The following is a 144179-nucleotide window of genomic DNA, read 5'->3' as shown; positions in this document are numbered from 1 at the left end:
GCCACCCAGGATTGTAGTTGTTGGAAAATGGATTATTGAGTGGCCTTTGAAAGTTTCCCACCGCTTGAACTTGGGCATGATCCATTGAGGTGTTATTATTTATACAGATAGGGCACTGATCGACAAAATGAGCACCACCACACATTTCACACCTCACTGCCATCTGAACCGCATTAGCAGATACACTGCTCTGTTGTAACTGCTTTGTCAGAGAGGCTACTTGCGCTGTTAGAGCAGTGATTGCATCCAGCTCATGCACCCCAGCTACCTTTCTGACTCCAGATGATCTTTCCTCAGACCATTGATGGTTATTTGTAGCCATGTCCTCTAGCAGCTCATAAGCTCCAGTTGCGCTCTTGCTCATAAAAGTGCCACCTGCTGCAGCATCAATAATAGTTCTAGTTGTTGGACATAAACCATTGTAGAAATTCTGTACTAGCATCCACTGTTCAATGCCATGATGAGGACATCTTCTCAGGAGTTCCTTAAACCGTTCCCAAGCTTCATACAGTGACTCTCCGTCATTCTGGCAAAAGTTATTTATCTCTCCCCTCAATTTAGCAGCCTTTGATGGAGGGAAGAATTTGGATAAAAATTTCTGAGCTAGATCTTGCCAGGTGACAATGGAGTTTGGCTGCAGAGAGTTCAGCCAACTTTTAGCTCTGTCCCTTAGAGAAAATGGGAAGAGCCTAAGCTTGATTGCGTCATCACTCACCCCATTATATTTGAAGGTTCCACACAACTCCAGAAAGTTGGACAAATGGGTGTGAGGATCTTCATAGGGCAACCCATTGAATTGCACAGAGGACTGCACCATTTGTAAAATAGCAGGCTTGATTTCGAAGTTGTTGGCCTCTACAGCTGGTGGGCGTATACTATTTTGTACTCCCGTCAGAGTGGGTAGCACATAATCTCTCAGGCTCCTCTCAGCAATGGTCTGAGCCTGAATCCCTTGTACAACTCCTGGATTTAGAACATTCCTGCCATCCCCGTCATTCTGTGCCATCTTCACAGAATTCTGGGCCTCTCTCTTGTTCTTTCTGATTTGATTGCAAGACTTTTCAATCTCGGGATTCAGAGGAACAAGTGTGGCTTTTCCTTTTCTGCCACGCATATACCAAAATTCACCTGAGATAGAAAAATTAAGCAACTAAATAGATTAGAAACAAATAAATTAAAATCAAATTAGAATAAAAATTAATTAGACTGATATTGATAATTATTTTCAGTCCCTGGCAACGGTGCCAAAAACTTGTTGAGATATTTTATGCTGTGCAAGTGCACACAACAAAAACTTGTTGCGATATTTTATGCTGTGCAAGTGCACACAGTCGCAGTTCGTAATAAAAGGGTAAAAACCAAGTATCGTCCTCAAGGACTGATTTATCAATTACCAATCAATTAATCCTTTAATTCTATTTGATTAAACAATTATCAGAGATTTTAAACTAAGAAAAATACTAACGAAGCACAATGAAGAATTAAACAAATTAACAAAGAAAATACAATTAGGACAATTATGATCCTCTATTTTTCCACCCTATTATTTCCTAATGCAAGCATCTATATCCCCTTCTCCCTATTCAAGAATAAGTTGCAACAATAATTCATAATCTGGTCAAGACTTATGAAATTCAATCTAAATGACAACTTCCTATATTTCTATGGTAAGTTGAATCATGTAGAGGGCATTAGCCACGCAACTCAGAAAATAAACAAATAATCTAGATACTTTCGTTCTAAATTAAATTTGCATCCAAACAATCAAAGCATATCAAATTTCACTTTTCAGATTTCAATTTGATTCATAAAATAGCAATTAGAGGTGATCAATCAATAATCGCACAATTAACATAGATTGCAAGGAATTGAAAGAGATGAAGAAGAATATCAATTTTGCATTAAACCATAACAAGGGTTTCCAAAAGATTCACATAAAAGCCCTAAAAGAAAATTTAGCCTATGATATTCATTCTAGCCATATAATAGTTCAATTACAAACATGAAAATTAACAGAAAAAGATGAAAAACTCAGGGACGAATCCTCCAATATGGTGTTCTTACTCCAGCCGTCGTTGTCCTCTTTAGCCCTCTTTCAGTCACCTATATGATTCCAAAAAAAACCTACTAAAAGTTCCCTCTGGAAAAGACTGAATTGCCCATCAAAAATAGCCAGGTATATCAGAAATCGCGACCCCAGCGCTGTAGCGCTACCCTTGTAGCGCTGTAGCGCTAAACTCAGAGCCAAAATGGGGGAAAATCTGGGCACCAGCGCTGTAGCGCTAAAGTCAGTGCCGAGCCTCTTCAAGATTTCTTCCTAGCGCTACGGCGCTCCTAAGGTAGCGCTGTAGCGCTACTTACAGAACCAACAAAAGTCACAAATCCGTCTCAATTTCATTCCATTTTCGCTCCTTTCCAACGTTTGCATCACTTAACATTAATCACCCTGAAACAAGAACAAACGAGCATAATTCCGAACTAAAATAATCCTAACTAATGAAAAATAGCCGAAAAACTAGGACCATAAACGAGCCTAAAACTCGTTTATCACTGGGCATTAGGCTCATTCCTTTCTTTTTAGATGGTGCAGGAAAATGAGCATAGAAGCGGGAAGGATTCGTGGCAGCTTGGCATGTTTGTTGAGGATGAATGGATTGAATGGACTGCTGGAAGATCAAGGATGATGTTGTTTTCAAGTATTTTCATTTAGGTTTTATGTATTTCCGCACTTAGTATTTAAACAACTGATTAAAGTTATGTTATTATGTTTTATGTACTAAACAATGGGTACCCATACTTTACTTTGAATTTGGCACAATATTTTGGGTTTTCAATAAAGTTATGTTATTTCTTATATATGTATTCAAATTTGCAGTTCTGTTTAGTAGTTTTTAATGGTCCGAGGTCTAGAGTTAGTCGGGTCATTACACGTCCCTATACACCTAGAACAGAAATAGTATCGCAGAGTCTCAAATAGTTGTACAATAGGTTGTTCAGTTGATACAATAGAGACTTTAGAAGTGGATCTGGTCCTGAGCTAAGAATACTAGATAATATTTCACTAAGCATCCCTAATTATGAAATAATGAATCGTTCCAACGTACACTACTCAAACAATACTACCGTAACAGTCTTAGATGGTTTCCCTAAAGAGTAATGCATAGTAGTGAATTTAGAAAGGGATCTGATCCCGAAAAAATATTTCTAGATAACATTGCACTAAGCAGTCCTAATTATGAGCTAGAGAACCGTTCCAACCTACCTTAGTCACTATGATAACCAATACTAACGCTAGAGTCTCAAATAGTTATCCTATAGAGTAATACAGAGTTGTGACTTTAGAAGGTGAACCAATCTTGATCTCATAATACAAAAGATCTTAATTACTAATTAACATTGCACTAAGCATACCTAATCATGACATAAGGAATAGTTCTCACGTCCCTATTCACCTAGAAAACAAATAGTATCTCAGAGTCTGGAATAGTTGTACAATAGGTTTTTCAGTTGATACAATAGAGACTTTAGAAGGGGATCTTGTCCGAGCTAATATTACTAGAAAACATTGCACTAAGCATACCTAATTATGACATAATGAACCATTCCAACATACCCTAGTCAACAAATACTACCGCTAGAGTCTCAAATAGTTGTCCTAGAGAGTAAGCCATATTAGCGAATTTAGAAGGGGGTCAAATCCCGAAAAAATATTACTAGATAACATTTCACTAAGCAGACCTAATTATGACCTAGAAATCCATTTCAACCTACCCTAGTCACCATGATAACCAATACTACCGCTATAGTCTCAAATAGTTATTCTACACAGTAATACAGAGTTGTGACTTTTGAAGATGATCCAATCCCGATCATATATTACTAAAGATATGAATTATTAAATGACATTGCATCAAGTATAACTAATCATGACATAAGGAAAAGTTCTCACATCCCTATTCACCTAGAACCGAAATAGTATCGCAGAGTCTCAAATAGTTGTACAATAGGTTTTTCAGTTTATACAATAGAGACTTTAGAAGTGGATCCGGTCCCAAGCTAATTTTACTAGATAATATTGCACTAAGCATGCCTAATTATGACATAATGAATTGTTCCAACGTACACTAGTCAAACTATATTACAGTAACAGTCTCAGATGGTTTCCCTAGAGAGTAAGGCATAGTAGTGGATTTAGAAAGGGATCTGATCCCGAAAAAATATTTCTAAGTAACATTTCACTAAGCAGGCCTAATTATAACCTAGAGAATCGTTCCAACCTACCCTAGTCACTGTGATAACCAATATTACCACTAGAGTCTCTAATAGTTATCCTATAGAGTAATATAGAGTTGTGACTTTAGAACGTGAACAAATCTTGATCTCATAATAGATCTTAATTACTAAATAACATTGCACCAAGGATACCTAATCATGACATAAGGAAAAGTTCTCATGTCCCTATTTACCTAGAAAACAAATAGTATCACAGAGTCTCGAATAATTGTACAATAATTTTTTCAGTTGATACAATAGAGACTTTAGAAGGGGATCTGGTCTAAGCTAATATTACTTGATAACATTGCACTAAACATACCTAATTATGACATAATGAACTGTTCCAACATACCCTAGACAATAAATACTACCGCTAAATTCTCAAATGGTTGCCCTAGAGAATAAGACATATTAGTGAATTTAGAAGGGGGTTCGATACCAACAAAATATTACTAGATAACATTGCACTAAGCAGACCTAATTATGACCTAGAAATCTGTTTGCCCTAAAAACAGTTGTTGATGATGTGGCAGGGATTTCTGCCACGTGGCCGAAGTGCTGTTCGACTATCGACCAGATGCACATCACTTCATCAGGCTTAATTATAAGATACAACCAGTCTGGTCGTATAGTTTGTTTTATTTACTTCTAAAATTGTAATCTTATAATAATTACATTGACTTTTTCCTCATTATAACCTTGATACGCGGTTATTAAGGAAAGATATGGCCCGTTGACCCATGTAACCCTCCTTGAGCCTATAAATATACATGAAATAGCTCAAGGAAGGGACTTTTGATCCCTGAATTTCTTTGCTAAGATAGAGAGAGAAAGAGAGCTATAGTGCAACTATCCATCGTTTCATTGTATTTCTTCCAAGGTTGGTGAAACTCAAGAACCCTAGTTCTTTGATCACGACTTTGAGATTCAATATCAATAATAACACTAAGTGGACGTAGATCATTATCATTCTTTGGGACCGAACCACTATAAATCCTTGGTGTTTTCTTCTTTTCCATTGGATTATATTATTAATTGTCATTTTATCTTCTGTCGTACATTTAACTCCGTGTCATTGGCCAAATCAAGGGTCAACATTCTGGTGCTTTCATTGAGATTTGATGAAAAACTGTGAAAAAATCTAATGGCAAAAACATCTAAGAAGACTCGACAGGCTGCTGGCGCTGCACCATCCCAACCTCCTCCCCCAAATGTGGCTGAGAATGAACCACATTTGGAGTTCGATGAGGAGGAGTTAGATTCTGAAACACTGAGGGCAACGCTACGAGTGTTGCAAGATGAGTTGGCTAATCTGAGGGCCAATCGGGAGAATGATGCGGAGACAATGGCATTGCAGCAAAGAGAAATAGAACGCCAGCACCAGGAGTTGATTGAGCGGCAGGCAGAAATGGATCGTTGGTAGTGGGATGCCATGGCCACCCTTGAAGCAGCCATTCAACTAGTTAGGAGTTAGGCTATGCCAGCCTCCCAGCCAGATCAGCCACCGAATGCACCACCTCAAAGAGGTCCCAATCCAAGCCCTCCACTCCATCCAGCAAGCCCTCAAAGGTCAGAGCAGCCGTCTGTGGCTCAGGATGATGTCCCACCTAGAGATCCTGAGCAACAACATCCATCTCAGGCTGGTCGAGGCAATCCCCAACGTCCGAGGCAGAATAGGGCGGGGCAGCTGCCCCATAGCCCTAGACGCCTAGGAGATGAAGAGCTGAATCTACTGAGCAGGGGGCAGCGTCCTTCTGCCAACAAGAGGAACACCGAGTCAGGCTCTGCGGTCAGGGACCCCCCATGGCATAACAATGCACGGGGACCCAACGACCAGCGTAGGCCTCCCCCTGACGCTTGGGAAATGCCAGCCCGAGGAGGAAATAGCGTGAACAGCCGGTCACGCCATAGTCAGCCATAATAAAGAGATGGCCATGACTATAATGAAGCTAATTTCGGCAGAAGAAATGCTGGCCGGAGAAATGAGGAAAGAGGTGGAGGCAGAAGCCCCCCACCTAGAGAAAATAAGCCAGCTAGCCACAACGTTGGGGGGCAACCCAGGCAGTAGAACGTCTTTACTCGGCTCAGAGCTAGTGAGCAGAGACGTAGAGACGATGATCTAAGGGACGTACTTAATGATCGTCGTGAGAGGCACGACGAGTACGCTCCCCCAGCACTGGTGGCCCCAGCAGTCCCAGAAGCTGTTCAGGCTCAGATTAATGCCCTGAACCAGGCGGTACAACAACTGGTCGGGGGGCGAATGTCCCATATCGAGTGCGATAGGAGGAGGGGCACTTCCTTTGTACAAAAAATTGCTACGGTTGAAACCCCCAGTAAGTTCAAGATGCCAACTTTGCCAAACTTTGACGAGTACGGAGACCCAGTATCTCACGTTAATAAGTTTGAGATACAAATGGATATATAGAAAGTGTCGGAAGATGCCCGCTGCCGGATCTTCCCTGCGACACTGTTTGACAGCGCCCAAGAGTGGTTCTTCAAGTTCCCTCCTGCTAGTATAGTATCTTGGGAAATGTTCGTGAAGGAATTTTACGGACAGTTCTACGTGGGTTGCGTACACTCCACAGAGGCCAACCAACTGGTCGAGATACGCCAGAAAGAGGGAGAACCCTTGAAAGAATATGTCCAATGCTTCATGCGAGCAGCAGCTAGAGCCAAGACAGTGGGCGATGAAGGTAAGATGATGGCTCTAACTGTTGGGGTTAGGCCATTTGCCCCTCTGGAGTAGCCTTAGAAAGAATGGGGTAAGAAGTACCCAAGAGTTTTTGGATCGGGCTGATCGATATATCAAGCTCAAAGACGCGATTGCCAACGAAGGGAAATCGCCAAAAAAAGACAAGGGGCCCAAGAAAGAACCCGCCAAAGCTGCCAACGGGTCGAAAAAGCCCAATGGCAATGACAAAGGCAACTAGAATGGCAGTGGTAGGAACGGTGGAAAACAGGCGAACAATGAACCCTCAGCTTCTGAGAGTAAATGCCCCAAAGGTAATCGATACGAGCTGAGATTCACCAACTACACAGCCCTTGTCGAAAGATGAGCTGAAGTCTAGCAGGCGACCAGCTCAAGCGTGCCTTACAAACGACCCGCAGCTATAAAGAAAGATATCTCCAAGAGAGATACGACGAAGTTCTGTCGTTTTCATAACGACTACGGGCACGACACCAATGAATGTAACCAGTTGAAAGACGAGATTGAGTTCATGATAAGGCAGGGACATTTGAGAAGATATGTGCAAGCCACAGGAGGATCTCAGCGATAGGCTCAAGGTGGCAATGAGCAGGCGCCTGCACGCCAACGTTCGCCACCTCTACATCCAGCTCCTGTGGCAGGCACTTTACTCACCATCTGCGGAGGCCCACATCTTGTAGGAGACAGTGGGAAGGCAAGGGAACAATATGCTCAAACCCTACGCCATGACCAGGACATCGAGATGATGAGTGTGGAGGATCGAGCACCAAAAAAGGCTTGAATAGAGGAGGAATTGATAACCTTCTCTGAAGACGATGCCCAGCACCTGTGATTCCCATACTCCAATCCGCTTGTCATAGACGTACAAATTGCCAACATGATGGTGAAGAGAGTGTTGGTCGACACAGGAAGTTCAGTCAACATCCTGTACAAGTCTTCGCTGGAAAGAATGAAGCTGTCCGTCAAAGACCTGGAGCCATGCAACCAAACCATTTATGGTTTTTTTGGTGAAGGGTTCACTCCAACAGGGTCGATTAGGCTTCCAGTTACAGCAGGTACTGCACCTTCCAATAGGACATTACTCACTACTTTCATAGTAGTTGATTGTCCTTCAGCATACAATGCTGTAATTGGGAGGCCAATTTTGGTGGACTGACGGGCCATCACTTCAATATGGCACCTCTCCATGAAATTCCCGACAGAGTAGGATGCATATTGGGAAATCAACAGGAAGCGAGGGAGTGCTACAACGCCTCAATCACCAAGGCAAAGAAGGGTGTATCGAGAGATATTCCCAGAAAAGAGTTTCAAGTGGCAATTGATGCTTAAGCCCACTCAGGTGATAATGTCACCAAATAGGGCGTTGCCCAAAGTGAGGATAGAGATTTGGATCCTCGCTTTGGGGATTTTGAGGAAGAAATTGGAACCATCAAGGACCTTGAAGAAGTCCAACTTGATGAAGAAAATCCGACCAGGGTTGTGAAAGTCGGTAAAAACTTAGAGACAACAACAAAACAAGCACTGGTGGAGTTTCTAAGGAGGAACCAGGAAGTCTTTGCATGGTTGGACAAAGACATGGTCGGGATAGACCCTGCAGTCATCAGCCATGTCTTGAATATCGACAAGAGTTTTTCACCGGTGCAACAAAAAAGAAGGCTGCTCGACAAAGATAGATCAAAGGCCTTAAAAGAAGAAGTCAAAAAGCTGAAGGAGAATGGGTTCATCAGGGTGGCATTTTATCCATCGTGGGTCTCTAATCCCGTGCTAGTTCCCAAGCCGAATGGCAAGTGGCGTACGTGCGTAGATTTCATAGACCTTAATAAAGCCTGCCCCAAAGATTGTTTCCCACTCCCAATAATCGACCAGCTGGTCGATGCCACTGCAGGGCATGAGATTCTCTCATTCATGGATGCATACTCCGGGTATAATCAGATTAGTATGCATCCCCCTGATGAGTATCACACTAGCTTTTAGACTGATACAGGGCTTTACTATTACAAAGTAATGCCTTTCAGTTTGAAAAATGCTGGTGCGACTTACCAGTGATTAGTCAACCACATGTTTAAAGAATTTATCGGCACGAACATGGAGGTCTACGTCGACGACATGCTGGTCAAGTCGAAGAAGGCAGAAGGGCATATAAAGGATTTGCTGGAGTGCTTCAACATCTTGAACAAATATCAGATGAAGTTGAATCCCCTTAAATGCTCCTTCGGAGTAAGATCAGAGAAGTTCTTGGGATTTATTCTTAACTCGAGAGGAATTGAAGCCAATCTCGAGAAAATTAAAGCCCTGATCGATATGAAATCGCCAGCAAAGATTAAGAATGTTCAAAGTTTAACCGGAAGAATTGCCGCTCTCAGTAGATTCATTTCGAAGTCAACAGATAAGTGCATTCCATATTTTAATCTACTTAGAGGCAACAAAAAGTTTGAATGGACGGAGGAGTGCGAGCAGGCTTTTCAAGCATTAAAAACTCATATGGCGCAACCACCCATCCTTTCAAAGCCAGTCGATAAGGAAACTTTGTTCATCTACCTGGCGATCACGGAATATGTTGCAAGTGTCGTTTTAGTAAAGGAGGAAGAAGGCGTGCAGAAGGCTATATACTATGTGAGCAAAAGGATAATTGGAGCAGAACAGCGGTACCCGCCCATCGAGAAGCTAGCCTATTGCCTAATTTTGGCCTCCAGGAAGCTGTGGCCTTACTTTCAGGCTCACCCAATTGTGGTTTTGACCAACCAGCCTCTACGGCAAGTCCTGCAAAAACCAGAGGCTGCGGGTAGATTGTTAAAATGGGCAGTCAAACTTGGGCAGTTTGATATATCTTACTTATCGCGAGCAGCAATAAAAGGGCAAGCCCTGGCTAACTTTATTGCAGAATTCACTGAACTTACAGATAACGAGCAGACTGAAGAGCCTAATGAGTCTGAGTCTCAAAACCAAGCTCCCTCGTGGAAATTATTTACAGATGGTTCTTTTAACCAATGGCATGCCGGAGCAGGAGTGATATTAATAACGCCAGAAGATCATCAATTTCACTGCTCAATCAGGTTTGACTTCACTGCTTCTAACAACGAAGCCGAGTATGAAGCATTACTCGTTGGGTTGCGGTTAGCCAGGGACATGAATATAAAAGTGCTTGACATCTACAGTGATTCTCAGCTGGTGGTGAATGAAGTCATGGGAGAATATCAGGTGCGAGGTTTAAAGATGGTTGCCTATTTAAACAAAACAAAAGATCTATTGGCTCAGTTTGACAAATACACCCTCCAGCAAGTACCTCGCGACCAAAATTCCAATGCTGATGCTTTGGCCAAGTTAGCAAATGCAAAGGATGCTGATACTCTGAATATAGTACCAGTTGAGCAGCTGTCTATGCCAAGCATCCAAGCAGAGGAGACCACTATGGTGATCCAGATGGCAGATACATGGATGGCGCCATATATAGAGTATCTGACGCAAGGCGTCTTACCAACGAACAAAAACAAAGCTAGGACCCTTCAGCGGCAAGCTGCTAGGTATATCCTGGTTGATGGAATCTTGTACCGAAGGGGATACTCAATGCCACTCCTTAGATGTATTTTAAAAGAAAAGGCTAAAGAATTAATGAAAGAGGTACACAAAGGCTTTTGTGGAGATGACACTGGGGGGCAAAGCTTGTCAAAAAAGATCCTGAGGTAGGGATACTTCTGGCCCACGATGAATGAAGACTCGACGGAGTTTGTGCGGAGGTGCGACAAGTGCCAGAGGTTCTCCAAAATCCCACGAGCAGCCCCTAATGAGCTTAAACAGATGCAAAGTCTGTGGCCGTTTGCAATTTGGGGGATAGATCTAATCAGATCTTTGCCCACAGAAAGGGCGGCATCAAGTATGTTGTGGTTGCCGTCGACTACTTCACTAAATGGGTCGAAGCTGAGCCGCTCGCAACCATAACAACCAAGAAGGAGCTGGATTTCGTGATCAAAAACATCGTTTTTCGCTATGGACTGCCAAGGAAAATCGTCTTGGATACTGACACCCAGTTTGATGGTGATTTATTCACGGAGTTTTGCGAATGGCATGGAATTATTAAAATCTTTTCTTTATTCGCTCATCCCCAAGCAAATGGACAAGTCGAAGCAGTCAATAAAATGCTAAAGGATACTCTGAAGAAAAGATTGGAAGAAGCTAAGGGGCATGGCCAGAACAATTGCCTAAAGTCCTTTGGTCGTACAGAACTTCCCACCGAATAGCAACAGGTCATACCCCTTTTTCCCTGACTTATGGGTATGAAGCTATGTTGGTGGTTGAGTTAGATCAACCATCGCATCGCAGAATAACGTACGATCAAGGCTCAAACAGCCAACTACTGATGGAATCCCTAGACTTAGCCGATGAGAAGTGTAAGCAAGCCCAACTCTGAGTAGCTACGTACCAGAAAAAAGTCACCCGGTATTTTAATTCTAAAGTGCAAGAAAGGAAATTCAATGTCGGAGATCTAGTACTTCGAAGAGTTTTCCTAAGCACCCGTGACCAAGCTGCTGGAGTACTTGGACCTAATTGGGAAGGACCTTACCAGAGTGAAGAAGTCCTCCATCCAGGCACCGACAAACTTCCTCGCTTAAATGGAGATCGCATTCCTCGCTATTGGAATCGAGAACGCCTACGCAAGTACTATCAATGAACAATCCTTCTTAAAGGATTGGCTTGTATCAATTTTACTTTTTACAAGTTATGAAAAAGGGTTAGTCATTTTATGTGAATAATCGCTTATAAGTGTAAGATCTTTTTGATCACTCGTACAGACACATTTTGTCCATTTATTACGAGAAATATAAGGGACTATGCGCAGCCAATCATTCTTGCTAATTATTATATCTAATACAAGTATTTGCTCATTACGTGTGTTGTTTTGCTGTATTACAACTTTAATTATTTTGCTCCGAGCAGTATTGTTCGAACAGGTTTTGGTCAAGAGAAAAGTGACCAAGGACCTAAAGCTCCTCGATCACTTGGGGGGCACATAAGGCATCTAGTAAGCAAATCATATCAAAAGGTATGTAAACACATGAGCATAATAAGTGAAAGCATGCTAGGGTACTTAGAGTATTTTTCAAAATTTTGTATTTTGTTAAATCAAACCAAAGTACTATGCTAAGTTCAGTCATGTGAACAGATGTTATAATAAGATGCAAATATATTATAATATAAAATGTATCCTTTTACACCGCGAGCAGTCGCTGCTCAGATGTAATTGTTCAATTAAAAGTAAAAGCTGCCCGTGCATCAAAAAATATTCAACTGGAAAATAAGTGTCTTTACATCACGACCCGTAGGCCGTGTACTTAAAAGATTAGAGAAAGAAAAAAAAAGAAGCAGACTACGAGGTTGGAGGATCTTGAGGGGTGCCCTGGTCGACGACAGTTGTAGCTTCATTATCCGCCCCATCCACGCCAGTGGCCAAGGAGATTTCAGGCAAGGCAGGTACCCTTACCCTTTCTTCTTCAGTCAATCAAGCAGCACAACGAGCTATCTCAGAATGCCTTGCACGCTCCGGAAGGTAGTTGAAATCAGCCTCTTGGTTGTGTTTCCAGAAGTCATAGAAACACTTAACCGTGGCATTCTTGTACCTTTCCAAATTGCTGGCGTTGGCTTGTTCAAGCTTCTCAATGCGGCCCTCCAAGGTTTTAGTCTCTTGTCTGCTCGGAATCAAGTCCTGCTCGAGCTTTTTAGCCTCACGATAGTTGACACAGTTAGACACCTTAAAATTGTCTCTTTGCTCGACGGCCTTGTCTAGAGCAGTTTGCTTCTCCATTAACTCTTCAACCAGATTGTTCTTCTCCTTGAGCACTGCCTCAAGCTGTTCAGCATATTTCGCTTTGGCAGCTTTGAGTTCTTCAACGTGTTGTTGCTCTAAAGTCCTGGACTGCTCGGTGACAGCACCTGAGCGGAGCCGACCGACAGTAAGGGTCAGTATTGCCTGCGATTAAAGCCAAAGTTAGACTGACTATAAAATATAAAGGGCTTTCTCCACAAAAAATAATTGATAATAACTTACACTGGCGAACTCATTCAATGCGTGGGTTAATATCTTGTCGACGTCCATCGTCTCCGTCGAAGCCATCGCCTCTCGGCAACTTTCGTGCTTCAAAATTTTGGCCACCCTGTCTTTGACCGATCTTAAGGCGCGACTTGATATGTCGCCCCCTGTGGATGTAGGAGCAGCCTACTGAGTTTGGTCGGTTGGGGCTGGTGGAGAAGGTGTCGACCCGGCAAGAGTAGGGGGAGTTTGTTGCTCGAGAGGAGAAGGAGGTGGTGTTACATTTGTTGAAGGTCTGTTTTCCGGAGGGCCTACAGTACGGGTTTTCTTGGCCTGAGGTGCTTTACTGCTTTCCCCGAGATGCCTCTTGCTCATTTTCTTCTTGCTCAAGGGAGCTTCAAGAGCCTCAGGGACAGTGTATATGTCGAACACATTCTCGGAGTCCTTGTTTGTAAGAAAGCAGAAAAGCAAATACACGAATAGTGAGATAGTATAAACAATTGAGTATGTTATGTGAGGAAAAGAAACAAAGAAAATTGTAAGGGAAATACCGGAGCTATCATTACTCGTCCCTACATTATACACTCTACTAGTTTTACACTCACTCTCTGGCATGAAGAAGTCTGAATCTAAATTGGGCGCATACTTAAAATTGTCGTCCACGTCAAATAAGTGACAGGTAATTGGCAAACTATCTAAGACCGAGAGATCAGTACCGTTCTCATCTAAAGATTTGTCGAGGGGCTCGAGAGGTTCGGTGGCTTTCTTTTTTCCCTTTCCCATTGGGGCGAGGGGAGCAGCAGCCCGCGGGATGTTGGAAGGTTCCCTAATTGTCACTCTAGTTACCCTCCTCGGAGGGGGTTGTGACACGTCTGGGTGCGGCTAAGGAACCTCTCCACCAGTGGCACTCCCCGTTGTTGACTCCCTCACATCCTGATGAAGGGCCAAAAGGCCGACCAGTCTCAGATTGGCCTCTGTGACCAGCTATTTGACACTTCTCTATGTTGGTCATGCTGGCCAGAAGGGCTGATCGGATCTCCATGTCTGGAGTAGGGTCTGGTCGCAACCATGGGCCTGAAACGCACTAAATTTCTAAGGAAAATGTAGAAAAAATTGAAGAAAGATAAACGACCAGTGGTACAAAGACTTTACCTCCTTGTGTGAAGGCCAATTTGTTCACGACCATGTCAGTTCTCAAGAAATACTCCAGATGGTACTTCCCCACGTTCCAGATATAAGTGGTGTCAGTCAGGAAAGTGCAACCTCTTTCCTGGTGACAGAAGTGGAAAAACCCCGTGTTTTCTTGGTTGGGGTTAGATTTTAGGTCGAACAGATAGTTGACCTCATATGGTGTGGGGACGAGCCATTTCTTATGGCTATAAAGGATATAGAGTGCAGTAAGCATTCTATATCCATTGGGAGTTATTTGAAAAGGGGCGACCCTGAAGTAATTGGCCACCCCCTGGAAAAAAAGATGAAGAGGCAGGATCGCTCCTGCCTTGATGTGATACCTCGACTAGGCGCTGAAAGCGCCTCCAGGCAAGTTCGCCCGTTGGTCTTGAGTGGGTTGGACTAGTGTCACCCCAGGAGTCCATATTTTTTTAATATAATTAGCGATCATCCTGATCGTTACTCGACTGACAGGGGTGACGTACCATTCAACATCTGGTTGAACAACGTTTCGAGGCTGTGCGCGAGTTTGAATGTTAGGGTCAGGGATATTACTTTCCCAAACACTGGTCGAGGGAATTCTAGCCTGAGGAGCAGGCTGATTTGAAGGGTTGGAAGGTTTCTTTTTCTGGGCAGTGTATTTTACTCTACCCTTGGCTGGAAGGTTTGACTGAGGTCTATTGGGTGGGGTTCGAGAAAAAGGAATTTCTGGTATCAACAGTGATGGTTGCTCCTCGTCTTCAAGTAATTAGGCAAGTAAGTCATCATCGATAGGCCTTTCACCTCCCCACGGATCTTGCATGAAAAGCTGCGAACAGAGAAAGGGGGAGGTGAGAACGTAAAGCCTAAAAATCTGTGTTGAGAGTTAGAATAACGTTGCTCGCGTATAAAAGTTAAGCTTTTATACGGCCAGCAGCATTCTAGCAAAAACACTAAGTTTTATACGAGCAATTTGAAAACAGATTGAAAAGCGGAAGTAAAAAGTTTTTCGGGAAAAATTCTTTTTCGACTCTGAAGGGGCGGGAAAAACCCAGTTTTTCAACTAGCCTAAAAATCAAATTTTTACTTCGATTTTACGCCCTAAATCTACAATCTCGACTACCAAACTGGCTCCTAACTCCTACAAAACATTGCTTCACTACCCTATCAAACATCTATTGATATATACACTATCCCCATAACAGTTTCAGCCAAGAACATGAAAAGGTTTAGAGATAAAAATAACTATGGAGCAGTCTTGCATGGCAACTCAAATGTCTAAGAAGTTTGTGAAACTTACTTAGATGAAGAACACAGTCTGAACACAAGGTCTGAACACGAAAGCTTTCAAGCGTCCGGAGGTGAGTTCTTGGGAAATTTTAGGCTTTGAGGATGGAAGTTCTTCAAAAGGAGATGGCAAGTGAAAAGTAAAAAGTAAAAATGTGGATTTGGGGCATTACTTATAGCGGCTGGAACACGGTAGAAGAAGTAATCATAAATTACCTTTTTCAAAGCATGGGGAAGTGTAATGGCCATCAAACAAGTTATTGGGAAACTGCAATGACTTGATTGGACATGATTGATCACCTTTTTTCAAGAAAGCACGGGCAGTTCTGACAGATTTCGTGGGGTATTCGAAGGGTCAGTTTTCTAAGTTTACTTATTGCTGGTCGCAATAAATAAACTTGGGGGGGAAATGTTTAACCTAAAAATGGCTGCTGATAACATGGCAGGGATTTCTCCCACGTGGTTGACACGTGGCCGAAGTGTTGTTCGACTATCGACCAGAAGCACATCACTTCGTCAGGCTTAATTATAAGATACAACCAGTCTGGTCGTATAGTTTCTTTTATTTACTTCTAAAACTGTAATCTTATAATAATTACATTGAATATTTCCTCATTATGACCTTGATACGTGGTTATTAAGGAAAGATATGGCCCGTTGGCCCACGTAACCCTCCTTGAGCCTATAAATATACATGAAATAGCTCAAGGAAGGGGCTTTTGATCCCTGAATATCTTTGCTAAGATAGAGAGAGAAAGAGAGATATAGTGCAATTATCCATCATTTCATTGTATTTCTTCCATGGTTGGTGAAACTCAAGAACCCTAGTTCTTTGATCACGGCTTTGAGATTCAATATCAATAATAGCACTAAGTGGACGTAGGTCATTACCATTATTTGGGGCTGAACCACTATAAATCCTTGGTGTTTTCTTCTTTTCCATTGGATTATATTCTTAATTGTCGTTTTATCTTCTGTCGTACATTTGACTCCATGTCGTTGGCCAAATCAAGGGTCAACAAAATCCATTTCAACCTTCCCTAGTCACCATGATAACCAATACTACGGCTATAGTCTCAAATAGTTATCCTATAGAGTAATACAAAATTGTAACTTTAGAAGGTTATCCAATCCCGATCGTATATTACTAAAGATCTTAATTACTAAATAACTGTAACGCCCTGGTTACCCCGGAACAGTTACGGTGAACCAAAAATTTGACCCGCTACCCGAGTCCTTTCGTTAAAAACGTGTTCTAAGTGTCATTAACAGGTTAAGGTGGAAAATCAATAAAAGGAAAGGATATATTTTATTAAATACATAAAATTGTTCATGGGCCCACAAAATCCTTCACAAGTTATTTACAACTCAAAATGGTCATTACAGTTTCAAAATTACAAACCCGCCGACCTAAACGGCAAAAATAGGGTAAACCCCCTAGTTCCTTGGCCGTGGTGGTCAAGCAGCCGCATATGTACACATCACCACCTAAGCTCTCCACTCAAGGCTGGGTGAGCTTTTCTTTCCCTTTACTTGCACCACATAGCACCATGAGCCAAGGCCCATCAAGAAAACACAATAAAGCATGATATAATATCATAAATGATCATAATAATCATTCAGGACTATCAGTCCAAACAAATAGGTGACAGTCGCAAAAGTCACTAAGTTGGGTCCAACTCCCTTTGGCCTTGTGACGATAGGGTCACCGGGGCTTAATAGATAAGTGAACTTTTATTAGTTCGAACAGGATAGGTGCATGGTGACTAGTCACCAACATAACCTTCCTCATGACCTTAGAGTCATAACCCTGGAACATCGTTCCCTTGTAATGACCCAGATTTTCAAGACTCAATAATGCAGAAATATAAATGTTTTCATTTACCAAAATGTCTCAAAAACCCATAGAAAAAAAACTTTTTTTAAAAGTCGTATGGCCATACTTAACATTTAGTTACAAACATGTTTTATAAAGATTAGAGTGAGCCTAGTTTAGGAAAATTACACAACCTTTCCAAAAATAAAAAGGCTTCCCAAAAGGTCGGTCCACATGTACATTTGCAAGGAAGACTCCAGCGCTCACTGCTCTGTCCTGCCCTTGCCTTTACCTACAACATGAAACAACTAGGTAAGCAAAAACGCTTAGTAAGATCAACTTTCAAACAAAGCAGGTAGAGAAATAGGGATCCGGACCCTACACAATCAATTTCAAGAATGCTAAAGCGCCCTGGCAAACTTATGGTCATGCCTGATAACCAAGGATAAATTAATTCATATCTAGATAAAAATCCTGCACTCAGAAAATCCCAGAACAAGCAGATATATTATATCGCAACTAATTCTTATCAACAATTATATCCCTGCACTCAGAAAATCCCAGAGCAAGCAGATATATTATATCACAACTATATCTTACCAACAATTATATCCCTGCACTTAGAAAATCCCAGAGCAAGCAGATATATTATATCAGCATATAATTCGAGACCAACGCTCGACAATTTCCAACAATTCAGGCGTAACGCGCCCTCCAACATAATTGCTAATCTATAAAAGACAACCGAGTCTCCACACTAAGATCTAGCCAATAAATATTCTCATCAAGGGTAACTATCGTGTTACTTAGGGCATCGCTACATATTCAAGAGTGTAATCCAATTTACACGGTTTTACGGAGACTTCTATGTTAATCAGTGGTGCTGGTGAGCAGTTGCCCCTAGGGTGTTCAGCCTCACTCAATCTTGGCAACCCCTAGTATCTCTAGGCACTCTCACTGAATGGCCAATATTCACGGCTGCTATTCGGGAATAACTTATCAGAGCACTTGCTCGGATTCTAACCGTCCAATGATTTAGTAAGCATGAGGGCCCCTAGGTCCCATTTATCTTGGTGCCCCTAGGTTTAACCAGCTTATCCTCATCTCATGGCCACTCGTCGCGGTAATGAACCGGACATAAATAAAATCAAGCAGTGTGACGAGGATCAACCGTCTAGGATATGACAGACATCTACCGTTCATATTTTCTAAATCAGCACTCACTAGACTAACGTCTCTAAGCAACTTTCTATGACAGCCTATATATGTGCATGTATCCCTATACTAACATACAAGACAATAATCATTTCATGTTGCAGCCATACAATATAAGTTGACTTACTTGGAGTCCTTAGCGCTCAGCAGGTTTTCACCCTCCAACGTTCAGTCCAGTTACGCTTAGCCAATACTGTAGTTATCCATACAGTATACTCGGATTAATTATGACACTCATAATTCATTATTATTATTTTGGGCAGTTTGGTCATTTTAATAAAAGTCATTTGTAAGGATTTATAATCCTTATTTGGTTTTAAACCTATTAAGGAAAGTCATACAAAATATTCGAGACTAAACCCTAAGTCTCGGGGAGGCCTATCCTAAGGTCTCGATACCTAGGCTCGGGTATCACAATGGTATTTTCCCACAATCCGCTAAAAATCTTATTCTTTCAAGATATCGCTATTAACTCGCACTTTCAACTAGTCGGTTAAAATATGTAAGATTTTAGCCGGTATTATATCCAGAAAATACTAATAAATTCCTTAATTATTTTTAAAGAAAATAAACTCTTTAATTTTCCTTTTAGTTTTCTTAAGGTTTTAATATCTAAAAACCGATTTAAGAAAATTGCCTAATTTGTCTTAATTAGGAAAACCGTTATAAATTTCTCATCTTGACTAATTAAATTTCCAAAACCAATTAATCAATTTTTACTTACTAGAAAAATAATTCATTTAATTATTTTCTCAAAATAGAGGGTTTTAAACCCTATTTTAATTTATTAACTATTAATAAATTAAATCTCTTATTTTTAGAAAAAATAAAAACTCTTTAATAAAAATAATTCATTTAAACTCAAAGGGGTAATTTTAGTGAAAATATGATTTCAAGACTTACCAATTTATATATTGAAATAAGCAAAATTTTACTTTTTACCTTATGTTCCAAAATCTCATTTTTACACTAAGTGTGAAAAAGCCTATTTTTCACATTTTTAACTACATACTTCGTTAGTTCATAACTTGAAATTTACTTACCCAATTGTAACCAAAATTTCCCAATTCCATTGTTGTTATGCAATTTAGGTCTTTGTAAAATCTTAGGTCAAAATGAGCATTTTTTATTGGTGAAATCATTTTCCAACAATGAGGTAAAAATGACCTTATTTTCAAGTCCTTATTTTTTTCCAAACTTTGACAGTTAATAACTTTCAAAACGTTCAATATTTTCTTACCAAATTTTACAGTGGAATAATAGGTTATGCCAGCAATATGTCCACAAAATTTTAGAAGAAACTGGGTTCATTTTCCCTATACAATGGCTGTCCAAACTTGGTTCCGAAAATAAGAATACGAAAAAACAGTTTTTTACCTAAACTTTGAAATAGCATAACTTACTCATTTCTAAACATTTTTTAGTGTTTCAAAAGCTCAATTTTATGTACTCAATCTCAAAAACATCACAGTACAATTAAATTTTACAAAACCAATATACAGTGGCTGCTTGACCCCTTGGAAGTCACAGCTCAAAACATGTTTTGTTTTAGGGTATCCTACAAAACCCTTGGGAGTTTTGGTTCCCATTTTCAAAAATCAATACACATGCATCATAAAAATTATTAAACAACTACCATAACCTTATTACATCACCAAAAATATACTTTAAGCATTAAATATACAAAATAATGCTGAAAACTAAAAACCCTACAACAAAATCATCAAAAGTAAACTTTTTACCTCTTTGGTGTTCTTGCTTAAGGTTTGGACCTTCTTATTAGCTTTGGCTCCTCAAAAACCTTTCAAAAACCCTAACCAGCTTCCCCCAACAACATAGTTAATTAGCTATTTGAAACTCTATGCTTAAAACTTTACAAAAGCCTAGATTAGTGAAACTTTACCTTAGGGAAAATACTTCCTAGACCAAGACTTAGCCTCCAAGTTTTCCTTGGTGTTCTTGAGGTTGAATATTGAGAGAACACTTTGAGGGGTCTTCAAAAATCAGATGAGTGAATGAGAGAGGGAGAGTGGTTGGTTCTTTGGGTTAGAATTGCTCACATAACTCTTCAAAATATCACAAAATACTTGAGTGATTTTCTACCCACTTGCCCACTTGACTTCTTAATTAAATGGGATTTTATATTTATAAAATTGGGTTCACACAACTCTAAAATACCACATGGCCGGCCACCCTTTTCATTTTATCTGTGTTATATATAATATTTTTTTAATAAAGGCTAATAAATGTTTCATAAGAAGAAAAGTCCAAATTGGCTTTTGACACCTTTTTCACTCTTATTAAGTTTTAATCACCAAACTTAACATTAATTAATTAAATTAAATGTCTCTCACATTTAATTTAATTAATCACATAATAAAATTTAACCTAAGGTCCATTCATAGAATAAAATTCCCCATTTCGGCAAAATTAGGCATTTAACACAAAATGCCTTAAAATTTCCATTTTCTTTTAGGTTTATTATTTTTGACCAAACTTTAACTTTTATGAATGTATTTTATGCCCAAAATATAATTGCCATGATTTTTCATTTTATTTTCTGAGATTTTTACCCGATCAGGGTTTTTGTGTCGGTCCAGGACCGAAAGTCTTATCTTGACTTTTAAAATCACAAATTTCATATTTTGGCTAGCAATAACTCATGGAATACTTACAAACAAAATATAATATTATTTAAAATAATATTCTTAACCCGGGGGAAAAATCCCGACCCGAGTCGTTTAAAGGTACCCGAAAACGTAGGACGTTACATCCCTAGCCATGTGACAGGCAGTCACCGGGGCCTTTGGCCCTCGCACTAGTAACTTGTCTTAGACTAGACAAGCGCTTATAAGTTCATCGACCTTAGGTTCGGTCCAGCATTAATTCTTTAGAGCCATTCAATACTGATATTGATTAGATCTAATCTTCATTTGGCCTTGAGTTCATGACGCTATGCCATTTCTGACTCTCAGGTCAGTATCCCTGACTAGTCATACATACACAGGGTGCAGTTTTCTTACCTTCTGTTCGAGCGAGAGATAATAATAAGAACAACTCCTGAGAACGATCAACCTTTTGGTTCCTTAGCGGTTACCTGGTCATAACCAATTATGGGATTCCATCAATAAAATAAATAACAAAGGGTTCCCAAACAAAAACCTAGCCTCCGAGACATCGAATACTACTAAACCGGGTAGTAGGATCGATCTCGAGGCCTAAGGCTAGCATCCCCAAGCCAAAAACTCAATTCTGGCAAAAATGCCACTAAGGGTCGTGGCCCTCCTTGGCCATGCCGCGGCCTGCCCCTCAAATAGAGGCGGCCTCCTTTAGCATCCCTCAAGGGCCGCGGCCTTCCTTGGCCATGCCGTGGCCCAACCCCCAGTTCAGCCAATACCCTGGTTTTTCCTCCCTTGCGATTTTCCTTGGAACCAACCTTTCAAACCAAGCTCAAACACCACCCAAACATCCAATACAACCCCTAAACTTGATCTATAACACTCCCTCATCAAAACCTAAGTTAAACCCCAACCAAAATTTCCATTAATTCCAACTATCCACAAAGAAATCACAAGCTGAAAACTAAAGCCAAAACAGAGCATACCAGAAAACTAATGGCTGGAAACTTACCTTAAACTCAGGTTGTGATGCTCTTCAATGGTGGAACACTCTCCCAAACTCCCAATGTCTACTTCCCAAGCTAGAATCCTCAACAAGATCACAAATCACCAAGAAGATGAAGGAGGAGGAAGGTACGGGTAAGCTTCAAGACTTGCTCTGTTTTTCCCTTTGTTTCACAACCTAAAGAGTTTATATCTATCCTAGGGGTAAAAAGACCATTATACCCCTAGGTCAATTAAGGGTTTCTAAAGCTCCCAAGGGCAAATTTGTCCTTTCCAACCTATCTCGTTAATCATATTTAACGCTCTCCAATTCCCGCTATTCTCGATAAACCCGAAGACCAATAATTTATATCCTGTTACCCTATAATTCTCGGTAACACTCTAATCATTAAAATCACCCCGAGACTCATCCCGAGCTCTGAACTTAAACCTGTTATGACCAGACCGCTAACTAATAATCCAAGATCCTCTCATGCCGAATAGCTTGAACAAACCCACATTATAATGTGGTCTCAGTGACATATCACCGACATGCATACAAATATACAATTATGCCCTCAACGGGCCAAATTATCATCACACCCCTGTAATTATAATGTGGACCCACATGCATGCATTTAACATCATATTATAATATAATTCACATAAACATGTATATATTCATTTAATGGCATAATTAAACAAGTATGGCCCTCCCGGCCTACTAATCCCGCCATAAAACCATATCGGAGAATTTGGGGCATTACAATAACATTGCACCAAGCATACCTAATCATGACATAAGGAATAGTTCTCACGTCCCTATTTACCTAGAACAGAAATAGTATCGCAGAGCCTTGGATAGTTGTACAATAGCTTTTCAGTTGATACAATAGAGACTTTAAAAGGGGATCCAGTCTCGAGCTAATATTACTAGATAAAATTGCATTAAGCATACAAAATTATGACATAATGAACTGTTCCAATGTAACTTAGTCAACCAATACTACCGCTAGAGTCTCAGATAATTGTCGTAGAGACTAAGACATAGTAGTGAATTTGGAAGGGGATTCGATCCCGAAAAAATATTACTAGATAACATTGCACTAAGATATATTAGAGAATTTAGAAGGGCATCTGATCCAGGAAAAGTATTACTAGAAGAAATTGCACTTACTAGACCTAATTATGACATAATGAACCTGTTGATGTTGTTTTTTGCCAACGGAAGATAAAAAAATCAAATAGGTAGATTAGTGCTAAATTATAAATCATAATGAAATAATTAACACCATCTTGAACACACACAAATTTTACGTGGTTAAGTGGTTAAAATCTACCTAGTCCACAAGAAAATGTTATTGCTTTCTCTCTCAATTTCTGCAGAGTTTTAGTAATACAAATATGGTCGTCCCCTTCCCTGTCCATTATTCCTGATATTTATAGGGGAATTTCCTGGACAGATTTAGGTAACCACATGGATAAATAAGGTATACATTCAATACAGATTATTCCCATTTACATTGGGATATGATTTGATAACAGATTGGAATACACTCCTGCTATCTCCGATAAAAAATGATAGATATGCAACACAACCTAGGCATTAATGAGCGTATAAGGAGTCTCTGAATCTCTTGGGATCCTTTAGTATGCTTTCTGTCAAGGTTTCCACAAGCTGAATGTCTTACCCATGCTCGTGTTCAAAGACTATCTGAACCTTAGCTCGTATTAAGCTTAGAGTGTCCAGAGTTGGATCTGGACATTATAATTCTCGAACTCAATTGTTATCCTAAGAGGTGATCTGATAATAATCTGTATATCGTGTATGAACTGGATTGAGTCTCGAGCTGCTCACATCATTGTTAACCAGATATCCCACTTGGCTTTTTTTCCACATATTCATCTGCCAGTTATACCCGAGCTGAGTAATTGAACTCACACTAATTTTAGGGTACAACATTTGCCCCCAAGCTCCTGTTCGTGCTTGATGTTGTCACTTTCTGGCATGCACAATAGGGGCTTTTAGGCTTCTTTCATGTAAAATCGTGTCTGCCCACTACTCGAGTACTGGACACGTGGTTGCCTGCAATTGGGATTCATTCGGGTTTCGAGGACTGTGACAATTGTCTTGTCAAGGTTTTGCCACCGTATGGTTCATTTAATCTTGGCCTTTGCATCTCCAGCTAATCCAATCGGATGGCCCGAATTAATTCCTGTAGTTTACGTATAAAAGGTTGATCAGACCTGAACCCTCACCACCTTTACATTCAAAAGTTTCCTTTTCAAAAACAAAATTTTCCCTTTTCTTCTCCAACTTCTCCGAAAAACCCTCCATCGCCTTTCAAATTCTCAGAAGCTTTCAAGGAGATTCCTATGGATGTATTGACATTTTATGTGAATCGATCATATCAGCTATAAGTATTTCCTCATCAGGTTTGAATTTTTCAACTCTTTGCTTTTCAGTGAGATTTTTTTCTTTTTACTGCGAAAAACATCCTTCGATCCATGTCGTTTAGGTTATGTTTGTTTGTAAATAGGTGATAGGGTTCGGTTTAGGATAAATGAATGATATTAGGCTTTTTTGGAAACAAGGTTTTCATAAATATGGACAAATTTTCTGGGTTTTTCGAAGAAAATTCTGCTAATAAATCAATTAGAATACCTCTTTGGGGTGTAGAAACCGAAGGGGTTTTAGGTTTGGTTCTAGGTAGGTTAAAGGTTACGATTCCTCAAGCAGTTTTGCATTAAATAGCTTGCAAAAGAAAAGTAGTGGGTCTGAGGGATCTGACACACGAATCCCAAAGTATCAGGGACTTTTAAGAAATCGAAGCGGGTGGTGTAGGACCACACGTGGAACCACGTGTTGAGGCTAGGACACAGCTTAGCTCGTATGAATTTTCAAATTGCAAAAGTAAACCGATTAAACCCTCGGGTTTCTGTACCTCCACAACCGTTGCTAGTGATCATCTTAGGTTGCCACTAATAGGCGCTATGTCATCAGGCGATCCAAATTATGGCCTTCGCAAAGAAAAACACCGCTAGCTCCTCTACCCAAAGCAAAGATAAGGGCAAGGAGGTCACCTCTGAGTCTCCCATCCCCCATTTCGGTCCTATGGTGGAAAGGGAAATCACGGTCTACCCCAATGCATACTTCGAGGCCGAACACATAGTCTCCCAGAACATGACTCAAGGGAAAGTTAATAAGATCCTACTGAGTCATAGGATTGAGATGGGAGCTGATGGCCTTATCGCCTGACTTGCGCTGGAGGGAGAGGAGAACTGGGCCTCTTTCCAAGATTACTACGAGGCCTGGAGTGATGAGCACCTAAAGGTCAGCGCCTTCCTCCCATTGCACCAGAATTTCGTAGACTTTCTGAACTACGTCAAACTGGCTCGATAGCAACTCTCCCCAAACTCATACAGGCTTTTGGCGAGGTTAAAGTATTTTTTCTAAGGCACGAGTGGGAGGTCTCCACTCCAGCAGAAATTATGCACTTCTTTTGCTTCAAGGCCAGTCCCGACCAAAAGCGACAAGGTGACGATTTTTACTATCTCACTCAATTTCCCAACTCAGTCGCTGTCATCGACCTCCCCAGCCACCCAAATTACTATAAAGACTTGTTCTTTATGTCAAATGGGTTCAAGAAATGCGACCATCGATACTTTAACCATCCTCGTAAGTCTTCCATCTTTATGAATTCAGCTCGTGAACTTTTTATCACTTATGGACACACATTTTTTTTGTTAAAGGATTCTGACTGAGTTCATTCTTTGTGCATCTATATTCACGAGGACCGAGCGGTCTGTGACCCTTTGAGGTCAATACAAGACCTTGTCTAGTCTTCCTCCAAGGGAGAAAGACTATCATCAGATTGTGAATGACGCTACCATGGTGGCCTGCAACTTGATCAGCAAGGGTCAGACGCTAGCTCTGAGGATCCGAGCTCCTCCCTCCTCAAAAGGCCTTGCCAGCCAATGAGGATGTCAAGGAGGAAGAGGGCGTGGCACCGCTGGTGAAAAAAAGGTGAGCTCATAAAGATAATCAGGTGCTTGATCAAGAGCAAGCTGCATCTGGGGCAGCAGCCAGCCCCTCCGGCCAAGGTAACTCATACCCCTATGGAGAGTTAGATCGGGTTGCTGCCAGTTATAAGCTAATTCGATTCAACCCTAACCAGCTCGTTAGTTGTCACCCCACTGACATGTACCTAAACACCACCCTCCTCCAGTGCGTGGACCATTTGGTGGTACGCTATGATCACAGCTACCCCAGAGGTACCATCATAGTTGACAACACCCTTAATTTTAGGTCAACCATTTTTTAAGAGTATGGAACACCCTCATAGTTCCCTGCGTTAGGGTGCATATGCCCCTGGTTTTAGGAAGTTCGTAGAAGAGTCCAGCCCTGAGAAAGGACTTGAACCTCCTAGGACCCAGGAGGTCATAATTTTATATTCTCCCCCACCTCCGTTAATCCTAGAGTTAGAGGTTGTACCTAGCCTGGTTAATAACCCCGAGCTGATCGTAGTAGATTCCTCCCCTATCCCAGATGGTAGGGTTCTTTCTCTTTCTCTTGTGTTTGTAATACTTTGAATAATTACTTTATTAAATTGAATCCTTTGTATGCTCTTTTTCAGGTGAAGAGATGGAGCTGCCAAAAGCCCCGGATTTAAGGGGTGCTTTTAAGACTGGTGGGATTGGAGCTGGTCCCGTGGTGAAGAAGCCCAGGGTGACAAAGAAACTAACTCCGAAGACGGGGGGTACCACCGAGTCTCCAGTGAAAGACAAGGTGCCGGCTCCACCTGGGAGCAGCCATAAAGGAAACTTCCCCCAACTCCGGTAACAATAGTTACAGTTCAACAAGCTCCTCCTCCTCCTCCTTGATACATACCTCCTTCAAATCCTCAAGTGATCCAAGGCGAGGCTCCCACTATTCAGATCCCGGTCAAGCCACACGAGGACGTCCTCAAATCTGCCATGGGGATGAACCTCACTGTGAGTACTTCTAACACTCCTAACTTTTTCTTTCTCTTTAGTTTTTTTTTTAAACTACTCTTGACTTAATTCATTCTTTTGTAGTCTATCCTGACTCAATTTTGAGGAATTTCTTGAGTTAAAGCCAGGCACAAGGAACTCCGATCTGCCCTGGGCATCACTTAAGAGGGTGAACAGACCGCCAAAGATGCCCTGGTTTCCTCCCAGGAGAGCAAGCAGTTTGCAATAGTCGCCCTGTTTGCCTCCCAGAATCAGATCGTGGAGGCAAGCCGTCAAGTAGACCAGATTTAGGAAAAAAATGAAGAACTCAAGAAGAAGCTGATCAAGGTTAAGCCCAAGGCCAAGGCCAAGGAGGAAGTTGTGGAGTCATCGAATCAAATGGAGGAGATGCTTTACAGTTGCTGGGTTTTGAACTAGGACAGGAACTTCTCTTTTATGCAGCCCGAGCTGTGGGACCCATACCTTACTAGGTTCAAGATTCGATTTTCACAAGAACCCTCAGAGACCTCCGAAGCCTCTGAAGTTGTTGAGGGAGTTGGCGAGGAGGTGATTTCTCTAGAGCGAGCTAACGGACCTCAATGATTTTTTTTTATTTTTACTTTTTTGTAATCAAGTCCCTTGGGACCAAAACAATTTCCTTCACGCTTAAGTCGAGGTTTTTTCTCCTCGAGATGATAATATATTTTTTAATATTCATCTAGCTTATGATCTATTTGCATTCCCAAGTTTTATTGTTTTCTCATGTTTATGAATCCTTAAATTCTTGTACATTCAAAATCTTAGGGCGTGACTTTAGATTGAGATATCCTAAGATTTTGCTCGCTCATTTGCGTCATACCTGTTAAGAATCAGGCCTCGGACCTGGTTATATCCAGGGTATTTAATAGGCTTAGTAGCTTTATACCTGTTAGGAATTAGGCCTCGGATCAGGTTGTATCTAGGGTTTTTTAATTTGCTTAATAGCATTGTACCTGTTAGGAATCAGGCCTCGGACTTGGTTGTATCCAGGGTTTTTTAATTTCTTAAACTTAGTTCATGTTTGGTTTTTTGAAAATTCGAGCTTTAAAAAGCCGTTGAATAATCAATTTTTCCAAACTCTAAGTTTTAATCTTTATCCGAATAAGCTAAACTCTCTTAAAAACTTTCTTCGGTTATGTCCCCCCTAAGCAACCAGAACGTATAAACTTTCTTGGTTGCTTTTACAAAGTGAGCTCATTATAAGAAAACAATAAAAATGATTATTTAATAATCCAACTGTTACTGAACTGAAATGACTTTTATAAATAAGCCTTACATAAACAGTAATTCTGAGAACATTAAAGACAACAAAAGTATTGACATTATTTTTTTAAAATGTAGGGCATTCCAGGTTCGTGGGACTATTTCCCCACTTAACCGAGCCAGCTTGAAAGTTCCTTTGTGCAGGTCCTCTACAATCTGATACGGTCCTTCCCAGTTCGGCCCTAACACACCATCCTTGGGATCTTTATTTTCCAAAAAGACCCTTCGAAGAACTAGATCACCTAATCCGAGTCTGGATATCCTAACCTTTGAATTGAAATAACGAGTGATCGTCTACTTATAATGGGCAAGGTGTAATTGTGATGCTTCTCATTTTTCTTTGGTTAGATCGAGTGATGCACTAAGTAACTCGTGGTTATGATCTTGATCAAAGGTTTTTTGTCTGTGAGCCATTACCATTGCCTCAATTTGGAGCATAGCCTCGCTTCTAAAGGTTAGGGAAAAGGGGGCATGTCCCGTGGAGGTTCTATGTGAGGTACGATATGCCCAGAGTACTTGTGGAAGCTTCTCGGGCCACAATACCTTGGCTTCATCTATTCTTTTCTTCAGGGTTTTTTTTATGGTCTCGACCTACCCATTGCCTTGTGGGTACGCTACCGACAAGAAACTCTTGATTATGCCATATTTTTCACAAAAGACTGAGTACCATTGCTGACACGATCTTTTTAGGGAGTCCAAATCGACACATGATATTCTTCACAACAAAATCCAGGACTCTCTTCGAGGTGATGGTTGCCAAAGGTCCAACCTCTACCCACTTCATGAAATAATCGATTTTGACTACTACATAACGAACTCCTCCTTTTCCCATTGGCAGGGAACCAATTAAATCAATTCCCCATGCTGCAAATAGCCAATGGGATGAGATCATGGTTAGCTTGACTGGAGTAGCTCGGGCAACTATGGCAAAACGTTGGCTTTTGTCACACTTTTGCACATATGAGATCGAGTCCTTTGTCAAAATGGGCCAAAAATAGCCCTGTCTCAGCACCTTTGGGGATACGTTTCCCCCCCCCCCCCCCCCCGCCCCAACATGGTCTCCGAAGAAGCCTTTGTATATCTCACGCAAAATGGCCTGTGCTTCCTCGGGTAGAACACATCGTAGGTGTAACACCCTGGATAACCAAGGTCATTACACTGTGTGATTATAAAGGTGCAAAACTTGCTAATCAAGTCATATAGTTAAAAATGTGACCCTAAAGTCGTAATTAGGTTAAGGTTAAAATATTTTTTTCATAAACAGGAAATTTCTCATTAAAATAAACGTTTAATACATGGGATCCCAAAACAAGTTTTAAAGGACAGTTTACAAAATTTCAAAGTTTATGTACAAGCATAAGCCACTCTAATGGAAAAATAGGCATTTTAGGTTCTCCTGTCCCTGTACTATCCCTTGGTCGTGGCGGCCAATCAGCTGACTATGTACATTCTGCCCCAGAGTTCTCCAACTCTGGACTGGTCCACCCTGCCCCTTTCCTTTACCTGCACCACGTAGCACCCGTGAGCCAAGGCCCATCAAGAAAACCATAATGCAAAGCATAAACGATGCAGACAAACAAATAATCCACAAGTCTGTTAACCAGGTAATCGGCACGCCATAACAGTCATTTACTCAGAGAGGTCAAACAATCATTTATAAACCAATCATCCCAGTATTAAACAAGTTATAATCATCAGACAACAAAAATAACATAACAATATTCAACATACAAAACTCAGGGTCGGCTTAGACCGCACCCTTTATTTAACCCACTGTCTCCGGCTCACTTAGGCCGAGCCCAGTGAATATTTAATTAACCTCAGCTACCAATGGTCGAGCTGCGTCCTGTGCGCAAATATCAATTCCAGCACTCTTAGGATGTTTAATTCATGCTCACATGGCATATCATGATCATACAACAATTACATTCAAATATAGGGAGCCCTTAATCCCAACAATCACACACGGGTGCGGTTTTCTTACCTTAGATTCCAAGTGCTTTGGCTAATTGAGACGACCCTCGAGCACGATCCCGTCCGAGCCCTAGCGCACACCTAGTCACAACCGTAAAATAGAACCTTCATTAAAATCCTAAGCTCTCGGGAAGACCAATTCCACCAAACCGGGTGGTGGAATCAACCCCCGAGCCCCCAAGCAAAAACCCTAAAAGAAATCCCAAAAACCAAGTTCTGGGGACAAGGTAGCGCTATAGCTCCACAAGACGGGTGCTACAGTCGGAAAGCCAGCCCCCCAAGAACACAGCCTAGCACTGTAGCGCTCCCAGCCTAGCATTGCAACCCGAACATGCAAAATTCTAGGTTTTTTCATCGAACTTTCCCGAGCCAAAGCTCCAAAAACCCACTCCAATCATCAAACAAACTCTAAATTGAGTCCGCAACCCACTATATCTCATCCAACATAACCTAACAACATAAAAAACTTAGCTAATAGCATCATCAAACATAGAAAACCATAATTGAGCTTGAAGCTCAAGAACTTCATCTGAAAACCAGAAAACCTAGATAATCAAAATCACGAATTGTTACCTCAGCTGAGTGAATCCGACCCTAGGTTGCCTTTAATGCCCTTCTGTTGTGAAAAATAGATATTGAGTGCAAGTGTACACTGTCAACAAGTAATAAGGTGATAAAAACCCAATATCGTATCCACAAGGATTGTTTTTAAGCTTAAAATTGTGAAATTAAATTCTAGCAAAATGATTAAAAATAAAAGAACCAAACTCAAATTAAATTGGAAGTTGATTTTTTATATGCAATTAAAAAAAATAACTAACAGCTGAATTTAAAATCTAAATTAATTGGATGCTATATGAAAATCTGTTGATAATGAAATGGTAAGCTAGGATAATTAATTCCCCCTATTATGCAATTATTGGAAACAATGCTATGAAAATGTTGTGGCACACTGACAGTTTACTAATCAAGAATTTTAATCTAGTCCATAAGTTTTTGTCGAAATCAAATGGGTTTAACTCTCTAATTAAATTACTTATGTCTAAGCCAATTTAATTTCAAGAATTTTATATCATGCACCAATTCTACTAGATTATGCAAGGCAAAGATATATGTCTATACCCTCATAAAATTAAAATCAAAGAAATTAATCTTGCACCATTCAAGTCTTTTGTCCAATGATTATAATCCTTTTCAGCAATCTTAACTATTTCAATCATTTACTAAAGGTGATCGAGCAATAGTAAATATTAAGCATGAAAATTACTTGAATGAATAAACCTCATTTAGCATTAAGCATCAATAGCAAAGTTCCACAATTGCATAACAAAGTTTCTTAATTATCCTAACTTTAAGGGAATTAATTCATAGCTTTAAACACAAAATAATCCAACTTATAATCATCCATAAATCAAAATAAAATGCAAGAAATAATTAAGTTCTAAGAGAGAAGGGGAAGAAAAGCAATCCAAGAATATTATGGAGTGTCCCCCAAATAGCCCTTCTCTTTTTGTCTTCTTCCTTAGAATCCTCTCTCTTTTTCCTTCTTTCTTCTTTTAATGGTTGCCAAAATGGGTATTTTCTTCTTGCACCAGGCGGCTGCCCCTTTCTTTTTTTCCCTTGGTCGTATATCCTCCAAATTGGAAAAGAAGACAACTCCTTTCCCTAGGTCACTTCCTCCTTCTTGGGTCACGTGGGCCTCTTTTTCTTTTTAATTCATTTTTCTTTTTGTCCTCTTTACCATAAATGGGTCCAAGGAAAAATGAAGCCCAACCATCATTTATCTATTTATCATGTAGCCTAATTTAAATAATCCTCAAAGTGAGCTGGAGAATTAAATGGCAGCTTCCACGTGGGTCATCCAAGTAGATAGGCTGGCAAAACGCAATGTTGCAACATTCCCTCCTGCTGAGACCATTTAAAGCTTCAATTTCTTTCCAAATGACCAAAAATCTACCAACCACCTGCCAAGGCAAAATTTCACAATTTAGGGTATATTTTCCCACCAATATACTAATATTTAATATTATCTTATTATATTTAATATTTGACCAAACGAAAATAAAGACACTACAAAACACCCTAAACCACCCTTTCTTATAAAAATAAAAGTTTATAAGCATAAAAATAACTCTAATTCCTAGAGTTATCACACCCCCAAACTTAATCCATTGCTCATCTTGAGTGATGACACTAATGAACCTAAGAACACAAACCAAACAACACAACAAACAAACAAAATTCACACGGACGCAAACACAACAATAGAACAAGACAAAACAAACAAATGGAAACAATTCTTTCAAAGGTCATGCCAAAGTAGGGGGACAAAGCTCTCAAATTTATTATGCAAATGATAAATCCAATGCGCTCACAAGCCAAATTCCACAAGTATTAAGATGCTAACAAAATCAAGATTTGAATGCTATTCCCGTGAGTGTGTGAATAATTCTTTCTAATCAACTCATATTCCCTAGATCAAGCTAAACCACAATCCTAAGGTTCACTTCATGCCCTCACATGTTGGACTTAATAACCCCTCTCCACTAATGTAGTTGGCTAAGCAACTTAGATCAATAGGTCTTTCTTAGGTTGTAATGTTGGCTAGGCTAAAGGTATGGATGGAAGTAAATATTTTTAAGCTAAAATCTTCAACCTAGCTTGCCTTGGACCCCATAAACACATCAATTTTTACCCCTATGCACAATTAGAATGATCCCTTAAAATCACCCAACGAGTCCCACTATTTTTTACTTTGAACACAAAGTATATGCTCAACTAATACAATTACAAATGCAACTATAAAAACTTTTATTTATTTACAACTTTTTTTTTTGAATATTTATGATATATATATTTTTCTTTTTCTTTTTCTTCTCTTTTTTTTCAATGAATAAAACAACAAATACACTAAAATAAAAAGAACAAATCATAACTACAAGGACTTGAGCATATAAATGTGCATGAATATTAACTGTGAACACCCCAAGAGAGAAATATACTCCTTTACTCCCCCAAACTTAATCAAGATTATATCAAAGACAAGCTAAGCTTACAGTTTGGAAGAGAAGAAAAACAAAGGATATTCACAAAGGGATGGGCTATTCAATTTCACGGTTCATGAACAAAATGTTTAGGCCATTAAGCTCAAAGTGGTTCAACTAGGGATAATTTTCAATAGGGTAGGCTCAAAAAGCTCAAACGGTCCAAGAAAATGCCTAAATCCTATCTAACTTGCTAAGCCTCGTAGGATTTCGCCTCAAGAGAATTATTAAGCCAATTCTAAAAGCTTGAACCTATGCATGCTTAGTTCTTCTCTAAGGAATTTGGAGTTTTCATGGTTGAATATGTGCAATAAATGGAATTCACACTCTCACTAAAATTCAGTCAACATCAAAAACTTTAAGAACTAACAACTCATTTACACACAAAAGTTACCACATTACATCATTTTTTTTATTTTGAATTTTTATCATCGAGCAACCCCAAACTTTGGCACAACACTACATTCATTTATTCCAGTTAACCCTAGACTCTAGACTCTAGACAAACTACACTTAAACCACACATAGAAATTAAGAAAATAACATAAAGTAAAACAAATAACAGCAAATCAAACACACTCCTCCCCAAACTTAGAGGAAAGCAATGTCCTCATTGCGGACTAACAACAAAAATAAGAATAAACAAGACAGAAACAGAAAAAAAATATCAAAATAAACAAAGCAAAACAACATAAAGTGCATTAACAAAAAGGGTAAAGAGAAACTCCCTCCCACACTAGTCCCTGCCTGCAGTAGCTCCCTCATCAAAACCATCGCTCTCTTGACTGCTAAATGCTTCATGAGGGTCCAGAATGTACTCGGAGAATGGAAACCAAGTGTGCAGGGCGTCAGGAAATTATCTCTCTAGCGCATCCTGAAAGGATTCATCTCGCACCTTAGCATACTTCCAATAGGCCTGCTGATTGGCATAGATTGTATGTAGCAGGTCCATCACTTGAGTGTTCGATGGACTAACACTAGGGGCTGAACTAGAGGAGGCGGGCGCTGAAGTAGAGTGACTATTCATATGAAGGATTTTCTGAATGTAAGTAGGACTAATGTCTTTATGGCGACTGGGACCAATAGAAGTAGACAAGGGCACCCCTGCTGCCAAACATAAGTTAGAGATCAAGCATGGCAAGAATAACTCTCTAGCACGTTTATGAGAACGCTCCCTGATTTCTTGCTCAAGTATGCGCCCCACATTGATTGTTTTTCCAGCCAACAAACAGTAAAGGAGCAGAGAGCGCGAGAACGACAAGTGGGTGGTATGGGTTGTAGGCATGAAGCTGTACCGAATGAAATAGAACCACACCGCAGCAGCGGGGATTAAATCGCCATGCTTGCACTTATGAGCTCCTTCTTGAAGAATTTTCCACTTGCTTCCAGGAGCAACGATGACTTTCAGTACTTGGGATCTCAATCAATGGTCCTCATTATCTAAGAATGCTGAATAGTCATCTTCCATATCTTATAATCCGAATAGTTGGTTAATGGAGGAAGCAGAGAACGAGACAAGCTGTTCGCACATCATAACAGTCACTTGGTCTGATGAAATAAGATTAGCATAGAACTCGCGAACCACTTCTTCATCGGGATTAGATTGTTGTTGACAAAAAGTTGTCCAATTTTTCTAAGCTATCACATTGGCGACATAATCCGGCAAGACTTCTGAATTAGAGCTAGAAACCCAAAAACCTCTTTCACACATCAACTATTTAGTGGCAAATAAATCATGGAAGCATTGCTCACCTTGATCACAGTGGAATTTCTTGGGCTATCAAACCTTGGCAGCCTTAGAACCTTTAGTTTTCGGCATGATAACGACAATGAAACACAACAAAACCCCAATAAATTATCACCACAGCTCTGGAACTTTACTAATAATGCCACAAAATTTCAACCCCACATTCCAATCAATAATAAATCAGCCTATAATCTCAAGTAGACTCAACCCAAATAATCTCTTACCCACAAAAAAAAAAAATTCTTCACAGCAGATCACACCATAGTATAACAGAAGATCAACAGCTCAAAGTACCAAAATCCATAAAAAGTACACAATAATTTCAACCAAGAAGTTATTGTGAGCCAAAATAGAAGGGAGGACACCTGAAATATATATGGCTGAACTGTAGGTTGTGAGTCTCTGAGGCATGGATGCTTGAGTGGGGCTTCGCTAGCCATCGGGGATAGGTGGTTCGTGGGTTCCGTGGTGGTTGGGTCACGGCTTGGAGGTCGGGGTCGGGGTTTGGGTTTGTGGGCTAGTGAGATGGAGATGGGGTTCGGGTGTGAGATCAGGTGGGTTGTGGGTTCGTGGTTCGCTGGGTGCTTGGGTTGACGGGGTGGCTGGGTTCGTGCGTCGACGGGGTGGCGCGGCTGTGGGTTCGTGGTGGCTAGGAGGCGTGGTTCGACTAGGTTGGGTTGGCGAGGTGTGGTGGGACTCGACCGTGGGTTCGTGCTGGCTGGGAGTCATGGTGGGGGAGATTGGGGCTGGGTCGTTGGGAGGGGTTATGGTGGTTGGGGGGTCTCTGGTTTGGTTGCTTGGGGTCATGTGAGGCGGAGGTAGGAGAAGGCTGGGGGTTTGGGAGATGGGCTTTGTAATGCCCCGAATTCTCCGATGTGTTTAACGGCGTGAATAGTAGGCCAGGAGGGCCATACTTGCTTAATTATGTTATTAATTGATAAAATGCATGTATATGTTGATTATATTATGATATGATGTGAAATGCATGCATGTGAGTCCATATTTCTTATTACAGGGGTGTGATGGTAATTTGGCCCGTTGAGGGTAAATTGATTATTTGTACGCATGTTGGTGATATATTCTGGGACCACATTATGATGTGGGTTTGTTCGAGCCATTTGGCATGAGACGATCAAGGAACGTTAATTATCGGTTTGGTCATAACAGGCTTAAGCTCGGGGCTCGGGGTGAGTCTCGGGGTGTTTCAATGATTAGAGTGTTACCGGGCATTAAAGGGTAATGGGATGTGAAATATTGGTGTTTGAGGATATTGAGATTAGCGGGAATTGGGAAGCGTTAATTATCATTAACGGTGTAGGTGTAAAGTGCTAAAATTACCCTTGAGTTGGTTTTAGAAGCTTTAAAAGACGTAGGGGTATATTGGTCATTTGGGATTTGGATATATATGGTTTTAGATGGCTGTAGAAACCGTACAAAACAGAGCAAAAACAGAGAGTGAACTTTCTCCTTCCCGTGCATCCATTTCTCTCTTTCCTTCTTTGGAGTTTTGAGCTCAAAGGGTGGAATCAAGCTAGGAGATCAAGGGGCTGAGGTTTTAGGCTTGGTTCAGCTATTGGGGAGGATTTAATTCAAGTTTTGAGGTGAGTTTATCCATTGAGTTTCTGGTTTATCTCTGTTTTCGTTTTAAGATTTCAGCTCTAGATTTTGGTGTGGATAGTTGGAATCAAGGGGAGTTTTTGTGGTGTTTTACTTGGGTTATGATGGGGGAGAGTTATGGGTGATGTTTGGAGGTTTAAATGGGTGTTTGGAAGAGGTTTTGAGTTGGTTTGAAGGGCTGGTTTGAGAGGGAAAACGCAGGGGAGTTTGCAGATGCGTTGCTGAATTCTGGGTAATTTAGCATAATGAGCCGCGGCCTGTCTAGGGTGTGCCGCGGCCTGAGATGGCTTCAGAGGTGGAAACGCCTCTGTCAGGAGGGTGAGCCGCGGCCCATCAGGGCAAATTTGGCCAGAAAAGCTTTTTTAGCATGGGGATTCAAACCTAAGGACTCGGGGTTGAACCTACAACCCGGTTGAGTAGTGTTTGATGTCCCGTAGGTTAGGTTTTGGTTTGGGAACCTTTTATTGTTCATTTTATTGATGGAACCCCATAATTGGTTATGACCAGGTAACCGCTAAAGGACCAAAAGGTTGATCGTTCTCAGGGTCGTTCTTTTATTCATTCTAGCTCGAACCAGAGGTAAGAAAACTGCACCCCAAGTGTGACAGACATGGATATTTGTGAGGCATGTTGGTTGTGTAATATGGACATGGATTGAAAATAGAATGCTTAGCATAAGTTGCTCACTTGTGCATGGTACTGACTTATTAGTCAGGTTTGGCAAAGGTGCTAGAATCAACTGTGAAGCTGTGACTCATTAGTCAGGTTCGGCAGTGGTACTAGGCACTGGTCACGTTGCACTGACTCGTCAGTCAGAATTGGCAAAGGTGTTAGTATTGGCTGTGAAGCTGTGACTTATTAGTCAAGTTCGGCAGTGATACTGGACACTGGTCACTTAGCGCTGACTTATTAGTCAGAACGGTCTTAGCGTGGTTCACGCAACCCAACGGAGATTAGATCTAATCGACCATTAGCATTGAATGGCTCAAAGAGCATTAATGCCAGACCGACCCCGAGGGTCGATGAATGAAATAAGCACTTGGAGGCTAGTGGCTTACCAAGCAGCCACTCTCCCTCTTAAATCATGTGGTGTTCACCTATTTGTTTGAAAGCTTTATGCTCGGTGTGATTATAATGATAATCATTTGATAATGTTATTGAAAAGTGTTATGTTTTCTTGCTGGGCCTTGGCTCATGGGTGCTATGTGGTGCAGGTAAAGAGAAAGAAAAGCTCACCTAGCCTTGAGTGGAGAGCTGATGTGGTGTTGTGTACATATGCGGCCGCTTGACCACCACGGCCAAGGAGTTCTCAGAGGAACTAGGGGGTTTACCCTATTTTTGCCGCTTAGGTCGGCGGGATTGTAAATTTTAAACTGTAATGACCATTTTGAACTGAGAACCACTTGTAAATGTTTTGTTTAGCTCTGCAGAGCAGTTTGTAATGAAAATCTCCATTTCCTTTTTATTGGTTTTTATACCTTAACCTGTTAATTACACTTAGAGCACGTTTTTGACCAAAGGACTCAGGTAGTGAGTCAAATTTCCGGTCCACCGTTCACCGTAACTGTTCTGGGGTAGCCAGGGCGTTACAACTTGGTATCAGAACAATGCCAAGGTTAAGGTTCCTATAGACTGGTGGGCATGTACACACATCACTGAAGTCAAGCTCGACTCATGGTTTGGTAACTCTTTATGTAGTTATGTGCATAACTGCCTAAATGTGGTGCAAATGCTTTACCTGTATGCATGAGATATTATGAACTGTTATGTGATACATGCTGAGTGTTGAGTGCCATAAACATGTATCTGTTTGTGCGTATTGAATGACTGTGGAATATGATAATTGTCTGCATGTTCTTGGACCGTGAGGCGGCAAGAGGTTTAGCTATTACTACCTGACTGGCCGTATTGATTGTTGTTTCAGTAAGGTATCAGTGACAGAATGAACCCAGAACAGACAGACACTACAACTGGCCAGAGTGGTCAGGGTCAGAATAATGACAACAGCCAGGGTCAAGAGAATGACCAATCCCAGATTCCACAGCCAGCACCTGCAAACTGGCAGCAGTTGTTTAATGATTTGCAGGCTATAGTGTTGAAACAGGGAGAGGAGCTTCGTCTCCTAAGACAGCAGCAAGTGCCTGTAGTGGCCAGTGTTGCAGAGGCACCTTCTGTGTCAATGCCAGTAATTGGACAGCTGCCTGGGGTTGAGAACAGATTGGAACCTCTTTATGAGCGGTTCAGGAAACAACAACCTCCAGTGTTTGAAGGCAGCGCTGATCCTATCAAAGCTGAACAATGGATGAGCATGATTACCACTATTCTTGAATTTATGAAGGTAGTTGGTAGTGAGAGGGTGGCCTGTGCTGCCTATATGTTTCGGGATGATGCCCGGATTTGGTGGGAAGTGGTTGGCCAGACCAAGGATGTTAATCTCCTGAGCTGGGAGGAGTTTCAGACCTTGTTTAATGAGAAGTACTATAATGATGCTATAAGAGCGGTGAAGGTCGATGAATTTATGAGGCTATTTCAGGGAAGCTTATCAGTAACTGAATATGCCTTAAAGTTTGACCGTTTGGCAAAGTTTGACCGTTTGGCATAGTTTGCCAAAGAGCTGGTGCCCACTGATGAGACCAGGAGAGAGAGATTCCTCCAGGGGCTACAGCCCAGGTTAGCTCGTGACGTTCGCATCACCACTGTGGCAGGAGTCACTACTTATGCACAGGTGGTGGAGAAGGCACTCACAGCTGAGAGTGTAGAGACCAAGATCTGGCGTGACAGTGCAGCCAGAAGGGATTTCAGGAGGACAGTTCCTCCATTTGTTGGTTCTGGTAGGGGTGTTGGCCCCAGTGATCAGAAGAGAAAGGTTCCTGATACCTTCCTAGTTCCAGGTCCTGACAGGAGACCTCGTGGTATTACAGTAGGTCGTCCTGGGAGCAGTGAAGCCTGGAAGGCTCATCCTGAATGCTCTAGGTGCAAGAGGCGCCATTTGAGGGAGTGTAGGGCAAAGGCCTGCTATTTGTGTGGAGTAGTGGGTCACCTTAAGAAAGATTTCCCTCAGATAGGGAAAGAGGAACCCAGAAAGGTGGACAGCTCGGCCCCAGCTCGAGTGTTCACGTTGACTCAAGCAGAAGCTGAGGTTTCCCCCTTAGTCGTTACAGGTCAGCTTCTTAGTGAAGGAACCCCTTATCATGTGTTAATTGATTCTGGTGCTACACATTCCTTTGTTTCTAGTAGCATTATTGATAGGTTGTGTAGACCCTATGATTTCTATGCTGTGGGGTTTGGTACCTTGTTACCCACTGGAGAGATAGTGGTGTCCAGAAGATGGGTCAGATCTTTGCCAGTGATAGTAGAGGGCAGAGAGTTGTCAGTGGACCTGATAGAGTTAGTTATGACTGACTTTGATATGATACTGGGTATGGATTGGTTGGCAAAGTATGGGGCAACTATTGACTGCAGAAGGAAGATGGTCACCTTTGAGCCTGAGGGTGAGGATCCTTTTGTATTTTTTGGTACTGTGCATGGACCCCGCATTCCTATGATTTCTTTGTTGAGGGCCAGGGATCTACTGCAGAGAGGTTGCATTGGATTCCTAGCCAGTGTGGTTGACACCACTCAGGTCATGCCAGTGAGACCAGAGGATACTAGACTTGTATGTGAGTTTCTGGATGTGTTTCCAGAAGATTTGCCAGGGTTGCCACCACACAGAGAGATTGAGTTCATTATAGAACTGGCACCAGGGACGGAGCCAGTGTCTAGAGCACCATACAGAATGGCCCCAGCTGAGTTGAAAGAATTGAAAGTACAGTTGCAAGAGCTGCTGGATATGGGTTTTATTAAACCTAGTTTCTCACCCTGGGGTGCACCAGTTCTGTTTGTAAAGAAGAAAGATGGTTCTCTGAGAATGTGTATAGATTACAAGGAACTGAATAAGTTGACAATTAAGAATAAGTATCCTTTGCCAAGGATAGATGATCTGTTCGATCAGCTGCAAGGTATGAAGGTATTCTCTAAGATTGACCTTCGTTCTGGTTATCATCAGTTGAGAGTCAAGGAGGGAGATATACCGAAGACTGCCTTTCATACCAGGTATGGGCATTATGAGTTTCTAGTTATGTCATTTGGATTGACTAATGCCCCTGCTGCTTTCATGGATATGATGAATAGAGTGTTCAAGGATTACTTAGACCAGTTTGTGATCGTCTTCATCGATGATATTCTGGTGTATTCTCAGACTGAGTTAGAGCATGAGCAACATCTGAGGTTGGTTCTACAGAGACTGAGAGAGCACAGACTGTTTGCAAAGTTCAAGAAGTGTGAATTCTGGTTGTCTCAGGTATCCTTTCTTGGACACATTGTCAGTAAGGAGGGGATTAAGGTGGATCCAGCAAAGATTGAAGCGGTCAGAGATTGGCCAAGGCCAAAGAATGCTTCTGAGGTTAGAAGTTTCCTTGGGTTGGCAGGTTATTACAGGTGGTTCGTGGAAGGGTTCTCGAAGATTGCTAGTGCTTTGACTGAGCTGACACGCAAGAGCCAGAAGTTTGTGTGGTCAGATAGATGTGAGAACAGCTTCCAGGAACTGAAGCAGAGATTGATTACAGCTCAGATTCTGAGTCTTCCGACAGACCAGGAGAAGTTTGTGATTTACTGCGATGCTTCTCATCAGGGTTTGGGCTGTGTCTTGATGCAATCAGAGAAGGTTATAGCTTATGCTTCTCGTCAGTTGAAGGAGTATGAGAAGAGGTATCCTACTCATGACTTAGAGTTGGCAGCGGTGGTTTTTGCTTTAAAGATATGGAGGCACTATCTCTATGGAGAGAAGTGTGAGATTTATACAGACCACAAGAGCCTGAAGTACTTCTTCACCCAGAAGGACCTAAACATGAGGCAAAGGCGTTGGCTGGAGTTAGTGAAAGACTATGATTGTGAGATTTTGTATCACCCAGGTAAAGCCAAAGTGGTAGCTGATGCTTTGAGCCGGAAGGGTCCGGGGCAGATTCATGGTATGAGGCTGATAGCCAGAGAGTTAGTAGATGATATGACCAGAGCTGGTATAGAGTTGCTGGTGGGCCAGTTGGCTAACATTATGCTACAGTCTACACTGTTAGAAAGGATCAAAGAGGGTCAGTTGTGTGATCCACAGCTGATCAAGATTAGAGAGGATGTTTTGGCTGGAGCATCCAGAGATTATATAGTGTCTGAGGTAGGCTTGTTGAGATACAAGGGGCGAATATGTGTTCCGTTAGACACTGCATTGAGGCGAGAGGTTCTGGATGAATCTCATACTACACCTTACTCTTTGCATCCAGACACCACGAAGATGTACCAGGATGTGAGATCATTATATTGGTGGTCGGGGATGAAGAGAGATGTAGTAGAGTATGTGGCTAAGTGCTTGACATGTCAGCAGGTCAAGGCTGAGCATCAGAGGCCAGCAGGGTCACTGCAGCCTCTGGATATTCTAGAGTGGAAGTGGGAAGACATCACAATGGATTTTGTGGTGGGCTTACCCAGGACTACTGGTCAGCACGATTCTGTCTGGGTGATAGTGGATCGCTACACCAAGTCAGCTCACTTTCTGCCAGTGAGGACTACATATACAGTTGATCAGTATGCAGATCTCTAAGTGAGAGAGATCGTGCAGCTCCATGGTGCACCTAGGTCGATCGTGTCAGATCGGGACCCCACTTTTACTTCCAAGTTCTGGGGGAGTTTGCAGAAAGCCATGGGGACAAAATTGAAGTTCAGTATAGCTTATCATCCTCAGACAGATGGGCAATCTGAGAGGACGATCCAGATTTTGGAGGACATGCTGAGAGCATGTGTACTAGATTTCGGTGGGTCTTGGAGTAAGTATCTGCCTTTGATAGAATTCTCCTACAACAATAGTTACCAATCTACCATTAGAGTAGCACCTTATGAGATGCTATATGGTAGGAAGTGCAGATCCCAAGCGCAAGAACGTGGAGTTCCAGGTAGGAGACTATGTTTTCCTCAGAGTCTCGCCATGGAAAGGGGTGAGAAGGTTTGGGAAGAAAGGCAAGCTGAGTCCTAGATTTGTAGGTCCATTTGAGATCCTGGAGAGGATTGGTCAGGTGGCTTACAGATTGGCTTTGCCTCCGGCGTTGTCTGCCGTGCATAATGTATTTCATGTATCAGCTCTTCGGAGGTATGTATCTGATGTGGGCCATATTCTGAGTTATGAAGATCTGGAGCTTGAGCCAGATCTCTCCTTTGAGGAGCAGCCAGTTCAGATACTTGATAGAAAGGACAAGGTCCTCAGGAATAAGACAATACCTTTAGTTAAGGTATTGTGGAGGAATAGCAAGGTCGAGGAGGCGACCTAGGAGCTGGAGTCAGATATGCAGAGTCAGTATCCCGAGCTGTTCAAGTAATTTCGAGGACGAAATTTCAGTAAGGAGGGGATAGTTGTAATGCCCCGAATTCTCCGATGTGTTTAACGGCGTGAATAGTAGGCCGGGAGGGCCATACTTGCTTAATTATGTTATTAATTTATAAAATGCATGTATATGTTGATTATATTATGATATGATGTGAAATGCATGCATGTGAGTCCATATTTCTTATTACAGGGGTGTGATGGTAATTTGGCCCGTTGAGGGTAAATTGATTATTTGTACGCATGTTGGTGATATATTCTGGGACCACATTATGATGTGGGTTTGTTCGAGCCATTTGGCATGAGACGATCAAGGAACGTTAATTATCGGTTTGGTCATAACAGGCTTAAGCTCGGGGCTCGGGGTGAGTCTCGGGGTGTTTCAATGATTAGAGTGTTACCGGGCATTAAAGGGTAATGGGATGTGAAATATTGGTGTTTGAGGATATTGAGATTAGCGGGAATTGGGAAGCGTTAATTATCATTAACGGTGTAGGTGTAAAGTGCTAAAATTACCCTTGAGTTGGTTTTAGAAGCTTTAAAAGACGTAGGGGTATATTGGTCATTTGGGATTTGGATATATATGGTTTTAGATGGCTGTAGAAACCGTACAAAACAGAGCAAAAACAGAGTGTGAACTTTCTCCTTCCCGTGTATCCATTTCTCTCTTTCCTTCTTTGGAGTTTTGAGCTCAAAGGGTGGAATCAAGCTAGGAGATCAAGGGGCTGAGGTTTTAGGCTTGGTTCAGCTGTTGGGGAGGATTTAATTCCAGGTTTGAGGTGAGTTTATCCATTGAGTTTCTGGTTTATCTCTGTTTTCGTTTTAAGATTTCAGCTCTAGATTTTGGTGTGGATAGTTGGAATCAAGAGGAGTTTTTGTGGTGTTTTACTTGGGTTATGATGGGGGAGAGTTATGGGTGATGTTTGGAGGTTTAAATGGGTGTTTGGAAGAGGTTTTGAGTTGGTTTGAAGGGCTGGTTTGAGAGGGAAAACGCAGGGGAGTTTGCAGATGCGTTGCTGAATTCTGGGTAATTTAGCATAATGAGCCGCGGCCTGTCTAGGGTGTGTCGCGGCCTGAGATGGATTCAGAGGTGGAAACGCCTCTGTCAGGAGGGTGAGCCGCGGCCCATCAGGGGAAATTTGGCCAGAAAAGCTTTTTTAGCATGGGGATTCAAACCTAAGGCCTCGGGGTTGAACCTACAACCCGGTTGAGTGGTGTTTGATGTCCCGTAGGTTAGGTTTTGGTTTGGGAACCTTTTATTGTTCATTTTATTGATGGAACCCCATAATTGGTTATGACCAGGTAACCGCTAAAGGACCAAAAGGTTGATCGTTCTCAGGGTCGTTCTTTTATTCATTCTAGCTCGAACCAGAGGTAAGAAAACTGCACCCCAAGTGTGACACGCATGGATATTTGTGAGGCATGTTGGTTGTGTAATATGGACATGGATTGAAAATAGAATGCTTAGCATAAGTTGCTCACTTGTGCATGGTACTGACTTATTAGTCAGGTTTGGCAAAGGTGCTAGTATCAACTGTGAAGCTGTGACTCATTAGTCAGGTTCGGCAGTGGTACTGGGCACTGGTCACGTTGCACTGACTCATCAGTCAGAATTGGCAAAGGTGTTAGTATTGGCTGTGAAGCTGTGACTTATTAGTCAAGTTCGGCAGTGATACTGGACACTGGTCACTTAGCGCTGACTTATTAGTCAGAACGGTCTTAGCGTGGTTCACGCAAGCCAACGGAGATTAGATCTAATCGACCATTAGCATTGAATGGCTCAAAGAGCATTAATGCCAGACCGACCCCGAGGGTCGATGAATGAAATAAGCACTTGGAGGCTAGTGGCTTACCTAGCAGCCACTCTCCCTCTTAAATCATGTGGTGCTCACCTATTTGTTTGAAAGCTTTATGCTCGGTGTGATTATAATGATAATCATTTGATAATGTTATTGAAAAGTGTTATGTTTTCTTGCTGGGTCTTGGCTCATGGGTGCTATGTGGTGCAGGTAAAGAGAAAGAAAAGCTCACCTAGCCTTGAGTGGAGAGCTGATGTGGTGTTGTGTACATATGCGGCCGCTTGACCACCACAGCCAAGGAGTTCTCAGAGGAACTAGGGGGTTTACCCTATTTTTGCCGCTTAGGTCGGCGAGATTGTAAATTTTAAACTGTAATGACCATTTTGAACTGAGAACCACTTGTAAATGTTTTGTTTAGCTCTGCAGAGCAGTTTGTAATGAAAATCTCCATTTCCTTTTTATTGGTTTTTATACCTTAACCTGTTAATTACACTTAGAGCACGTTTTTGACCAAAGGACTCAGGTAGTGAGTCAAATTTCCGATCCACCGTTCACCGTAACTGTTCTGGGGTAGCTAGGGCGTTACAGGCTTCGGCCATGAGGTGCGGCTGAGAGGTGGGTTTCGGGTTGTGGCTGGAACTGATGGTGAAACTAGGGATATGTAAAAGAAATAATTTTTTATTAGGGAAGTAATTTCTAAATTTTCCTAGATTTTCTTAAAAAGTCTCAGAGCTTAAAATTTCCCAGAATTCCTCCTGTCTCCAATGCTGCAGTAATGCTGCAGCATGACTTCCAGACCTTCCAAAATCAAATGATTCGCAAATAAGCCATAAATATCACCAAGTCCCGACCTGAAACATGTCCAAATACACTGCAATTGACCCATAGAACTACCTGAATCCTCACAGCCACCCCAGAACATGAATTTATTCAAATCCACAACATAGACCATGAAGGGAAAAGGTGAAAAAACAAGAACAAAAACAGAATACTATATTTATATATATAATTTGTTTGCTGCTTTCCAAATATAGCTTTAAGCACAATAGCTCAAGAACATGATTTTTCAAGGGTCAACTAAGGTGAGTGAGGTCTTGTTACGCTCAACCTCACCACCCCAATAGTGTTTCAACCTCTGCCAATTGACCTTGAATTCACCTCCTTCATTTCCTCTCAATTCCACAGCCCCATGAGGATACACCTTAGTAATAGTGAACAACCCAGACCACCTAGACTTGAGCTTCCCAGGAAACAACTTGAGTCTAAAATTGAACAATAAAACTTACTGCCCTTCCTTAAATGAATGGGGTTGGATATGCTTGTCATGCCACCTCTTGGTGTTTTCCTTATAAATTTTTGCATTCTCATATGAAAACAACCACATTTCTTCCAACTCATCAAGTTGTCACATTCTTTTCTCCCCCGCAAGTTGCAAGTCTAGATTGAGTTGTTGGAGTGCCCAATAAACTATATGTTCAAGTTCTACTGGCAAGTGACATGCTTTTCCAAACACTAGGCGATAAGGAGACATCCCCAATGGAGTTTTAAATGTCGTTTGATAGGCCCTTAAAGCATCATCCAACCTCTTACACCAATCCTTGTGATTCGGATTCACCACCTTTTCAAACACCCTTTATTTCTCTATTAGACAATTCCACTAGGCCATTGGTTTGAGGATGGTATGACGTAGCCACCTTATGCTTCACACTATACTTAGCCAATAAACTAGCCAACACCTTGTTCACAAAATGGGCTCCCTCATCACTTATGATAGCCCTTCGAGTGCCAAATCTAGTGAAAATATGCTTGTGTACGAACTTCATGACCACCTTGGAATCATTAGTGTGATAGGCAGCGGCTTCAACCCACTTAGAGACATAATCAACAGCCACCAAGATATACAAATTTCCATATGAAGGTGGGAAGGGCCCATGAAATCAATGCCCCACGGGTCAAACAACTCAACCTCAAGGATACAAGTAAGAGGCATCTCGTTTATCCTTGAGATGTTTCCTACCCTTTGACAACGTTCGCATCTTACCACATAAGCATAAGAGTCTTTAAACAAAGAAGGCCAAAAGAAACCTGATTGGAGAACCTTGGCAGCAGTGCGCACTCCCCCAAAATGAACACCACATGGAGATGAATGACAATGGAAAAGAATACCCTCAATTTCATGTTCTGCTACACATCTTCTAATCATCTAATCCGCACATTGCTTATATAGAAAGGGCTCCTCCAAAAAATAAGACTTCACATCATGCAGGAATTTCTTCCTTTGTTTGCTAGTCATCTCTGGTGGCATCAACCCACTAGCCAAATAATTAGCAAAATCAGCAAACCAAGGGAGCTCATGAGAAGGGTTGGCCCCAAACACTTGTTCATCAGGGAATGTTTCTTTGATGGGGACAAGAGAGTTGGAATCTTCTTCACGCTCCATTCTTGATAAATGGTCAGCCACTTGATTTTCTACCCCTTTTTTATCTTGAATCTCAACATCAAACTCTTGGAGCAAAAGCACCCACTGAATCAATCTTGGCTTTGCATCCTTCTTGGCAATCAAATACTTTATGGCTGAGTGATCGGTGTAGACAATCACTTTAGTTCCCACAAGATATGAGCGAAACTTGTCAAAAGCAAAGACAATGGCTAGGAGCTCCTTCTCAGTTACATTGTAATTCAGTTGAGCTCCTATCAAGGTTCGACTGGCATAATAAATAGAGTGAAATACCTTGTTCCTTCGCTTCCCCATCACAGCCCCAACGGCATAATCGCTAGCATTACACATCAATTCAAAGGGCAAACTCCAGTCCGGTGCAACAATGATAGGGGCTGAAATTAATCTCTCTTTCAACTCTTGAAAAGCCTTCAAACATGCTCCATCGAAATGGAAAGGTGTATCTTTCTCTAAAAGATTGCAAAGTGGTTTGGAGATCTTAGAGAAGTCCTTGATGAACCTTCTGTAGAAACCGGCATGCCCAAGAAAGCTCCTAATGTTCTTCACTGAATTAGGAGGTGGTAATTTCTCAATAACTTCAATTTTCGCCTTATCAACTTCAATCCCTTGCTTGATACCTTATTCCCCAAAACAATACCTTCCTTAACCATAAAGTGACACTTTTCCCAGTTAAGGACTAGGTTTGTCTCTTCACATCTCTTCAACACCTTAGACAAGTTACTCAGACAATCATCATAAGAATCATCGAAGGCTAAAAAATCATACATGAACACCTCTAGAAACTAATCAACCATATCAGTAAAGATAGCCATCATATATCGCTGAAACATAGCAGGAGCATTGCATAAACCGACGGGCAATCTTCTAAATACGAAGGTACTATAGGGGCAAGTGAATGTAGTCCTGTGCAGATCTTTTGGGGCCACTGCTATCTGATTGTAACCAGAGTACCCATCAAGGAAGCAATAGTACTCTCTCCCAGTAAGTCTGTCTAGCATCTGATCAATGAAAGGAAGAGGGAAATGATCCTTCCTAGTGGCCTTGTTTAACTTCTTGTAGTCCATGAAAATCCTCCATCCAGTAACAGTTCTAGTAGGAATCAACTCATTGTCTTCATTCTTCACCACTGTGATCCCACCCTTCTTAGGTACACACTGTACAGGACTCACCCATGAACTGTCAGAGATAGGATAAATAATGCCAGCATCCAACCACTTAATGATTTCTTTCTTCACTACTTCCTTCATGATAGGATGTAGTCTTCTTTGCCCCTCAACAGAACTTTTTTCACTGTCTTCAAGCAAGATCTTACGCATGCACAAAGAAGGACTAATACCTCAAATATCTGCAATAGTCAACCCAATGGCCTTTTTGAACTTTCTCAATACTTCGATCAACTTTTCTTCTTGATCATGGCTCAACTCCGCTGAAATAATAACAGGTAAATTGGATGATGGACCCAAGTAGGCATATCGCAAATGCGATGGCAAAACTTTCAACTCCAACTCAGGTGGCTCTTCAATGGAAGGTTTAGGAGCTATGAACTCCCTAGACGACAACACCAATGAATCAAATCGGTTTCTTGTTCTTAAGCCTTGAGAATTAGCCTCCAACCAAGCTAAGTACTCCTCCTCATCTTCCTCATTGTGTGAATCAAACAACAATAATCTCTCTAATGGATCGCCAACATTACTAGTCTCAAACTCCCTTGATGCCAAAGAATCCACCACTGAAACCACTGAGCATTCCTCAACCTCATAAGGAGATCTCATAGCTTTAAAAACATTAAAAGTCACCTTTTCATCTTGGACCCTCATAGTCAGCTCCCCCTTCTGCACATCTATTAAAGTTCTTCCTGTCGCAAGAAATGGCCTCCCCAAGATAATGGGAACCTCTATGTCTGCCTCATAGTCTAACACAATAAAATCAGCAGGGAATATGAAATTGTCTACCCTTACCAATACATCTTCAATCTTCCCATTCAGATGAGAAAGAGATCTGTCTGCTAGTTGAAGAGTAACTGTAGTAGGCCTAACTTCTCCAATCCTCAATTGCTTGAAAATAGACATTGGCATCAAGTTAATGCTTGCACCCAAATCGCATAAAGCCATGCCATAATAAGAATTACCAATGGTGCATGGAATGGTGAAACTCCCAGGATCTTTCTTCTTTGATGGTAGCTTGTTTTGCAATAATGAGCTACACTCCTTGGTAAGAGTCACTGTCTCAAATTACCCCAATCTTCTCTTCTTATGTCATTCATGAACTTCACATAGTTAGGCATTTGCTCTAGGGCTTTGACAAGGGGAATGTTAATATGTAGCTGCCTCAAAATTTCTAGGAACTTTATAAATTGAGAGTCCCACTTTTGCTTTTGAAATGTTGGGGAAATTGAGGCGGCTGCCTTGTACTTGAGCTATTTGGGAGCTGATGATGTGGCATTCCTGCAGCATTCTGGGCAGAGGCAGATTTTTCTACACTAGGAATTTCAGTCTCTTTCTGAATTTCCTCATTTATTTGGATTGAAGAGGGCTCACCCTCATGCCCAAAATTTTCCTTGGAATTCTCCAACTCCTTCCCACTTCTCAAAGTGATGGCTTTACAATGTTCTTTGCTCCCATTTCTTGGATTCTCGGTGTCACTTGGTAACGTACCATGGGGTCTATTTCTAAGCTCATTAGCTAGATGCCCAACTTGGTTTTCTAAGTTTCTCAATGATGCAGCTTGGCTTTGGATCATGGCTTCGTTCTTCACTATATACTCCTTCAACATGTTCTCAAGAGAGCTATATTGCATTGCTTGTTGTTGTGGCCTTTGTTGTGGTGCTTGTAGGGGACAACCCGATGGGAAATTTGGTCTTGCAGGTATAGAATAATTGCTAGGGCCAGCCCCTTGATTACTCCACGAAAGTTGGGATGTTGCCTCCATGATGGATTGTAGGAATTAGAATAAGGGTCATTCTTATTTTGATTCCCCATGTAACACACAGCTGCTGGATTGGAAGAACAGTTGTCAAAAGTATGGCCCTCACCATAATACACACAAGAAATGTTCTCCATGGGCCCCATTGGCTGCCCCATTGATTGATTCATCCCCATATTCATTGTCTTGAGCATATTAGAAAGAGAGGATACTTGGGCTGCCAAAGAAATGATGGCATCTACATCATGAATACCAGTCACCTTTCTAACTGTAGACAATCTAGAAGTGGGCCACTCATAGTTGTTGTTGGATATCCTCTCAAGTATTTCATATGCCTCATTATAGGACTTAGCATGAAGAGCCCGGTTCGCTGAAGCATCAACAACCATTCTAGTGTGGGCATTTAGACCATTATAAAATGTCTCCATCTGGATGCAATGAGGAATGCCATGATGAGGGCATTTGCGCAACAACTCCTTAAATTGCTCCCATGCCTCATATAAAGATTCTTCATCAAGTTGCAGAAATGAAGTAATCTCATTGCGGAGCTTGGCATTCTTAGTGGGAGGGAAATACTTCATCAAAACCGCTCAGCCAACTCTTGCCAAGTAGTCACAGAATCAGATGGCAAAGAGTTCAACCAAGCTTTAGCTCTGTCTCTCAAGGAGTATGGGAACAACTTTAGTCTCAGTATATCCTCTGTCACTTCGGGCAGCTTGAATAAATCAATCACTTCAATGAACAATCAAAGATGAAGGTGAGGATCCTCTGTTGGCATTCCATTGAACTGACCCATAGTTTGAAGCATTTGGAACATGACTGACTTCAATTCAAACTGTGCTGCCTGAATTTTCATTCTAACGATGCCCGAATTGAGTTCATTGAAGAGGGGGAGAGCATATTGCCTGATAGCATGATCTCTGTCATCAGCCACGATAACTGCATTTTGCCCATTGTTGGCAGCTACTCCCCCTTGAGCTACTCGATCTTGAGCAGCTCCTACTAGATTTACTGGTTGATCATGAGTGACTCCTGCTAGTTTTCTGCCCCTTGAGCAACTCTTGGTAGATTTGTTGCCCTTTAAGTGGCTCCTTGTTGAGCCCCTTGCTCAGCATCCATCACTACTACTTCCCTTTTTTATTTTTGTATCTTTCGCCTTCTTCTAAAGGTATGCTCAATTTCTAGATCAATGGGAAGTAGTTCAGGGTCTTGATTCTCGCTCATACACTGTGTAAACCTGAAATAGCACGAGAATCACCCAAGTTAGTACAAAAACAATTTAAACCAAATTGCGATATACTTAATTTCACAATAAATGACTTTAAACAATCCCTGGCAACGGCGCCAAAAAATTGTTGTGCAAAATAGATACTAAGTGCAAGTGTACACTGTCAACAAGTAATAAGGTAATAAGAACCCAATATCGTATCCACAAGGATTGTTTTTAAGCTTAAAATTGTGAAATTAAAGTCTAGCAAAATGATTAAAAATAAAAGAACCAAACTCAAATTAAATTGGAAGTTGATTTTTTATATGCAATTAAAAAAAATAACTAATAGCTGAATTTAAATCTAAATTAATGGGATGCAATATGAAAATCTGTTGATAATGAAATGGTAAGCTAGGATAATTAATTCCCCCTATTATGCAAATACTGGAAACAATGCTATGAAAATGTTGTGGCACAATGACAGTTTACTAATCAAGAGTTTTAATCAAGTCCATAAGTTTCTGTCGAAATCAAATGGGTTTAACTCTCTACTTAAATTACTTATGTCTAAGCCAATTTAATTTCAAGAATTTCATATCAAGCACCAATTCTATTAGATTATGCAAGGCAAAGATATATGTCTATACCCTCACAAAATTAAAATCAAAGAAATTAATCTTGTACCATTCAAGTCTTTTGTCCAATAATTATAATCCTTTTCAGCAATCTTAACTATTTCAATCATTTACTAAAGGTGATCGAGCAATAGTAAATATTAAGCATGAAAATTACTTGAATGAATAAACCTCATTTAGCATAAAGCATCAATAACAAAGTTCCACAATTGCATAACAAAGTTTCTTAATTATCCTAACTTTAAGAGAATTAGTTCATAGCTTTAAACACAAAATAAGCCAACTTTTAATCATCCATAAATCAAAATAAAATGCAAGAAAGAAGTAAGTTCTAATAGAGAAGGGGAAAAAAAGCAAGCCAAGAATATTATGGAGTGTCCCCCAAATAGCCCTTCTCTTTTTGTCTTCTTCCTTAGAATCCTCTCTCTCTTTCCTTCTTTCTTCTTTTAATGGCTGCCAAAATAGGTATTTTCTTCTTGAACCAGGCGACTGCCCCTTTCTTTTACTCCCTTGGTCGTATATCCTCCAAATTGGAAAAGAAGACAACTATTTTCCGTAGTTCACTTCCTCCTTCTTGGGTCACGTGGGCCTCTTTTTCTTTTTAATTCATTTTTCTTTTGGTCCTCTTTACCATAAATGGGTCCAAGGCAAAATGAAGCCCCATCATCATTTATCTATTTATCATGCAACCCAATTTAAATAATCCCCAAAGTGAGCTGGAGAATTAAATGGTAGCTTCCACGTGGGCCATCTAAGTAGATTGGTTGGCAAAACGTAATGCTGCTGCATTGCTGCAGCATTCCCTCCTGCTGAGACAATTTAAAGCTTCAATTTCTTTCCAAATGACCAAAATTCTACCAACCACCTGCCAAGGAAAAATTTAACAATTTAGGGTGTATTTTTCCATCAATATACTAATATTTAATATTATCTTATTATATTTAATATTTGACAAAACGAAAATAAAGACATTACAAAACACCCTAAACCACTCTTTCTTGATAAAATTATAAGTTTAAAAGCATAAAAATAACTCTAATTCCTAGAGTTATCACCTTCCAAACTTTAGTTCCTCCAATCCCCAAGCTTAGGTCCTTAAATTCCCATCTAGAACCCAAATTCAAAGATCAACCTCAACAAAACTCAGAAATCTCAAACAAACCTTAAACCTTACCTTAATTTGGAAACTAATTCCAGTTGAACTCCTTAGCCACTCTAAGGATCAAAGTCCCAAGACTTAGCCTAAACTTTCTCTGAGTTCTCAGCCTCAAAATCCACAAGAAAGGGTGAGAGAGAGAGTAAATCGTGTGGGAGAGAGAGAGAGAGAGGTAAGTTGAGTGCTCTGCTTCCCTTTTTTTCTTTCCTTCAGTTTCTAACACCTTCTACTATCATCTAAGGAAAACTAAGTATCAGTTATCCCCCTTAATAATCAAAAGACTCTTTTACCCTCCCAACTAAAAACTAAACCTTTCAATCAATCTAAGGTATTTTGGTCATTTGCTCCCAATTCCCCCTAATTCCTCGAGTGTCCCTATTATTTACCACTTAAATCCCGTCATCCAAATAATAACCAATTATTTTCCCCAAAGTTTAAAAATCTCCAATATATCTCCCAAAATCCTAGAAATACCCCCAGGCTTCACCAAGCCGGGTATTAATCCCCGCCATGACTATTTTGCTAAACCGCTCACTAGGATCGCCTCGAGCCATATGCTGCAAATACATCCACATAATAATGTGGTCTTATCAATTTACCAGAAATAATCACATTTATGCCGTCAACGGCCAAAATTACAAATATGCCTTTATAAACTAAACATGCCCCACATGCTTATTAATACTCATAAACATGCATTTCATACATCCACATAATCATATAAGCATGCTTATGTTAAGGCCCTTAAGCCTTATTAGTGATTTTGGGTCGTTACAGTAGGAGGGGCAACGAATTCCCTCGTCGATATAGGATTCCCTCAATCATGACATACTGTGGAGTTTGATACAACAACTTTCTCATGTCATTCCTATCATCAGGTAGCCTTCCGGTTGCGAGGTACTCCACTATGGGAGTCATCCTGGTCGGTTTTATGTCAATAACTCTGACCTCAACCATTTCTACTATTATACTTGGGATTTCCATGAGCACCACGGGAACTACATTCAATGTATTTGATTAAGATTATCCCAGCTCCCGATCCATTTTCATTTGATGATCTATCAATGATGATTTTCCATAATTCCTGCTCCGGCTCCCTAATTAGCTCGTCCTGAAAACCTATGCACTCAGCCACAAAATCAACAAGGGCTTGGCTCTTGATTGTTGTTTGTGGCATGTATAATATCTCGAACTGGCTAAGTTCGATGGCCCATTTTAATAGACATCCCAATGTTTTAGGTTTTTGCAAAACCTTCGTCAATGGTTTTTTGGTTAAGACTTGAATAGAATGGGACTGGAAGTGTGGCCTAAGCTTCCTTGAAGTCAAAATGAGACAGAACACAAGCTTTTCTATCAATGTGTACCGTGATTCATCTTCGAGAAGTCTCTTACTTACATAATATACGGGATTCTGCGCCTAATTTTCTTCTTGAACTAACACAGCACTGACTGCATTTTATGTCACAGCTAGAAATAGAAATAGACATTCTCCGGACATTAGTTTTGATAATATGGGCGTTCAACTAGATGTGTTTTAAGGTCGTGAAATGCCTGTTCGCATTCTTCGATCCAATCAAATTTCTTGTTTCCCCTTAGCAAGTTGTAGAATGGTAGGCACAAGTTCTCCTTCCTTATGCTACTTGGGCGAAGGCATTTCTAACAATAAACTTATTTTTTTGGGATTCGTCTCTATCCCCCTTATGTTGACTATAAACCCCAAAAACTTTCTCGACACGACTCCTAAAGTGCACTTTTGGGGATTCAGCTTCATGTCATACTTTCTCAATATGCTAAAAAATTCTTCCAGGTCGGATACATGGTTATTGGAAGTCTTTGATTTGACGAGCATATCATCGACATACACCTCAATGTTTCTCCTGATCTAGTTACGAACATTTCATTGACCAATCGTTGGTATGTAGCTCCGGTGTTTTTCAGCCTAAATGGCATAACTTTGTAGAAATATATGTTATGCTCGGTCATGAAACTCGTATGTTCTTGGTCTACAGGGTTCATTGTGATCTTATTATATCCATAATACATGTCCATGAAAGACATGAGCTCGTGACCGGGCGTGGCATCTACCAAGTGATCAATTCTTGGTAGTGGGAAACAATCCTTGGGACAAGCCTTGTTGAGGTCTGAGAAATCGATACATGTTCTCCACTTCTCGTTTGGCTTCGAGACCAGCACGATGTTAGCAACCCAGTTTGGGTATTTTACTTCCCTGATAAACTCGCATTTAAGCAGGCGAGCTACTTCTTCTTCTAATATCCTTGTACTATCCTCAAAAGCCACCATTTTTGGGACATTGCAGGCATGTTCTTGTCCAAGTTTAAAGTATGCATTATTATACTCAGACTGATTCCCACCATATCCTCGTGCGACTAGGCAAAAACATCCAGTTTCTTCCTTAGAAACCCTGTCGTCACCTACCCACGAATCAATGTCATCCCGTTGGGCGACCTCACCATCTTCTTCTCGAGGTTCTTCCGTCCCATGGGTGACTTCCATTACCCGAGACTCCTCACTTCCTTCACTTATGACCATCGCTTGCTGCCCAGGTTGTGATTTTCCCTTCATAGCAATGATGTAGCAGTCTATGGCGGTGAGCTGGTCTCCTCTTACTATGCATATTCCCAAGGTTGAGGGGAACTTCATTCCCATGTGTCAGATCGAAGTGATGGCTTTAGAAGCCATCAATGGAGGTCATCCCAAAATTATGTTATATGCTGCCAGACAATCGATTACCACAAACTCAAGTATTTTAGAGACAGTTCATGATTCTTCTCCCAATGTTACCACCATTTTGATTGTCCTTATGGCCGTCGTTCCTTCACCCGAAAACCCATACAGAGTCATTGAGGTCGCCTTCAAATCGGTTACGAACAATCCCATATTTTTGTAAGGTGGACCTAAAAACCACATTTACAGAACTTCCATTATCCACCAGTATTCTTCGTACCCTTTGGTTAGAGAGCTGCACAGTTAACACCAACGGGTCATTGTGCGGGAATCGAACGTGGCTTGGATCCTTTTCGGTGAAAATGATTGATTGTTTTTCCAACCATTGTTGTTTCGATAACCGCTGCTTCGGGACAAACTCCACAGTATTATGAGTTTTCAACTCATTAATATACCTCTTTTTGGCCCCGCTGCTCGTGCCCACCAAATGAGGTCCCCCGACAAAAGTAGTTATATCTCCTCCTACTATCGGGGGAGAGCCGATCTGATTCATCTAAGCTCTAGGATGACCTATCATGGCTTCTTGAGCTGGTTGAGGATTCTTCCCATCCAATTGATTGGGGACTACCCGATTTTGGGCGTATTGAGCTAATGGTCTAGCCCGAATGAGAGTCTTAATGTCATCCTTCAGTTGTCAGCAGTCATCGGTGTTATGACCAATGTCATTATGGAATCGGAAAAACTTTGAGGGGTCTGTCTTCGCCCTCTAATGCCTTAAAGGCTTTGACTTCTTCCACGAGAGGCGATTAGAATTTGCTAGGAAGATATGTTCCCGGGTGTCCGTTAGGTCGGTGTAGGTGGCACAAACAGGCTTGAATTTCTCTATAGACTTGTTCTTCTTCGTGCCGTTCTGGTCGCCCTCACTATTCCCTATCCTCTTGTTGTTTCCCACTTGGTCATTCTGGGTAATGGGTTGAGCCGTAGCTGCAACATTCGTCACTGCTCCAGAGGGTTGGTTAAGGCACTACACCAAAAACTACTTTCCACAACACATAATTATAAGTCTTTTGAAAATGTATTATAATATATACTATGTGAAAAAAAGTGTTAAAGTAATAGAAATAAAATATAAAAAAAAAAAAAAAAAACCTACTCCTGTAACCACCATCATCTCTTTCTCCTTCTCCTTCTTGTCTTTTTCTCTTCCCTTCGCCCTAGCCACCACTCCCGTAACCACCATCTTCCTCAGCTCCGACCACCTAACCACCATCCTCACAACACTTTTTCACCGAGCCAAGCTCCAAATCTCAGGCACCTGTGAACCCAACCCCCGAACCAAGTGACCCCAGGTGCGAGCCCACCTCTGCGTGCCTTCGACCCAGTGCGATTTTCCATTCGCGGGCCACCACCAGGTGCGATTCTGCACCTGTTCTGCTGTAGAGCCCCGAGTGTGCGCCAAGCGAGGGCCTAGATTCCACAAGCCCAGGCGCGCCTCCCCTTAATGGTGCTTGATTGTTTGTACTTAGCGATATCAAAGGCATCGTTTTTGCGCTTCAAAAAATCAAAGAGAAAGCTCATAAGGATGGCCAGAAGAAGAACGAAGAGACCATTTCAAGGTTATTCTGATCTTTTAACACACTATATGATCGAATAATTAATTCGTGATTATGAATGAAATTCTGGTCTGGTTTCTAATTTGCTAGTTAGTTTTTTATTGCGGTGATAGTGTGGCTGTTGAGATTAAGTCTATGATTGATGAATTGAAGTCCAAATTTGATAAAGATAGGTATGATCATCTATAAATAATGTCCACATTGAAGTCAAAATGTGTTTTTCTAGTTTGATTCAGATAGTTGTTATGTCCACAGACAAGGTTTTTCTAAAGCATTTTCGAAGAGCTCAAAAGAGGTCTGAGTATGAAAATTTCGATTTCATTATTTGTTGTTAGTGTATTGCAATTTTTTTGACCTCTTGATCACGTGTTTTTTGTATTTGTAGTTTGAGAATTGTTTGAAAAAGGAAACTTCCAAGTTCCAAACACTTTGTCAGCAATTTTGCAAGGAAAAAGAAATCTATTTGCAGCGTTGAAAGGTATTCTCTCTTATTTAAATTTAAATTAAATTCCACATTTGGTGTTTCAATTCATAACATGATATGTTCTCCATTCAATGATTACGGAGACAAAAAAATGGACATGTGATTTGGATTAAACTCTTTAAATTTTGTTTCTGAAATTGCACTAGCTCATGTTCTAATACATTAGTTAGTTCTTATTCTTTATTTTCTTACTTACCAACATGATATATGGGTAAGATTAGTGACAATAATAAGATAAATAGATTCATTTTCTAGTGTCAGATACCATTTCCAAGTTTGAAGAAGAGAAGGAAAGGCTTTTAAAGCGATTTGAACAAATGAGTAAGTTTACAGGGCACTACTCTTTTCATTCCTTTGTAGAGAAATGTAATTACAGTAGTCTTGTTGTAAATAAATGACATCAGGGAAGAAAGAAAAGAGTATGATGTCAGAACATGAGAAAGCTTGCGGAGATAAAATTACTCGATTGGAGGAGTCTCTGAAAAGGAAAACTCAGGTATATACTAAATTACTAATCATAAACTTCAGGTTTTCTGAGCTCAAGCCGTTTGGGTCTCTTTCTACCAGTTCTAATTAGCATTCCTATTTGGATTCAGGATGACAAAACTTTCAGAATTTTGAGGAAAACTTTGGGTTCCCTTTTTGAGAATGCCTCGGATGAGGATTTCCCACCTAATGATTAAAGCTTTGCTTTAGTGTTGGCATCTCAGAGAAAAGGCAAAACTGACCACTCTTTCAACCTGATTCAAGATATGTCCTTTAATATCTTCCTTATTACACTGTCTCTAGATAGTAGGAAAAAACTTAAATTGTCCATAGTTAATTTCCATATGTTTCTCTTCGAAAACCACCTAAAAGAAATGTTAGAAATGAAATCACCTGCAAAAAGTTCAATTGTTTAATCATTTGGATATATTAATTCCTTGCAAGATGAGTTACAAGACATGATTTTGAAACTCTAAACCAGAACTTAAACCTCTTAATGTTCCAATGTGGTTTGGTATTTGAATGGTCCATTGAATTAAAGCATTTAATCTTCTTACCAATGCCTTTATCTCCCTTTTGAATTTAGATGTGTGAAAAGTATTCAATTAGTTTGTCTTGACATGGTAATCATTGTTTTAAGTTCTACATTAGCACTCTTATGGATGGCTTTTATATATATTTTTTCTTTTTGATTTTGTGTTCTTGCTTGACAGTCTAAGTAAATGAAATTTCATTCTGTACAGAAAAAGTGAACGATAAAGTCTTTTTTTGGAATTTATGAGCTTTTCTTATCTGGGTATTAAGCCATTGCTTTGAATGAAAAAAAATGCCCAAATTTAATTTTAGTTTTCTTGTTATCTGGGTTTTAAGCACATAATAGAGGAAAATCACATATATATATATATACATATATATTTATTATATGTTGATATGTCCTTATCGTTTTAACTCAAAAGTCATGATTTTTGAAGTTTTTTTTTCTTTCTTATTAATTCTTGAGTTGTAATTTCTATCACATAAAAATGGAGTTTTGATTATTTTTCATTTCCTTCTGACAGTTCCAGCCTTGTAAGTGCAAGTAAATTTGAGAAAAAGGGAAAATGTCAGTGACAGGTTCGAATTCTGAGCAGCCACAGTTCATTGCCAGCGCTGGAAATCGAAGCTTTTCATCTAATGCCCCACTGATTGAGAAGTCTGATGCTCATATTGTTGTTCCAGATGTGAGTCTTTTTCCTTTGTATAAATGTAGTTTATTCATTAATTGGGTGCTTATCATGAATGGATACAAAATATTAGATTAAACCCTGAAACTGTTTGTAATAAGTCTTTAAAGAGAATTAGATGAACTAACTTTTTTCCTTATTTCTTCTTTACATTCTTTTATGATAAAGGATTAATTTATCTTTGACTTCTATCACTTTGCTTAGTTTATGATTGGTCTATTTTTCAAAATAAAATAATTTACCAAGTAAACAATAGACTTTATAGCATGTAATTCTTGAGACTAGTATGAATAGAACTGATTTTTTATTAGAGAGCAAGCCTTATTTTTTGATGTTGTCTTTTGTGGTTTGGTTTTTTATTAGGGAAATGGGAGAGTGCTCTTATGCATGTTGTGATTTGAAAACAACTTCTTGTTTGATGTTGCCTTTTGTGGTTTTGTTTAAGCTATTATGGTATGCATGTGGAGGACTGATTATAAAGGCTTGGGCATGTCTAGTTTTATCCTCTACTCATTTAAAGTTAATATTTTTTTTGATGAATTGATAACCCGACTGATCTGTGGTAATGATTTCATGGTTCTTATTATGCTTAGATGACTTAATGTCATATGGATGATTTAACCGAATTTTTCTCTTAGGTGAAATGCAGTAAAAAACACGTGTTGAACTTGTTATAGGATTTATTCTTGCTATATGGGCCAATAATACTTAAGTCTATTCTTTGATTAGTTTTGGATTAGTTAACTCTCTTATACCTAGTATTAAGAATAATGCACTTCAGGCGTGATTACTTTCTTTAATTGTTTCATCTTTCTTTGTCCAAGTAATCTATAGTGATTACTTTCTTTAATTGTTTCATCTTTCTTTTGTCCAAGTAATCTATAGTGATTACTTTCTTTTTTAATAGTTCAGGGTATTTATTGATTTTGTTTATGGTATTTTACAATCACCATGCTTGAATTTTATGTGTTTATGTGCATTATTTTTTACTAATGATATATAGAAATGTCATTTTTCCTGTTTTGTTAGACATATCTTGTAAAATATATGTTAGTTATTGGAATTTTAATGAAGCAATAATACAAATCAAGAAACTTTTCTTGGTTACAGAATGCTTGAGTAGAAAGTATTCAAGATAAATTTGTATTTTAAACATTCTTTAGTAAAACTCTTTGAAGATGAAGATATATATTCATATGATATTTAGTCTGCTTTTTTTTGCTCAATGTGCATAGACTAATCTATGTTAGCAATAAGGTATCAAGTTTGTGAAAACGACTCAACAAGTGTGAGCACCTTTTCTTGGATTTATTTTTTAGAAACAATGGAGCAAACAAAGCATTCAAATGTCCAACTGCATATTTTCTTCTCTTTATAAACACTGCCCCTGTTTTTTCTATAGCATCTAAATTAAGTTGAGAATATTAGATTAAGTATAATTAAGTTGAAGGATATTACACTTTCATTCAAATTTTAAAGTAAGTTTTATTTTCATTACTGCAAATTTTCCCTTAAAGTGCCCATTCGTACATTTTCTATCTACTCTTCTGCCCACACCTATCTTTCTTTCTTGTTGCTTCTTTCCATTATGTGTCCTCTCCACTTTCTTCTTCTCACCACTTTCGTAAAAATATATTAAATAATCTATTGATAACTATGCACTAACTCTTTTTTGTCTTCTATGCCTCAAAGATCTCTTTCTTTTTGGCCATGTCTTTTTTTTCTTTTCTTAAGTTTTATTTCAAATTTTGTTTGTCTTTGATGATTTATTGTTCATATATTATATGCATTTATAACTTATAATGGAAATGTCCACTATATCAATATGATAAGGCATGTCCTTATAATGGAAAATTATGCTGAATGCTGAAAGTTAAATATAAGAAAGTGTTTGTTGAAGTCATGGCTGTTTATAGTACGGATACTGCTGAGTTAAACTACCCCTTTTATACATTCTTTCTACCTTTTTTTTTACCCCTGTTTTACAATTCACAAAGTATGATCCTATTTATAGTTTTTGTATATATTTAATTCAATCTTGGAATGGATGCCCTTTTGATGTGCCACAGTTACAGTTTCTTCAATTTTTCTATTTCTTAAGGTCCCTTTTTCACTTTTGTTTTTGCCTAAACTCATGGTTGATTCCCTTTTGATGTGCTGCAAATGCAATTTCACCATTTTTGCTAGAAATATCTGCTGCTTGAAGTGCAAAGCTGAGGGACCAAAGAAGTCAGGAGGAAGTGATATTGAAATGAAGAAAGGTGATTGGAATTATCCAAAGTGGGTCAATTTTTCTCAAAAGTAAGTTGGGATTGATCTTTGTGGTTTTATTTTCAATTTATATTGATTGGTCGATGACATATACATAAAGTATTGCATTTTTTTGTTGATTTTCTGATGATCTTTTGAAGTTCTTCTTTCATGTTGTTTCTTCAATTTCTTCTATTACTGATTCCACATTATACTCCAATACTTTTTTTTCAAGTATTGTTCCCTTGCAATATATGTATATATGAGTTGGCATGTTGTATTGGCTTCTTCTATTGTATATACTACTAGTATGTGGCCATCATTATTTTGTCTATAAGTTTGAATCACTAAAATACATGTTTCTCTCAACAAGGGTGTAAAGCATGGGTATCTCTCTCTCTCTCTCTCTCTCTCTCTCTCTCTCTCTCTCTCTCTCTCTCTCTCTCTCTATTTATATATCTACTTTCACTACTCTCTTCCTCCCTGTTTATATATGGGCCTTTTTGGGAGGCTACACAAGTCGTGATAAATTTTCGTTATAATATATGTGCTTGACCTGTTGTTTTGGGGTGGATTTATACATTCAAACCTTTCTTGTATCATATATTCCTATGTAATTAAAACTACAGTTGTCAACATAACAAGTTAAGTGATGTTTGTTGGTAAAGTTGAAAGGAATTTGTTATGTTGTTGGACATTGATCTCATTCTCATCTAGTCTTAAAGGCATTTATGTTTTTATTTCCCCTTAATAGATAGATATCCATTTTATGTTTAGTTCTGTTCTATATTGATGGCAGCATAAGCCAGCCTATTGGTTAGATTTTGGGTTGTTAATGTGGGGTTAAATTACATCTTATATAGAGTTATTATTTACTCAGTCTCGGATTCCAGTGTATTTTCAACTGATCCATGAGATATATTTTATATTGCAGCATTGTATAGACTTTGACTCCTGTTTCTTTGGAAAATAAGTTACAGAGAAGTCCAAGTAGACGAACAAAAAGTAGGTGGGAGCCTCTACCAAAGGAGAAACTTGTTGAAAAATCAGCATCCGTCAATCATAGTACTTTAAAATATTCTGGATGGGCACATGCCAATGAAAGGGACAAAAAGGTATTGTTATTGTAATTGTGAGTCTGTACATGTTTCTTGTTTTCTCTTGTTTTATTATTTTTCACAGGGCATTTCTTAAGCATAAAATATCAATGTTGATTATGTCATTTGGATTTATGGTCTCTATCTTCTTTCCAGTTACTTGCACTAGAAACAGGATCACCTGAGAACCTTTGTTGCCTTTTGAGTTTTATATGGATTGACTGTGATTGTTTAGTTGTCAGTTATAACTAAGCTACTAATTTAGTTCATAGCAATAAAAAGCTACTATGGGGTTAGAGAGCTCCTTTCGTGGGTATTTTTGGGTGCATTTGATTTTTTACACACCATTTAGGCTATGTGAAAAAAGAAAAAAAAAACAAATTTGATTTGTTGATTTGTGTCTTTTAATTTTAGTCTTTACTGGTCTATTTGGCATGAGACTGTCTAGAGACCAAAAATCTCTTTTGGGAGTGCTTGGATGAGATTTTGAAAGTATTTTATTTGTTTGGATAGTTTTTCTAAGTAAGCAGGTTCTGCTTGGATGAGATTTTGAAAGTATAACATCTCTCAGGTGTCCTTTTTCATTTCCCTTTATACCATATTTTTGCTTTCTATCTGTTTTCCATTTTGGTGATTTTCCATAAAAAAAAAATTATCTTAGTAGATCTCTTCTCTTATATGAAACTGTAAGAGAATTTTATCTATTGGAAGATCTGTTAGCAAAAAAATTAGCTTGGTAGATCTGTTCATATCTGTTCTCTTATTGTGATTACATGGGTTTTCAGACCTGAAACAGTAGAGAACCTCTCTTTCTTGTTCTGTTGCATACATACACACCACTTCAAGATCACACACTTTCTAATTAAGCACAAAGCTCATAACACAATAAATATGGTTACTAAAACAGATATGAAAAATCAAACATGTAGAAATGAAAATACACAGCTGGTTTCCACTATAATCAATCAAATGACATAGCTGGTTTCCACTATAATCAATTATGAAAATGTTTTCCCTCACCAAACAAAATGGAATGTTATAAACCTCTTTTTAAGAGAGTTTGACACAAGGTATGGTTTGACAGCTGAAAACATGTAATAAATAATAGCTTGTTTGAGCTACCCAGAATACAAATTATTAGGAGGATATCAATTATTTATGATTGTCCAAGCTTTTAATTTGGCTGATTTTCATTCCTATTAGGAGGATATCAAGGTTCCCAATGAAACAATTTTATCAAGTCTAACTGAGAAAGTTCATTTTGTCAGCATATAAATAAACAAAACAGCATGCGCCCATTGTTATTCTGGTATAGTATATATCATGCTGATTACATAGCTCTTTTAAGTTAATTTTAAGCTAATAGTATATAATTATACCACTAAGCTTAAAAATTTCTTATTAATTAACCATAATGGTACAAGAGCACACAGCATGCATGCCATAGACTACATATGCATATAATATGCCTATAAAATCTTATTTTATATTTCTGTATATATAAATTTAAATATATATATAGTACGTACTAAGGAAGACTTTAATTATAATAAGGGTTTTTAAAATGAACTTAATTAGAAAATTACTTTATCTGACATAGTGTTTGGAATTTGTTTTGTTTTTTCTAATTAGCTTGGTTTTAAATATTATTGATAAGAGCAGAGGTTTTTTTAGTGCAAGCTAATATAATTATTTTCTTTTGATGTTAATATATGTGTTGGTTACTTTCACTACTATTGCTTGAAATAGTCTTCAATAACTACAAGAAAGTGCTACATTATTTTCACTACTATTTCTTCATTTTCTAGTTGCCAAGCTAATTATTCTCAATAACTTGGATTTTATGGTTATCATAGCAGGAAAAAACTGTATTTCTCACCCATTTGTGAATTAATTCAAGCGAAATAGATGGTTAGATAAAGGAAATGTAAGCTGCTCGTTGCTCACTTTGGTAGACACATGGAAAAAAGAGACTGATGAAAAAGGTAATAGTTTTACATACTAATTTCCTTCCTCTTCTTAACTAAAGATTTGTGTTTGTCAAACATTTTGATAAGGCATTTAAGATTTTGTTTGGTTATGAATTCTCATTTTAGCTCACAAATTCAAGAAACACCACACAAGAGACATTATAAATTCATAGTTCAAAGCTTCAAGCATTGAGGAATATATTTTTCTTCTTATTATTCTCAGTTTTCATATCCACCACGACATCATTTTCTTTGCTCTTTTAACTGTTAACTAAAATATATTCAATAGGACCCTATTAATAATCACTATTCTCTGCGATGATTATTTGTGTGTGTGGTGCACAATGTTTTAGTACTGTTGTAAAAGCAGCCAAGTACAGATGACACTGCATCTGTTTTTGTTTCGTTTTGGCAAAGTTTGCTTAATCACTCTAAATGCATAATGAGTTTCTTAATGTTTGACAATTCAGCCCTTAAAAAAAAGCTATCAAGTCCTTAAGTTCTATAAATAGTAGCAATTAGTTCCTTATTATTTATTTTTTCACAATGACAGATGATAAGGTTTGATATCCTGTTTTCCTCAAAAGTCTTTTGGTACTTGCATATAAAGCGTGTCATCGGAAGTTGAGTTCTTATTTATTTTTGCTTTAAAAGCTGCAGTTGGAACTTTAATCGGTTTAGGCAATAAAAATATATTATTTTGATTTCTTGATAGACACAACACTAGGCTATATCTACTTTCCTTGCTGAATGGCTGGACTTAAGATGATGCTTGCATTCATGTAGGCATTGTTGGATGATATTTTATATTGGAGAAGATGTTTTCAACAACATGACATGCTTAAATTTTAATTTTTCTTGAGTTATGTTGATAAAGAGTGAATTTATAATAATTTAGGATCAAAATATTGTGAATTCATTATTTTGTATGTGGTGTCCTCTTTTGAAAATAATTTCCATAGCATTTTTCTTGAAGTAATTTGTGATGTTAGATAATAACAATAAAATATTTCTTTGTTTATTTTGCAGATGTGACAAGCGAAATAGAAAATGATACTTAATTTTGAAGGCTTTGTGTTGGGTAGCTGTAGAATATTTTGTGCTGAAAGTAGTAACTTTTCAATATGTTGAATATTTAAGACTACTTGAATACTTAAAGAACATTTTGTTGTTGATGACAGTGTTGAATGTTTTAAACTAATTTGTGGATTGTTAATACAATGTTAAATGTTTTTACTTTTTGTTATTTGAAAATCAAGTTCATTTGATGATGCTAGTATATATTAGAAAGCTAATTTTAATTATATAAAAATAAATAAAATATAATAGAATAAATTAGTGTTATATAAATGAATATATAATGAGAATTTAAACTTATCTAAATATTAAAATAATACGAAAATTGTGTTATAATATCTATTACAATAACACTTTTTATGTAAAGAATTTTGTTATGGAAACTTCATTATATAACACAAATAATGTGTTATACTAAAGTGTAGTATAACACAAATTTATAAGTATTGAAATGTGTTATATAATCGACTATAAATAATATAATTAAACACTTATCTATTTATTAAAATAACATAGAAAGTGTGTTATCGTTGACAGTATAATAACACATCTGTACAACAATGATAAAGTGTTATGTAAAGTACCCTGACCTACGATAACATAGTCGGTCTTAACACATCAAAAAGTGTTATGGTATGTTTTGATAACACATTTTTGGTGTTATTAAAAGAATTTTTTCTTGTAGTGAGGGCCTGGCTGGTTTCAGCGACATCAAATTGTGCCTCTTCCAGGTTAATCCCTTCCTGGGCTCGAGCCAAGAATTCATCTACACTTTTAACTCCTTTTCATTGGAGTTCTTGCCACAGATCTTCTGCCACAAAGATTTTTGTCCTCATCGCCATGAGCTTGGAGCTATCATCAGCATCCCTAGCTCATGTTGCAACATTGGTGAATCTGCTCAGGTATGCCTTTAGTGACACACCAGGTTGTTGTTTTACGTTGGCCAATGAGTTGGCCTCTACATGAGATGCTTGTGAAGCTAAGATTTCCCTCTTAAACTCAGAAGAAAATTTCTTCCATGAGCTTATCGAATGCTTCTTGTATGATTTAAACCACTGTCTGGCAGGTCCGACCAAAGTCGCGGGGAACATTATACATCTTAGGTCGAGCCCGACATTGTGGGTGATCATCATTATGTTGAACATCCCGAGGTGATCGGATGGATCTATGCTTCCATCAAATGTCAGCATGTTCAGCATCCTAAAGCCAATTTGATATGTAGCTGCTGTAATGTTTGGAGCAAAAGGTTTGAGCTCCTTATCCGAGTCACAATCGTCCATTCCCTTTCGAAATAAGAGTCTTTTCATCTACTCCCCCATCAAATCCGGCCTCTCAAGGGTTTGATACTTGGTCCCTAGGCTAGCTGAACAGCTCCCATTCTATTGTACATGTTTGATGGGTTATTGTCCCTCCAAGCTTGGTTAGGTGGGACATTCCCATTGTCACGTACGATGGACGGAGCTCTCTCATGTCGAGTATAATCAACATCCTCATTTCAAGTTGGATGCCTTCTTTGTGAGTTCAAATGATCGCACAAGTCAGGTTGTGGATCATATCGTGGACTTTGTGCTGAGCTCAGGTGATTTCGCAAGTCGCTTTCAGACCTGCCTCCATGCTGGCTCTCCGTCCAGTAACTTCCATTTACAAAACTTATGGCCTGCGACTGAGATCGAGGACCTCAATTCCAAGCACGTGGGGTGTAAGTATCTACATAAGGGGGAGGATTTCTCCTATTGTTCCCACGAGCTGGAGCATCTCGTTTTGGACGAATTAATGTAGGATGTCTAACCGGTGATGGCGGATACTTTATTAGCCTGCCTCGGCTCTACTCCAATGTCCCGAGTTCTCTGTGCCTGGGGTTCTGATCATGGCATAAGGAGATTTTCTAGAGCATTTTGCCTTCGTGAACTTGTTCCAGCCCGCCCTGGTGGGTTGTTGTGGGCATTCCTAGGAATCTGCGAAGAAGGCACGGAGTTTGGGGTCGCAGTCCTGACCGACCGACTGACATATTGGTGATGACCCCTATGATGACTAGTGGGCTAAGCACTTCAGTGGTTTTGCTCTGAAGGGACAGAGCTTGGAGTGGCAGTTCTGACAAAATGACTAGGTTTACACCGGTTATTCCTGTGGGACTTGGTGGGAGTGACGCTGAACTCCCAGCGTCGTCTTGGCCCACCGGTTGTTTCCCAAGATGTTGTTGAACATCTGAGCCCCTTTCAGTGGGAACAGCAATACGATGGGCCTCCTAACCACTCGGCTATTCCATATCATTATAATGCATTGATCGAGTAAGCACCATGATGAATGTTGATTGAAAGTTGTGAAGCACTAATTTCCTCTCAATGAAAGCACCAAATTGTTGACGAGGTTTTTTGCCAACGGTAGATTAAAAAATCTAATAGGTAGATTAGTGCTAAATTATAAATTGTAATGAAATAATAGACACCCTCTTGAACAAACAAAACTTTTACGTGGTTTAGTGGTTAAAATCTAACTAGTCCATGAGACAATGCTATTTCTTTTCTCTCTCAATTTCTGCAAAGTTTTAGTAATACAAAAATTGCCGTCCCCTTCCCTATCCATTATTCCTGATATTTATAGAGGAATTTCCTAGACAGGTTTGGGTAACCGCGTGGATAAATAAGGTATACATTTAATATGGATTATTCCCATTTACATTGGGATATGATTTGATAACAGATTGGAATACACTCCTACTATCTCCGATAATAAATGATCGATATGCAATACAGCCTGGGCATTAATGAGCGTATAAGGAGTCTCTGAATCTCTTGGGATCCTTTAGTATGCTTTATGTCCAGGTTTCCATGAGCTGAATGTCTCACCTGAGCTCGTATTCAAAGACTATCCAAACCATAGCTCGTATTAAGCTTAGAGCTTCCAAAGTTGGATCTGACCATTATAAATCTCGAACTCGATTTCTATCCTGAGAGGCGGTCTGATAATAACCTGCATACCGTGTACGAACTGGATTGACTCTTGAGCTGCTCACATCATTGTTAACCAGATATCCCACTTGGCTATTTTTCCACATATTCATCTGCCAGTTGTACCCGAGCTGGGTAATTGAACTCTTGCTAATTTTCGGTTACAACAGAATCGTTCCAACATACCCTAGTAAACCAATACTACCACTAGCGTCTCAAATAGTTGTCCTACTGAGTAAGATAGAGTAAGGATTTTAGAAGGGGATCCGATCCCGAAAAAATATTACTACATAACATTGCACTAAGCAGGCCTAATTATTACATGATGAGTTGTTACAACGTACACTAGTCACCGAGATAACATATACTACATGTAATAATATACAGTACATTATATTTTTTTTCAACTTGTGCTTACATTTTTCTAATTTTATTTTCTTTTTCATATTTTAAATAATATAGATAAATAATATATTTTTTTAAATATTTAAATAAAATAAAATTAAAACAAAAAATAAAAATAAAAACTTTTAAAATAAGAGGCTTTTCTAAAAAAAATACACTATTTTTTTAAAATAATGATGAAAATAATATAAAAAATTTTAAAATTAACAAAAAAAGAAATTAAATTTCCCTTTAAAATATCTTGGAGTTCCTCTTAGACCTACAAAGTGGAAAGCAGGGGACTGCGCTGCTATAATAAAGAAGTTTCACTTGAAATTGCATCATTGGTCTAGTAGGAATTTATCTTTTGCTGGGAGAGCTCTACTTATCCACTCTGTTTTATTGGGGATTAAAGCTTTTTGGATGAGCATTTTCCTTCTCCCAAAGAGTGTTGTTACTGAGATTGATCAGTTTTGTAGAAAATTTTTCTTTGGGGGACTAGCAGCAGTAATGAAAATAGGAGTAAGCTTCACTTCATGGCTTGGGATCAAGTTTGTCTTCCTAGACGCTTGGGGGGTATTGGGTTTAAGGAAGGGTCTAAATGGAATATGGTGCTATTAGCTAAGTACCTTTGGGCTATTTCTTCTAAATAGGATATCCTTTGGGTGAAATGGATAGATGCCATTTATCTTAAAGGGAAAAATATTTGGGATTACAAAGTTCATTCATATGTGAGTTGGTATTGGCGTAAGTTAGTTAACCTGAAATCTATCATCACTGCTGAGAAGTTGGAGAAGGCAGTTAAGAACAACAAGGTTAGTGTTAGCAAGCTTTATGTTCAGTTGCTTAACAAGGAAAGGGCTCCTTTGGCTCATGTGGTTTGGTGCAATCTGACTTTGCCCAAGCATCGATTTATCCTTCGGCAAGCTACTTTGGGGCACTTATTGACCAGAGACAACTTGGTGAGATGCCATATGCAATTGCATTCTGTCATGTGTCCAACTTGTTAATTGCAACAGGAAAGCCATGACCATCTGTTCTTTCAATGCCAGTTTTCTCAGCTTGTGAGAAACCGAATTGCTGCTTGGCTGGGGCTTGATATCTGGCCGATTCAGTTCAAAGATTGGACTGCTTGGATGTTGGGGAAGCCGAAGGGTCTGCAGCAAAAATTGTTGGCAGCTGTTTTAGCTATTTCACACTACTACAAAATAAGGCAATTGCGTCAGTCAAACGCGTCAGTCAACGCAGTTGACTGACGTTGTTGACCAAGAATTAGCATTTGTGGCAGTTGGACACTGCCACAAATGAGGGCCCAATTACGTCATAATGTACACTGATGTTGTTTAATGGGAGCGTTTGTGTCAGTGGGGCACTGACGCAAACGGGCCGTTAACGGCATCAGTGGCCCACTGACGGTAACGGAGCGTTTGCGTCAGTGGGGCACTGACGCAAACGGCAAAGTAAAACGTGCATTTTACTTTGTCGTTTGCGTCAGTGGCCCACTGACGCAAACACCCGTTACCGTCAGTGGGCCACTAACGCAACTGGGTCTCCTATATTAAAACCCTCATCGTCCCAGCCGAGCCCCATTTCACACAAACCATAATTTCAGACTGCGTTTTCCTCCCAAACCAGCGACGCCCAACCGAGGTTCTCCACATTTAGGTACGTTTTCAGCCTTTTTTTTCAATTTTAATGTTAAAATAATGATTTATATATGTTTATGAAACTTATATATAGTTTTTTTGGATTTTTTTGTATAGATTTTGTTTTTTGAAGATTATAGTTTGAAAACCCATAATCTTTATTGGATTTTCGGGTTTTCTACATCAAGAACCCACATTGCACAATTACCACAAGTAAGTGTAATTTTATTAATTTTTATGATTTAAATATAATTTTTGTTAATTTTTTTTTTTTATAAATTGACTATATTTCGGATTTTTAATTTTTAGATAGTTTTATTAACTTTTTTTTATAATTTAATTAAATTTCGAATTTACTATGTAAATGAGTATATATATATATAGATTAATTTATATATTTTGTATAAGTTTCATTTTATTAAATGTTTAGTTTGATTATTATTAGTAAATTTTTGTTTATATTTTGTTAACTTTTTAAAATTATTTTTAAATTTTGGGTTTAATTGGTTAAATAGGTATATATTAAAATTGTTTGTTTTTTCAAGTTATATTTTATTATTGATTTAGTTAGGATATTTATAGTCAATTTTTATTTATGTGAGTTGTTAACTTTTTTTTAAAAAAAAAAATTATTTCGGGTTTAAGTAAACAAATGAGTATATATAACAAATTATTTGTTTTCTTTAAGCATTTTGTTGTTTATTTAGTTACAATATAGCTTTATGATATTTTTCTTTATATTTTGTTAACTTTTTTATTATTTTTTTGTATATTGTTATATTTGAGTAGGTATTTTGTTGACAACTTTGTTGGTGAGATCAAGCTTTGGAGGATTTTATATTAGAGGTAATATTTTAAACCTTAATGTATAATTAATATATTGAACTTAGTAGCATGTACGAATTATAAAATAGTTGAGATAGGATCCGGGACTGTGTGCTGCGATGATATAAGGCTATAATTGTGCATGTTTGATTGATTACTTGATTTGTTGTATTAGTGTGATGAATATAGGTTTATTTAAATTTTGGGAAATATGATAGAAATAGGGGAAATGCTGTCCAATTTTTTTTTTAAGATTTAGTAATTTGGGAATTATGCATGTTTGATTGATTAATTGGTTTGTTATGTTTATGTGATGAAATATGTTTATTTAAATTTTGGGAAATATGATAGGAATAGGGGAAATGTTGGTCAATTTTTTTTTGGATTTAGTAATTTGAGAATTATGCATGTTTGATTGATTAGTTGAATATTTTTGTGTATACCATGTGCTGTATAAATGCACATTTTAAATTTAGGAAATGTGATAGAAATAGGGGAAATGCTGCCCAATTTTTTTTGGACATATTGTTTCCTTTATTTACTTTTCAATTAAGTAATCCACGAACTTAATTTTTAATGTTTGTTTGTTTTGTTGTGTGATGTTTGACAATGGATAGAGATTGGATGTCAGCGGATAGGTTATCCATGAAATATAGGAATGGAGTTGAGTTTTTCTTGGAATTTTGTGCAAGAAATACTCAATCTCCTAATAGTATTCCTTGTCCATGTGTTAAGTGTGGAAACGTTGTGAGGATGTCAATTTTTAAAATAAAAGACCACTTATTTAAGAATGGAATAGACAAAAGTTATAAAGTATGGTTTTTTCACAGTGAAAGAATGAAAGGAACTGATGAGGGACCATCTAAGAATAATAAGTATTTTGATGTTGATTACGAAGTTGATGATGTTGCAGAGATGATTGATGATGCACAATATGAATCACATGTGGATCCAATTAAATTTCAGTCAATCTTAGAAGATGCTGAGAAACCCATTTTCCCTAATTGTACAAGGTTCACTAAATTATCAGCACTGCTTAGTTTGTATAACTTAAAAGCCAAACATGGGTGGAGTGATAAGGGAATGACAGAGTTGTTAACATTTTTAGGAGAATTATTACCCGAAGGTAATGAAATGTCGTCTTCATTTTATGAAGCGAAGAAGACATTGCGTTCGTTAGGCATGCAATATGAAAAAATACATGCTTGTCCTAACGATTGCATCTTATATTGAAAGAGATTTGTTGATGCAATTGCATGTCCGACATGTGGCGAGCCGCTCCCCGTCAATTTTTCATGTCCCACCGCCAAAAAGATTCAATCACAAACAAAAAGGTGTGGAAGATGCTCGTTATAAAGACCTTGAAGAGAAATGGCGTCAATCTGAAGAAAGGGCACGTCAATAGGAGGAAAAGTTAAACCAGTTGATGGCGCATATTGCATCTCAACAGAGCGGTTCATTTGGATCATCAAATGCATCTGGTTCAGGTGTAGGAGGAGCCTCAAACACACCACACGCACCATATGCCCCTCCACCACCGACACAGGCACAACATGCTCCGCCACCACCGACATGGACATCATGTGCTCATCGACCACCCTCACAGCTACCACTTGCTCCTCCACCACCGACGCAGGCACCATGTGCTCCCCCACCACCACAGTCAAATTTTCTTGAGGAGGTAATAGTTTCTTATTAATTCATTGTTGCATATATTTGATACAGTAAAAATAAACTAGTTTATCGAAAAGTATAACAGATTAATTGGAATGTAACAGATTAATTGTAAGTTGTGTCTTGGTTTGACACAAAATATAGTTGCAGAGGGGAAACTTGTAAGTACCTGTTGCACAGAAATACATAGCGTTCAACTGCCTCCTGGAAATTATCGTGTCAGAGTTGAGGTAGCCATTCAAGAGAACGCTAGTTTACCATATCCGCTTACAATGGAAGGTTATACATTGGTTGGACAAGCAGTCGGGTATGATGTTGGATGGCCACAACATTGGGTTCTTACTAATCAACAAACGAAAGAGCCACTTGCGCCCTCTACTCAACAACCAAGACAATCAAAGAAAATAATAGAGGCATTGACACAGAAGCCTACAGAAGTGCCTATCACAAAAATATTGAGGTGTTTGGTGAAGTTTATTGATAAATGGCAAGCTGACCGCGTGGTAGAAATTCCAATTGTTGAAAGGGTATTTGGATTCCAAACTATCGCTCTATTAGGGAAAGATGATATCCTCCACTTGTGCAACTATGAGATGATTGGACAGACTGAGCTAACATTATATATGAGGTACAATGGTGTTTATAATCTTAGTTTATTTAGTTTAACTTGAAATTTAATAGTTAATTAACTTTTTTAATTATATGTAGCTTCCTCGATGATTTGGTGCAAATGAAGGGATTGAACCACATGTACACTTTCATGCATCCCGCTTTAGTGTCCACTAATGCAAGAACCAATGAAATACGTGCTAAAAATCTCTTTGATCGGTTTCTACAGATGGAGCTAGAGACACAGTTTCTAATTTGTCCTTGGAACAACAAGTCAGTCAACTTAATTTTATATTCATATATTTTGTTTATTGATAAATATCTTACACAAGTTTTTTTATTGCAGCTTTCATTGGATGTTAGTATTAATTCAGCCCCACAGTCATTCGGTAGCTTTTTTGGATCCTGTAAACTCACATTTCCGTCCGGAAATCAAGGAGATAATTATCATGTAAGTTTTTCATTTTACTTAATTAATTTATGATTTTATTTCAAACTCATATATGGGTAAATATTAATATTGTGTGCAGGGCGTTGGATCAATATGATACACACTGAAGACTGAAAGAGTCAATCAATCTAAAAGTTTGTGTTCCTAAGGTAAGTAAATTATATTACTTATCGTATTCAACTTTTTGACATATTTCTATTATAATAACTTACTAAATATAATACTTAACTTTGGATAACTATGTTGTAATAGTGTCGAAACCAGACTGGGCCAACCGAGTGTGGCTTTTACATTAAGAAATTTGCTAGAGACTTGATTTCACAGCCTAGACCGAAGGCCTACTTGAAAAATGAGGTATTGTTTTGCTTTTTAATTTTCATTTAAACTATGGTTCATGATTTTATTTGGATGATTATTTCTAACTTATAATTTTAAATATTTTCTAATTAGTTTACGAATACGAGTCCATATTCGACTGACGAAATCAACGAGATACGGGATGAGTGGACTGAATCAATTATGGCGTATCTCAATTAGCAAATGAGCAAGTGGGTGAGGAAATTTTAGTTTAAGTACGTTTGACACTTAGAAATTTAGAACACAAGAGTACATATATTAACTTTGATATTTGAATTACTTTTATAGTTTTGATCACAAATGTTAACTCTAGATAAATGTTTATAAAAACTTATACTTGTTGTTTTTTCTGTTCACTGCTGTTTTTCTATTTCTGCTGCTGATTATTTTTATCAAAACAAGCCAGGGAAATTGGCATAAACATTTGCAACTTCCCTGGTTAATACTTTATGTGACAGTGCCCAACTGACGCAAAAAATACTCGTTTTTAACATTTGTGGCAGTGTCCCACTGACGCAAACCAGAGTGTTATTTGCGTCAGTAGGGCACTGCCACAAATGCCAGTTTGTGGCAGTGCCCCACTAACACAAATGACACTCTGGTTTGCGTCATGGGCAATTGCGTCACATAGTACACTGACGCAAAAACTCAGCTGTGGCAGTGCTAAACTGACGCAAATGGCCTTTTTTGTTGTAGTGTCAGTGTATTTGATTTGGTGGAATAGGAACCAGTGCTTGTTTAAATTCTGTTCTATGTCTGTGAATAAAGTTGTTTTTTTGTTGCAAGTTTGCTTGAAAGCCAAAGTTGATAATCTGTCTAGATCTAAGTTGGAGAGCAAAGATGTAGCTTTCCTTAATAAAATCAATCTCTTGTAAATGCTCGGTTAGAGGGGCTCTATTTGAGCTTGTTTTGTAATTGGTTTGTGGTTCAATATATTCTTTGTTTCATCAAAAGAAAAAAAGAAATTAAAGAATGTCAATAAAAAATATTGAGAAAAAGTGTTAGATATGATTTTAAAATTAATTTTTTGTTTAATTAATGGGGTGTATTTATATATTATTGGGGTGCAAATATAATGTCCTTAATATGCAAATATATCATTTTTATTTTGAAACAACCGACAAGTTTTAATTTTAAAAAGTTCATTAAGGGTTTTTTTATTTTAATTTCCTTTTTTATTATCAAAATAATTTTCATTATTAATAAAATAAAGTCAATACTATATTTTGGTTGCTTTATTAAATTCTCAAAAAAAAAATTAGTTTATGATAAGAATTAATTAAAGTTTTAAATATCTACTAATAATAAATTTATAGAATTTTACCTTATCAAAATTGTATTTAATTTTCATTCTTAAATTCATTAAATTAAAATATTGTGGTAGCTGTATTAAATGGCTTAAATTATTATTTTTATTTTCTATTTCGGTTTTCAACCCAATTATTTTTTTTAAAATGCATTTAATTGGTCAAATTTGTAATTAAAATTATAGTGGTTGAAATTAATGAGTGATTTTTATTAAAATATAATATTAAATTATAAAAATGGGTAGTTGCCGAAATTAATGGATAAATGATTTAAAAAGACAATATTAAATTAAATGTGGCTACATGATTACTGATTACATTTGGGAACTAACAACGTATTAATTATTTATTCATTAAATTAAGATAGTGTCGCTCTTGTATTAAATGACAGTTTAATATTGTTATTTATTTTTGAATTTTTGAATTTTTTCTGTTTTTTGTTAAATGCATTTATTAATTTGTGAAATTTGTTATTAAAAAATAGGTGGCCGAAATTAATGAGTGTTTTTTATAAAATAAAAATAATATTTAATTAATGTGAATGCATGTTTAGTGATTACATTGGGAAGTTACCACATATTAATTATTTATTCTTTCAGTAATATTTTATTATTTATTTTAAAGGAATTCACAATATTGTATTAAGAATGGGAAAGATTGCATTATTTCTTCATAACACACACTATAAATATAATATCATATACCCTAATCCGATTATACTATATATATTTTAAAAAAATCAGTTTTACACACATTCAATTACCATGTCTATCATCAATATATCATATTCAACCTATTCAAAGAAGCAAGACAACTCTTCACCCTTTCATTCCAAAGATGATGAAGTAGATTCTCCATTAAAGAAGATTAAGGTTGAAAAGTTTAACAATAACGTAGATTCTCCATAGACACATATATAAATATGAAGATATTACCTTACAAAAAGAACAATAAGAGTCATTATGAAGACAACGTCGAGTTTTACTTTCGAACATTGAAGATTATGACTCGAAACTTTTCATAGGAGATCTATACTGATGAGTGCGATCTAAAAGCAATTTGGACCTAAATCGATTAGGAGACAATGAGCTCTTATAAAAAATTTGTCTCTTCTTTCCAACCCTTCCTCCTAAATCATTAGATCTACTTCTTTTTTTTTCTTCATCCCTTTCCCTTCTACTCCCATGCGTTTTCTCTCTCCCCCTCTATTTTTTTCCCACATGAATTTTTTTTTCTTCTTCTTTCTTTCCTTCACATGCTCATAGAATCATGGGTGAAATCCTGATTTTTTATGTTTATTTTTTTACTTTGAATGAAAAAGAAGAAGAGGAAGAAGAAGAAGAAGAGAGGGATAGTTTAAGAAATGGATGTGCATTTATTATGAAACCCCAATTTTAAAATTTTAAAATTAAGTCAAAACTTGAAAAGATAACTTACCTCTTATTAGTTGGATTCCTTTTCCTAATTGCAAAAAAAGGCAATTTCAAAATTAATGCCAAAAGAAAAAGAATCTTTACTTGTTGGTAACTTGATGAAATAAGTCACCTACATGCCATCACTACAAGAAAAAATGCTTTTAATAACACCGAAAATGTGTTATCAAAACATACCATAACACTTTTTTGATGTGTTAAGACCGACTATGTTATCGTAGGTCAAGATACTTTACATAACACTTTATCAATGGTATACAGATGTGTTATTATACTGTCAATGATAACACAATTTCTATGTTATTTTAATAAATAGATAAGTTTTTAATTATGTTATTTATAGTGGATTATATAACACATTTCAATACTTATAAATTTGTGTTATACTACACTTTAGTATAACATTTTTTTTGAGTTATACTACACTTTAGTATAACATATTTTTTGTGTTATACTACACTTTAGTATAACACATTTTTTGTGTTATACTACACTTTAGTATAACACATTTTTTGTGTTATACTACACTTTAGTATAACACATCATTTGTGTTATACTACACTTTAGTATAACACATGTGTTATATTAGCTTAGAGAAACATAATCTTTTTTTACCTACACAAAACTAGGAAAACAAATATAAAAGTTGAAGCTAAATAAGGTAACATAAATAGATTTTTATTAATTACTCAAATGTAATTACAATATTTAGTCTACTGGTCTAGGCTTAAGAAATCATATTACAACATAATTTATGCACAATTCAGATTCCTTTATCACTAAATACAAAACAAGAAATGTATACAAAAATTAGTGAAATACATTCTTCCATTCTAAAGGCCTCAACTACAAATGTTGTCAGGAATTGCTCCAAAGAAATCATCTCAATATACCTGCACATTGTAAAAAAAAAAAAGTCACTACTACAAAAAGGGTCATTAATGACATTTTTTGTTGGTGATGAAATATTTTTAATGTCCTTACAATGTTAGTCATTATAGCAGGAGCCATTAAATGTGCATTTTTAATGACCAACAAAATTGGACATGATAAATTAAGGAGAAAATGCGTTTTTTACCTTTTTTTTTTTTCAATTTGATGACGCCCTTTGGGCGACCTTAAATGTGTACCCCTTTTATTTTATCAGTTTTAACTATTATTATTATTTTTTAAATAAAAATTAATGTCACCCACCAAGTGACCTTATATACCTCCATTATTACGGTCTTTTTATTCTATATATGTATATATTGAAACTAGGTTTTTTTTTGGTTATATATTCAAATCAGGTTTTTTTTTAAACAAATATACTCAAATCATATTATATTAGAAATGTGCTTATATATTATTTATATATTTCATAATAATAATTAATTTTTTATTAATAAATAATATATATTTAATAATTACTTAAATTAAAATATTTCATTAAATAGAAAATATTTTTTAGGTAAATATTAATAGAAAAAACAGTAATTGCAAATATTTTCACATAATCAAAATAACAAATATTGCACTCTATGGCTAGATGTTGACACCTATAATAACAAAAAGAAAAAGTCTACAATTTTTTTCTTTTTAAAAAAAAAAAAAGGTTGAAACTATAGTCTTCCATATATTCAATAAAATGGGAAACCTGATCTATTCAACAAAAAAAAAAACCTAGGGGCCTAAATTTGATGATTTTGGATGAACGGTAGCATATCTTTGGCCCCTTCTTCTCGCATCTCATCAATTTCTGATTGTGAATATGGTCTTTTGTTATTGAGCTGCAAAAAAATATATATATATATATATATTAATTAATGTGACAAAATGTGTAAGTTTAATATTAATAATATTTGATACATAGTTTACATACCGTTTCATTCAAATAGGTAGACCGATTGTTAGATTGAACCAAGTCCTTCATCATTCTCATTATGTAATATCCACATTCCTTGTTACTTGGTTGTTGTGGACACTAATAATTAAAAATTTAAGTAATTATACTAATAACTTGATAAAATTTGAATATTCAAAGTATAAACTAAAATTAAAATTTGTAAAAACATACCAATGGATTTCGATAATTCACTTCACTTGGGATTGATTGTTGGTTAGTCCTGAAGTATTTGGCATAAGCACCAAGGATTGTTTCTCCAATTTGTGGACGATTGGACATTGGTGCGTTAATCGAATCCAAAAAACGAATGTGATATGCATCAGGAGCCAATAGTACCAACATCCAATGGTCGCTTCATACGAAACATAAGATTAGATCAACTACTATTTAGTAATGCCAATATCATACTTATTAAAGAATATAATATATAGTTATACTAACCCATGGTTCCAAGGAGTAATCATGAATTGTTTTTTTGAACATAACCTAGCGAATTGCTTAAACAAACGATCAACACGATCAATTTCTCGAGTTGTTTGAGTGGCCACGACATTAGGATTTACAAATAGAAACATAAGCTGCTTATGATGGTCTAAGAGCCATTTGTAGAGTGTCCTAACAAAAGTATATGAAAACATAATTAGCTAGACTTATTAGTCAAATAAATAAAGCTAAATAAACTAAATTTGTAAAATGATACCTAATGTAGGAGACTATAATAGTTTGGCCAATTTTTTCACCTCTGACCAACTCAAGTATGTCGCTCTTCAATATGTACAAGCCTAACATATCCGTAGCGAATACATCATAGTCAATGCATGCATTTACACACTCACCGTCAGGCCACTTTGATACTAAATTATAAATCTCTCTCAAGTAAGGTGGTAACTGAAGCTCTTGTTGAACCTCTTGTGTTAAAGGTTCTTGTGGATGTCTTAAACGTTCTCTTCGTTGTTGGGCTTCAGTTACTAATGGTTGCTTTGATTTTCCTTTGGCTCTTAAACCATCTTGTAAACATATAAATAATCAATTAATGAACATATAAATAGTAAAATAAAAAATTGATTAATATAATATAAGCACAATATTACCTGTTCATCCTAATCAGAAAATATAACTAAATGTCTAGGTCACGCTATTGGGACATTAACAGCTTGAAAAACTGTAAAAATCTCAATTGCAGGAATGGGGTTAGGGAGTCTAGCCGGTTCCTTAAGAGCATATTTTATCACCACGCGATAATTTGTGTCTCCTAGTGGTACGTAGTGGAGATTAGTTTCCCCAGTCTCAAAAACGACTCCCAAGGCAACAATATTTTCAATTGACCCAACAGCTAAACGACATTTACGTTCCTATAATACAAAATATACATGTTATACATATAAGTGATGATGTAATAGTAAGAAAAATCGATATTCTTTATCTAAACAATTATTACCAGTATAGAAGGCGTTTCATAGCAAGGTGGTTCTTGTAGAGGTGGGTCGGGTACATAAAAGTCCACTCCTGCTACCCCATCCATAGGAGGTTGTGTAGGTGGGTTCGATACGTTAAAGTCCCCTCTTGCTACCTCGTGAGTAGTAGATTGTGGTGGGTCTGGTACGTAAGTCCCCTCAAATGGTACTCCCGATGCAGTCGAACAAGATCCATGCCAACTTTGCTGGGATTTGTTGGCTTCAATCAACTTGTTGATAAGTTCTTCTTGTTTACGATATCGTTCATCCATTTCACGATATTTTTCTTCTTGTTGACGATTAAGGCGTTCTTCTTGTTCACGAAGACATTGCTCGAAATCATATTTTTGGTTCTCTTTCGTTTTCCATGATGTTGGCCTTGGAGTGTCAAAGAATTGTGTGGGAGTCACATCTAGACCTAAACCACGAACATGCCCTTGGGCCTCAGGGGTGCCCAACGCCATTGTCAGCACATCATTAGGGCCGTCAGGCTCCCATTCTCCTTTTGTTTGGAGCTGTCAGTAATGATCCTGTGAAATGAGATACATTAGTTAATCATATTCGTCCTTTGTCAATGAGTATTAGTATTGACAATCACAAAACATATAATTATACACTTACAATTCTCTTTTGTATCTCTGTTGCACCCCCAACAAGCTCTCCTTTCTTGTTCTTCCTAGCTAATGCCCACAAATCAGCCCTATCTAATTCAAACGCTTGGTTCCCAAGAACCTCTCAAGCATGCTGATATCCTCCTCTAGAGAGTTTGTGGTTGTATTCATTCTTTGCTCGTAAAGCTTGCATCTTCTCTCTTATAATTTTCCAATCATTACTCAATCTCTTATTAACAAAATCAAGCCAAACTTCTGGGGAGATAGTAGACTCATATCCTCTAGGTTTTCGAGGAGGGAACTCATTTGGAATTTTTTCCATTTGGTCGACTACGAATCTTTTGGTTAGATAAGTTCTCCAACTTCTAAATCGCTAAGCTGCTTTAGACAACAATCCTTTTTTGTGTGTATGGTCTAACCCAAATGTTTCCTGCAAGTTTAAAATGTGAAACATATTATAAAAAATTTACTTGTCACTTCTGGATTTCCATAATATACACCAATCTTGCAAAGTCATGAGCTTATAAGTTAAATTAGTACATAAAACTAGGAAGTAAATAAAAGCTTAATAAGATAATAATGAATAAAGGTAAAAGAATATATGACTTGTAAGTGGGAAACAAACATAACCAAACAAACTCATAATAATAAAGTTAAATAATTATATACATATATATTTATATTGATTTGGCTGGCAGCCGTCACTTTAAAGCTCATCAACTATTTTAATTTATGTGCATGTGCTGATTAGATATATGTGTATGGTCTAATTCTTGTTTTCATGCTCTAAAAAGTATTAAGGGAAAAACCTGTAAAGATATTAAACATATATATGCAATCAGTATAACTTTGTATCTATTGATTCTTCACTTGAAAGTATCTATCTACTATTGAAAACAAAAAAATCTAGTAGTTTACGTACCTTCATTATCTCCCATATTTGTCTTTTCTTTTCTTGAGGTACTGCTGCCCAATCTTTATACTCTATTGATATAGTTGTTCGTACAACAGACCCTAGCTTTGATGCCAAGTCTATCCTCCCGTCACTGATTGCTTGACCAAACTCATTATACTCAACCTTAATTTGCTTCCCTTCACTTCTCAATTTGCTAATTTTTTTCAAAAAGGATGGCCCCCTACTCGGTATATCACCCTCCTCCATATGCTCTTCTTCTCTAACCTCCTCTTCATTTTCCTCTTCATTGGAATCATCAGCCAAAGGATCATATGAAGACATCTGTGATTAAAAAATGAAATAAATGAATTAATAAACAAACAAGTATTAATGCTCTCTTCAAACAAGAACAACTTATAAATGCCACAACAAACCCATACCTCAAATCTTATAAATCAATCCATAAACCTTCTCCATTTTCACGACAACAAGAACTATCACCATCAATTTGATCATCATTTTCAGGTAAAGTGTATGTGCAATGTTGTCCAACAAGAGGTATATCGTGCAAATCACCGTCATTACTATTCCAATTTCTTGATTGTGTTGTGAGCACGACAGACCACTGTTTATTTGCTGGATCATCCACATAAAATACTTGTGTGGCTTGGGTAGCCATTATGAATCGATCAGTTTTGTGCCCTAATAGATTTAGATTTACTAATGTGAAACCTAAATCTTCTTTTTTGACTCCACTATCACTCTTCACCCAATCACAAAAGAAAACAGGCACTTGAGTTATGATATAGTCTAACTCCCATATTTCTTTAATTACACCATAAAAAGACATATCAAATTCAATAGGATTTCGGTCTTTCGATGTAGATACTTGGAATGTTATAGCAATAAGACTTACACCACTATTTTGTGTGTTTCTATTTTTATCACTCTCCATAGTAGCAAACTTAGTACCGTTCACCATATATGATGAAAATTTAGTGACATTAAGAGAAGGACCTCGACAAATCCACTTAATAATGTCTGACACATTATTTGATGGGTTTCTCAAATCATTCACAACTTATTGAAAAAAAAAATTTATCAAAACAACATGCAAAACAAACAAACATTAGACTAAACTCAAGAAATATTGAAAACAAAATACCTTCTGCTCTAGCCAACTACTAAAAGTACGATAACGTTCGTCTTGTAACCATTTTTTGTTCTTAGACCTAGATGGAAATTTTGTCTTCATCCAGTTGAAATGTTGTCTAAATAAAAATTTACGTGTTATTAGTAAGATAATTGTGATATTTTACAACAAACACAATACATGCATTATATGAAAATAAACTTACTCAATGTAAGGTTGAATTTCATTAGTATTCTGTAACACAAGACGATGTGCTTCATTTAGTTCATCTTGTGTAACTGTGCATACAACACTACCTCGACGACTCTGAATGTCAGCATTAATTACTTCATTAAGCCTAATTCTATGTACACCAGACATGTATTCAGAACAAAATTCAATTGCCTCTTCAACAATATAACATTCAATGATGCACCCTTCGGGCCGACTTCTATTCCTTACATATCCTTTAAGAATCTTCATATATCTCTCAAATGGATACATCCATCTGAAGTAAACTGGACCACAAAATTGTACCTCTCTAACTAAGTGGACAGTGAGATGAATCATTATATCAAAAAAGGCAGGTGGGAAGAATTGCTCCAGTTTACACAAAATATAAGCAATTTCATGTTGTAGCTTGTCTAGCGTATACACATCAACCTCCTTGGAACAAAGTGACTTGAAAAACAATCACAACCTTGTGATTATCTCTCGAACGTTTTTAGGTAAAACTGATCGAATCACTATTGGTAGTACATGTTGCATTAGAATATGACAATCATGAGATTTCATGCCAGTCAAAGTACAAGTTTTCATGTCTACCAACGACCTTATATTTGAACAATATCCGTCAGGGACTTTTATATTGAACAAACAATCATAAACTTCCCTTTTTTCATCTTTAGTCAATGTGTAACAAGCAGGTGGCAAAAATGTCCGGCCATTGCCTGGCTTTGGAGCTAATTCCTTACGTATTTTCATTACAGTCAAGTCTTCTCTCGCCTTAATTCCATCCTTACTCTTTCCAGGAATATTCAAGAAAGTTCCAATCAAACTATCACATACATTTTTCTCTACGTGCATGACATCTAAATTATGACGCACAAGTAAAAGTTCCCAATATTCAAGCTCGAAAAATATAGACTTCTTTTTGTAATAACTTTTTGGTTCCTCCACAACCTTCGCCTTTCCATGACCCTTCCGCTTCTTAACTATACTTACTTTAGACTTCCCCATCTTGAAAATGATTTTAGACATCTTCTCGAGTACTTGGCTTCCACTTAAAGGTCGGGGAGCCTCCCCAAACTCTTGTTCGCCATTAAATGCCTTCTTCCAAGTTCGAAGTATATGAGTACTCTTCAAGAACTTCCTGTGTCCCATATAACAAACTTTACGGGAGTGTTTCAAGTACTGAGAGCATGTTTCTTCTTCACAAATGGGACAAGCTTTATAGCCTTTCACACTAAAACCTGATAAATTTCCATAAGTGGGAAAGTCATTGATTGTCCACAACAATGCCGCTCTAAGGCTAAACTCTTCTTGCTTGTATGCATCGTAAACCCTAACCCCTTCATTCCACAAAGTTTTTAAGTCATCAATAAGAGGAGCTAGATAGACGTCAATGTCATTCCCTAGTTGTTTAGGTCCCGATATCAACAAAGTCAATAAGGTAAACTTCTTCTTCATACACAACCATGGGGGCAGATTGTATATAACAAGCATGACAGGCCAACAACTGTACTTACTACTAAGGTTATTATGCAGATTTATTCCGTCAGTAGAAAGACCTAGACGAAGATTCCGAGATTCATCGCCAAAAGATGGCCACTTCAGATCAACTCTCCTCCAAGCTATACTATCAGTTGGATGTCTTAATTTACCATCCTTCACTCTCTCATTTGCATGCCATGACAAACTCTTAGCAAGTTCAACATTTCTAAATAGTCGAATGAAACGGGGTATAGGTGGAAGATACCACAAAACCTTGGTGGGTATTCCTTCCTTAATATCCTCACCATTCCTTTTCTTTTTCCACCGTGACTCACCACAAGTAGGGCATGATTCTGCATCAGAAAACCTATTTCGGTATAGTATGCAATCATTAGGGCATGCATGGATTTTTTCATACTCCATGCCTAATGAACATATTATTTTTTTTGGCCTCATAAAATGACATTGGCATCTCATTACATTCAGGCAACAATTCTTTCAAAAAACTAAGTAAATCTGTCAAACTTCGATCACCCCATCCATGTTTTTCCTTCAAATTAAACAACCTTAGAAGCGTTGATAACTTGGTAAATCTTTTACAATCAGGGTAAATCGGTTTCTCAGCGTCACTAAGTAGTGTCTTAAACTTGTTTGGGTTTACTGTTGATCCATAATGTGCATCATCAATCATTTCATCCAATGAATCCCAATTCACTTCATCTCTATTCCTCCTAACTTTACTAATCCTACTAGGGGGATCTGGTATATTAGGGGGTTTCTCCCCATGACTATACCATATCTTATAACTTCTGTCAATCCCATTAAAGAATAAGTGTTCTTTGATCTTATTGAAACTCAACTTTGTTACATTAAAACACTTTAGACATGGACAACAAGTAAAGTTTGGGTCTCCCCCATTCTCCAAACAAAACCTTAAGAAAAAATCAACTCCATTCTTGTACTCCTCAGATAACCTATTCGCTGACATCCATTTTTTATCCATATATTCTCTTCTATACAAATTAAAAAAGGATAAATAAATAAGCATATTAGCTTATTAAATAAATAAGTATGCTAGCTCTTCCCCTATATTACTAACCTAACCATTTGTTAATTTATATCAATCAAATCAATCAAACACATGTAAGAAGATAAAACAAAATTAGAAAGAAAAAAAAGGCAACATTTTCTCTATAATACTGACCAAGCCATCAATAAAAAGTAAGTCAAACAATAATTTTTTTTCCTTATATCTCCCAGCAGACAAACAAGCCCAGAACCTACTTCACTAAAGCACACAAGTTCTCAACCTTCTGTTATCACCGCAGCACACAATTTCTCAGAACCTACTTCACTACGGATGAATATCTAAGATATTCAAACTCTTCTAACATTTGTATAATATTAATAAAAGAATTAAAAAATATATATTCATACGTACCTCTTTCAATTTAAAAGGCGATCAAGCTAGCTAATTAACTTTCCAACGCTCAATCCTTGTCAATTGGATCTACAACCTGAAGAATGTAATCAATACCTATAAGATTAATATAGAATAAAAATTAAACAAAACCATAATGTTTCTAATTAAAGTTTTGGACATCTTAATCAGTGTTATACATTTAAAGTCACTAACCAAAATAATAATTTCTAATGTCACAAGTAAATGTTGTGACTTGGGAAAAATATTTGTATACTAGTAACCTTAAATATTGTAATGAAGATATCTATATATATAAATATATATATATATCTACAGTCAATTGGACTCTGATTTTTTTCCCTTTTCTAACATAATAGAAGTTACCGTAGCTTTGTTAAATGCCAAAAAATGAAGTTCTCTGTTTGTGATTATTTTTGTTTTTCAACACATCATATGGAATTTAGGATGTGTTTTTATCAATAATTGGGTTTTTGGTGTACTTTTTTTGATGAGGCTACAAATGAGCTCTACTTAAATCAAATTCAATTAACAATATATTGGAATATTTATGCAGATTGTGGTTGGTGGAAGAAACAAGTATTTAATAAATGGGAAACTTGCTCAGCCTAGTATATATATATACATATATATAAATTATATCATAGAAAGTGGGAGAACAAGAGAACGAATACATATATATAAATTATATCATCTTCCACCATCGATGTTTTCTCCCTATATCCAAATTAAGGTACCAAGTCAACCCAGTTAAATATCAATATTAAAACAAACTCTGAAACATGCTTGACCATCCATGCCCCAATCACAGACCCCGGAATACAGTCAGTCAGGCATACACTTCACAGAATTATAAACTAAATTAAAAAGAAAAAAGAAAGGATCTTCATTATACTGATCATTTTATAAGACCAACTCAAGCAAAGGCAGAGAATATATAATCCAAAATCTTTAACAACAAAATATGAAACAAAAAAATAAAAGAAGAAACTTTTTTCTTTTTCTTAGAAGATCAAAACGAAACCTCCCCATCAGATGTTATGATGTATAAAACAGTTCAGAAAGGTTGGAGTTGTATACCATAATCCCCAATAGTCTTGGGCGAAGGAGAAGGGGACCAAGGTTTCAAAGCAACATCCTTGATCAGACAGTCTCCACAAGAGAACGAATACATATAAATTATATAGCTTCATTATTAACTTGTTTATGCATCTGTGTTTTCTCCCTGATTAACACTCTGTTTCTTTGTTGCCAAATTCAATATTTTGCATAGAAAAGAAATGTTGATCAATATCACCAAAAATAGGAAAAGCTAGAATGAAAAAATATATATATATTATAAGTTTAATGGGCTATAAATTATTTCCCTCTGGTTGTTTTAAGAAAGTACTGTCTGAATTTTTCTTTTACATTGCTAGAAACAATGAAAACCCAAAAGAAAACCAAGGTGAGAGTGAGAGTGAGAGTGAGTGCAGTGGCTTACCTTCAAACCAAGACAGAGAGAAAGAGCAATAGTGTGGCGTGGGGCTCGGGTTCGGTTGGGTAACGATCTAGTCCTGGAATAGGAAGATCTTTGCTATGAACGCCTACCAGAATTTTGCTTCCGATGAAGGAATGTTGTGCTCTGCGTGGGGAGACGAAGATGCCGTTGAATCCGAAAACTGGAGGTCTTCGAATGGTGATCGTGGGGACTTCTATTGTAGAAGGGAAGAGGGTACAAAGATGAGGACATGCAGAGGTGTCTATGGAGATTTCAAACCCAGAAAAAAATGGCTCTTTGCCATTTCAAAGATAGAGAGAAAGAGCAATATGGTGTAGCGGGAAAGAAGAACAAATTTCAGAAAATGGTAGGGGAAAGGGCGCGCGGGCATAGTGATTATTTCATGTCGCCCCTTGGCCTTTTTTGTTTTTTTTTTTTAAAAAGTACACAGAAATGTAAAATATAAAATTAAAAATTTCAAAATTATATATAATGACCCACATTACATTATATCTCTTGTAAAGGGGGACATGATATATAATATTTCATGACCCTCATTAACGGACATGAAATATGCTCTACAAAATTTCATGACCTTCACCATAAGTGTAGGTCATTAAAAAGAGTCATTAAATAGTTAGATTGTTGTAGTGAGTCCTTTTATTATTAAGAACAAAAGTTCTTGCCACCACAACAACAAACTTACAGTCTTTTCTTAAATGATACATTGAAAACTTCAAAAGAAGAAAATGGAAAACTAAGATAAATACTTATCTGTTTTAGTTCAATAAAATAAGAGAGCTATCAAGAAAGAGCTAGGGAATTTTCAGATGAACAATAAAATAAGAGAGAATCAGTAGAGAATTTTTTCAGTGTTTTTTGTTCTGTTTTTTAAAGCATTTTTTTTAGAGTGTTTGTACATGGAGCAAATCTCCCTTTGTGTAATTTTGTACTTGATACTCAAGAAAGAATAAAGTCTAATCAACCATTATTTGGGGCTATTCTACCTTGGACATAGGCTTTTAATTGAGTTGAACCAAGTAATGTGTTTGGTGTATTTTTTGTTTTAAAGTCTTATCATTTTTTATTCTATGTTTCTGCATTACTCTTTCTTGTTTTGCTGATTACTCTTTCTTGTTTTGCTGTTCTTTAAGGGTGTAGGATTTACACCACATTTCTAAAAGAGACTTGTTTAGTCCATATATGAATAGAAATAATCAGCACACATATCAGATCAGAGCCTAACAGAGCAAGAAAATTAAATAAATTAGACAACAAAATTTATATATACTACATGATACTTTTAAGCAGTTTTACCACTGAAGCTGATCATATAAACATAATCAAAGGTTATAGAATAATTGATAAAAAAAAACAGTGGTACAAAGCCATATCCGAATCAAAATAACTTAAATAACATTACAAATCAGTTTTATAGTAGTGCATCTTACCCTAACAACCTCGTATAGTGAAGGGATCTGTCACATCTTTCCCATGACTAGCTGGAATTTCCTAATTCTCTAAAACATGAAAAATGGGCCGCATCAATCCATGATTATTTCTTAGTATTTATAGACACAAGATGATTAATAGAAAGCATGCCTCTTAATGAGACTACAGTATGTATCAAGATGAACTTTGTTCAAATCATTAACAATTTGATGAATCAAGATTCAAAAGTTCACAGTGAAGAAATTAGTATCATGCAAGTAAAAGTTAGAAATAAAATCAGTACGCGTGCGTTAAAAAAGGAACAAGCAAATTATTAGAAAAGAATAAGATAATGATTATGTAAAAGCTTACTTTAGAAAGCAAACTAAAGTCAAAAGGTGCAGCATGGGATTGAAGAGTTATACCTGCATGGAGGCACACTTGTCGATGACTTTATCTACTTGCCTTTTGCCTTCAAGGCCACCCTAAAACATAAATTTAATAATGAAAATTTTAAAAAGTACTAGTTTTTCAGTTTTTTCTTTTGAAAAAAAAAAGAGATGATTTAATGTACCTCTATTACCCGAACCAGGCTTCTTCTGACGCCATATTCTCCTCTACAAAGTGCTTCTTTTGTGTTTGGAAAGTTGCCAGTGGCAATAGCAGCAGCGTCTGAAACTCTTCCCATTGAATTAGATCTTGGAATACCTATTTATGCAAAAAGACTAAGAATGAGAAGCCAACATCATCAAAGACTGACTAGTGTGTTGTGCAGATAACAACAGGAGAAAGAGGCGGAAAAAAGGATACAATATTTTAAAACTAGAAAATAGTACAAGTGATCCAGCAAAAATTAGCAATAATATCAGTAAGACATTTGTTGTTGGCCCATTATCTTTTCAAAGAAGATCTAGTAACTTTTATTGAATGTAAACATGTTTGAAAATTTTCTCTCCAAGCCGTCACATTACTACTATTATTGATCGAAAAGCAAACTCTCGTTTAGAGCTTGAAAATCAACCCTCAGCTTTGTCCTAGCTTTTTCAGAAATATTAAACATGAATTCTTTTGGAAGAAAATTAAAGCAAAAGGCTTATTTGGGATACAATTACACTCAAAGTCTAGGAAGACTACCAATCAACTGCTTCATTCCTAATTACATACGTGATGGAAGAGATTATTAGGCAAAACAATGGTAGAATGGTCTGGTATTTTAGATATTTCTTCCTCCACAACACTGATCTAAGAAGCATATAGATATTGTCACACATTTATTAAACATGTAAACTTTGTTATGCATTATCATCGAATATAAAAGATGGAAAATGAAGCATCTTCAAAGATTAACGAAAGAACTAGTCCTTGGTCCCAAAAATCTATCAGCATATGTAAATTCCATCAGAAAATAAAACCAAGCAAAATCTGATAGTTACACAATGCACCCATCAGAAACTGATCACAAATTTGTTTGCAACGAGCAAGTTCCCCATGTTTCTAATACACTAAAAAACAATATTAGTTTGCAACGAGCAAGTTCCCCATGTTTCTAATACACTCAATTTCAAGTAATCAAGTACATGATCAAAGCTTATTTGCTTAGTTTATATAAACTCAGACAAAAAGCATGTATATACAATTCAAATATTCAACAAAGAAATTAACAAAAATAAGATAGAGAGTACTTATGATTAGCCTAATCCATTACAAGCACAAAAGGAAAAATTTAGAACAACATTAGCCCAAACTTACAAGGGGAGGAAACTAATCAAAGCTTAATACTAGAAACAAAATAAGAAAGAAGAAACAAGCTAAAAATTGACACCACACAAACCTAAAACATAACTCAATTCATAGAAGAGAAATTTCCCTGCAGTTATTGAAGAGAAAATGAATGAAGATAAAAATAAGTGAAAACCTAGTTCAACAAAAAATAATATAACCACGAAATAAAATTGGAGAGTGAAAGTTAAAGTAGGTCTCACCATTACTTCTATAACTATAAGTGCACAAATCTGCATAATAAAATATTAAATTTACCATATATTAAAAGCAAGGAAGTAATAATAAGGTATGAGCATTGAAAAAAGAGAAGACTTTGTTCTAAAATTACGTGGTTCAGCTTTATAATGTATGAAATATAATCGAGAATCATGCACCAATGACACAAGTATAAATCAATAAATAGATGCAACAAAACTTTGAGTATACTTTAATGACTTAATATAAACTTAAACACTAGCTGTGCGAAGTCAATAATTCAACAAGCAAGCAAAGATCTAAAGACAATATATATATATATATACATATATAAATTCATAAGGATAGCTCTGCCATCTCTTGCTTAAATAAAACCCCTTTTTTTTCTTGAAATATCTCTGCCATCTTTTTCTTGAATAAACCCCTTTATTTTTTTTTCTTCAGATTTCACTCATAATGCAAAACAGGGGCAGCAAGTGGAAAAAGAGAAGAAACTTGCAAATGGCATCATCTTAGGCACATGGACTCGATAGATTAGTGCACTTTTCAAACAGCTGTGTTGGATTTTTTTTTAAATTTAAAATGGTATTTTCCTAGACAGAGGCCACACACTTAATTCATTAAAACAAAGTAGAATACAACACAACATAAGCAACCAACCCCTGCCCAAAGTCAGACTTGAAGGGACCAAAGAAAAGAAAGATTGTTTGCTAAACTAAATTTTGATTCCCTTTGTTTGTATATTTCAGAACAAAACTTCACTCTAATCATATCCATAATGTATATTAATTACATAGTGTATATTAGTTTATATTATAAACTTAGACTATATAATTTTTAGTTTATAAATATTATTCATAAATGTATATTAATTATTAATGATATCTAACTCCAACCATTCAATACTATTACTATAAAATACAAAAAAAAAAAAAAAAGAGTTTACAGCTAGTTAGTTTACAGCTAATATCATCAGGTTAGTTAGGATTTGTAGGAAAGATCTCCACATATAGATCAACAAAGAGATTTCAAACTCAAATTTCTTACTCAGGATTCAAAAAAAAATTTAGATAGATATTACTTGCTTGTCAACTTTAGGCAAACATATATTAGCAAAACTAGCTCACAAGAATAACAGTAACACAGTTAGAAGAATCAAATGTAATAATGCACAAGAATCTGAGATTACACCATAAGTCTTTATTAAGCATCAACAATCTGAGATTACACCCTATACACAGTTGAGAAGAACTAGCACACTCAAATTATAACAGTTCACACATAATAAACCATGCAAATATTGAGGACATAAATAATACAAGAAAGGAAAATGCAGCAAAAGTGGCAAAATGATAAAATTTTAAAGAAATGAATATCGGTAAGGGAAAAAAAACCAACTCTTTATTAGCAGTTACTCCACAAAAGTGGTGTAGAAGACACTCCAGACTATTTCTCTCCAATTTCAGTACCCTTGAGGCCTGAGGCAAAGAAAAAAGAGAAAAACAATTCAATAATGAAATAATAGCAGATAAATGTTTAAATAATTAGTAGGTGGAGGCATTTCAAAATTTAGAAGAGTAACAACACAGCTCACAATTACTCCTAATTAAAAGGAAAATCACTATAGCCTAGTTCTATAATCACTGCTCACATATGGTATTATGTTACCATCAGAATATCAATTGACAAAATTTGAAGCATTATAAGAAAAACAAAATTAGTCAGCAACTACAAGGCAGGAATTTATTGTTACGGAAATCCCATGATTTATATTTATATATAGAGAAGATAAAAAATTACATTATCACCCAAGGAAGAAAAAAATACATCCAGTTGATATATTGTATTAAAATATCAAACATACATGAAGAATTTATTCAACAGCCTGGAGTGCAAACTGCAAATAGATTTCAGGTAAAGAGGAGTGTCCTTCAATCAACAGACTCCCAATACAAGATCAGGGGTAAAGGCTAATAGATCCATGAAAGATGCTTCTTTTTAAGAATATTTACCAACCTCACACATGGTTCATATAAAATAAACTAAGACAATAAAGAAAAGGTTAATCCAGAATTACACTACAATATCTACAATTCCATTTATGTTTAAAAATTCAAGACCTTAAAGAAGTAATTAAACATACATAAATCAGGAAATGGTAATTGTACAAAGAACATATTTATAAGGGTTTGGAGTGGCATTATGATCACGAATAGTTATTAGATGCATCACTTCCTTGTCTTGGAATGTTTACGAAAAAATCATAATAATAAAGAGCATAATTAACAAAAATCTGGAACCACCACTGAAAGTATGTACACCAAATATCCCAAAAGAATGAAAATGAAACAAAATATTGAGGCTAAGATACCAATGAAAATAAGAAACTACTTCTCCATGTGTAGAAATTATACATGTTAATCGATCTCTAGAAAGAGCAACTGAAATTAACTCCAAATACCAGTAATTTTTATAGTACAATACCTGGCCGGTGCCAAACATATTGCAGATTTAAATGCCAAAATCTCTTTGAAGCCAAAAAATATCACAGTCTGCTCCATGCATCACCTAATTCAGTTCACTATCTTTATCGACAAAATCCATATACGAAAACTGCTTCTGCACCCATTAAAGAACGCTACCAATCATAAACAAAACAGGAAATCAACTCAAGAACAAAGAACCAAGAAACTATTACAAGCAAAGCCATTATAACTATATCAAGCTTAAATAAACAAAGCCTTTCAAATAATTAATTAGATGAAGATTAAAGAAAACCAGAGATTACTAACCAGCGAGTGAATATACTCTTTACAATTGCCATCCTCGCTCTTCAGCAACCAAACATGTTCAAACGGTTGGATCACATTATTAACAAAGATTTTGAACTCCTGTTGAGGTCTCTAAATCGACGGTATCTGAAATGGAGTCTTCGGTTTCATCCCAGTGATCTTATCCTTTGTCGCCACCTTACGGGTGATGAATTAGAATCCTACCCACTCGGCAACTGACTCGCCCCCTTCTTTTTCTTCCCACACACTAACTGAAACCCATCATCCACAACCGAAGTCCCATTCGTCACCCTCCCATCATCCAGCAAACTCTGAGCAAGAGAACGAGAGAGGCAGTGAGAAAAAAAAACAAGAACAAAATTAACTCAAAACTCAACACTCCAAACATACATATATGCATATATAAAATAGAGAGAGTCGAGAGTGTTGGGGTCACAGAAGAAAACTATATATATATTCCTGAATATATATGTGCAGGGGAAATCAGAAGAGTCGAAAAAAACTGAGAAAAAAAATTAAAATCAAGAGTTGAGGGAGGGAGAATATACGTTGTGCTAACTGAGGGATGGAGAAATGTGAGTGGGTTTCGGGGTTTCGGGGTTTGGGTTTGGGTTTCGACGTTTGGGTTTGGGTTTGGGGGTTTCTCCGTTTGGGATTTCTGAAAGTAAAAAAGGGAAAGTGACAAAAACTCTACCAAAGGATGCGAGAAGCCAGTGATAGAAGCCATAGATTTGAGGGATGGAGGAGATTTGAGGGATGAAGGAGACCGAAGCAGGGATTGAGTTCGGAGACCGTACGTAGCCGAAGAAGAAAATGGGTCACTGTTATTTGTGTCCGAAATGTTGAAGATAGTCTGAAAAAAAAATGCTAAGTGGCGGGCTCACTAAAAAATCTACCGCCCTTTTTTCATTAATTTGCCACATATAATACTTTTTCATAATACTTTTTTATTATTATTATATTCATGTGTTATGGAAATGTGTTATGGAAATGGGTATTTGGTGTAGGGCATATCAACATATTTATATAATTATGTAGGTATCCATGTGTGTGGGTAATACCTATTGAAAACTTTTTCATATATATATATATATATATAATTCCCTCCTTGGGCATATGTTTGATTACAAAGTATTGAGATGTCGACGTTTATAGGAGTTAGCTGGATTTAATGGTTCCTGGTTAGAGTCCGTGAAAGAATTATGACTAAGCTAGGGATGCCATGGCCCCCAAAATTGAAGAAAAAGATTATATACATTAATTTTTTATATAATAATTAATATTAATTTTGTTTAGCCCTTTTATTTGGCTTCTCTTAGTATTTTTTGCTTAGTTCCACCATCGATTGGAGTTGCTTCCTGCGAGAATTCTAGATATATACTAAAAGGCTCCTTAAATGGCCAACTGATATTCCTAGTTCAATCTAACATTAAACGAATATATACAGTTTAGGCTACACATGTTAAAACGTATTGTTATTGTTTATTTGGATGTCATTTGTTGTTGTAAAAATTATTGGAACTTTGTATGCCTGCATTGTCTTTGTGAGTACTAAAATATATGGAATCGCTCATACAGAGCTTGATGTTGATCGGCCTAACGGCTTAATAGTACATAAAGAAGACCCAAATATATAAGATTGTTTATTTCTTAATGAAGATATGTGAAAAAGAAAATGAGTAAGCAAACACTGACAATTATATATTTAATTTGTCAATCATAACTCATAGCTTTATCTCTTCAACAATTACTTATTGCTCTTATTAATTGCTTGGTGAAATGTCCTTGATAAAAGCAACAAGATTGTTGTACGATGAACCTCCTTTAGCGATTGCTAGTCGACATGGCTTCTGAAGTTCTTTGACTCTTTTTCTCATCAGTTTCGTGTCATTGCTTTCTGGATCCATGAATCTCCCCACAAGTTCTGAAATCTCATCTCTTTTTACTACACTTATCTGATCTGTCGCTGCACATATTATCTTCTTCTTATTATTATTAACCTTACATCCAATCTTCCAATCCTCAACAATTTGCATGCTATTAGAAAGTTGGTCTGCAGTTATAGGAAAAGTCAACAATGGAACCCCAGCAAAAATAGCTTCCAGAGTAGAATTCCACCCACAGTGAGTCCAAAACCCACCAATAGAAGGATGACCCAACACCCTCAATTGGTCACACCAAGGCACCAAAAACCCCACATCGCCACAACCATCTTTGATCTTTGACACATTGTCACGTGCCACCCACATGTGTCTTACGCCACCAGTTCGTATGCCAGCCACAATTTCATCCAATTGGGTATTTGAAACTGAAAGAAAACTCTCAAACGAGAGGTACAAGACAGATGCTTCAGGTTGAGAATCTAACCACTGTATATACTCTGGGACAGTACCACTAATGATAGTATTGTCATTAGAAGTATTTTGAAGATGAAACTCAGGATTAATACTAATTGGTCCGATAAGGTAGATGGGGAAGGGGAATTTTGGCTTCAAGACGTTAAAAACTTGTGATTCAAGTTCATACACTGAAGTGGATAAGAGATATTGTGCTTTGGACACCTTAGAAACAGCCTCTATTATTAATTCCTCCATTTTTTCACTTTTACTATGAACAAGTCGGTCTGATAAATCTGCTAGGCGAGTTGCAGGAATTCCTGGGATATAGTCTATAATTTCGTTGCCTCGTTCTGTATCTGTAGATTATAAAACCAATGCCCGGACATAAATTGAGATAATAAATAACAAATGGTGAAGTTAATACAAGTCCAAAGAATTAAAGGCCATTTTTTGTTTATATTCAAAAAATTAACTTATATAACGGTGTTATTAAATTATTTTCGTTTATATGTTCGCAGTAGTGTCTTTGTCCATGGGCATATCCGCATATATAGGCAACAAACTTATCACAATGGTTTTGGTGTGTTCAATGTTCGTGCACTGATTCAGATTTTGGGAGTTATGCATGGTTTTAATCTTAGACGTTGCAGAGAGTTGATAAGAGTAGAGCTATTCAGAATTTTTTGGTCGATAATTATTTGCATGTTTTGAGGGGCCCTAATTGTTAAATCATTGTTGCATGTGTCATTTATGTTTTGACACAAAGAAGGAAACAACAAAAATGTTGAGCTGGAAAATTAAATTCATGTGTTTTTTAAAATTTAAAGTTTGGACAGTTATCAAGAAGTCCACTAAAATGGTTTGCATCCCAATGAAATTTTATCACAGAATGACACGACATTTTAGCATAGGACATTAAAATAAAATGTCCTAAAACTTTGGTCTTACTGAGATTCTGAGAGCTGAAGAAATTCGGAAGACACTGAACGAGATGGGGGAGGATAAGGTCGAGGCCTTGACGGGATATCAGTTGCTTTCTACAAACATCATTGGGGTACAGTGCATCACGACTTGTTTTCTATGGTGCAATCTTTCTTCTTGAAGAATGAATTGCCCCCTTTTATCAAAAATACCAATCTGGTTTCTCTCGAAAAAAGAGAACCCAATGAGAGTCAGCGATTATTGGCTGATTGCGCTTTGCAATGTTTTATACAAAATTATCTCAAAGATCCTAGCTTCAAGACTAAAGATCTTGGATAAGTCTAGTTTAGAATAGTTTTATAGTGTGTTTTAGTATTAATTTTAAGTCAAATTGTGAGTATTGTGCAGTATTATGCTTGTGTTTGTTTTGTTTTCAGGTTTTTGCTATGAATTTACGAATGGAGAAGAACATTGCAGATTTAGTGATGAAATTGGGTATTTGGGGAGCTTTTGCCCATTTTGTTTGAATTCGGGAGAGCCGTGAATATTCAGGATGAAGGTGATACTAAAACGAAGGTTGAAAAGGCTGTGAGAGGACAAAGGATCCAAGAAGTCGCGACTTGGTCTATCAAGTCGCGACACGCATGGAGGCAGAGGTGAATCAGCAAAGGGGACAAGAAAAAGGCAGGTCGCGACTTGTTCTGTCATGTCGCGGTGCCTGAACTTCCAGAGATGGAGTGAAGTGCACAAAAATACATGGCTCGTGACTCAGGAATGAGCAAGTCGCAACCCGCCTCACAAAAAAGGGAACACATATTTTTTAAGTGCAAATTTTATGTCAATTTTTAGGAGGTTCTAATGATCTATTTTTCTACAGTTTTATCTCAGTTTTTAGTAGTTTAATTATATGTTTTTGAACATTTATTTTATTGTTTTAGTCATGCCTATTGTTGACCTTGATTTTGGGCAACTGACACGGAGTCAAAATACGCTTGACGTGGATGAATGCGTTGAAAAGAACGTGATGACGAAAATAATAAGAACACGATATTTTATAGTGGTTCGGCCCCAGGATCTGGTAATAACCTACGTCCACTTAGATTGTTATTGATGTGAGATCCAAAGAAGTGATCAAAGAACTAGGGTTCAATGAGTTTCACCAGCCTCTGAAGAACAATACAATATGATTGATATGATAACTCTAATCTCAAGCGATTTTGAAGTCAAAAAAAGAAAAAGAAGGATCGGATCCGCTTCCCTGAGCTCTCTTCTTCTATTTATAAGCTCAGGGAAGATTTACATTGATTTGTTACAGATATTATTTCCTAAATAATCGGATACTCAGGAAATCATGGGAGAGAATTTCAGATTCCATCATAAATGCCTAAGATTTCCTCCGCGTGCTACGTGCGTACGACCAGACTGGTCGTATGAAGAGACCGATCACATAATGTCGAATGTCTTCCTGGTCAATAGTCGAACACAGGTTTTGCCAGGTGTCAACCACGTGCAATTAATTCCTGCCAGAACAAAAACCAAGGCCAGAAAAAGACGCAACCCTTACTCTCCAAGTCAGCCTCCTGCTGATGCTCCCTCGACCAATGGTCGAGGTGAATTCCCTCTTGAAACCGAAGTCCAGAGGCGTGCCCGTCCTCTTCATGCCGACCAGCCGGCCATCGAGTGGCATGTGGTACCCCCAAGTACGGTGACAATTCTCATGATCAGCAACTATTTAAATAAGTACAATCTGACGGGGATAACACTAGTCAGACCTTCCATCGACCAGCGAGCCAACCTGCCAGGGGGGGCCTATAGCTTGCTCGAGATACCACATCGAGGCGGGTGCTACCCTGCCTCTTCATACATTTTTCCAAGGGGTGGCAAACTACTTTGGGGTAGCCCCTTTTCAAATTACCCCGAACGGGTATAGAATGCTGGCTGCGCTCTATATCCTTTATAAGCTCAAGAAATGGCCAGCCCTCTCTCCTCACGAGGTCAATTATCTGTTCGACCTCAAGTCTAACCCCAACCAGGATGGTACAGGGTTCTTTCATTTCTGCCACCAGGAGACTGGACGCACTTTTCTGTCCGACACCACTCACATCTCCAACGTGGGGAAGTATCATCATGAGTACTTCCTTACGCCTGACATTGCCGCGGATAATCTGGCCTTCACTCGAGGAGGTAAGGAAACTAACAATCCTTAAAACAGTAGTTCCTGCGCTTTGAATTTTTCTTGTCGTAATACTCCACTGTTCCATTGTGTTCCAGGTCCATGGTTACGCCCGACCCCCACTCCAGGAATGGAGTCGAGGGCAGCACTCTTAGCCAGTACGCCAAATGCTGCTAAGAGTGTAAAAAACTTGATCAATGAGGCTAACCTTAGGTTGGCTGGCCTTAAGGGTTCCCAACCTGCGACCAGCGAACCCGCGGCGGGTGGTGCTCACGCTGATGTGGGAGCTGAGCAGGGACCCGAGCAGCAACCTCAGGCGCCTCCTCCTAGTAGGAGGCCAACTGGGGTTACAATCAGGGAACCTGCTGTTCCCCATCGAGCAGCAGAACCTTCGGTTCCCAAGGGCAAGGGGAAACAAAAGGCTGCTGAGCCTACCGAACAATCAGATGACTCGTCGGAAGTAAACGGTATATCATTCTCGTTTTTGAATAATCTGCCAATTCCTTCCCATCTATTTGATGGGGACGGCAACTTTAGGAAAGCCCCTTCTTTAAACTCTGATTTCTTCCAGGAACTAGGTAGTTCAGTAGATAATGTTACGACCAGTAGGTGTAGCTCGGGTATTTTACTTGTAATCCTTTTACTTTGATCTCTGCTCCTCGTGATCCTTTAATCTAACTGTTCGAATTGTTTTCCTTTGTGCAAGCATGAACTCTGATGACTTCTTCGAGCACTACCAAACCGCTGCTGCTGCCTCCGTCCTAAAGGACGGCAAAAGGGCTCAAGGGGAAAGCAGTAAGACCCCCTCAAAGAAGGCTCGAATAGAGGACACTCCCGGTGCCAGCCCTTCTAAGGAGAACACGACACCTCCGCCTCCCACCGAACAGTCGTCGCCTGCTCCTGCGAATCCACAGCCCTCCTCTAGGGCCACTGGTAGAGAGACTCTAGACAATGCGTCCGAAGGCTCCCTGTCCAGCCTCATGGTTGGATCGGCCAGGGAAAGAATCTACAAGCTCTCCAAGCACAGGCGCAGCCAGGCCGCCATCAATGAAACCGCCTCAATGACGGCCGACCAGATCATCAACCGAGGGTTGAACGAAATAGTCAGCGTAAGTTAAATTTCTGTTGTTTCATCATTTATTCTGACTTCTATTCCTTACTTTTTTGTTTTTTGTTCAGGGACTGCTGTCTCTGACTGCTGGCTGGCGCTGCACTGGGGCGCTGGTTTCTCGCGAGCAGAACTTTGACTCCAGGCTTGCACAGTCCATGCAAGCACTTGAGGATGAGAAGAAAAAGCTGCTCGAGGAGAACAAGGAGCTGTGTAAGCTGAACGAGCAGTTATGCGAGGACTAAGCCAACCTCACCCAAGAGCTTCAGGAAAGTCAAGCGGCTCGGAATAAAGCCATCGACGAGCGGCACAAATGGAAGGAGAACTGCATGCTCAACACCCAAGAGTGTAAATAGCTCACACTCGATCTGACCACCAGCAGGGATGAGGTAAAGAAGCTTGAGGAACGGGTGCGCAAGCTCGAGGAGGACAGAGTTAAAACTCTGAAGAAGTACAAGGAAGCCACCACTACTACAAAACTGGGCTTTCCCGACACCCAACCACGACAGTCAACTCTGTTGACTGTCGTAGTTGCTTAGCGGGACTCTACGCCGACAGTTAAAAACTGTAGGCATAGAGACCAACGCCGACAGCTAATAACTGTCATCGTTGCTTTTGACTGTCGTTATTGACCCCAACGCCGACAGTTAATTCGAGACCAATGCCGACAGTCAAAATGTGTCGCTATTGAGCCCAACGACGACAGTTGATTCTAGACCAATGCTGACAGTTAAAATGTGTCGCTATTGAGCCCAACGCCGACAGTTAATTTGAGACTAATGCCGACAGTTAAAAAGTGTCGCTATTGACCCCAACGCCGACAGTTAATAAAAGTCCAATGCCGATAGTCATAAAATGTCGCCAAAATTCAAATAAAAAATTATAATTAATGAATAGTATAATTTTAAAAATATAAACTAAATTTTGTAAATATATATTTATAAAAATTATGTATTTATTAAAAACTTTTAAAACTAGATTTTTTTTGTTTCTAAATTCTTTATTTACTTTTGTATTTATAATAATTTTTATATCAAAATTTAAATTTATTATTCTTTAACATATTTATAAAATTAACTATATTATTAACTATATAATTCTTTAACATATTTATAAAATTTGTATTAGTTAAAATATAGTTGTTTTATTAATTAAAAAAATATTGTAAAAAAATGAATGAATAGGATAATTTTAAAAATAAACTAAATTATGTAAATATATATTTATAAAAATTATGTATTTATTAAAAAAAAATTTGAACTAGATTTTTTTGTTTCTGAATTTTTAATATTATTATTTTTTGTAATTATAATAATTTTTGTATCAAAATTTAAATTTATTATTCTTTAACATATTTATAAAATTAATTATATTATTAACTATATTATTCTTTAACACATTTAATTATACATATATATAATTTATTTGGGTGTGAAATAAGTATTAAAAAAGTATATTTATTATTATTACATACATTATAAATTTTGAACTATAAATAAATAAATTGATTATTTGTAATAACAAAATCAATTTAATTTTAATAAATAAGAAAATATTTTAATTTAATATAAGAGAAATTGGTGGAAATAGACCCCATTTATAGTGCATTTTGCACAATAACCTACTTTCAAAACATTTTAGCTAAATGACCTCTTTTATTAATGAATTTTTTGTATTACCCATCTTACCCTTAAAATAAAATAATAATAAATTAAAATTAAAAACTCTAAACTATCATCTTCCTCCTCTCACCCATCCACCCACACCCATCCACAACCACCCACTATCATCCCCCGCCGCCACCGCCACCACCACCACCGGCGACCACCAGCCCTTACCGCCGGCGAACATTGCTCATCACCGGCTGCCACCATTTCTCCACAAATCTGGTCACCACTCATTCAAAAGGTTGGTTTATAAAGCTTTTTTTATTTTTATAAAATATGAGATTTTTTATATTGTTTTTGTAGATTTAAAATGCAAAATGATTGTTTTAGTATGTTGAAAGTATAAGTAAGAATTTAGGTTTATTTCTAGAGTTTTATGGAGGTTAAACCTTGAAAATCTGAAAAAATTAATGGTGGTTTCGGTTATTTTCGAGATAGAAAAATCCAGAATTTTTTGACAGCTTGTCTAATTTTTCGACAAGGAGTCTAAATTTTAGACCAGTTGTCTAAATTTTAGACCAGTAGTCGTATTTTTTCGACCACCTGTCTAAATTTTCGACCACCTGTCTAAAATTTAGACAGGTGGTCGAAAAAATACGACTACTGGTCTAAAATTTAGACAACTGGTCTAAAATTTAGACTCCTTGTCGAAAAATTAGACAAGCTGTCAAAAAATTCTGGATTTTTCAATCTCGAAAATAACCGAAACCACCATTAATTTTTTCAGATTTTCAAGATTTAACCTCCATAAAACTCAAGAAATAAACCTAAATTCCTACTTATACTTTCAACATACTAAAACAATCATTTTGCATTTTAAATCTACAAAAACAATATAAAAAATCTCATATTTTATAAAAATAAAAAAAGCTTTATAAACCAATATTTTGAATGAATGGTGGCCGGATTTGCGGAGAAATGGTGATAGCCGGTGATGAGCGGTGTTCGCCGGCGATAGGGGGCGGTGGTCGTCGGTGGTGGTGGTGGCGGTGGCGGTGGCGGCGGGGGATGATAGTGGGTGGTTGTGGATGGGTGTGGGTGGATGGGTGAGAGGAAGAAGATGATAGTTATTATTAGGATTTTTGTTTTTAATTTATTATTATTTTATTTTAAGGGTAAAATGGGTAATATAAAAAATTCATTAATAAAAGAGACTATTTAGCTAAAAACTATTGAAACTAGGCCATAGTGCAAATTTCACTATAAAAATAGGCCATTTTGCCAAGGACCCCTTAATATAATAGTATTTATAATTTAAAATCTAACACTAATAAATAAATATTATGCTACGCGGGTACTAAAAAATTTGGGCGCCAACCTTCAACTTTCTCATTTTCATTTCTCCACTATTTGATTTAAATACTTTATTTCTTATTTTATTTTTAACTCTCTTTTTCTGAAATCCCTCATATCTCTCTTTCTCAATCCCTTAAATTTCTCCATGCCTCCGATCTCCAGCCTCTCACTGCACCTCTCGCACGATCGACTATCGCCTTTAGCCTTTCCGAATAAATGGCCTTTGAATCGAGCTCATCCTCGTCTCCTCTGGTGGGTCAATGGAAGTTGAGCGCCACCTCTGCTTGCTCGGGACGCCGCCTCTTTCGGTCCCATCGCCCCCGCTGGCCGGGGTGAAGAAGTTGAGCACGGACTATGCCGGGTATGTCCCTTCTCTTGAATATATACTTATATATTTATAATTATTTGCTTACTTTATTTTGTTTGCTAAAAATGATGTTCTGAATTTTAAAATTGTGGTGTTTACCATAGTGAACCTTGCCATCAGAGATTCCAGAAGCAGTGACCCGTATGTTGTTGTCAAGTTGGGAAAGCAGGTAATCTTTTGGGACTCTAAGTTTGGGTGTTTTCAATTTTGTGCTTCGTCTTTTTGTTAGAGATTGTAATTGTAGTGTAGAATTGTGAATAGTTTAGTTTTCCTCTTCCGATTAGTAAGTTCAATGGTTTGGCTTGGTTGTGGTTGGAGTAAGTTTTACAGCTGGCTTTAATTAAGGAGCATTTTTCTACATGTTTGTTTTTGAATCCTAGGTGTTCTGGGTAAGGTCTAAGTGCATATCTTTACTTCATCTGTTAATTTTTTATTTTTATATTTTCAGCAGAGTTGAAAACATTAAGCAAAGGGGATCATACACACACACACAGATATATATATATATATAAGAATGCGTGTTACAGGTACTAATGTTTTTTTTTCCCTTGGAAATAATCTGTCTCCTGCAGAAGGTAAAGACTTGTGTGGTGAAGAAGAATGTGAATCCGGAATGGAATGACCTTCTCACTCTATCAGTTTCAGATCCAAATACGCCAATCAAGCTGGTAATAATCATAACTAAAATTTTCAAGTTTCATTTTCAGATCTTCATGATTAAATTCCATGCGACTATTTTCCTCTTTTTTTTAAAAAAAAAAAATTTGACTGGAGAATGGGGTTTCCGTGCAAAAGTGGACTCTTTGATCTTGTAAATTTATATATTGAGCAGGTGATTATTTAGTATTTTGAGTGAATGACTTATGTTTTGGTTTGTATGTATGTAAGTATGACTTTGTATTTTTTTATTTCATTGATTCAGGCATTCTTTCACTGATGGTGGAGAGGTCATGTGAGAAAGATAGTCTTTTATGCTATTCTATTTTTGTATAGGTGCTTCACTTTAAGAAGTGCCATATACTTTTGTCAAGAAAAGGTAAATAAACTTTCTAAAGGTAGTATTTAAAATAATTATTGTGAATGTTTGGATGTTTGTATAGAAACTGTTTGACAAAATATTAACTTGATCTGGTAGTATATTATATTAACTTGATAAATGTTAAGTTAGTTGAAAAAAATTCTAATCTCCCACTATGCAATTTATAATATGTTTTCCCCTTCTATTATGCTCTTCTCGGAAAGAGTTTTACTTGGCTTTAAAAAATGCTCATGATTAAATATACTCCTGTTTTATGTATGGCTGATTTGTTTGAATCATAAATTGAAAGATTTTATCGCAGTGTGCTATGTATAGCTTAAATTTGGCAACATTGTTATACAAAATATATTTGTACAGAGAGCATGTTTATGAAACTTAATAAGCATTTTTTGGCTTGTTGTGAATTCTATCAATTATGACTAGATAGATGTCAGATGAAATAATTGAGATATTATTATTGCTGTTAAAAGTATAAATCTCATTTCGTCTTTAATAGAATTGCAAAAAGTTTACTCTAGCATATGATAACTTCTATAATTATTTTCGACTATAATTTTCTGTGGCTATATTAGAATGGTTCTGGCTTGCTTATCTAGTCACCGGAAATATAACAAAGTTTATACCCTACTGTTATTCTTGTTTCAGATGATGTGTACATAGTCATGCAATGCCATGAAGTTTAAGTACTTGACATTGCCTAACAAATTATCAAGAAATTTGAGATAGGACTTATTTATAGAAATTCAAATGAGCCTTGGTAAATGTAATTTTTTACCTGAAATTTTAAGTGTTAATATTTGATAAGCTATTTGAGACTGACTTTTTTTTTTTTTTGCTGAAGTTTTATTATTAACCTCACTTCAATTTCTAATTCTTGAGACCTTGATATTATTAACATTATGCTTCTTTATACATAATGATTAATTGGATGCAAATACACTACTACATTATGCTTCTAATTCTTGAGAATAATGTATTTGACTCAACCCAAGGCTGAGAAGAAAGAGTAAGATGAGCATTTGGTTTTTCTCTTCTTTGCATTATTATTTAATGATTTAATTCAGATTTGACTCACTTTCATTATATTATAACATTGTAAATGTGTGTATGTGCTGAGACAGACTTCAAAAAAACTATTTTGCAACAGTTTGCAAGAGGTATGTTTCTAATTTTTATTTTAATACTATGCAAATGTTAGAGGAGTTTGAATATCTTAAATATTCATCCATAGTGAAATAGGTTCTGAGATTGTTATTGTGTGTTGCGGTGATAACAGAAGGTTGAGAACTTGTGTGTTTTAGTGAAGTAGGATCTGAGAAATTTGTGTGCTGCGGAGATAAGAAAGAAAACTTGTGTGTTGTTTGAATTGATGTAGACTTGTCTATGATCATCCTATAATTGAATTGTGTTTGTTTGATTGGTTTGATTATAACATATACTTGTATGAATGTACATATTGCGTGTTGGCATACGCATATAGCATAACCTTTTGTATTTCTTGTTTTGTATATGTTAGTTTTCTTCTTGTCCCTTGTCTAATGTCTTTAGTGAGGTGATATATAACATCGAGCATCACTTTTGGTTCTTGTGATCACATGTAGGTTCAATAGTATAAAGTGCTATACAAAAGTTTGATGTTATTAGCATATTGGTTGATAATTTATGATTTCTTTTTTTGCACCAGAACTACTATTTCAATTTGTGTTTATTTTAATTGAAGCATAGCTTTATGTTTCATTGTAGTCTAATAGTTTGATCATTTTCTTACTTAAATAATATCCAAGTTATTTTTTTTCTTCCAAACTGTAATTGTTTTTACCATGTTCGATGGCCTTAGCTTAAACAATATATTCTTTAAACAATTGAAAATTTTCTAAAAAAATCAATTGGTGAGTTTTGGGTTCAATCAATTAAGACATAGGATATATATTTATATATTTACTCGATAATTTCCTTTTCTGCACTAGAACTACTATCTCAATTTGTGTTTATTTTAATTGAAGCATAGCTTTATGTTTCTTTGTAATCTAATAGTTTGATCATTTTCTTATTTAAATAATATCTAAGTTATTTGTTTTCTTCCAAATTGTGATTGTTTTTATCATGTTCGATGGCTTTAGCTGAAACAATGTATTCTTTAAACAATTGAAAGTTTTCTAAAAAAATCAATTGGTGAGTTTTGGGTTCAATCAATTGAGACGTAGGATATATATTTATATATTTACTCGATGATTTCCTTTTCTGCACCAGAACTACTATCTCAATTTGTGTTTATTTTAATTGAAGCATAGCTTTGTGTTTCATTGTAGTCTAATAGTTTGATAATTTTCTTACTTAAATAATATCTAAGTTATTTTTTTCTTTCAAATTGTGATTGTTTTTACCATGTTCGATGGCCTTAGTTGAAATAATGTATTCTTTAAACAATTGAAAATTTTCTAAAATGGATTGATTATCACTTTGTTAAAAATGTTGCGCTTGTATAAAATTCATAATTATATGGCTATTTATTAAAAGAAATATATATGCTTGACCAAAAGAAATTATGATTTTCTATTTTGCGTAGACTTTCAAATGTGAATTAGATTTATAAATTTGGATTAGGCTTATTCACAACTCGTAGTGTTACTTTAACAACTTTGTCTGGTATGCTCGTTGTGTTACTTTAATAATCTTATGCATATTACCTACACAGGGCATGTCTTTATATGTGTATATATGTATATTAATTTCTTGATGTTTATTGTATATTTGCTAATGTGCTATGAATGATTGGTAATTTGGTTTATTAATGTCTATGTGATTTCATAAACAAACTAGCTTGAGCACTTTTAAATTGAGACTGACAGATATGCATTTCCATTGGTCATTGTAATAGAGTTAGTAATTCTACAGCTCACTCCTTAGAAAAACTTGCATCATCTCTTGATTCCCCTAGAGTTTGGTGGCTTGATTTGCCTTTATGTCTGTGGCCTTAAAACTCTTTATGTTTGATGTTTTTGCTTCATCTTTGCTGTTTTCCCAATAAAATTCTATGAATTTCACTCAAAAAAAAAAAAAAGAATTAAGACTAACTACTTAAGCCATGAGGCTATCAAATTTGATAAGAAAAATACAACTTTTATATAAATTATTTTTGTGACTGAAAACCACAATCATCCTTTTTATTTATTCTGCAACCTTAAGTTCTCTATTTATTTTAGTTTTGGTTTAACTTTAATGGTGTTTATTCTGTATTGTAAGCTAAAACTCTACTTGGATATTTAAGAGAACCAAGACAATTATATAAGAGAACCAAGGCAACACGAAATTCTTCTTCAAGTTGTTGGGTATTATTTTCTTTATTGCTTGTAAGAATTATGTACAGTGAGGATTTGATGTATTATTTACATCGAGAATAATGAATTTTTATTGAGAATTATAATGAATTTTCATTAAGACTTATTTAGTCTCATGGGAATTAGATGTATTATTTACATTTTAATTGTATGAATAAATGTTGTATGTATATGAATTTTTATTATGATAAATATAATTTTTTTTACAATTTATGGTAATAATAATTAATTATGTGAGTAATTTTTTTATTTAAATTTATATCAAATTTCACTTGTTAAAAATATAATTAAAAGTTTTAAAAAATATATATCGAAAAATTATTATATATATAAATTCAATGTTATGGCAACACCTATTAACTGTCGGCGTTGCTAGCAACGACGACACTTATTAACTGTCGGCGTTGTTAGCAATGGCGACACCTATTAACTGTCGGCATTGCCAGCAACGGCGACACGTATTAACTGTCGGCATAGCCAGCAACGGCGACACGTATTAACTGTTGGCGTAGCCAGCAATGATGACATCTATTAACTGTCGGCGTAGCTAGCAATGACGACACATATTAACTGTCGGCGTAGCCAGCAACAACGACACTTATTAACTATCGGCGTAGCTACCCTACGTCGGCATAGGCAAATACGACAGTTAGTCGACTGTCGTCATTGCTCAATAGCGACAGTTAAAAACTGTCGGGAAATCCCATTTTTGTAGTAGTGCACCTTCCTCTGCTTCTATGACTTCTGGAAGCACAATCGGGAGGCAGACATTAGCTATCTCTCCGAGCGGTTGCAAAGGACGCTGATGGTGCAGTGTGCTGCTCGGCTGGAGGCAGAAGAGAAAGCCAAGGCCCAAACTCCTGCCGCTGATGCTGTGGCTGACCAGAATGCTCCTAATCCAGAAGACCCTCCTACCCCCCAGCAAAATTAACATTTATATATTTTTTTTCAGCTTTTATGGCCCACGGGTCTTTTTGTAAAGACAATCTTTTTTCTTTTATTGCTGCGAGGGCAGCTCTTTTGCTTATGCTTGAACAATTACATCCGAGCAGTACTGCTCGCGGTGTAAAGGTTTTTTCCTTTTAATTTCATACTTACATCCGAGCACTAATGCTCGCGATGTAAACGTTTGCCTTTTTGATATTATAATCCTTTATTATAATACCTGTTCGCATGATCAAACTTAGCATAATACTTTGGTTTGCTTTTTTCAAAATATTTTTGAAAAATGCTCTAAGTACCGAAGCATGCTTTCACTTATTTTGTTCATGTGTTTATGTACCTCATGGTGGTACGCTTTGCTATCGATGTACCTTATATGACCCCCAAGTGATCGAGGAGCTTTAGGTCCTTGGTCACTTGCCTTGACCACGACCTGTGCGAACATTACTGCTCGTTGCAAAATTTAACACTTGTAATACAGCAAAACAACACACATAATGAACAAATACTTGTAAAAATAAATTTACAAAAGTTGGCAAGAATGACTGGCTGCGCACAGTCCTTTATAATCTCGTATTAAAAATAGACTAAACATGTCTTTACGAGTGATCTTAAAAAAGATCTTACTTTTATAAGCGATTAGCCATACAACGTGGCTAACCCTTTTTGCAAAACTTGTAAAAAGTAGAATTTAATACAAGCCAGTCCTTTAAAAAGGACTGTTTACTGATAATACTTGCGCAGGTGTTCTCCATTCCAGTAGCGTGGAACGAGATCTCCGTTTAGGCGTGCAAGTTTATAGGTGCCCGGGTGAAGGACTTCTTCAATCTGGTACGGTCCTTCCCAATTGGGTCCGAGCACTCCAGCAGTGGGGTCGCGGGTATTCAAGAAAACTCGTCGTAGCACCAAGTCACCGACGTTGAATTTTCTTTCTTTAACTTTCGAGTTAAAGTACCGGGCGACCTTTTGCTGGTACGCAGGGACTCGGAGTTGGGCTTTTTCTCAGATTTCGTCAATTGAGTCTAGGGACTCCATTATCAGTTGGCTGTTCTGGTCCTGGTCGTATGTTATGTGTCGATGTGAGGGGGGATCTAACTCGACAGGTAACATAGCCTCATATCCGTAGACTAAGGAAAATGGGGTATGACCTGTCGCTGTTCGGTGAGACGTTCTATACGACCAGAGGACTTCAGGCAGCTGCTCTGGCCATGCTCCTTTAGCGTCTTCAAGCCTTTTCTTCAGGGTGTCCTTAAGAGTTTTATTCACGGCCTCTACTTGCCCGTTTGCTTGGGGATGTGCAACTGAAGAAAAGCTTTTAATAACTCTATGCCTGTCGCAGAAGTCGGTGAATAAGTCCCTGTCAAATTGGGTACCGTTGTCTGAAATGATCTTTCGGGGAAAACCATACCGACAAACAATGTTTTTGATGACGAAGTCAAGAACTTTCTTTGTCGTTATGGTAGCGAGTGGTTCAGCTTCGGCCCATTTGGTGAAGTAGTCAACTGCTACAACTGTGTATTTCACTCCACCCTTTCCCGTTGGCAGGTATCCAATCAAATCTATCCCCCATACTGCAAAAGGCCACAGACTCTGCATCTGTTTCAACTTGTTTGGAGCTGCTCGTGGAATTTTGGAGAACCGTTGACATTTATCGCATCTTCGCACAAACTCCATTGAATCTTCATTCATAGTCGGCCAGAAGTAGCCTTGCCTTAGAATCGTTTTTGCCAAACTCTGCCCCCCAGCGTGATCTCCACAGAAGCCTTCATGCACCTCTTTCATTAGTTCCTTAGCTTTTTCTGGCGTAACGCACCTGAGTAGTGGCATGGAATGTCCTCTTCGGTACATAACACCATCGACCAGTATGTACCAAGCGGCTTGCCTTTGCAGAGTTCTGGGCTTGTTTCTATCTGTTGGTAGTATACCTTTTGTCAGATACTCCAAGTAAGGCGCCATCCATGTATCCTCCATTCGAATTTCCATACTGGCTTCAGTTGCTCGTATGCTTGGCTCACTCAATCTTTCTACTGGCACAATGTTCAAGGTGTCAGCATCTTTCGTGCTCGTGAGTTTGGCTAAGGTGTTTGCGTTTGAATTCTGATCCCGCGATATTTGCTGGAGGGTATACTTCGTGAATTGGGCTAGCAGGTCTTTGGTTTTGTTCAGGTAGGCCACCATTTTTAGTCCCTGCGCTTGATATTCCCCTAGAACTTGATTCACTACCAGCTGCGAATCACTGTAAATATCAAGCGCCTTTATGCCCATGTCTTTGGCCATTCTCAATCCAGCGAGGAGTGCTTCATATTCGGCTTCATTATTTGACGTGGTGAAGTCGAACCTAATGGTGTAGTGAAATCAATGCCCTTCCGGCGTTATCAATATCACTCCCGCTCCTGCGTGGGATTCGTTGGTTGACCCATCCGTGAATAACTTCCACGAAGGAGTTTTCTCTTGAGGCTCAGGCGCACTAGGCTGTTCGCATTGCTCTCTGTTTGGGAGTTCGGTGAACTCTGCAATAAGATCAGCCAAGACTTGTCCCTTTACTGCTGCTCGCGGTGAATATGTTATCTCGAACTGCCCTAGTTCGACTGCCCATTTTAATAAGCGCCCAGCCGCCTCTGGTTTCTGGAGGACTTGCCGAAGGGGCTGGTCGGTTAAAACTGTGATAGGATGGGCTTGGAAGTAAGGGCGTAGTTTCCTTGAGGCCAGGATTAAGCAGTATGCCAACCTTTCGATGGGTGGATATCTTAGTTCTGCCCCGATTAGCCTTTTGCTCACATAATAAACAGTTTTTTGTACGCCTTCTTCCTCTCGTACTAGTACCGCACTAGCAGCAACTTCAGTGATCGCCAGGTAAATGAACAAAGTTTCTCCTTCGATTGGCTTTGATAAAATGGGAGGTTGTGCCATGTGGGCTTTCAAGGCCTGGAAAGCTTGCTCGCAGTCTCCTGTCCATTCAAACTTCTTATTGCCCCTAAGTAGATTGAAAAAAGGGACGCATTTGTCTATTGACTTCGAAATAAATCTACTTAGGGCTGCGATTCTCTCGGTTAAACTTTGTACATCTTTGATCTTTTCTGGCGATTTCATGTCGATCAGGGCTTTTATCTTGTCGGAGTTGGCCTCGATTCCTCTTGAATTTACAATGAACCCCAAAAGCTTCCCTGACCCAACTTCGAAGGAACATTTGAGAGGGTTTAGTTTCATCTGGTACTTGTTTAGTACATCAAAACATTCTTGTAAATCCTTCACATGTCCTTCTGCATTTTTAGACTTTACCAGCATGTCGTCCACGTATACCTCCATGTTTACTCCGATCAACTCTTTAAACATGTGGTTGACTAGCCGCTGGTAAGTCGCACCTGCGTTTTTCAGTCCGAAGGGCATTACTTTATAACAGTATAAGCCTGTATCGGTCCGAAAGCTGGTGTGATCCTCGTCAGGGGGGTGCATGCTAATCTGATTGTAGCCCGAATATGCATCCATGAAGGAGAGGATCTCGTGTCCTGCAGTAGCTTCGACCAACTGGTCGATTCTTGGGAGTGGGAAGCAGTCCTTTGGGCAGGCTTTATTGAGGTCTGTAAAATCCACACAGGTTCGCCATTTTCCGTTAGGCTTGGGAACCAGCACTGGATTTGAGACCCACGATGGATAAAACACTACCCTGATGAACCCATTCTCCTTTAATCTTTCGACTTCTTCTTTTAAGGCTTTCGATCGATCTTTATCGAGCAGCCTTCTTTTTTGTTTCACGGGTGAAAAAGTCTTGTCTATGTTCAGGACATAGCTAATAACTGCAGGGTCTATCCCAGCCATGTCTTTGTGCGACCAGGCAAAGACTTCCTGGTTCTTCCGCAAAAATTCCACTAGTGCATACTTCGTGGTTGGTTCTAGGTTTTTCCCGACCTTCACGACTTTGGTCAGGTCTTTTTCGTCGAGTTGGACCTCTTCCAGGTCCTCGACGGGTCCAACGTTCTCTTCAAAATCCCCAAAGCGAGGATCTAGATCTCTATCCTCACTCTGGGCAACAACCTATTTGGTGACTTCATCACCGGATTGGGCTTGCGTATCAATTTCCATCTGCAACCTATCTGCGGTAGTGCTCTTTGACGTTCCCTTTTTCGCCTTCGTCACTGAGGCGTTATAGCACTCTCTGGCCTCCCTCTAGTTTCCCAACACGCGTCCTACCCCTGCGTCTGTCGGGAATTTCATGGCCAAGTGCCACATGGAGGTGACGGCCCGTAGATCAACCAGTATGGGCCTCCCAATGACGGCATTGTACGCCGAAGGATAATCGACTACTATAAAAGTAGCGAGTAATTTCATGGTAGCAGGCGCTGTACCTGTCGTCACCGGCAGTCTGATTGATCCGGCGGGGGCGAGTCCCTCTCCAGAGAAGTCCTATATTGTTTGGTTGCAGGGCTCCAGGTCCTTAACGGAAAATTTCATGCGTTCCAGCGAAAACTTATACAGGATATTCACCGAACTTCCTGTATCGACCAGCACTCTCTTCACCATCATGTTGGCCATTTGGATATCCACGACCATCGGATCGGAATGTGGGAACCGGACATGTTAGGCATCGCCATCAGAGAAGGTTATCTCACCTTCCTCTGATCGAGCCTTTTTTGGCGCGCGATCCTCCACAGTCATCATCTCGATGTCCTGGTCGTGGCGCAGAGTCCGAGCGTATCGTTCTCTGGCCTTTTTGCTATTTCCCGCGAGGTGCGGGCCTCCACTAATGGTTAACAGGGTGCCAGTCACGGGGGCAAGTTGCAAAGGTGGCGAGCGTTGGTGTGTGGACGCTTGCCCGTTGCCACCTGGAGCTTCTCGTTGGGAATCTCCCGAGGCCCGTACGTATCTTCTCAAGTGTCCTTGTCTAATAAGGAACTCGATTTCATCCTTCAGCTGCTTGCATTAGTTGGTGTCATGTCCGTAGTCGTTATGATAATGACAGAACTTGGTAGTGTCTCTTTTCGAAATATCCTTTTGAATGGGGGCAGGCTTCTTATAAGGCACACTGGAACTCGTGGCCTGATAAACCTCTCCCCGAGACTCAACAAGGGCAGTGTAGTTAGTGAACCGAGGTTCATAACGGTTACCCTTGGCTCGTTTATTGTCGGAGGTGGAAGGCTCATTGTGTGGCTGTTTTCCACCATTCTTGCCATTGTCGTTACCGTTCTGTTGCCTTTGCCGTTGCCGTTAGGTTTAGACCCATTGGCAGCTTTGGTGGGCTCGGCAGCCTTCTTATCCTTGCCTGAAGGCTTTCCATCGTCGGCTATGGCATCTTCGAGCTTGATGTAACGATTAGCCCGGTCCAAGAATTCCTGGGTAGTTCTAACCCCATCATCCTAGGTAGCTTGATGTAACGAATTTCAACCAGCTGGTTTGCCTCGGTCGGATGCACACGACTTGCATAGAACTGTCCGTAAAACTCCCTTACGAACATCTCCCAGGAAACTATGCTCGCAGGAGGGAACTTAAAAAACCACTCCTGCGCAGCATCAGAAAGTGTTGCAGGGAAGATCCTGCACCGAGCATCTTCAGACACTTTCTGAATGTCCATTTGTATCTCAAACTTATTGACGTGAGATACCGGGTCACCATACCCATCAAAGTTCGGAAGCGTAGGCATTTTAAACTTCCTAGGAGTCTCTGCCATAGCTATCCTCTGGATGAAAGGAGTGTCTTTCCTCCTATTGTGGTCGATGTAGGATGTTCTTCCCCCGACCAGCTGTTGCACCGCCTGGTTGAGGGCGTCTATCTGGGTTTGCACAGCGATAGGAATCGTTGTGGCCTCTGTTGCTGGGGGATGTTCTCGCCATGCCGCTCGCAGCGATCGTTGAGCACATCTCTCAAGTCCTCGTCTCTTCTCCGCTGCTCGCTAGCTCCGAGCCGGTTGAAGACGTTATTATGCCTGGATTGCCCCCCAGTGTCCCGTCTGCTGGGTTGGTCATCCTGAGGTGGCTGATTCCTGTTTCCACCTCTTTCTTCATTCCTCCGACTGGCATTTCCTCTGTCGGAATCGGCCTCATCATAACCATTGCCATCTCTGAATCGCGATTGGCTATGACGGGATCAACTGTTTCCTCGATTTCCTTCCCGGACTGAAACATCCCGAGCGTTAGAGGGTGGCCTGCGTTGGTCGTTAGGTACCCGTGCATTATCATGCCGTGGGAGACCTCGGACCGCAGAGCCTAACTCTGAGTTCCTCCTGTTACCAGGAGGATGCTGTCCTCTATTCGGAAGGTTCGGCTCGTCGCCCCTATGGCGTCTAGGACTACAAGGCTGATGCTCGGTCCTATTCTGCCTCTGATGCGGGGGATTGCCGCGACCAGCTTGGGATGGAGGCTGTGCCTCAGGGTCCAGTGGGGCATCGTCATGAGGCACCTGAGGCTGCTCGGGCCTTTGCGGGCTCGAGGGTTGGATAGGCGGGCTAGGATTACGACCCCTGTGCGGTGGCCCATTCGCAGGTTGATCAGGCTACGAGGCAGGTGCAGCCTGATTCCTGGCTAATTGCAAGGCTACTTCAAGGGCTTCCATGGCTTCACTCTGGCGACGGTCCATCTCCGCCTGCCTCTCACTTAACTTTGCGCGTTGCCGTTCAATCTCTTGCTGCTGTCGCGCCATGATTTCGGCAGCACTTTCCTGACTGGCCCTCAGATTGGCCAGCTCTTCATGCAACGCCTCCAGAGTGCTTTTCAGCGTCGCGTCATCCATTTCTTCCTCCTCAAAGTGCAAATGTGGCTCATCCTCAGCCACGTTTACAGGAGGAGGAGGAGGAGGCGGGTTTGATGGTGCAACGGCGGCCGCCTGTCCAGTTTTCCTTGCAGTTTTCGCCATTGTTTTTCTCAACGGTGATATATCAAGCTCTCAATGAAAGCACCAGAATGTTGACCCTGATTTTGGGCAACTAACACGGAGTCAAAATACGCTTGACGTGGATGAATGCGTTGAAAAGAACTTGATGACGAAAATAATAAGAACACTATATTTTATAGTGGTTCGGCCCCAGGATCTGGTAATAACCTACGTCCACTTAGATTGTTATTGATGTGAGATCCAAAGAAGTGATCAAAGAACTAGGGTTCAATGAGTTTCACCAGCCTCTGAAGAACAATACAATATAATTGATATGATAACTCTAATCTCAAGCAATTTTGAAGTCAGAAAAAGAAAAAGAAGGATCGGATCCGCTTCCCTGAGCCCTCTTCTTCTATTTATAAGCTCAGGGAAGATTTACATTGATTTATTACAGATATTATTTCCTAAATAATCGGATACTCAGGAAATCATGGGAGAGAATTTCAGATTCCATCATAACTGCCTAAGATTTCCTCTGCGTGTTACGTGCGTACGACCAGACTAGTCGTATGAAGAGACCGATCGCATAATGCCGAATGTCTTCCTGGTCGATAGTCGAACACAGGTTTTGCCAGGTGTCAGCCACGTGCAATTAATTCCTGCCATGTCATCACTTCTGATTTTTGGGATAACACCTATTATGAACTAAACATTTGTTCTAGGGTTTAATGTAGTCACTTTGATATTTGCTAATTTTCTATGAAGTTTATATAATTTCTTCTTCTTCCATCCTTTCTCTATATGATTTGTGTTTAATTCATGTGGATAATTGATCAATATTTACATGATTTATGATTTATATTCGAGATTCGAGATGGGAGATGGGAGAGTTGAATATTCTATAATCATATCACTACTACAAAAAGAGGCTTTTAGGACATTTTTTTAGGGCACTCAACTAGATGTGTGCCCTGAAAACAACTCCTGAATTTTTAGGACAATCATTGAGATTCCTTAAAGAATTTCTTTTAGGACATGCGATGCGGCCCTAAAAACTTATGTGTGTCCTAAAAGTTTGAATTTTTTTTTAACAAAAGTTTTTGGACTTTTTAGAACACTCATTGAGAGTCCTTAAAGAATTTCTTTTAGGACACACAGTGCGAGCTCTAAAAACTTGTGTGTGTCCTAAAAGTTTGAATAATTTTTTATAACAAAAGTTTTATTATATATTAAATCATAAAAGAAATTAAAACACTCAACCCATTCTCTCTCTCTCTCTCTCTCTCTTCCTTGGATTCCCTCTCTCTTCTCCCATCTCTCTCTCTCTCTCTCTCTCTCAACATGGTGCCAGCCACGAATGGTGACTCTCCAACCACCCCCCACGTACACGCCCCGTCCAGGAGTCTTCCCCGGCCCCCGAAACCCCCAGCCCTGCGAGCCCCTAGCCATACGCGCCCCTAGCCCTCTCGACGGAGCCTCCAAAGTTTGGCGACTATGTGGGTTTCTAAAATGTTTTGGGCATTATCCAACCACCTCGAGCCAACCAGAGCCAAATGACCACCACCAACGCATTCCTTGTGCTTTGGGCTTCAAAATTCACTAAAGGATCGAATCGAACCACCACCGTGGGGTGGTGGTGCCACTGCCATCATCAGAGCTCTGGCGGGAGCTTTGGTTACCAATTAATTTTTTAAAAATTAAAAATAACACTTTTTCAGGATTCGCAAACATTCTTTTAGGGCTCGCAACACGAGTCCTAAAATACCTCACTTTTTAAGGCTCTCAAATAGAGGGCTCGCGCCCTGCGAGTCCTAAAAGTATTTTTTTGTAGTAGTGTATAGACATAAATTGCATACAAGACGATAGTACCTGTAAGGTTTGTGTAGCGTTTAGGGTTTTTATGCTCCATGTCTGCTATATGTTAAAACTTATCATAGCTTGATATCATAGATCTTTTTATCTTGAAAAAGAATTAGGATAGAAATTGAACTATTACATGCGTTGATTAGAAAGATTAACAAGTTGAAAAGTTGATGAAGTTAATACCCTAGGTTTTTAATTATTGAATTAATTTTTATAATTGCACAGTTTATTTCAATTTTAAGTTTTAGTTTAAAAATCACTCTTTTTTCGATAGCCAAATAGAAAGCTAGAATTGGTTATTGGTACTTAATTGATAGCCTCCGTGGGAATGATTCTTATTTATTATCTATATTATTTGTATCTATTATGTATACTTGCGCATTATATTTTCCCTATCAAGCTTCCTTCCATCCATTATTTCCCCTTCGCTGTCAGCTTTTGTGCAAGGGCAGATTATCCATGATAACACTATGATTTCTCTAGAAATTGTCCACTCGATGAAAAGAAGAAGAACAAAACATGGTCATATGGTCATTAAATTAGACATGGAAAAGGCTTATGATCGTATGGATTGGGAGTTTGTGTTGGAAGTAATGGTAGCCTTTGACTTCCACTCAACATTCATCCAATGGATTGGATCTTGTATACGTCTCAGGGAGGTGAAGTTGGTCATTAATGGCAAGCCTAGTGGGAAAGTTATTCCTTCTAGAGGGTTGCGCCAGGGAGACCCCTGCCTCCAACTCTCTTAATCTTGGCAGCTGAGATCCTTCCTCGCATCTTAACAAAGTATGAAGTGGAGAAGAAATTATCGGGGTTCAAGGTGGCCTGGAGTGGTCCCATTGTCTCCCACCTCATGTTTGTTGATGACATAATGTTTTTTGGAAAAGCAACCACCAAAGAATCTAAGAATAGGATGGAGTGCCTTGCAATCTATGGGAAATGGTTGGGGCAGAAGTTGAATATTGTCAAATCGGAAGTGTATTTCCCTCACAACCTTGGAGGGGATAAGGCTACCTCAATTTGTGATGTCCTTGGTATGCGACACATGCGAAAGGGAATAAAGTACTTGGGCCTGCCTCTTTTGAGTTCAAAAAAGTGTTCCAATGATTACGAAACTGTGGTGGAGCAGGTGTTGCGAAGAATCCAATGGTGGAAAGCTAGTTTACTTTCTCAAGCAGGCGAAGCTACCTTAATCCAGTCAGTAGGGTTTGCAATTGCTTCTTATGTGGCAGCTGGTGACGTTATCCCCCACTCAGTTGCCAAGAAAATTGATGGTTCCCTTCGTGACTTTTGGTGGGAAGAGTCTCAGGGCCAGAAAAAAAACTCATATGACAAAGTGGAGTGAGTTATGTAAACCTTGACTATCTAAGGGCCTTGGATTCAGAAGTACTTCCATGTTGAACTGCAATATTTTGGTTAAGAGAGCGTGGTCGGTGCTGCAAGAAAATGCTGGTATTTGGAACTCCCTGATTCGTGCCAAATATGTCAAAGGTAGGAGTTTTCTTGATATCCTTGTTAACAGGGCCGACTTTGTTCTTTGGAAGTGGGTTTAGAATTCAAGAGATATCATTGAGTAAGGGATGTCTAGGGCCATTAGAAATGGACAGTCTACTTCAATTTGGTTTGAAAATTGGGTTCCTTATAACAACTCCAGAACCACTCCCTTGAAATCAGCGATAGATGGAATTAGTTTTGTTGATGCAATTTTTCGTCAACTTAGACATGAAGAGCAATAAACACAGATATAGAAAAAATAGAAGGATTCACAGTATTTTTATGTGGTTCAGCAGTTATAATCTTTCTAGTCCACGAGTCACTATTATTACTGTCACTACTCTCTCAAAGTTTTCTCAGAAAGAAAATTGACAAATTCTTCTCCAGTACAATTTTTGTGTGTCCCTACAAATGAAATACTCCAAGCTATTTATAGACTTGGTTAAGAGAATATCTTCCTCTGATTCAGGGAAGTTACAATCAATCAAATAAATTTGAAATAAATATTATAAATGCGTTAATTACATAATATCCCATGACAATAGGGATTTAATATATGATAATAACGAATCCCTACGAAATAAGGATTTCCTAACCATCTTTCCGCGTGCAAAACGCGTCACTGAGTTCAATCGTTGTGCTGGCGTGCTTTCGAGACTGGCCAGGCTTCGAGCTCATCACTCCAATTATAACCTCCTCCTCATCTAGTAATTTGGTTGGGTACGTTTCTCAAAGAAGGTTGGTGTCTTCAAGCCAACAACTCAGGCTTGAACAATGCGACTCATGCTCGAGTGCTAAAACAGATCTGGAACCACTTAACAATTCATATAAGTGTGATGCTAACATTTGTAGTTAGGAGCTTAACTTTTTCGAGCCTACATTTCGAGGCTATTTATTTTATTATCAAAATTTGGGTGTAACATTGTGCCCCCTCAAAAGTGTTGGTTCGAATCCTTTGAGAAGGAAACTTTTGAACTTCACTTTTGAAAAACGTACCCATCTACCACACTCGAGTGTGGACACATGTCACTGGGGGATGGCCTACCGAGATTACTTGAGTACCCCATTACATATGCACGTCCTCTCCTATTCCCCTTTTTGCCGCCATTTTCAAGATTGAATAGGAATCGTCAGATTTTTCCTAATCATCATGCAACAGTCCAGATCCATCCGACTTTTACCATCCCTTTTTCCTATATATACCATTTCCTCTTCACCATTTTATTCACCTTTTGCATTTACCTTTTAGAAACAGATACATGAACCAGAGCCCCTCCCGTTGCTTGTTTTCGAAACAAAAGAAGTAGAGAAACCTCACCACCTTTGGCTCCGTGAGATCATTCTTACTTCCCCTTCTTCAGTTGACGATCTTCACGTTTCCACAAACAACCTTGTGTACTTTTTTTGGTCTTTACCTCTCATAATTTTTTTATGTTTACATTTCCTCTATACGTACAAACATTTTTTTTGGTTTCTACCAGATTCTTGAAATTCCTTTTACAATAGATAGTTTCTGATTGTGTAGACTTGCATAGATCGAAAATACATTTTAGGCAAAATTTTTTGGTAAAAGTATGATAAAAATGGGACTCTTTAGGTTTTGGGGTATTAGGATATAGGTTTCTTGTAGCTTAAGAAAAAATGGTTTTCGATTAGGGTTTTAATGCACACATCCCAATAGTATCTCCTTTTTTTAGTAACTGTCCAATTTTCCCTAGAAACCTGGGATACTCCAAATAGACACTCACCGTCCCACTCTCACGTGGGTACACTCTCGATGCCCCAAAATATCAATAGTTCAATGTTGGCATTTGGGTTAATCTTGTTATTTCGAGCCTTCAGGCTCAGTTAAGGTGATCTCGTTATCTCGAGCTTGCAAACTCGAGTTGTCAAGATCTTAATCTTTTCCACTTTCTTTTTTATAATGAGCCCTCTCCTTTTCCTTTCTTGTTGGATGTCGATGTCTTCAGAGAATCGGTGGGGGCCTGAGCTTGCCATCCCATACTATCCACCATCTCCTCATCTTGAATCTTCGTTTACACAAAATCAACGGCTAATCCACGAGCATAAGGAACAACTTGAAGGAGAGGACATCCGAGCCCATTTTCGATGCCAGATCGACGAAGTTGAAGAGGGAAAATGAAGAGGCCTTTGTTTGTTGTGTATCCGGATCCCGACCCCAAGATCTGTCCAATCCCTTTAGATCCCAACTATAGGGTTATCATAGCCTTCTCTCCCAATGAACTCTCATTCAGCATATCTCTAAATTGCTGGCTTTTTACGGGTTAAAGTTATCCGGCAAGCTTATGTGTCAGCCTGCAACCTCTAACGCGAGAAGTTGCTACGCTCCTGGTGACAATAATCCTGATAGGAAGGTTAAGCTTACAGCTTGGAGTCGCAAGCATATGTGAGCTGGGGCCCTATTTCCCCTAAGGAATTATTTCCAGAGTTTCCTGGACTACGCTGGCATTTCCCCTTTCCAGATCCAGACCAACTCCTATAGAGTCTTGGCTGCTCTGAGGTCGTTGTACCACGAAATGAAGTGGGGCTGGCCTTCAGCTTATGAGATCCTATATCTCTTTTGCCTCAAGAGTAATCCTTCCCAAGTTGATGGCGAAGATGGGTTTTACTACCTGTCGAGCTATCTGAAGGAGAAGTGCTTATTAGAAGACATTCTTAATCACTCTCCGAATTTCAAAACCATCTTCTTTTGGATGGATGGGTTCGCTCCTTCTTAGTTCTACTCTTTCCAAAGAATTCGTAAGTACTTCTCCATGTTCATTTTTTACTCTTTTTCTTTGGTTTTTTGTTGAGCTCGAAATGCTCACTCAACTCTTGCCTGTAGCCAACTACCACCGACCAGTGCTGACCAAGGCTATGAAAGACCACAGGGAAGCGATTATCAAGCTTCTTTACGATTGACGGTCTCTCACCTACCTCCTCCACAAGGAAAAGCTCCTAGCTTGTAGTCTCCTAGGTGAAGGCAAGTACATCGACAACTCAGAAATCCACAAATATGCGAGATGGGAAGACGTCCCAATCCCCACCGCCAAACTTCCCTCCGGGAGGAGGCCCTAGGGCTTACAATCCCATGTCTCGGTTCCCCGCCTACCTGAGCATCCAGGCTCGGGCATTGAAGCCCAAGACGAGGCTTCATCGAGCTCGGCAGATGGAGGTAAAGTAGTGCTGGACCTATCCATGTGTGTAGTGCACCAAATTTTTTTTTTTTAGATTATTTAAATTTTGTGATTTATTTTATTTAAATGTTGTTTATTTTATTTAGTTGTTGTTTATTTTATTTGATTGCTTGTTATTTTATTTAATTGTTAGAATTGTTTGGTATAATCTTTTTTAATTTAAATTTGTTAATTGTTTGTTTGGTTATTTATGTTAATATGTGAATAATTGTGTAACATGTTTATTTTACTATTAGTGTTACATTTTAAATAAGTGTGACAATTGATGTGATTATGTGAGATTTGGTTGAATGCACTAAGGTGCATGGTAGATAGTGATGCACCCTAGTGATCTAGTGTGTGCAAGTACATGGCAATAAGGTGCACATGTGTGGAATTTTCTACACATTTTAAATTGCCATATATTATATTTAATTGATTGATTTAATTTAAATGAAAGAAAAAAATAAATAAAATACAAAAAGGGGCAAGTAGGTGGCGTGTAGAAAATTTGGGGATTAATTGATATTTTTTTCCATTGTTTTTAAGGAGAATAAAACTAGATTGGATAAGGATAATCAATTTGGGGAAATCACCATTATTCCAATCAATTATCATAGAAGAAAATTAAAAGAAAATAGAGAAGAAAGGAAACTTACCATTTCCTTTTGGTGATGGCTTTATGGAAATGGGAATTAAAAAGGGGATTATGAAGAAAATAGGTCATTTGGCCGTGACATATAGAGAGGTTAGAGAGAGAGGGAGTGGCGTGAAGGGCTACCATTTCTAGAGAGAAGAAGAAGAAAGGAAGAAGAAAAGAAAGAGAAGGAGAAGAAGAAGAGGGTTTCGAACCCTAGGTAAGAATCTATCTACTAGTGTTTCACATATGTTCATTTGGATCTTCTCCTCATCTCTAATCTAAGGTTGATTTTGTGGTTTCTTTCTTTGGATGTATGGTGTTTTGAAATCCTCTATAGGTGACAAGGTTTTCTTGCTAGAGTGTTCTTGATTCAACAATCAAGAGAGGTAATGGTTTTTCTTAGCCTATATATTAGTTTTGATGGGTTTATCTTTGAGGTTGTTTATGGTGGTGTTAATGGTTTGATTATTGTAGGTTGGTGATGAGGTGATTATGATTTGTATTTTTAAGAAATATGTTTAGTTAAAAGGGCTCATGGGAATGATTGAGGAAAATGGAGTTGATGAGATTTATATGAGGATTATATTTTATGTTGCTATGATTATTTTAGATTATTGATTTATGTAAAATATGCAAAAATTATGATAGATGCATACTAGGTTTTATGTGAAGGTAGATGAGAATTTTTGTAATGTTTTATGGTGGATCTTAAATGTTTAGGTCTAGGGGTAAAAAATTCAATCATGTTTGTTTTCTTGTATGTTTTGAAATAATGATGATTGTAAAAAAAATATGATAATATGTATATGATTTTATGTACCAATGAATCATGATATGCATAAAAGGAAAAATGATAGAAACATGTTAGGATTATTATAAAGGCATGTATGAAATATAGTGTTTATGAATTAATGTATGTTATTGTTATTGTTATTGTTTTGTTGGATTTCATGTGTAGATTCAATGGAATAGAAAAATGAGTTTTTATAAGATTGCATGTGAATATGTGTTAGTAATACTCTTAGATTTATTTAATAATAAGAGCATGATGAGATTTTGGACATGTATGATTTTATGTGAAATTTTGAGATAAAAGATGAATTTCATGAGAAATTAAACTTGCTGATTTTTTGTACATAATTGGATAAAAGTTTGATAAAAAAAATGATTTGCATGCATAAATAATGTCCTTGATGTTATGTTGATTTTATGAAATTAAAAAGGGTATTTTAAGTCACAATAAAATGATATTTTGCTCAAATAAATACCTACGGTATTTTTATTGTATTTTTAGAAAAATATGAGGTTTTAAATTGAATATGGTGATTTTTAAAGATAAAAATGGTTGCTGGAATTTTTGTAAAAAAATGTGAAGTGTTTCAATAAAATGAATTTAATGATTATTTGAAATAAAATTAATACCCTAAATTATGGTAATATTAAAAATGGTATTTAAATATGGTATGAATGCATATTTTGATAAGTTATGATTTTTCTTTATTTTGATTGAGAAAAATATTTAAATTTAATCTATTTGTGATTTTTTTTTAAAGAAACTAAATAGTGGCTGAAAGTTTGGTTTAAAAAGTTTAAAAATAATTATTTAATTGTCACATATGGATTTATGTTACATAAAACTAAGTCTTAAATAATTTAAATAAAATATATTTTCCCACACTTAAAAATATATTTTTCTCACATCATTTATGTAACACAATTAACCAATATTAAATTTGATTTTTCTAAAGACACATATTAATCATAGGTATTTTAATTAAATTCCAAGCTTTTGTTAATTCTTGTAATTTGAGAATAATAAATGAAATTGTCACATATTTTATTTTTTTTAAGCTAAATAAAATAATGTTTTGAGAAATTTAATCAACCTAGAAATTTTAAGAAAAATAAAGCATGTTATAAGTCTATTAATTTTTAAAAACGATAAAAGTAAGACATGTAGAATTATTGTTTTTAAAGCGTCACAATTACGTAATGTTCTCACGTATGCATGTTACATGCAAATTCACTTTTACGTCCAAAATTATGTCTATTATTCAACCATGTGGTTTTTATAGAAAGATCATGCATGTAAAATAGGTAAAATGAGCATTATTCTTTTATGGCTTTATGTGTAGTTAAGAATAATTGCATGATATGTGTAACTCTCACTACTACAAAATACCCTTTACGGGACACTTTTTTAGGACACGCACATAAATGCAAGTCCTTAAAAATATTTATGAAGTTTTTAGGACACTCATTGAGAGTCCTAAAAAAACACAATTTAGGATTCGCAATGAGTGTCCTAAAAAAATATGGGTTATAAAAATAAGTGTTTTACTTAATATTTTTAAGGACTTGCTTTGGGAGTCCTTAATACTCTTTTAGGACTTGCAATGAGAGTCCTAAAAGAATCTGCGAGTCCTAAAACATCTGGCCTAAAAAAAGTGTCTTACTTATTAATAAATTTCTGGGCTAAAAAAGGTGTCTTACTTATTAATAAATTTAAGGGCTTGCTTTGGAATTGCTTTGGAAGTCCTTAATACTTTTTTTTAGGACTCGCCTGTGAGTCCCAAAGCAAGCGGTTAAATATTTTACGTAAAACACTTAAAACAACCATATACATTTCGAAATATAGGGTTACATACTATACAAATGGGGGGATTTTATTACTCAAAACCAGAAACCCACGGCTGCTAAATCTGCTGAACGGACCAAGGCTGCTGAACGGCTGAAGGAGATGAACGGCAGTAGGTGGTGAACGGTGCTCGACGGAAGTGACGGTGGTGAACGGCGCTGGGTTCTCGGTTCCACCATTCTCGGCAGCGCTCAACGGGCTGTGTTCTCTCAGCTCCAGCACTCACGGCGGCACTCGACGGGCTGTGTTCTCTCGGCTCCGGCAAGTTCTCGGCTAGGACTCAAGGTAAAATAGCTATAGACTTTGATTGAAAATTTAAAATTAATTATAGTAAATGACTTTATTTTATTTTTGTTAATAAGAAGTAGAGAATAAAAATGAGAAAAAATATTTTCTAAAATTTCACAATGAATTTTGTAATTTGAAAATTTCATTATTTTTCATTTGAATTTTTTTTAGTGATACAATTTTGTTTCCCTTATTAAAATCCAAGTTCGAAACAAATTGGCAGCTAAAGATTTTCTCAGCCTTGTACACTTGAGACCTCCTCGCTCGTGAAGGCTTCCACTGCTGTCGAGACCTCCACCGGCGCCAGCACCGCCTTCCCCCGTCGACTCCTTGCAGATCTCACTTTGAGCATTGTTTTCCACTCAATTTTGATTTGTAAGTCAATCAATGTTTTGATGCTTCTCCTTTGGATGTCTTTCGAATTCACAAATTTATACAACACTAAGCTTTAGCTTTACTCAAAAAATGCTTATTAAGTGTTTGATGGAATGCTTCAGCGAAACATACGAGTAAATTGAATGATTTTTATGTTTTTTTTTAATCTCTTATGTTATGGGTTGTAGATTATTAATAGCTGGTATTTATAAGTCATGTGTTCTTCCCTTCGTTGATAGAGTCGGGTATTTTCATGAATTTTATCATTCATTTTTGTGTATGGATTGTGAATCCTTACTTATTTTTTATGGTGTGGCTGTTTATCTTAATCTTAGACTTAGTTTGTGACACAACTCCCTTGTGGCTATGGCCTTATATTTTGTGTTGAAAATAAGAAAGATTAAGATCAATTTTAGAGAGCTTTATCTTATAGGAAGATTGGAGTGGAACTTTTGATATGGCAAAAACAGTTTGATTTGGAATATCTCAATGGGATATGAACCTTAAATATTGTGTATGAAATATCATAAAGATGGTGTTGGAATAAATAAATATATATATAATTTTGGTGGGGTCAAAGATATTTGTATTGATGGAAAAAAAATAGTTAAATCTCTGTTAGCTAATTCGAACGAAAAAGGAACCAACTTATTAGTATAGTTGAGTTATTTTGTAATGTTATATATATATGTACATATATATATATATTTACCATTGTGATCATACTAGTGCCTTTTTTAAATGATTTTGTTGTCACTTGTGATCTTGACTATTCTAGACTTTCCATGTGACAGGCTATAGTTTACATAATTATTGGTGTAATTTCAATTTTATAGCTTTTCACATATTTTCTAGATGATGATATATAAAGATTAATTCTATATTAGTGAATATTTTAAAGCTTTTCAAAAACACGTTCTATTTAGTTATGTTTCATATATTTATATAATTTTGGATGAGTTTATATGCGTTAATTAATTAGAACAGATAGTAACAATCGAAGCACTATAATTTTTAAAAAAAACGAAAGTCATGTATGGAAGGTGTTTGCCAAAATGCTTGAGAGAACCATGGTTACACAAGCAACTAAGATTGATGTAATTTTTCTCTACAATGTCGTTTTTGATGGGTTCTCTCAATTTTTCTAACTAGTGCTTGTAAATTGTTCAACTTTGTTTAGTGAGTTGGAAGGGTAAACTATTATTGTAGCTTCCTTATGTCTAGTGACACAGCTCCACGAGATCAAATGAAACGCAGTTTGGTGGCCTTAGAGCGAAGGTTCGCAGCTGCAAAAGATGACCTTGTTGTTCAGCAGCAAAAGGACATAAAATATGGAAAAGAGTCTAAATGTATTGGTTCTTCATCTATGGCTCCTACCACAGTTATACCCCCTTCTAAGAAAGGTTGTTCTTTATGAATCCAAACTTTTATTATTGGTTTCTATTGTTTCCCTTAAAAAAAAAGTTCATGATGGTGCAGCTCAATATTCATACCAAACTAATTGTACCCAAACCTTACTTTGTTTGCAGGAAATTTCACCTTTTCGGGTCATTCTGCTTTAGAAGGTATTGCTCTAGTTTTGCTAAACTAAATTTGAAGGAAAAAAAAAAGATTGTTTATTTATACACCTTTGTGTATTTTTTGTACTCTTATAAATATATTTTAGAGAGAGAGAGAAAGATAACTTTGTTGGTGTAAATTGTGCAGAGGTCGATAAAAATGATCAAGCATCCTTAAAACTCTCTCAAACTGTACATGAGAATCTATTGACGACCAATGTGGAGGAGGTATGGTATTGGTTTTGAACTAAAACGGTTGAACTTTCTTTGACTGAAAAAGTTCGCAGTTAATAGCTTCTGTGTGACATTATGCCTGGTGCAATGTAGATTTCTAGTAGAAAAGAAAGCAAAGTTGATAATATTTTGCATGAACTTCTTCAAAATGGTGATTCAGCTCATAAGTACATGCAAGGATCCAGAAACAAAAGAATTGACAATTGGATTCTGCTGGATAATTATGTCCAAGGACGAAGTATATCTACAGGTTCTCGTTTAAGAGCTTTGTGATTGCACTCAAAGCGGTCAAAAAAGCACATGTCCATGAAACAACATAAAAAACATGGATCGCTTGATTTGCCTCGAGAGTTTCACAAGTGAGTTTACATCTCACTCTTAAGTTTATTTTGTTCGTTTTGTTAATATGTGTCTGGATTGTAGATTTGAAAACTTTAAACCTGTGCATGAGCTTTGGAAAAGTTTCATGACCCAACTTCTCAAAAGTAGTGGGTGAGTGAGACATTTTCTTTGGCTGGTAGTGCAGCTATATTAGATTTCAAATCTTCTTTCAACACATTTTCGTGTTTTGCTTCTAATTTACTAGCTGTTGCTTAATGGTATTTTTATTCAATATTACAGGAAAAATCAGTTGGCTCAGTGTCTTCTAGATGCGGATTTACATGGTGCTATTATTTTAGGTCATGATCTTTCCTTGTATGGATATATTAGCTATTTGTTGTTTATTCCCACACTGCCTTGACTTTTGGACTAAAATAGTCTAAACCCAAATCTACTTTTCATATTAGTTAGTATTTGTTATTTCAATATTTTCCATATCTCTTTCCTTGTTTCTTACTGAAGTCTTCTTTTCTCAGTTGCTGAGTGTAAAATATCTGCTTTCACTGGAGTGAGCGGTATCATGATTCGAGAAACTGCAGAAACATTTGGGATTGTTACGCAAGATAATAAATTCCGAGGTAATTTACAATTTAATTAGTAACTAACTCAGGTATGATTTATGTTTTAGGCACCAAGTTTCTTGCATTAAGTAATGCCTGGTGTTTTTGATAGGAAACATTTATGCATTTCTAACTAAGTATCTGATACTAATTTTATGGGAAAACCATCCAATGCTAGAATAGAACTGATTCCTTTTGTTTCTATTCTTGAAATGTTTGTAGAAGCTATGCTGTCACTACTAATGTCTAATACTTTAGAGGATTATTTGCAGTTGTACTGAAAAAGGTCTCAGTTTTTATGCTCCAAGTAGATTGTTGGAAGGTTACATTGCATGGGGACAAACTCACTTCAAGAACTTCTACCTTGACCAACCAATTTTGACTATTGGAAGAAGATAGTATTAGGAATTTTGCTTTAGGGACTGGATTTTCATTGAGCTGATCTATGATTTGATTGTCTGTCTTTGTTCTACTCTCCGAAGTAAAATAGTTTTTTTTATTCCTGTTATAATCAAGTTCCTTCTTAACATGAGCTTTATTCCTGTTATAAAGCTGGAGGCATTACTAGTCTATAAGGATTATGATTACGATATCCTATACCATTTAAAAATAATAATAATTTGTAAGACATTTCATGTCATTACAAATTGTATTTGATCTATTAATTAAGTTTGCGAGTCCTAAAAAATTACCCGCGAGTCCTAAAAAATTACTTAAAGGCACTCAACCCGATTTTTTAGGACTCGCAAGTTACTTAACACTCAACCAGATTTTTTAGGACTCGCATTGCGAGTCCTAAAAACATTCTTTTAGGACTCGCAAAGCGAGTCCTAAAAACTTAATTAAAGGCACTCAACAAGATTTTTTAGGACTCGCATTGCGAATCCTAAAAACTTAATTAAAGGCACTCAACCAGATTTTTTAGGACTCGTGGCTCTCAAATAGCGCGAGTCTTAAAAAAATTTTTAGGACTCGCAATGCTAGTCCTAAAAAACCCTTTTTGTAGTAGTGTCTTATTATGTGTGCTTGGCCATGAACACATAAGTTGTATGAAAGGGCAAAATAGTAATATTATGAACCTAAGAAATGTTGTTTCGGTTATGGTATAGGTTCGTTGAGAGGTTGTGAAATTTCTTAGCTCGGACCTGAGGTAAGGAACTTAGATAGATTCTATGATTTTATGCTATGAATGGTAAGACTGTTGTATGAATGAATTGTTATGAATTATGAATACCATAATGTGATGATATGTGGCTTGTATGAATATGATATGTTTATGAATGGATGTTAGCGTGATGAACGCGACGCATCAAATGGGTTGCTAAGGATATAAAGACCTAACTCCTAGGGCGGACGCGCCGAGGTTATTCAAGGACCAGAGACACTTGTTTACCTCAAAGGGTGACATGGACAAGTTAGCGGGCCATGTTCACAAGGACTTTTGTATGAATGTGATATGATGTTATGTTACGATAATGTTATGATATGCTATGATGTTATGTTACGATAATGTTAAGATATGCTATGATGTTATCTTACGATAATGTTATGATATGTTATGATAATGTTATAATATGATGATGCCATGATGTTTAAGATGAACGATAGTGTTTGTATTTGTTGTATCCTTACTTGCTTATTGTTTGTACTTCCTTATTGGGCTTTTAGCTCACCTCCCTTACTTTCCCTTCCAGGTAGCAAATAGGTTTCTCTGTGGCACGCGTGGTGAGGTGAGGAGTTCTATCGTCGTGGGGTGTATGGAGTGGGGCATCCTATGGACGGAAAAACGATCACTTTAGGACGCCATTTTAATTATGTTATGTTTTAAGAGACTTTTCTAAATTATCAGTGAGACTTAATTATTGGATTTGTTTTCTTTTGAACTTTGCATAAAAACTCATGTTTTTCTTTTTAAAACTAATGGGCCCAACTTGCATGGTTTTAAGCAAGTCCCCACTGAAACTTTTATAATAAGTGGTTTTCTTTTATGAAACAATGTTATGTGAATGTTTTATTAAGTATTAGTTTAGGGCGTTCTTTACAATGTGGTCTCCCACTCTTCTTAGAGGGGAACCTAATGAAGTGGTTCTTCTTAATGGCCCTAGGAATAATTTCCTGATCTTGTTGAGGGTAGACTTTAAAGTCCATAGGTTCGATAGTTGGTTAGGGAAATACCAGATTATGTATAGTCTAAGTGAAGTTTAGGATGGGGTAGTTGTCCAATATGGGACCAACTACTATAGGGATTTAACGAGACTGTCCCCTAATTATAGAGAGGGAACCTTCTTAGAGTCATCAGAAGACAGGGGGATTTCCTGGTCCCCGAGCTTAAGCTCGACAGAATCTTCCAGTTAGGTTTTTTTCCACTTGGAGTCTCATTACTCATGGCAACCTAATCAATTGCTGATATTTTATCTTTCATTTTTTTTTTGGTGATATGGACTCGGACCTGGACAACCTCCTCAACAAGATTGTTGCTTTGAGAGCAAACAAACGCCATCAGGCATCTCAGAAGGGAGGCTGCCTCTTCAAATTCACCAAGAATGTCGAGGTGGTCCCTCCAGCATTGAGGCCTTCCGACCCGGGCCAAGTTACCAAGCTCCCAGCACCCCCAGAAACTATGAATCTCCCTCCTATAGCTCAACCAAATTGAGCCCAACCTCCCACATGGGATCGCTTTCTCTCGATCTCAACCTATGTGCCCGAATTTATGGTTGACGGTGCTGCCGGTACCCTGGGGTTAACCTTGGTTCTGACGCTTTGACTCGTGTGGGTCAATGCTTTAGCAACCTCGGGGCTCCCCAATGGGAATTTCTGGCTTCTTCCAGGATACTAACACTCTTTTCGACAAGAGTGGGGAACTATTTTCTTCCCTTAGTTACTTTCTGACAAGCTCCCTGCTTCTGTGCCAACATTGAATTTTTTCTTTGAACATCGGTTTTTCATTGAAGGCATTCTTATCCTTTGTTCAACATAACTTTGTCTTGAACCGTGAGGTCACAGCGAGCAAGGAACTTGCTCAAGGGGCCAGAGATGCACAACTTAGGGTCAAGGATGACCTTAAAAAGGCTCGGCTAGAGCTTGAAGCGAGAGATGCGGAGATCAAGAGGATCCCAGAGCTGGACGCTAAGCTAGAGGCGATTTGGAAGGAGGTTGAGGCCAGACACTCAGAGATCAAAAGAATCCAGGAGCTCAACGCCAAACTGGAAGATGACAAGAAGATGACTTTCGAGTTCATCGAGAGCGAGAAGGCTCGTCTTCTTGAGGAGTTCAAGACCAAGAAAGATCGCGCCGTAGACATGGCGATGTATTAGATTTGGGCTAACAATCCTGACCTCGATACTAGATTTCTATCCAACAAGGAGACCGATTTTATTACTAGTTGGCAGGCTTGATTGGAGGAGGAAGAGGCCAGGCTTGATGTTGAAGAGGCAGCAGAAGCCACCGAGCAAGCCAGGACCGTGGTCGATGGAGTTGTTGATTCCTGAAGACCATTTTTTACAAGGGTTGTATCCCTTAGTTATATTTTTATCTATTTTTTGTAATTAACTTCCTTTCATGCCTTTTGAGCCAAGACAATTGAAATTCAAGATTTGAGTATTTTACTTTTTAATGGTAGTTTAAATTTTATGCTTATGTTTCTTGCTTGAAATATTTATGCATGTTTTCTAACCTTATCTCTTTTTATTATTGCATACTTCACATTTCTAGCCTCGAAATATTTCGAATATGCCCACAAAGTGAAATCATTTTATCTTACAAATACTTATTGTGCTTGAGGTCGAACATCCAAGTATTCATACATAGTTCATTCGATTGTGCACTATTTCGACTTCATTATTCTCAAAATTGAATAATACTTTTATCTCATATCTTCATTATAAAATACTTATTGGCATGAAACCTCGTTAGCCTAGTTATTTTTCTCTTATTTATAGTAACTTTTCCTCATTCTCAAGTATGATCTCGAGGTTATGAAGTCGAAACTTATTTTGCAAAAAAAATCTAGCTCTATCTCGACTTATAAACTTTTGATGGTTTATCTAGAATTCCAACTTGTGATCGTATCGATTAGAGTTTGCTAGTTTTTTCCAGATTTCGTATAATTCGTGTTAGGTTAGTGATCCATACACTGTTATTATTTACACTTTGATTAATTTTATTTCATTTTTATTGATACTACATTTTCGAGCTCATGGTATTAACATATACAACTTATGCCCCCTTAATACCTTATGTTGACCCTAGATTTGGGCAACTGACATGGAGTCACAATTTGCTTGACGTGTATGAATGCGTTGAAAAGAACGTAATGACGAAAAGAATAAGAACACGATATTTTATAGTGGTTCGGCCCCAAAATCTAGTAATGATCTACGTCCACTTAAATTGTTATTAGATTGAGATTCAAAGGAGTGATCAAAGAACTCGGGTTCAATGAGTTTCACTAGCCTCTGAAGAACAAATACAATATGGTTTCTATGACCTTTCTAATCACAAGCGATTTAGAAGTCTGAAAAAGAGAAAAATAGAGCCCGATCCTCTTCCCTAAGTCCTCTTCTTCTATTTATAAGCTCAGGGAAGATTTACATTGATTTGTTACAAATATTATTTCCTAAATAATCAGATACTCAAGAAATCATGGGAGAGAATCTCGGATTTCCTCATAACCGCCCAAGATCTTTTCCGCGTATAAAGTGCATACGATTAGTTTGGTCGTATGAAAAACTGATCGTCTGATACAGGGTGCTTTCCTGGTTGATAGTCGAACACGCATTCTTCCAGGTGTTAGCCATGTGTAATTAATGCTTGCCACGTCATTCGCTTCTGATTTTTTGGATAACATTTGCCCCCCAAATTTGTTTGTTGCGACCAGTAACGAAGAAACTTAAGGGAATAACTGTTCATATCCCCACGATGTCTGTCAGAACCCCCGTGCGTTCTTGTAAACCGTGACATAATTATGTCTAATCAAGCCCTTTCAGTTTCCAAAAAGGTAATTTTGACGGCTTGTCCACTTCCCCACGTATTGAAAATGAGAAACGATGATTACCACCTTTTGGCTGTCCCTTTGCTTTTTATAAGTAGATCTTCCTTCTCCTTCAAGAAAATTTTTTATTCATCAACTTTGCTAAAGTCTTCAAGAACCCGCACCTGTGTTCAAAGCTCTGAAAACCAGTCTGACGTTGTGTTGCAGGTCTTCCGATTCAAGTTTTTACCTTCCTCCGAATCATCTTCTCGCCCAGGTAAGAACTCTGTTCCCTTTTGATCTGAACTACGCCATGCATGATATTTTTCTACTCTGATGTGATGCGTTCTTGAATAGGGTTTTTAGGGTTTTTGATAGGAACCACTTGATATTCTTTAGAAGTGCGTCTTTATACCTGGTATGGGTCTGTTTAGGACTTTGATAGGTAGAGTTTCTGATTTGGGTTGTTAGGTTATTGAAAGTTTCACCCTTTAGGCTAGACGAAAGAAAAACTGAAAATTTTTACCGCCCTTTAGGAGTTGAAAAAGGTTCTTTTTAGAAAATGTTTTTCTTTCCTTTTCTGATTCAATTTATCCACGTTGAAGTCAGCGTAGGATTAGGATGCTGCTAGCTACTTAGGCACGAGCACCGTTATCCTAGCTTCCCCACACTACTTCGCGGATTGTGTCTGATCTCCTCCATTGTCTGTTTGCAGTTCATATGCAAGACCCTTGGGGGGGAGAGAGACCTATCGAAGACGAACTCCTAGCCCAGCTGCTCGAAGGCGAAGAGAATCCATCCACATTGATTCTAGAAATCCCGTTTTCACGCCCTAACCCAAATCCTCCACCAGCTCCTGCCCACAAAATGGCCAGAACAAAAACCAAGGCCAGAAAAAGACGCGACCCTCCTCAAAGTCAGCCTCCTGCTGACGCTCCCTCAACCAATGGTCGAGGAGAATTTCCTCCTGAGACCGAAGTTCAGGCACGTGCCCGACCTCGCCATGCCAACCAGACGGCTGTCAGTGGCATGTGGTAGCTCCGAGCACGGTGACCATTCGAATGGTCTCCAATTATTTAACCAAGTACAATCTGACGGGGGTGACCCTAGTCAGACCTACTGTCGACCAGCGAGCCAACCTTCCAGGTGGGGCTTATAGCGCCTGGTCGAGATACCACCTTGAGGCGGGTGCCACCCTACCTTTGCATTCATTTTTTCAAGGGGTGGTTAATTACTTCGGGGTGGCCCCTTTCCAGATTACCCCAAACGGATACAGGATGCTGACTGCGCTTTACATCCTTTACAAAATCCAGAAATGGCCAGCTCCCTCCCCTCATGAGGTCAATTATTTATTTGACCTCAAATCCAACCCTAACCAAGACGGTACGAGGTTTTTTCATTTTTGCCATCAAGAGACCGGACGCACCTTCCTGTCCGAGACCACCCATATCTCTAATGCAGGGAAGTATCACTTGGAGTACTTCCTCACACCTGATATTGCTGCGGACAACCTGGCGTTCACCTGAGGAGGTAAGGAAATTAATGAGCCTTAAACCAGTAGTTCCTGCCCTTTAACTTTTTCTTGTCGTAACATTCTACTGTTCCACTATATTCCAGGTCCATGGTTGCGCCCGACCCCCACTCCAGGAATGAAGTCGAGGGCAGCACTCTTAGCGAGTATGTCCAATGCTGCTAAGAGTGTAAAAAGTTTGATCACTGAGGCTAACCTTAGGTTGGCTGGCCTTAAAGGCTCTCCACCTACAACCAGTGAACCTGCAGTGGGTGGTGTTCATGCTGGGGGACGCAAGCAGGGTCCCGAGCAGCAGCCTCAGTCACCTCCTAGGAGGAGGCCAACTGGGGTTACAATCAGGGAGCCTGCTGCTACCCATCGAGCAGCAGAACTGTCGGTCCCCAAGGGCAAGGGGAAACAAAAGGCTACTGAGCCTGCCGAACAGTCTGATGACTCGTCGGATGTACACGGTACACAATTCTCGTTTTTAAATAACTTGCCCATTCCCGTCCATCTATTTGACAGGGACAGCAACTTTAGGAACGCTCCTTCTTTAAATTCAGATTTCTTCCAGGAACTAGGTAGTTCTGTAGACAGTGTTATGACCAGTAGGCATAGCTCGGGTACCTTACTTTTGCAACTCTTACATTCTAACTTTTGTTTCTTTGCGATCCTTTAAACTTATTGTTTGAATGTTATCCTTTGCGCAGGCATGAATTCAGGGGACTTCTTTGCACACTATCAAGCTGCTGCCAAAGCTTCTGTCCCGAAGGATGGTAAAAGGGTCCGAGGGGAAAGTAGCAAGACCCCAGTGAAGAAAGCTCGAATAGAAAATGTTTCCGCAGATGCTCCCTCCAAAGAGAACTTAACACATCCGCCTGCTCCCGAGCAGCAAACTCCCTCTCCTGGTGATCCTCGGTCCTCCTCGAATGCCGTAGACAAAGAGGCCATGGATCATTTGTCCGAAGGCTCCCTGCCCAGCCACGTAGTTGGCATGGCCAGGGAGAGGATATATCGGCTCTCCAAGCATAAGCATTCCCAGGTCGCCATCAATGACACTGCGACAATGGATATCCACGACATCATCAACAGAGGGTTGAACGAGATAGCCAGTGTAAGTTGTCTCCTGTTGCTTTGTCCTTTACGCTAAACTTCCTTACTTAACCCATTTTTCCTTCGGGGGTTTCTATCCTTGACTGCTAGCTGGCGCCGAGCTGGGGCAATGGTCTCTCGAGAGAAGAACTTTGACTCCAGGCTTGCCCAGGCTAAGCAAGTGCTTGAGGATGAGAAAGCCAAGCCGCTCGAGGAAAACAACAAGCTGCTTATGGAGAACAAGGAGTTGTCTAAGCTAAACGAGTAGTTATGCGAGGACCAATCCACTCTTACTCGAGAGCTTCAGGAGAGTGAAGATGCCCGAGAAAAAGCCAACGAGGAGCGGAAAAAATGGAGGGACAGTGCTGTCCTCAATACCCGAGAGTGTAAGCAGTTGAATCTTGATCTGACCGCCAGCAGAGATGAGGTAACGAGGCTCGGGAAGCGGGTCAAGGAACTTGAGGAGCGCATTCATGAGCTCGAGGAGGATGGTGCTAGAAATATGGAGAAGTATAAGGAAGCCACCTTCCTAAGCTTTTATGATTTCTGGAAACATAACCAGGGGGCCAAAATCGACTACTTGGCTGAGAACTTGCAATAGTCGCTAATGGGGGAATGCACTGCTCGGTTTGAGGCGGAAAAGAGGGCCAAGGCCCAGACCCCTGCTGCTGGTGCCAAAGATGATCCTCCAGCTGACAAGAATGCTCCTGCCCCGAAATAACTTATATTTTTATCTTTCACAATTTTTGCGGCCCACGGGCCTTTTGTAAAGACAATTCCTTTTATTGCTGCATGGGCAGCTAATTTTACTTATTTTTGAACAATTACATCCGAGCAGTACTGCTCGCGATGTACGGATTTTCCTTTTAATTTCATATTTACATCCGATCACTAATGCTTGCGGTGTAAATGGTTTCCTTAATGATATTATAATATTTCTATTATAATACATGTTCGCATGACCGAACTTAGCATAGTACTTTGGTTTGATTTAACAAAATCATAAATTTTGAAAAATACTCTAAGTACTGTAGCATGCTTTCACTTATTTTGTTCATGTGTTTACATACCTCATGGTATGCTTTGCTATCGATGTGCCTTGTATGCCCCCCAAGTGATCGAGGAGCTTTAGGTCCTTGGTCACTTGCCTTGACCACGACCTGTTTGAACATTTTTGCTCGATACGAAATTCAATACTTGTAATACAGCAAAACAACACACGTAATGAACAAATACTTGTAAAAATAAATTCACAAAAGTTGGCAAGAATGACTGGCTGTGCACAGTCCCTTATAATCTCGTATTAAAAATGGACTAAACATGTCTTTATGAGTGATTCTAAAATAGAATCTTACATATACGAGCGATTAGCCATACAACGTGGCTAACCCTCTTTGCTAAACTTGTAAAAAGAAAAATTTTATACAAGCCAGTTCTTTAAAAAGGACTGTTCACTGATAATACTTGCGCATGTGTTCTCCATTCCAATAACGTGGAACGAGATCTCCGTTTAGGCGTGCAAGTTTGTAGGTGCCCGGAAGAAGGACTTCTTCGATTTGGTACGGTCCTTCCCAGTTAGGTCCGAGTACTCCAGCAGTGGGGTCGCGGGTGTTTAAGAAAACTCGTCGTAGCACCAAGTCACCGACGTTGAATTTTCTTTCTTTAACTTTGGAGTTAAAGTACCGGGCGACCTTTTGCTGGTATGCAGCAAGTCGGAGTTGGGCCTTCTCCCGTATCTCGTCAATTGAGTCTAGGGACTCCATCATTAGTTGGTTGTTCTGGTCCTGGTCGTATGTTATACGCCGATGTGAGGGGGGATCTAACTCGACAGGTAACATAGCCTCATATCCGTATGCTAGGGAAAATGGGGTATGACCTGTCGCTGTTCGGTGAGATGTTCTATACGACCAGAGGACTTCAGGCAACTGCTTCGGCCATGCTCCTTTAGCATCTTCAAGCCTCTTCTTCAGGGTGTCTTTAAGAGTTTTATTCACGGCTTCGACCTGCCCGTTTGCTTGGGGGTGCGCAACTGAAGAAAAGCTTTTAATAATTCCATGCCTTTCGCAGAAGTCGGTGAATAAGTCGCTGTCAAATTGGGTTCCGTTGTCTGAAACGATCTTTCGGGGCAAACCATACTGGCAAACAATGTTCTTGATGACAAAGTCAAGAAATTTTTTGGTCGTGATGGTAGCGAGCGGTTTAGCTTCGGCCCATTTGGTGAAGTAGTCGACTGCCACAATGGGGTATTTTACTCCACCCTTTCCTATAGGTAGGGACCCAATCAGATATATCCCCCATACCACAAAAGGCCACAGACTTTGCATCTGTTTCAATTCATTTGGAGCTGCTCGTGGAATTTTGGAGAACCTTTGACACTTATCGCATCTTCGTACAAACTCCATCGAATCCTCGTTCATGGTTGGCCAAAAGTAGCCTTGCCTCAGAATCTTTTTTGCCAAACTCTACCCCCCAGCGTGATCCCCGCAGAAGCCTTCATGCACCTCTTTCATGAGTTCCTTAGCATTTTCTGGTGTAACGCATCTGAGTAGTGGCATTGAATATCCTCTTCGGTACATAACACCATCGACCAGTATGTATCTAGCAGCTTGCCTCTGTAGAGTTCTGGCTTTGTTTCTATCTGTTGGTAGCGCACCGTTTGTCAGATACTCCAAGTAAGGTGCCATCCACGTATCCTTCATTTGAATTTCCATATTGGCCTCAACTGCCTGTATGCTTGGCTCACTCAATCTTTCTACTGGTACGATGTTCAAAGTGTCAGCGTCTTTCACGCTTGCGAGTTTGGCTAAGGCGTCTGCGTTTGAATTTTGATCTCACGGTATCTGCTGGAGGGTGTACTCCGTGAACTGGGCTAGCAGATCTTTTGTTTTATTCAAGTAGGCCACCATTTTTAAACCTCGCGCTTGATATTCTCCTAGAACTTGGTTCACGACCAGCTGTGAGTCACTGTAAATATCAAGCATCTTTATGCTCATATCTTTCGCCATTCTCAATCCAGCGAGGAGCGCTTCGTATTCGGCTTCATTATTTGACGCGGTGAAGTCGAACCTGATGGCGCAGTGAAATCGATGCCCTTCAAGCGTTATCAATATCACTCCCGCTCCTGCGTGGGATTCGTTGGATGACCCATCCGTGAATAACTTCAACGAAGGAGCTTTTTCTTGAGGCTCAGGCGCACTAGGCGATTCGCACTGCTCGTTGTCTGGGAGTTCTGTGAACTCGGCAATAAGATCAGCCAATACTTGTCCCTTTACTGCTGCTCGCGGTGAATAAGTTATATCGAACTGCCCTAGTTCGACTGCCCATTTTAATAATCGCCCAGCCGCCTCTGGTTTTTGGAGGACTTGCCGTAGGGGCTGGTCAGTTGAAACTGTGATAGGATGGGCTTGGAAGTAAGGGCGCAGCTTCCTAGAGGCCAGGATTAAGCAATATGCTAACTTTTCAATTGGTGGATATCTCAGTTCTGCTCCGACCAGTCTCTTGCTTACATAGTAGACCGCTTTTTGTACGCCTTCTTCCTCTCGAACTAGTACCGCGCTAGCAGTAACTTCAGTAATCGCCAGGTAAATAAACAAAGTTTCTCCTTCGATTGGCTTTGATAAGATGGGAGGTTGTGCCATATGGGCTTTCAAGGCCTGAAATGCCTGTTCTCAGTCTCCTGTCCATTCAAACTTCTTATTTCCCCTAAGTAGATTGAAGAAAGGGACGCACTTGGCTGTTGATTTAGATATAAATCTACTTAGGGCTGCGATCCTTCCGGTTAAACTTTGTACATCTTTGATCCTTTCTGGCGATTTCATGTCGATCAGGGCTTTTATCTTGTCGGGGTTGGCCTCGATTCCTCTTGAATTTACAATGAACCCCAAAAACTTCCGTGATCCAACTCCGAAGGAACATTTGAGGGGATTTAACTTCATCTGGTATTTGTTCAATACATCAAAGCATTCTTGTAAATCCTTTATATGTCCTTTTGCCTTCTTAGACTTTACCAGCATGTCGTCCACGTATACCTCCATGTTTACTCCGATCAGTTCTTTAAACATGTGGTTGACTAGCCGCTGGTAAGTCGCACCTGCGTTTTTCAGTCCGAAGGGCATTACTCTATAACAATATAAGCCCGTATCGGTCCGAAAGTTGGTGTGATCCTCGTCAGGGGGATGCATGCTAATCTGGTTGTAGCCCGAGTATGCATCCATGAACGAGAGGATCTCATGTCCTGCAGTAGCATCGACCAGCTGGTCGATTCTCTGGAGTGGGAAGCAATCCTTTGGGTAGGCTTTATTGAGGTCTGTAAAATCCACGCAGGTCCATCATTTGCCGTTAGGCTTGGGAACCAGCACTGGATTGGAGACCCATGATGGATAAAATGCCACCCTGATGAACCCATTCTCCTTTAATCTTTCAACTTCTTCCTTTAAGGCTCTCGATCTATCCTTATCGAGCAGCCTTATCTTTTGTTGCATGGGTGGAAAAGTCTTGTCTATATTTAGGACATGGCTGATAACTGCAGGATCTATCCCAGCCATGTCTTTGTGCGACCAAGCAAAAACCTCCTGGTTTTTCCGCAAAAATTCCACCAGTGCGTGCTTTGTGGTGGGCTCTAGGTTTTTCCCGACTTTCAAAACTCTGGTCGGGTCTTTTTCATCGAGTTGGACCTCTTCCAGGTCCTCGACAGGTCCAACGTTCTCTTCAAAATCCCCAAAGCGAGGATCTAAGTCTCTATCCCCACTTTGGGCAACACCCTATTTGGTGACTTCATCACCGGATTGGGCTTGTGTATCAACTGCCATCTGCAACCTATCTGAGGTAGGGCTCTTTGGCGTTCCCCTTTTCGCCTTTGTGATTGAGGCGTTGTAGCACTCCTTGGCTTCCCTCTGGTACCCCAACACGCGTCCTACCCCTGCGTCCGTTGGGAACTTCATGGCTAAGTGCCACATAGAGATGACAGCCCGTAGATCAACTAGTATAGGCCTTCTAATGACGGCATTGTACGCCGAAGGACAATCGACTACTACGAAAGTGACGAGTAATGTCCTGGTAGCAGGCACTGTACCTGTCGTCACCGGTAGTCTGATCAATCCGGCGGGGGCGAGTCCTTCTCCAGAGAAGTCGTATATCGTTTGGTTGTAGGGCTCCAGGTCCTTAACGGATAACTTCATGCGTTCCAGCGAAGACTTATACAGGATATTCACCGAACTTCCTGTATCGACCATCACTCTCTTTACTATCATGTTAGCCATCTGGATATCCATGACCAGCGGATCGGTATGTGGGAATCGGACGTGTTGGGCATCACCATCAGAGAAGGTTATTTCGCCCTCTTCTGATCGAGCCTTCTTTGGCGCGCTGTCCTCCACAGTCATCATCTCGATGTCCTGGTCATGGCGCAGGGTCCGAGCATATCAACCAACTGGTTTGCTTCGGTCGGATGCACACGACCTGCATAGAACTGTCCATAAAACTCCCTTACAAACATTTCCCAGGAAACTATGCTTGCAGGAGGGAACTTAAAAAACCACTCCTGCGCGGCCTCTGAAAGTGTTGTAGCGAAGATCCTGCACCGAGCGTCTTCGGACACTTTCTGAATGTCCATTTGTATTTCAAACTTATTGACATGAGATACTGGGTCTCCGTACCCATCAAAGTTTGGAAGTGTAGGCATTTTGAATTTGCTTGGAGTTTCTGCATTAGCTATCCTCTATACGAAAGGAGTGCCTTTCCTCCTATCGTGGTCGATATAAGATGTCCTTCCCCCGACCAGCTGTTGCATTGCCTGATTGAGGGCATCTATCTGGGCCTGTACAGCGGCAGGAATCGCTATAGCCTCCGTTGCTGGGGGGACGTTCTCGCCATGCCGCTCGCGACGATCGTTGAGTACGTCTCTCAAATCCTCGTCTCTTCTCCGCTGCTCGCTACCCCCGAGCCGGTTGAAGACATTATTTTGCCTGGGCTGCCCCCCAGCATCCCGTCTATTGGGTTGGTCATCTTGAGGTACCTGGCTCCCGCCTCTACCTCTTTCTTCATTCCTCCTACCAGCATTTCCCTTGCCTGAGTTGGCCTCATTATACCCATGGCCATCTCTGAACCTTGATGTGCTGTGGTGGGATCGACTGTTTCCTCGATTTCCATCCCTGGCTGACATGTTCCGAGCGTTAGAGGGTGGCCTGCGCTGGTCGTTGTGTCCCCGTGCATTATCATGCCGTGGGGGACCCCGGACCGCAGAGCCTAACTCTGAGTTCCTCCTGTTACCAGGAGGATTTTGACCTCTGTTCGGTAGGTTTGGCTCATCACCCCTATGGCGTCTAGGACTGCGAGGCTGATGCTCGGTCCTATTCTGCCTCTGCTGAGGGGGATTACCACGACCAGCCTGGGATGGTGGCTGTGCCTCAGGGTCCAGCGGGACATCGTCATGGGGCGCCTGAGGCTGCTTGGGCCTTTGCGGGCTCGATGGCTGGATTGGTGGGCTAGGATTAGGACCCCTTTGAGGTGGCCCATTTGCAGGCTGGTCAGGCTGCGAGACAGGTGCGGCCTGATTTCTAGCCAGTTGCAAGGCTGCCATGGCCTCGCTTTGGCGACGATCCATCTCCGCCTGCCTTTCGCTTAATTCCGCGCGCTGCCGTTCAATCTCCTGCTGCTGCCGCGTCATAATTTCGGAGGCAGTCTCTTGACTGGCCCTCAGATTAGCCAGCTTTTCCTACAATGCCCCCAGGGTACTCTTCAACGTTGCGTCATCCATTTCTTCCT

General features: G+C 38.4%; 4 protein-coding genes, 2 long non-coding RNA genes, 2 other non-coding genes and 1 pseudogene across 8 annotated transcripts; 6 read left to right on the top strand and 3 right to left on the bottom strand.

The window, feature by feature from the left end:
- The first annotated feature begins 452 nt into the window (after window positions 1–452).
- LOC133793143 (small nucleolar RNA R71) lies at window positions 453–559 on the top strand. Its single transcript, XR_009874603.1, has one exon. It is a non-coding gene; the product is annotated as a small nucleolar RNA R71 (small nucleolar RNA).
- Window positions 560–48728: 48169 nt separating this feature from the next.
- LOC133791729 (uncharacterized) lies at window positions 48729–49502 on the bottom strand. The gene has a single exon (XM_062229647.1). The coding sequence runs from the start codon at window positions 49500–49502 to the stop codon at window positions 48729–48731; it is 774 nt and encodes a 257-aa protein (XP_062085631.1).
- A 1255-nt stretch (window positions 49503–50757) lies between these two features.
- On the top strand, window positions 50758–50864 carry LOC133792952 (small nucleolar RNA R71). Its single transcript, XR_009874412.1, has one exon. It is a non-coding gene; the product is annotated as a small nucleolar RNA R71 (small nucleolar RNA).
- Window positions 50865–55916: 5052 nt separating this feature from the next.
- On the top strand, window positions 55917–58779 carry LOC133791728 (uncharacterized). Its single transcript, XM_062229646.1, has 8 exons — window positions 55917–56218; window positions 57526–57615; window positions 57726–57785; window positions 57868–57907; window positions 57998–58082; window positions 58352–58417; window positions 58501–58592; window positions 58693–58779. Exons 1-8 carry the CDS (start codon window positions 55917–55919, stop codon window positions 58777–58779), a joined length of 822 nt encoding a protein of 273 aa, XP_062085630.1.
- A 4000-nt stretch (window positions 58780–62779) lies between these two features.
- Window positions 62780–66343, top strand: LOC133792741 (uncharacterized). The gene is made up of 2 exons (XR_009874264.1): window positions 62780–63187; window positions 66152–66343. It is a non-coding gene; the product is annotated as an uncharacterized LOC133792741 (long non-coding RNA).
- Window positions 66344–83126: 16783 nt separating this feature from the next.
- LOC133791727 (uncharacterized) lies at window positions 83127–90563 on the bottom strand. Its single transcript, XM_062229645.1, has 7 exons — window positions 90450–90563; window positions 90301–90360; window positions 85988–86382; window positions 84879–85890; window positions 84037–84476; window positions 83873–83949; window positions 83127–83758 (listed from the first exon to the last, which is right to left on the bottom strand). Exons 1-7 carry the CDS (start codon window positions 90561–90563, stop codon window positions 83127–83129), a joined length of 2730 nt encoding a protein of 909 aa, XP_062085629.1.
- Window positions 90564–96407: 5844 nt separating this feature from the next.
- On the bottom strand, window positions 96408–100181 carry LOC133791726 (UDP-glycosyltransferase 87A1-like). Its single transcript, XM_062229644.1, has 2 exons — window positions 100103–100181; window positions 96408–97339 (listed from the first exon to the last, which is right to left on the bottom strand). The coding sequence occupies exons 1-2, from the start codon at window positions 100179–100181 to the stop codon at window positions 96408–96410; spliced, it is 1011 nt and encodes a 336-aa protein (XP_062085628.1).
- Window positions 100182–105458: 5277 nt separating this feature from the next.
- On the top strand, window positions 105459–108996 carry LOC133792740 (uncharacterized). The gene is made up of 2 exons (XR_009874263.1): window positions 105459–106711; window positions 108798–108996. It is a non-coding gene; the product is annotated as an uncharacterized LOC133792740 (long non-coding RNA).
- Window positions 108997–126341: 17345 nt separating this feature from the next.
- On the top strand, window positions 126342–131534 carry LOC133792739 (ribonuclease MRP protein subunit POP4-like; annotated as a pseudogene).
- The last annotated feature ends 12645 nt before the right edge of the window (window positions 131535–144179 follow it).

The sequence above is a fragment of the Humulus lupulus genome, chromosome 7 (genome assembly GCF_963169125.1).
Source record: "Humulus lupulus chromosome 7, drHumLupu1.1, whole genome shotgun sequence".
NCBI classification, from domain to species: domain Eukaryota; kingdom Viridiplantae; phylum Streptophyta; class Magnoliopsida; order Rosales; family Cannabaceae; genus Humulus; species Humulus lupulus.
The sequence above is the reverse complement of the archived record's forward strand: the minus strand, read 5'-3'. Positions and strand labels throughout refer to the sequence as shown.

Excerpts from the sequence above, each read along its gene's own strand:
- LOC133791729 (XM_062229647.1), bottom strand. The coding sequence starts at position 49,502 with ATGGCTTTATGCGATTTGGGTGCAAGCATTAACTTGATGCCAATGTCT.
- LOC133791728 (XM_062229646.1), top strand. The coding sequence starts at position 55,917 with ATGGCGGTGAGCTGGTCTCCTCTTACTATGCATATTCCCAAGGTTGAG. Across the intron at positions 56,219-57,525 it reads ACGAACAATCCCATATTTTT|CGATATCAAAGGCATCGTTT; the intron begins GTAAGGTGGACC and ends GTTTGTACTTAG. Across the intron at positions 58,418-58,500 it reads AAAGCGATTTGAACAAATGA|GGAAGAAAGAAAAGAGTATG; the intron begins GTAAGTTTACAG and ends AAATGACATCAG.
- LOC133791727 (XM_062229645.1), bottom strand. The coding sequence starts at position 90,563 with ATGGGAAGAGTTTCAGACGCTGCTGCTATTGCCACTGGCAACTTTCCA. Across the intron at positions 83,950-84,036 it reads GAAATTCAACCTTACATTGA|ACAACATTTCAACTGGATGA; the intron begins GTAAGTTTATTT and ends ATTTTTATTTAG. Across the intron at positions 83,759-83,872 it reads GTTACAAGACGAACGTTATC|TTGTGAATGATTTGAGAAAC; the intron begins GTACTTTTAGTA and ends TTTTTCAATAAG.
- LOC133791726 (XM_062229644.1), bottom strand. The coding sequence starts at position 100,181 with ATGGACCTGGAACACAATGGAACAGTGGAGTATTACGACAAGAAAAAT. Across the intron at positions 97,340-100,102 it reads GAACTACTGTTTTAAGGATT|ATACAGAACGAGGCAACGAA; the intron begins GTTAGTTTCCTT and ends TATAATCTACAG.